This window comes from Pseudochaenichthys georgianus, chromosome 6 (assembly GCF_902827115.2).
Source record: "Pseudochaenichthys georgianus chromosome 6, fPseGeo1.2, whole genome shotgun sequence".
NCBI classification, from domain to species: domain Eukaryota; kingdom Metazoa; phylum Chordata; class Actinopteri; order Perciformes; family Channichthyidae; genus Pseudochaenichthys; species Pseudochaenichthys georgianus.
Window position 1 is genome coordinate 35962412 of NC_047508.1, and position 144179 is coordinate 36106590.

The window sequence follows — 144179 nt, forward strand, 5'->3', positions numbered from 1 at the left end:
TCAGGCATGACAGAGAGTTTGTGTGGTGGGGCGGTGGTGGCGAAGTCGATAGGGACTTGGCTTGGCGACTGGAAGGTCACCAGTTCAAGTCCCGGCAAGTGCTACCGAGGTGTCCCTTCAAAATGGCAGCACACTGCTCCTAACACCAGGATGGCTCAAATGCAGAGAAACCATTTCCCCACGAGGGATTAATAAAAGTCCATCTTAATCTTTGGGATGTATCATTATTCAGTTCAGTAAAACTAAGAAAATGAATGGATTGTTTCTCTCAGGATGTCTTCAAAAGAAAGATTTAGCCCATGCATTTATATGTTAAACTTGTTGTTCGCTAGTAGAGCTGTGTATGTTACCTTCTCCATGCCAATATCGTCAATTAAAGACACATTTTAACTTCCTAATGAGCTTTTCTGTCAGACTTTAGCTCCTAGTTTAGCGTTCCTCCACTTTTTCCTATTCCTTATCTTCAACCCACCTTTAACGCGGGACCCCCGCTCATGCTCCCAGCTACCAGTGCGAGAGGAAAACAATGAGCCGGAGGTCCGACCGTGATCCCCTCTCCACCCGCTGGAGCCTTTGATGGCGCTGGGGCAGTAGCCAACGAGAGCCTGTAGAGCCCAGGGGCCAGCAAGCCGGCGTCCCCTCCCCTAAACCCCGTAACTCCATCTTGGGTCATGAGCTGGGGGAGAGGCAGGCACGTGCCACAGGAGCACAGGAGGCCCCCCCCCGGCCCCCGCTGTTGCTTTTGGACGACGGTGGCGGTGCTCGCCTGCTATTGAGCCGGACCCGGTGTCGAGTTCTTCACGGGGCCTCCGAGATGAGACGTGGAGATTTTGTACAGGTGCTGGTGCCTAAATGAACGCACACACACATACATGATCCGCTGGAAGATTTGCACAGCTGTGAGAAGGGGACCCCTCCCCTGCCAGACGTAGCAGCGGCCCTCTGTGAAGTGCACTCCAACACACACAGATGAAGAGCGGCTCACCAGGCAGCACAGGAAAAATAAAGTTAAAAGGCCTGGCCCGATCCTCTATTACATTAATTACTTTTATGTGTTTATTCAACTCACACTTAAAAGGATTCTCAAGACACATCTCATTCATTTTCGTCTTGTTTTCTCTTTTGTTGTGTGGGATGATGTTTGCTTTTGTGTTCGGTCATCACATCTCATGTTTGTATTGGTGTCTAAATTCATAGTACGCTTCTGTTACACGGGATCCCTCCCGCTGGTACTGAGGCAGTTTTAGTCATCTTTGTGCAGACAGGTAATCGGCTCACTTGGAAATGTGCTGCCCGTTTCTAAGCAGATCTTTGGGAAACGATTTGTCATCCCGAGCTGCAGCTGCACGCCTCAGTGCCGCTCGGCGGGCAGAGCAGCACATCTGTCTCTGTCTCTGACTGCTTCCCTCCATCTTTTCTCTGCTTCTCCATCTGTTCCCTCTGATGTCTTTCACTCCTTTTTCCATTGTTTGTCTCTGTTCTCATTCATGCTGTTGATTCTCACATTCCTTCTTTGTTTTCCCACTAAATTCAATAAAGGACAGAAACAGTATTTGGCCAAGCACAAGACAATAGCAAGAAGTTAAGAATTGCATAAAGTGCACAATGTGCAACAGGGAAAATAAATACAAAATTATAACCGACTTGACTTGGAGCATATGTATGATAACATCGCACTTTCATATATTCTTCTTTCAGCATTTTGACCAAAATGTAATGTTTTTAAGGAAGTAAATCAAAGAAAAAATGAGAGCACTCTATTCCTGGCCTCACTGTTCACACAAATACAGGCACCCTCTCTTCCACGAAAATGAAGACATCAAAACCACAACACCCAAATCATGCCACCGCCTCTACACACAGTGACACACACTCTGTCTTTGCGTTGTTGCCATTCTCGACTCCACACACCCTCCCTCCTCTCAGCCCCATCCAGATGTGCGAGGACAGAGGCAGCCCAGTCGGTCCTTTTCTCCCCAGAGTGAGAGTGAAACACCACCTGTGTGTCTGTCTGCAGACGTTTCAGAGCCATAACCCTCGGCCTCACCGCAGGCCAGCCAGAGAGCCTCCTGATGGCTTCCCAAGCTGGAGAGCAGTCAGTGGATGTCGAGAGTTTTATAGTTTAACATTGGGTTCAAACGTTTGTATTCTCTTAAAACCAATGACACAATCTGCCAGTGCGATGAGATCAAATCAACTTGTGTTTCACCTTTGTTTTTACCTTCATTTAAGCAGGAGAAAAAAAACGTTTTTTCTTTTGGGATCTGTCCAAAAAGGCAGCAAAGCATATCGAAAACATGATCACATGCAAAACAATTCAAACATATGTACATACAACACTTGTTTGAAGCAGGGAATTGTTGTGATGCTTTGACAGTCTTAAACTAGAGATAATGAATTAAAAGGAAAACGATAGGAACAGACTGAAAGACAACAACCCAATGTGGCAATTCGTGGCATTAAAGCAGAGTTAAACATTTCAAATGAGTCATAATGAACGGGCAGAAAATAAAGAAAAAATAAACTATTGAGTATTAAAATCACATAGAATACTTTAGGAGACAGGGGAGCCACTATTATTGAAAATGTGAAGTTATTCAACCCAACAGTTTATTGTTTTATTGAAATAAACAACAGGCTCCTCCCCCCCCCCCCCCCCTTCTCCCTCATACTGAGCCCTTCAGGCCCGGCAGAGTAATGATCCAACACCATGCGTGCGTTATAGCCCAGAGGGACCAGGTCTAAATCTGATACTGGGCCTCTTAACACACACATAAAGTCAGCACCTCCTCAGCCTGCTGACAACAGTCCATATTCCTTCACCTTTACAGCAATCGTGTTTCTGTGTGCCATTTGGATGAAGCAATCCCCGAGTGGGAGGATGTATCTAATGCGAATCATATTTGAATAAGACAGACGCAACGCACTAAGTTAATGATGTGAATTACAGCGCTGCGTGAAGTGAGAAGGAGCTGCTTAGTCAAATCCCATTCTCTGCTCCAGTACTTCCAAAAAGAAGTTGTGTGCATTCACCATTAAACAACCCAACAAGCTGGATGTCATTTTGTTTATTTAAGTCAAAACGTTTTTTTATAACATGATAAAGTAAAAGGGTTAATCATTCTAAAGGTCTTTAAATGTTTCAGTGTGTACATCAAGTGTCTGTGTGTTTCCGATTCCACGCTTGTTTGCCTTGGATCGCCCCTCATGGGACCAATGAAGTATTTTGAATTGAATTAGTTAGGTTTGCTATATAGCTACGTGAAATATAGCTGCCTGCCCTGAAGAGGTTTGTCCCCTTTAAACGCTTTCAAGATGTCTTTAGCCTTTCAATTAAATAAGAGTGATAGCCCTAAAACATATTTGCCATGCCAGAATTCCCCCCACACTTTGGATAAGTGACAGGCCTTCAGCAATGACACAAAGTAAACAGTGTTCTTCTTATCTCAGGCTTGAGTGGCAGGGAGAGCGCTGCAGTTAGCATGCTTTCTCAGATGTGTAACAATTGTACAAATGTAGCTCTGAGCTTTGTGTATCAATCCTCTGGAAAGCACTCTTTTGTTGCTGCTGTAATAATAATAATAATAATAATAATGGGTTCCATTTATAAAGTACTTCATATTTGAATTCAAATCCCAAAGTGCTACAAGTAGTGAGCATGAACAGTATAAATAAACATTACACAAGAAATGCTGTGGTTTATACCAGGCAGAGGAAGAGGTTGTAGAGGGCGTTGTAGAGCAGGGGTGTCAAACTCAATTTCATCACGGGCCACATCAGCATTATGGTTGCACTCAAAGGGCCGGTTGTAACTTTAAGACTATATAAATACATATATAAATATTTAATATATATAAAATAATGTATTATATTACATTATTGCCTCTGCATTGGATTATTATGGGATAGGGGAATAACTTCATAACTTCAGTCTGAAAACAGAAGTCTAGGGTAAATAATTGCAAGTCTCTTCAGTGCGCATGTCACAAAAAGCCAAATTCTGGAGAGAAAAAAAGAAGTGACATTTTGAAAAAAGAAATACAATTCTAAGAAAAAAATTCATATTTGAGATGCATTGTGGGACATGTAGTTTATAGGCAACGTGCTTCTGTAAATCGGCCTGTAACCGTATAATAAACATATTATATTCTTTGCAAGCTCTTGTGGGGCCGCATGAAATGAAGTCACGGGCCGGATTTGGCCCACGGGCCTTGAGTTTGACACCCCTGTTGTAGAGGGATCTATCCTAATGAGAAACCACAACAGGTAGCGGGGTTAAAGCATGTCATCAACTCTCCCTCCATCACTGCTCTCTGCTGAGCTAACTCGCGCCCCACAACACATCTCAGAGTTTGCCGCCACAAAGCCCAGGTTAAGAGGCCAGGGAGGCAAACAAGCCCCTGTCTGTCTTTCTGTTTGGATAAGGATTTGTTCCGGAAAAGCATTCGCTCCGTCTTCCTTCCTGAGGTGTTTATTTGCACTTGGGCTCCTCAGCTGTTTACAGTGTTTGTTGGAATCTTTTTTATTGTCCCAGAATTAACAGACATGGTTTTTGGACAATGCCGGTTTGTTTCTTGACCTATATATATCTGCAGACGGGCAGTCGGATAGACATCCTTCCTACGATTGGAGGTCAACCAGTTATCTAAAGTTAGCCATTTGTCTACTGGGTGTTTTTTATTTGCATCACAGCCATGTTTATTATGCTTATCGCTATGGTTTCATTTCTGACCTTTCATGGGCAGAAGAAGTGCAAAACACATTGCAGCAACTTGTATATCCCTTGCAATAGACTGGTCTATACACTATTCAAACTAGTATCCTTGTTCTTCTAATTGATCCATCATTTCCATATATTTTGCATTTAAATTAAATTCATATCCATAGCTTTTATTTCCGCAGTTTGATTTCGTTACACTATAATACAACTGCCGGTAACATATTTTGTCATGATTGATCATTTAATCATTTTTGGATTATATATTTGATCTTAACAATGTGAAAATAGAAGTCGATTAAAGGAATTGTTGTACTATACTGTAATACATAATAATGCAACGACATGAAATGTGTTGATGGTGCAACGCACTATTTGCAAGCAGTTGTTTTTATCCACCCCTTTTAAGAAGTTATACTCTGGTAATCATCAAGTCCCCGGGATAAGAACGTGTGTAGTTGTGTAATGAACGAGAGGCTTTTGTGTTTAATGGGGTGGAATTTATTTTCATTAGTTAAGATGACTCATTAGCTAGAAACAGTCCTTTCCCTTTAGCCCTCAACTCCTCACGTGTAATCAAGCCCCTCTTAAATAAACCAATTTCTTTTTTATTCAAACAGCATTAGGAATGTACATTTTGAGGACACGGAAACATTACATGATTATAGGTATCTTGCAGTCTACACTTCCCATAAGTAAATGTAGATCATAAAGTGTATGAATGATCCTTTTCCTTTCTGAATCATGCTTTTATTGACTCAAAGAGGAACTGAAAGCGCTCTTGTCTTCCGAGTGCACGAACCACGACCACCGCTGATCTTTTAGCAACAACCCAGGTATTTGAATATAGTAGTGTGCTGCCAGGAGGGGTCCGGATGTGAGGGCTTGGCTACAGAGGGGTTAATCAGAGCTCAGACCCTCCAACCTGGCTCAGAACCAGCAAAGCATACAGCCCTCTGTTTTCACAATACACCCTCGCTGCCATTAGTGCTGTGTCAGCAGGCAGGGCCGTGTAGATGTGTGACAGTATAAGGTTTATGAGTTTCAGGAATCGGGAACCATACACATGATTTCGCCCACACACTTTAGCAGGGGTGGGGATGAGTCTCATTAGCCACCTCCTGACTCGGGGTGTATTTTGAGGAAGCTGGGGCCACCAGCTGGACCCGTGCTTACTCATGCTGGGAAGTGACAAAACATAACTGGCCGACACTGAATTACACCGAAAGGCCATTATGTGACTAGTACTGTCCTCCGAATGTAATACTTGCTTCCCCTCTTGTGACTCATGGCCCTTTCGGAACCTCAAGAACATATTCATTGGCAAAGACACTTTTGCAAACATGTATTGACGAAGCGAGGAATGGGTTGTATTATAATTTATATCATGAAATGACAGAGTTTTGAACCACGGTTGTAATTTATTTAATTATTTTTTTACTTAATGAGCAGGACTTGGATTTACTGGGTGTATCCCAAAGCACTTTAAATGGTATCAGTCTTATCTATTATTAACTTTAACAGTGCCCTGCAGTCGGCTTTATTTAGCTGCCAATCAAAGCTGCTGCTCCTTTTTCTTATTAGAACGTGTTGCCTGCGTGTTGTAGCCACTGACATATTATGATAACTCTGGGTTTGAGAGGTGAGGGACTTTCATTTTGTTCTGTGCCTTTAAGTTTTCGCCTTGATAAAACACAACTAGTCATATTTGTAGTCAACTATACTGCAGTCAAGAAAATATAAAACAAGGATCATTTGGGTTTTTCTTTTGCATTCGTTTTAGCAGCTGATCGTTGGACAAGTTTGCCCATGTTCAGACTCAACAAAGTCTGAGCTCGCTCCGATCACAGAATACATCGGCCTCGCACCGCTGGCTCTGTCTGAGTCACGTTGCCCGGGGCGGCATGATAACGTGACCTCGAGTGGCGTGATGTGTGACACTGAGCTTTCCCCTCTATTCTAAACCACAACCTGTGAAGAGGAGTGGCATTCAGCCACCATTGCCCAACGTGGGTGGCTTCCCCCTCCCTGCTCATCGCATGTGCTCACCCGGGAGAAAATTGCACAACATCAAATGAGTCTTGCTTTTTTTTGATGAACGCACAGCCATGGATGTGGAAGTTTTCCTCTTACTCTGTTCCTTAACCCACAAGCTTTTTTTTTCTCTATTGACTGAACCCAAAATAGACTGCGTTTGGGGGCAAAGAGGTATAACGCATGGCACACACACTGTATATTTCCAGCATGCCCTGTAGTAACCGTGGCAGCAGCAAACAGGCCTCTGTATGTCTTTCACTCTGGTTGACGGTGGGCACAGTGGGCACAGTGTGTCACGGCGGGTCACGGCAGTGTGGCTGTTAAAAATAGAAAGAGTTAATTCAGCAAAGCACTTGAAAAGATTTAGCTACCTGCAGACATTTCCTGAACAGGGCCACATTTCCTCCCCTCTTCTGGAGTCATCTAAAAGAGGACTGTGGTCCGTCCTGACTGCTTCCTTTGAGGGGACGGACAGTGACGGAGGGGGTCGTGCGAGATAGAGAAGCGGGGGAAACAGAGAGCAGGAGAGGAGGGCAGGGGGTTGCGTTTGATGAAAGCCTGCCTCTCTGTTTACTACAAGCTAAAAATACTACCCAGCCTGGTTTGCAGCAGGCACAAGGAGGGGAGGGGGGGGGGGGGCTGTGTACATATGTGCGTCTGTCGCCACAAACCCAACAGCTGGAGGCTAGAAGACTGAGGGAGGGTTCCACATCGCTGCAGGGGGAACAACAGGTGGACGAGAAGGCGTGCGGTTCAGTGTTTGTACTGTACATATGCCTGAGTGTGTGTGTGATGGCTTACGGGTATGTGTGTATGACTGGGCGTGTGCATTCGTAATCAAGATGTACACACCAGTAGTCCTTGCTGAACCCAAGGCTGAATTGTCTTATTCATGCTCTCAAATATTAAAGTCCCAACTGAGGCCGTGCTGTGAATCAAAATTAATGAGTGTGTTGTTGGTGCTGATGTTAAAGCTCTGGTGTGAGCATTGTATTGGCTGCTTGCTCAGAGGCCTCTATCTTAACGTGTGTGTGTGCGTGCGTGCGTGCGCTAGCATGTGTGTCTTTCCCCACTACTCGCTTCTACCCTGATGACAAGAGGCAATTGGCCTTCTCAAATGACAGTGACTAGGTACTGTGAGGGCAATTGTACCCCGGCAGCTGTGCATCTCTCTCTCTCTCTCTCTCTCTCTCTCTCTCTCTCTCTCTCTCTCTCTCTCTCTCTCTCCCTCCTTATAGCTGAATTGAAATAGTTACTGATGCTGTGATTAAATACCTTCCTGTTTGTGCATGGGCGATCAGATAAGAGTCACCACGTAGGTAAAGCTGAGGCCAGCACACTTCCCTGGGTCATTATTGGCATACCTGAGATTCTGGAAACAATCAGGAGGGCTGCACTCAAGCAAGAAATGGTGCGTGGATGGCAACAAGTCTCCGGATGAATCACATTTTCTATGTTTTTTCCTTGGTATTTTACAGTTGTTAGGTTTCTTCCCCATATTTATTTTGATCTGATTAAAGGTTTCCTGTGGAGTTCTTGATTCCTCGTAGTGCTATTGAGCTGTTTTTCTATAAGATGACGCAATAAAGAAGCCAAGCCAATGGTTTCCCACTATCCCTGATAGTGATCAAAGGAGGTGGGACATGCCAAGTCATATTTCAATGTGCTAGCAAATACAACTAAATTAAAACACATTTCCTAAGACCCCAAGGTCACACGCAATGTGTTTCCATATAACCTCCAATGTGGATTGACACCCCTTTAATGCATTAAGAAACTTTAGATGAAAGACCACGCCTCATAATAATCATCTTTAGAAGTGTTCTGCAGTATCAAAAGAAACGGAGTGCTCCATAAACATACAGTGTAAACAGAAACCACTCGTAGCATACATGTTCATGGTGCAGACTTGTAAATAGTAAAGGAATAGAGGCAAAAGAAAATAGGGCACTGCTAGCTGTGTTCAATGTCACAATAAATCCAAGTAAAGATTTTTTTTGTATTGAATCCTTATTCTAGCCATTTTAAGTAAACCAAGAAAAACCGACACACTCAGATACAGTTGCCGCTTCAAGGCAGAGGTCGTGAGCAGAGGATATTATGCAGGCCGCAGTGAAAGGCCGAATGAGTGGAATAGTTTCATCTGGCCTTATCAGCCTCCTGTCTTGTTTTGTCTGTCGGGCCTGGCAGGCCCAGTGTTGGTCTGCAGGAAAGAATTTCGGGTCATCAAGCAGAGCTGATGGAGTAATGATGAAAGTTGGCGCTGGAATAACACCAGACAACCCGTGTCCGCTGCAAACGGGAAGCAGTCCGTCCAGCTCTCAGTCCAGCTGCTTTTGGTAAGGAATGTGTTTCATTCACATTTTCTAACATTCTTTATAATTCATCATTAAACGAGCGTACTCCTGAAAGCTCCCCACACCCGGCGACCTCTGCACAGTTTTCCCCGGACACTCTGACCAATCGTGTGTCTCCAAACAATGTCACCGGCCAACCAGACGTCTCCGGTCTGCGTCATCGTCCCCCTCAGACGCCATCAAAACATCACTCCTCAAAAAGCCAAAACAAACGTCTCTCCCGAGCGAGGCTCCGTAGAGACACTTCTCATGTGCACATCTTGATGAGGGAAAACAGCACCATAACAACAACAAGACGCTGAGTGGGACCAGGATGCTATATTTGGAAATGGGCGAGTGGGCAACAAGATGTCTCTTCACTTTCTCGTCTTTCGGTCTCTGGACACTCTACTGTGCCGTCTCCTCTCTGTCAGTCCGTGTGTGTGTGTGTGTGTGTGTGTGTGTGTGTGTGTGTGTGTGTGTGTGTGTGTGTGTGTGTGTGTGTGTGTGTGTGTGTGTGTGTGTGTGTGTGTGTGTGTGTGTGTGTGTGTGTGTGTGTGTGTGTGTGTGTGTGTGTGTGTGTGTGTGTGTGTGTGTGTGTGTGTGTGTGTGTGTGTGTGTGTGTGTGTGTGTGTGTGTGTGTGTGTGTGTGTGTGTGTGTGTGTGAGGCCAGCTGTGGTCATATCGTATAATAAGGCACTCTATCAGAAATAATGGCTTTCGTGCTGGTTAAAAGGGGAAAGGGGGTTGGCCGGGGTCAGGCCGACTGCTGCGCCCGAGGATCAGCTGGCACGGCGTTGGGGCCGTGGCACCAGGCACAGGGCCACTGTCTGGGCAGGGCAGACAGCTGGTGGTGGGGGGGGGGGGTTAATTCCCTCAACTGTACCCAGACAACTCTTGTTTACATCGCGTGTGTTCTCTCTTGTGTCTAAGGAGCAGTGTGGTTCACACTCTGGATCATTCTGTGGAAAATAAAATGAGTAATACCTGAGTGGAAGCTCAGACACTGCTTTACTGCAGATGTAGTCTATAAACACTGCTTCTCAATACAGACAGACCAGCATTATGATTATAAAACAACATGTTGAGATATTGAGCTTGATTTTATGAAAAATCAGGATCCTTGTGTTTTCTTAAATTAGGTGAGATATAGTTAAGTAATCAATTATTAAAATGAGAACACATTTATTTTAGCCTTTCCAATGCAAGGGTTTTAATGCGTATATATATATTTGTAAATTTCAAAAATGTACTCCATGGCTGTTTAAAGACAATTGAAAAACCTGTGTGAACATGCAGGCCTCATTCACTAGTGACTACATTCTTTTGTTATTAGATTAATGTAGAATGAGAATTATTATTGGCTGCAGCACTACTTTGTTTATATCTACCATATGTTGGTATTTTAATTCATCAAAAAACAGCACCATCTGTGTTGTTGAGAGAAAGTATTTCCTGTGCATAAGCCATGATGCCATTAGTATCCGTTTCAATAGTCGCCCTGAACCTAGACCAAAGTGCTGGCACGCCCCTTGTCATTTATAATATCAGGCTGACTGGCCTATTGATGACGAGAACAAAGCCTCAGTGTGGCAGACCTACAGCAGGGCCGTAGTAACATGGCACCTCCCCGGTGACTGACGATGCCACGCTGGCTGCCACCACAGCCTGGCACAGGAAGGGGGGGAGGCGGGGGATTGTGTGTGTGTGTGTGTGTGTGTGTGTGTGTGTGTGTGTGTGTGTGTGTGTGTGTGTGTGTGTGTGTGTGTGTGTGTGTGTGTGTGTGTGTGTGTGTGTGTGTGTGTGTGTGTGTGTGTGTGTGTGTGTGTGTGTGTGTGTGTGTGTGTGTGTGTGTGTGTGTGTGTGTGTGTGTGTTTGAGGGTTTGGGGGGCATTTGGTGGTTGTGGCAGCTGGCAGTGAGAAGCCAAGGAGGGGCAGGGGGTTCCTCATTTTATAAAGACTCCCCTGTGTGAGCGCATGCGAGGCCACACCCTTGATGCAAACCCGAAATCGCGTGGCGAGGTACAAACATAAACACTCATGTGCTGTAATATACGGATATACACACAAATACACAGTAGTGTGGACAAGGCCACTGACAGATTACCTTTAAACACACACACGTACAAAACCCTCTGGTGCCTGATGTGTCGCTCTCACTTTATATTTACGGAGGTGCACATCAGGATGTGTGTGTGTGTGTGTGTGTGTGTGTGTGTGTGTGTGTGTGTGTGTGTGTGTGTGTGTGTGTGTGTGTGTGTGTGTGTGTGTGTGTGTGTGTGTGTGTGTGTGTGTGTGTGTGTGTGTGTGTGTGTGTGTGTGTGTGTGTGTGTGTGTGTGTGTGTGTGTGTGTGTGTGTGTGTGTGTGTGTGTGTGTGTGTTTCAGTGGAGTGAGCACAGCAGTCTTATCCTCCTGAGTCATTGTGGCCTCACTGATGAAATGTGGAGTTGTGTCACGCTGCTGGGCGGTTTATTAGCTCTGAGGAGACGGGGGAATGTAATCAAACTGTCCCGATTGAATCATGTGACGGCTATTCATCTTCCCACTTTAGAGTCTATGATGAGGACATATTGCTGTTTGGCTTCAGAGGGTGTGTTGAAATAATTCCTTGAAGAGAAGAGGCCTCAAACGCTTTTAACTGTTCTAGTCCATGTGCACACTTTTTAGTGACGCTGTTTGTGTGCATATGTTAGTATGGTATTTAATTATATGTATATGTGTGTTGAAACATGACAATAACTCTGAAGTGTGAGAGGATCTGTTGTGCCGTTTATCGTTTACTGTTCTACTTTTTTATTCGGACATACATGTATGTGGTCAAATGTGTTGGACGCCGTGTTCTGTCCTCATGAGGGCCACCACACTGGGGACCAATGAGGAGCAGATCATGTCCAGCTGTCTTTAAAGACAAATGGTCATGATCAGGCAACTGCTCGTTCCCTCCACCCTGTCTCCTCACCCCTCCGCCCTCCCTCCCTCCCTCCTCACCCCACCAGTGTGTTTACTTGACTTTCCACGCTAGAAAAAACATTTTGAGTGCTTTTTTATTCTTGTATCGATTTGGTCCGACAGCTCGTATGGTTGCGTGTGATGACAACTTACTGGAGATATGTCGGAGGACGGTGAAGTGTTTATGAAGGGACAGTGTAATACGTTAAGGGTTTCACATGGTATTTGAGTTTGTTTTTGTATTTCATCAACTTCTTCAAACTTTTGACCACAATTTGGCATTTTTTCTTCTTACAGTCATGAGTTAACTTTTGGCGAACTCTGATGGGGAATCAAATATACAGAATAATAGAACACAACCCTCCATCAAAGAGAAATAATTACAATTTCAAATGATGTTTTTTTCCATTAAAGACAAACAAGGGTTCCAGTCCAAATACATTCTTATGTTGGGTATTTATGTTGCATGTGTTTAGATTTGTTTTCAAGCTCACACATTATTGTGGTACTTTCAAATATTCTTCTCATATACACAGGGAAGCTAAAAGCATTCTCACACCCACGCCGATTTTCTTCCGAGCTTCATCTCTTGGCAGCCAACTCATAATTCATCTCTTTTGGCTTGTTTATGCTGCATATTTATTTTGTTTGCGGTAACATTTCCCCGGCCCTCACATCTCTCAACGTGAAAAACGCTAATGTGCCTCCGACACGACATCAAAGCCTTTCCCGCGGCCGACCGTCTCTCTGGCTGTTTCGATGTTACCTTCTTGCAACATGAAAGCCCATCAGTGTTTCCCACACAAACGTATGCATGTAGACACACAAGGACATACACTACCCCATGGGGATGCAAACATGCATATATGCACACACCCTTTCTCTCTTTCACACAGCCCTGCAGTCACGTCCAAACAGAATGATCAGCAAATAAAATAAAACACCCGCAGTGTGTCAGAGAGAAGGAGTGTGCTGTGAACAACAGGGAGATACAGAGGGGGGGGGGAAGGAGAAGGGGAGGAGTGGACGCGGGGGGATTGTACGTCCTCGTGAAAGTAGCCCTCAGAAACAAAAGCAGCTTTGAGTGCGCGCCCACTCAGAAGAGAGATTAGCCGGTACACACCCCCCTCAGCACACCACCAGCACCACCCCTACAGAAAGAGCTTTGGCTGCAGTTTAGCGGCACGTGGCGCAGCCCTTGATACTTATCATGTGCGTCAGGTGCTCTGACTGGGTTTCCTATTCTTTAAAACATAACCACCATGTCCCTTCTTCACTCCCTCCTTTTTGCTCGGTCCAGAACCAATCCGTCCACACCGCTGCCATCCAGCCTTACCCTGCATTTCTTCTCTTTCTCTCTGTCCATCTCTTTCACAAAGAACATATTGTATCTGCCAGCATTAAAGTGAATCCATTCTCCTTGGCAGCGGCCCGGCCCGTGGTGAATCTGAGCCGGGGCTAGCTCTGTTTTCCAGCTGGCACCGAGCGGGTTGGTTTCTCGTTGGGTTGGTGAATTTGAGTCCAGCTGACATATTGGTTTAGGATTTGTTCAAGCAGTCTGTCGTTCTCGCGGTCCCTCTCTCTGGGTCGGATCCCAACGAATGACCCCAGTTCACCTCATGCGGATGTACACTCTGAGGATGCTGCGATTACTACATGAAAGGGTTTCGGTCATGTCACAAGCATCTGGGAGGGACACTTAAGAAAGGAACATTTAAGGGTATTCGTCATTCTCTGGGGAATTTTCATCTGTGAGGAAACCAGACTCCTTTAGAAACCAGAGAGGAAGAACATTTCATCGCGGGGTCATGGTACAGTAGTGCTCTTATTTAGTTGCTGAAAGTCTTGGAAAAGTCATGGAGTTTTTACATTAGTGCCACAGCAGGAATCATGAACTCAAACACGCAACACGCACTGACTAACTCTGAAAAGGAAACAAAGACACTTGAGCCACACTCTTTTGATGTCCCACAAACACATCAATAATGAGATGCTATCAGATTACATAATGGTGCGTCGGGCTCAGAAACTGAACACAGCCTCATCGCCTCGCCTCAAATATGAAAGAGCCCAGAAGACGAGTCAGCAAACTCGCAAGGCAGCAAAAACAAACTGTTAATAATAATAAACGCCACCGGAGCCTTTTGAAGTGTGTCTGACTGTCCTCTCCTCCTGTCTCTGCTTCGGCTTTCATCCGTCCATCCCTCCCCCTCCTCCCCCTCCTCCCCCTCCTCCCCCTCCGGCCTCCCCTAACTACCGGCACATGCTTGTCATGAAACAATCGTACACCTCTTCTCTTCTGTTTGTGTTTCGCTTTAACGTTGTGTATCTGTCGGTATCGGTTTCTTTCTATATTATATGATTTTACGAGGATTCTTTGAACGTCTGAGAGCACGTCGGTCAGCTTTTGTTGTTTTAAAGGCTGTGAGAAGATGGAAAGAGCGAGGCAAGGGGTCAGAATGTGGGTCGTGCCTTCATTACATACAGTACATTAATTTGTATGTTCCATGTGTAACTAATGTCCTGCAGGTCACCCTGTGTGTGTGTGTGTGTGTGTGTGTGTGTGTGTGTGTGTGTGTGTGTGTGTGTGTGTGTGTGTGTGTGTGTGTGTGTGTGTGTGGTGTGTGTGTGTGTGTGTGTGTGTGTGTGTGTGTGTGTGTGTGTGTGTGTGTGTGTGTGTGTGTGTGTGTGTGTGTGTGTGTGTGTGTGTGTGTGTGTGTGTGTGTGTGTGTGTGTGTGTGTGTTTCCGAAGCATAAAGTCTCTGAGATGAAAGGATGTGAAATATATTAGTTTTTGTTGATGTAAGGTATTTTAAGATGCTCAGTTGGTTAAAGGTGGGGTAGGTCATTTTGGAGGAACCAGCTCGAGTGCGCTAGAATTTGAAAATACACAACCGGAACAAATCTGCCACTTCCTCACAGAGCCCCTCCTCCAACACACAGGAACGCGCACATGACCAATGAGGGCACGAGATGTGTGCACAGTTGGAAGGCTGACAGCCAGGTAGGCCATCCAGTTATTTTAGCCGGGCCGGTGAAGATGATTGGTCGTGCTTTTTACAGTTCTACGGCTTCCACAGATTTTTGTATGATTTTTTATCAAAGCACTTCAGATATTCATTGCTATCGGGACGTTAAGAGCATTCCATGGAATATAACAAAAAGTGTATCTCCAGCCGGTTTCTCAAACCTTTAATCTTTCTGTAAAAGATATCAGCACGGGCACCAGCATCAGAGAAGTCATTGAATATATCGAGGTTTAAAGGCTGCATACATATCCCCAGATTGAGACGTTAAAAAGCTGTAGCACTTCTTACATTAATTGTGAATAATAGTAAATGAAAAGTATGTAAGAATAAGAAATGTTGAGTTCATAAAGGAACCCTGAATATAGCAAATTCAGTTACCCATACAATTTGTAAAATATCCACAGAGCATCAACTGAGCTCAGCAGCTAAGTGGTGATTACGGGGCTCACTGAAGGGACTCTTTAAATCATAACAAAAGCAAAGAATGGAACCTATTTAAGAGAAATTGAATACTGTTTCTATAACAGATGCCATGGTGTGTCAATTTAAAAGTCAGAAGTAAAGAAGAGTGTAGTGCAGAATGTAAGATGATGGTCTGTGTTGATGAGTCAGTGAAGGATGGACAGTTACCTGAAATGAACCCAAGCTAATTCCTAACAAAGCTAGATGTGGGTTTCAATACTGTGCCTTAAGCAGTGTACACAAAATAAAACAATGTCAGCCTTATGTCACAAACCGTACATGAAAAGGAGAAGTGGTTTGCTATCAGATGCATTTAGATCGCTATTCTCTTGGTGTTCTCAAAATAAACCCGCATGCAACTGTGCTCAATTCAGAAATGACAAGCAGCAGATCAGTGGCCTGTTGACTTAATGTGGTGTGTGTGCGTGCGTGCGTGCGTGCGTGCGTGTGTGTGTGTGTGTGTGTGTGTGTGCGTGCGTGTGTGTGTCTCCTAAACACAAAAGCAACTACTGTTTCTTTTTTTCCTGCTTTCAAATTTCAAATGTATTTTCCTTTTGTTCTGGCTTTTATTTTTTTATTTCCCTCTTCCTTCACTGTCTCTTTCTGGACTCTCCCTTCCTCTCCTCCCTCCCCTCATTGCTGATCTCCATTCTCCATTCATGCAGCCCTGTCACAGCTATGATAATGATGACCTCTGTGTAATACTAGCTTGTTATTGGCCCACCAGCGAGGCCAGTGTGTACACCCTCTGTTGCTTTTTCTGCATTGACCATTGTGTTATGAGCGAAAGGCTGGAACGTGTGTGTGTGTGTGTGTGTGTGTGTGTGTGTGTGTGTGTGCGCGCGCGCGTGTGTGTGAGAGAGAGAGAGAGAGAGAGAGAGAGAGAGAGAGAGAGAGAGAGAGAGAGAGAGAGAGAGAGAGAGAGAGAGAGAGAGAGAGAGAGAGAGAGAGAGAGAGAGAGAGAGAGAGAGAGAAGGTGAAACACAAAGGGCAGCCAGTCTGGGTGAGCTGCACAGGGGACACGTTCACCTGAACTGACCCTATATGCTGTTGCTTTTACACTGTTACGGAAACGTGGGTGGAAAGTAACTGGAAAGGACCACTCGGTCTCTTTGTTTTACTGGAATCATGCACATAAATGCCTTATTTGTGTGACAAGTATTTGAACATAATACCACAGCTGTAGCTAGCTGATATGACACTACGGTTACTCTAACCTTTAGGCTGCTCAAGACAGCAGCTGACAAACAGGACAAGAGAGAATCCAGCATTTAGAGTTGAATGAAATGCCATTACTTATTAAGAGCTGTAATTTAACTCTTCCACTCTGTCTTGGCCAGCTTCAAATTAAACATTGACATATTATCAGCTTAAAGGTGAGGGTAGGTAATTTTGGAGGAACCAACTCGAGTGCGCTAGAATTTGAAAATACACAACCGGAACAAATCTGCCACTTCCTCAGAGAGCCCCTCCTCCAACACACACGACCAATGAGGGCACGAGATAAGGTTGTGCACAGATGGAAGGCTGACAGGCAGGTAGGCCATCCAGTTACTTTAGCCGGGCCAGCTCAGATGATTGGTCGTGCTTTTTTACAGTACCACGGCTTCCACAGATGACATTTTTATGGATTTTTTTTTCAAAGCACTTCAGATATTCATTGCTATCGGGATGTTAAGAGCATTCCATGGAATATAACAAAAAGTGTATCTCGAGCCGGTTTCTCAAACTTACCTACCCCACCTTTAAAAGTTGTGCAGATTGATTTGTAATCATGTTTCTGGCGACCTGTTGATATTCACTCTTCTTTTAGTTTTGGTGTTCAGTAACAACATTGGATATCTCTTAATATTTATTTGGATTAAAGGTGAATGTAAAGAGGTGTTAAATCCACCCATACACTTTGCTTTTGCTATTCTTTTAGTTCTTACTTAAATATCAATGAAAATACCTTTTTAAATAATAGCTTTATGGCCTTGTTGATTATTTTCTTTATCTCTGGCAGCACTTATGATATCTATCTCATCTCGCATCCACATACAGTCTGTCATACACGTGCTTTCAACACTTGTTCTATTGATGTACGGTTGACAGAGGTGACGTGATGCAATATGTAGACATTTTGTAAAACTCGTAAAAAGAGGACAGCTATCTGCTCAATTTGAATTGAAACAATGCATGTCCTAAAATGTCCCAAAAAAGCAATGGAACTGGAAAATGTTTTCTTCTGGAGGGAACGCATGCAGCAGGTTGGCTAGGCCTTGAGAGCACAACATATTTTGGAAGGAACAGTGAATACAAATATAACTTTATTTATGTACAAGAAACCTCCTCAGGGTTATTTTAAGTACTGTTTCTATTTAACGCCAACTGTTATGTTCACTGTTGCTCGAGAAGTCCTCCATCTGACTGTGGCCAGCTTTACATCCCTGCACTGCGTTCTGCTGTCTTACGATGATTTAGAAGAAAGGAACTTGAATTTAATTGGGGGAAAAGCACTCGAATATATGAAGTGACACTGCATAACGTCATTTTTACTATAAAAGCATTTTAAAACCTGGCTTTGTCATCCAAAATACCCCAGTGGGATATTTAACAATTCCTGTCATGCAAGTGCCGTGTAAGTAGACCCAGCCATAGCAAAGAAAGAATGACGCTGTTAACTTGTCTGGTGTTACGCAGGTTGAACGACGAGGCCTTTTGAGGTCACAGTGTGGGGACTCACATGACATATTCACGACAGCATGAAAGGACGGTGACCTGTGATTGTTTCCCTCTCGTCTTATCTCCCGCTCTGTCTCAGCGATGTCTCCATTGTGTCGTGTGATTGAGAGCATTTCAATGACAGGAATCTTGTTTTGTTGAATAGCGCGGCCTGCTCGGACACAGATGCCAGGACATTCCTGGAGCTGGTAGTCTTTCCTTTTGGCAACCTCTGTCTCCTCTACTCTACTCTCCATGAATTCCCTTCATTTGCACTCCTCTACCCTTTGCAAGCTTTACTTCTCCTGAAAGTGACAGTCACAGAGGAAGAATGGGAGGGATAGAGCATGTGTCAGTGTTTTTTTTGTCTGCCTACATGCTCAGTGTCCATGTATTGTTCCAAGAAAGACTACCTGCTTTTCAAATCTGCAAGTGATGCACTATTCATTGTGTACACCAGCCTTGTCATCCCTAAGAATAAGCCACACCACTTCACAACACCTCGTTACCATTTATTACATGTCGCCCTACTCCCTCACACTCTGTCATCCAGTATCTCATTTCTCTCTTGCATGTCTCCATTCATCAGTAATTGTTGGATGGTGGAGTATTGCACGTATCACAGTCTGCAGCGATAGCAGCCCAAAGCTCTTCTCCAGGCGTTGAAACTCTCCAACAGATGGCAGTGTGAATCGCTCTATCGGCACAGACCCGCTTGTGATGACTGTGTGGGGATGAATGACATTCATAAAGTCAAGCAGACACTTCATTTGCTCTCTAAACAGACAGGGCGAGAAGTTATTGACCTCTTGAACACTACATTTGTATTTAAGACAATCATTTTATTCTTTTTTTAGGCTGTATGACTGCCTTGATTATATATGTTGTACCTACATGCTGAAACACATTACAGTAGTACAGCTACATGTTCTTTTATGTACTGTAGACCATGGGTATCAAACCCTTTAAGCTCCTGCTATAATCCATTATATTTAAAAATATTTATTTGTATTGGCATATTATACCGAGACTTATTTTAAAGACAAAGTATGCGATTACTTTTTATGGCATGTAATAATAAGTTAGCTAATAGGTTTTTAAGACCTACAATACTTTTTAGGGGAAAAAACTAAATGACTTTGTGTCGCTTTTTTATTGACTATCTAATTTGTCTGACATACTGTACAATGTGTTTTTTTTACTATGATATACTATTTTACAAAAAGTTATAAATTCATTAAGCCACTTTATTGTCTTTTATGTCTTGTGCATCTTTTGCATCCTTCTCATCCTTAGTGGAAATACAAATAGCATTGCGTGTGCTTAAACAACGCCGGGCTACACAACATGTGTGTGAGTTTCCAGTAAGGCCTTTAGAAAGCAAACCTGTCAACATCGTGTTCGTCTGACGTTTGCTGTTTCTGTTCTTGTTTTCATATGTGACGCTTTTATTGCCCTTTGTGCTGCAGCTTTAGTGTAACGCTCCCTGTAGGGATAATACAATAACTGTTATCTGTCTCTTTTTCATCTTATCTTATCCTGAATTTGGTTTGAGTCCAGATAACTTATGTCATCAAATTGTAAAAGCCATGTTTTATGCTAGGCTCCACAATCTCACTCCACCAGCTGTTAACATGTAGTATACTCTGCAGGACAGACTGTCTGTGAGACCGGAGACAGTTTGGCTCATGTTGGCGTTGACCCAGTGGTGTCACTCAGGTATTTACTTACTTCAGTTATTAGTTTTCCATTATTACACTCTCCCCTACAGCCCTCTGGCCACAGGCAATGTCCTCGCGGGGACACGGTCACTCATTCTGCTCCTTGTTTAGGAGGAGGGGGGGGGGGGGGGCAGGAAGGTGGTCAGGAAGGGAGCTCCTGTTAATAGGAGCTCCGTGTCCTCCCCAGCGTTGTCTCTGCACTTCGTGTTTCCACAAGTCGCCTCAATGACTGTACATGTAATACAGGTCAAAGACCAAATACACTGTAGGTAACTGTCTTGCCTATTTAAAGCCGTCTCCCTTTTTAACGTATTTTATATGCTTTTAGAAAATCATTTTCCCCCCAAAAGAAAAATATACGTGAAACAATATGTTATTTATTTAAAACAAATGAAAATAATATATGAATAAATGCAGGCTATAATGTAATTTAATGTTCCCTTTTTGAGGGCGAGTATTTGTTTTATATTTAGTGAGTTGTATTACATATATCATATTCCTTTGCTCAGGTAATAACGACAATACCTTAGTACTATTTCACTCTTTAAACCAATTTTCTTTTTGTATTACTATTTACTTGCACTATATTTTCTGTTTATCTGTGTTTTGTGTTGCACTGCTGGAGAAGCCCGTGACACAAGATGTCCATCGGCATAACTACACTGTAGCTATGTCCGTATGACTAAATGAAGAACCTTGTTTGGGGTTTGTTCACATTTTGTAAAGCTGATTTAGAAATTAGAGAACAGAAGAAGCAAAAGAAAGGAACTGATCCCTCACACTCAAACACACTTACTGTGTGAAACGTGAAACCCATAAAGCCACATTACTTAAAACCCTGTGTCCAGTGACAGTCCCATGTTGTCTGTGGTCAGAGGGAGGGTCAGGAGGGAGGGTCCGGGACAGCTGGAGCTTCACCTGTCACTGGATCACATTCGTGTATATGACACAGCAGTGGTGACACCCAACTCCAGCATTTGAACACTGCGTTGGGGGAACACAATAACAAACCCCTTACCAATAAAATAACCCTTAAGTGAATGTCAGTTAAGGAACCTCATATAAACAATAGCTAGCTACACAAGTGAAGCATATCTTTGTATTAAATTCAACAACAAAAATTGCGATTTTTGGGCATTTTCATCTTGATAAAGGTGTCTGGTAGAAGCTCCAAGAATTGCTTGACCATTGTAAGTGTACAAAATGATCGAGTGTGTGCAAAAGGAAGAGTCTCACAAAGTAAGCATACAGTACAGTAGAGTGTGTCCAACACAGTTAAAAAGTGTGTTGGCAAAGAGGACAAGACGATGACAAGACAATCAACAACAATGACTGTTAAGCTCATAAAAGGATTTTTGCACAACTGACAGTAGGACCTTCAGCCTTAGATATACCCTGTGACCACTTACTGAAAACTAAATTGTACATGTTTCTCTTATTATGTCCACTCTCTGCTGCTTTTTGTGTTCTCATATGTAATCAAACCATCTATTTCACCCACAGCCAGACTTGGAAACACATACAAGGAAAAGTACTCTTTCAACACACAAGCAGACGTCTATACACATGCACTTTCACAATCTCCCTTATCGCCCACATCCACACAGTCAGCGGCGATAACTGTTTAATTAATGTGTGATTGCAACACGCCGGCCTAATAATGTTGTCCCTGTCTTCGCCCTGGGCTACTCCTTTCAGAAAAACACTGCGGGAGGAATTTCTGATCCATTTTAAGCTCCAACGAGAATGTTGATAAGTCTGTAGATTACTGCCCAACATGTTTATGATAGCCTATTATTCCCTAAGCTTTATCCGGGCCCCGCGCGTGCTTCGTCTACTTAGCACAACTATTTAGGTCATGGTACAATCTCAGAGGAAAGCACTGTGGATATGGAAATATAAGGAAACCTAAGCAATAAGTGTCAAATTAAGCAAATGATGCTGTTTTACGGTAGTTGTGACCAAGTTATGGCAAAGAAATGGACATGTCTTTCAATCAACCGCTGTACTTGGACATGACCTCACATCATCTTAAAGGGGTCCTATAATGCTTTTTGGGACATCTCTAACAGTTGACAAATCACCACAGAGCCGGCCAGCTAACCAATCAGAGCGCACTGGGCTCTGGTACACTCTGCATGTCACAGCAGAGGCACCACATATGAACCTGAAAAGGAGCATAAATGGGCCCCTATATAACTTTGCTCAGTTATTTATAAATGATGATAATTGCCAAGCTGTGATGTGGTTACTTTCTTTTCTGTGACACACGGATATATCAGATTTATGCATGCTATCATGACTCATATTCAACAACAATAATAGCTGCTAAATGTCGCGCGCTGCTGTAAAAATGTCTCGGCCATCAGGCACACACACTAAATGATGGGGAGAGAGAGAGGGGCCGCAGCCTTGAGCCTATGAAAATGCCATTGATGTTAACTATCTGAATGTGTCCTGCCAGAAATACCGCAGTTGGGCCGGAGTTGTTCGCTATCAGCGTGTAGTAGAGACAGCAGTCTGAATCTGTCTGTCCTGCCCAGTGCGTGAGATCTTATGGCTCTTTGATGTGCTCTGTTGTTTAGGCTTTGATTTACGAAGCGCCATCTTTATCATTTTCCCTGCTTTCTTGAAGCCATTGGAGCCATCAAAAGATATTGGTTAGTGTGTGTGTGTGTGTGTGTGTGTGTGTGTGTGTGTGTGTGTGTGTGTGTGTGTGTGTGTGTGTGTGTGTGTGTGTGTGTGTGTGTGTGTGTGTGTGTGTGTGTGTGTGTGTGTGTGTGTGTGTGTGTGTGTGTGTGTGTGTGTGTGTGTGTGTGTGTGTGTGTGTGTGTGTGTGTGTGTGTGTGTGTGTGTGTGTGTGTGTGTGCGTGCGTGCGTGCGTGCGTGCTTGCTTTTCTAAGTACTTTGAGGAGGGGGGATAAGTAGAAAGGTAAACTGAAGGCCAAGGCTGTGAAGATGTAAATCTCTTTGAAGTTACAAAAGTGTGTGTGTTTGGTGGTTTTCAGTGTGTACGTGACTGTGTGTTGGTGTCCCGATTAGATGTCCTCTCTGTGTTTCAATGTCACCAGGCAGTCTGTCTTCTGTTTACCTCCATAACTACGGTGGAGCCATCCATCTGTATTCACATCATGGCTAGGCCGGCTGCGCCCTGTCCGAGATGCCTCCGCTCAATGACACGCCTGTGTTTACAGTAGGCAATGCATGTAAACAAGAGCGGCCGGTGTGTGTGTGTGTGTGTGTGTGTGTGTGTGTGTGTGTGTGTGTGTGTGTGTGTGTGTGTGTGTGTGTGTGTGTGTGTGTGTGTGTGTGTGTGTGTGTGTGTGTGTGTGTGTGTGTGTGTGTGTGTGTGTGTGTGTGTGTGTGTGTGTGTGTGTGTGTGTGTGTGTGTGTGTGTGTGTGTGTGTGTGAGAGTGAGTGTCTATCCGCCTACTGAATGGATCATATGGCTCAACAGCTTTTGTAATGAGTGGCTTTCGCAGGTAGACGGCGACTGGCAGACTACCGTGTCATTATACCCTGCACTGCTCTGTCATTGGGGCTGCAGCTATATTGAAGAGGCCGATAGAGAAAAGCACAGACTCCCTGTTTCATAACGCAGGTCTACGCTGTATTTACGCTGAGCGAGGTTCTCGTGGAGGCACACAGCTGACCTAAACTGTTTGCCTTGTGTCCTTTTGTGAAATCCAGGTCCACAACATGGAGCGGAAAATGGACTCAGTCCTGCGGATCTTGATGCAGCAGTTTCCGCCCCGGCCGGAGCTGAAGTCCACGCCCTCCATCCGCAGGGTGACCATCCAGAACCGCAAGGGTAACGGCGACGACCTCTGATATCGCAGTGAAGGTCACACTGGGAACGATGGCGTCGTCAACAAAGGAGAATGAAAGGACAAGGAGTTACATAAATAGCCGAGGCCCCTACATGTTGGGCCAACCTGCACATATTACGTGTACTCAGTCTTCCAACAAACTTTCTCTTCCATTTGGAATCGCACAGTTTCTCATTGACTGAGAATAGAACAAACTTGAATTGTCCTCTTGGACATGAGGGCAGCAGCAACACAGAGATTGGGATGCATAAAGAAGTCGAACTAACTTCTCTTCTTGTTATTGTTGGCCCTGTTTGGTTTTCTAAATGTAGCTTTCTCTTATAACCCCCATAAAGGCCCTTAGTCTTCCCTTGCTGCGCACAGTGACTCAAGCAGTGACATGCTATATGAGTGTATTATCCTACCTTAGCTCCTAATCACACTACTCCGATAATGTCCATGTGTGTGTGGTCTGTCACTGAGCTGCATTCCTCGTCTCCAAATGTTATTCCAAAGCTAACTAACCCACTAATGAAGTCATAATGAAATCAAAGCACTCGAGTTCCCTAAAGACACAGAGAAAAACTGAGAGTCCGGCCATGGCAGAGGCATTCCTCAAACCCTTCTGATGATCTTGGCACCATCTACGCACAGGACACAACAGGGCTATTTCCAAAGCCACATGTCCATCCAGCCTGACTGGACTTAGGCTGCGGCGCGTGTTTGTTAGTAGTGATCGAATAACACGAGGGGGGAAGGTCAGATTATCTGTTGATTTTGCCCTGGAAGCGGAAGGCTGGAATAAAATAAATGGAAGTAGAGAAAGGTGTATGACTTGGGCGGCTAGCACGGTGCTGATTTACAGCTGCATCGAAGCTAATGAAAATAGCCACACCTCTGTTAAAGGGCCTGCGTTACAGTCCGGAGTGAAGGCATGGTCTCTCATTTCACTCAGATGTCATGAGCCTATCGATCTCAATCTAAGACTCACTCCACCCTGCTTAATATCCTCCATTACCCTCTTCAGGGGGCACTCGCTGCTGTGCGCAATTTGAAATACATTTGCCCCATTAAAGCTCTGATTATTTTTTCTCTGCAGAGCTAATTAAGTGCTGAATTCCTGGTAAGGGGAGATTACTCACTGGCAGCTTCTAATGAAAAGAAACACTGGAACATGTGCAGCATTGAAACAGTAAGCTTTGAGTAGCAGACGCACTCATTCTGTGTGAAAGGTTTGGAAACATCAAGCTACCACGACAATGCTCTCACTCTGTCCCCATACTTATCTGACAGAATGCCGAGGCATGTAGGAAGTAGGAAATAGAAAATAACTCTATGTAGCTGCTGGATGAAAGGCCTCCTACAATTATAGCAAACACATTCCTAAAGAGACACATGAACAAGTGAAGAAGCCTTCTCTCTGCACTAGTATTTACTATTTTCATATTATTGCGTTGGTTTAAAATGTTATTATTTATTATTTATCTGACATTGAATAAAATGTTTATATTTTAAAGGTACTAATTTTGTGAAAAACCTTGATGCATATCCGCCTGTCCATTCTCCTGTACAGTTTTTTAAAAGTTGTAAATAGAAACATTGCCTTATTGTACTGCTTTAGTATCACGTGGAAAGATCAACCTGGAACACGTCTACTTTTTGAAGCAATGAGAAAAACAGAGTGCGGCTCCTGTTGTAAGAGATGGATGGAAATGATTGTCAATGATATTCATGCACACCCTCTGCACTGTAGCCCTGCTGTAAATAATAAAACTCCATTTCATTATGCTCTGGCCTGCTCTCTTGGCTTGGGGGGAATTTGATTACCAGTTAATCTATTCCATCATTTGCTTTGGTTGGAGGGGGAAACCTGTAATATAGCTTTCTTGGGCCATTTTTGTACAAATCTCAAGCCGAGCAAGGTTAAGGTAAACCAAGGGCCGGAGTTTCCATCCAAATAAAATCTCCTCAACTCCTCATTTCACTTTACTCCGTTCACACTGCAATCATCACGGAAGGGGAAAGGAAAGAAAAAACAACACGTTCTCCTCACCTACTTTGAACTTCAATATTCCATAACCCATTGAGCGAGGCATGCACAGGAAAAAAGAGAAGAGGTCTCGTATTACCACTCAATTATATTTGCCTTCAAAGGCCAAAGAAAACTGAGGATGTCCCAAGATCAGCATGCTCCAGAGCTGAGAGAGAGAGGGAGGGAGGGTCAGCCCCAGTGGTGGGGTGGACAGGCAGGGGAGAAAAAGAGTGAGAAGGAAGGGAGGCAAGAGACGGACGGCAGAAGCATGATGAGCTGGAGGAGAGAGAAAAAAGGAGAGCAAAGACATTTTCAATTAGCCAGAGAGACCACAGGGGCCGGGGGGCTCCGCTGCCTTTTGTCCTCCTCTGGTTTCTATCACTGCTCTGGGATTCTGGCAGGGAGAGCCAGAGGGAGAGAGGGAAGAAAGAGAGACCCCATGGCTACCTCCGTCTGCAGAGCCCGCTCTGTGTCACCCCGTGCTCCTCTTTCATCTCAACAGCAGACAGAGAAGAGACTCTCACTTCAAAAGGCAGTTTGATCTCAGAAGTACACAGGAGCACAGCCGAAAAGAGGATCTGAGGAAGCAGTTAAAAAGAGAATATAAGGGACTCACTGTCACAGACACTGGACAGTGAGATCTGGCAGTCTCAGAGCCTTCTGCGGAGGAGGGACTCATGCTAGGTCATGAAACGCTAGACTCTGAGCTTTGCCCGTCGTCCATGTCGTCTTCCATCCTGCCACCTGAGCCACGCTCAGAATAGAACAAAACGTCATTATGCTGCTGGAAGTAGTAGATGATAGAAATCACACAAAACAGACTAATATTATGACATCTTAAAAATAAAATAAGGACAATATTTAGCTGACAAAATGCTAAACTCTTAATGCAATGGGCCTGTAAAAACTTCAAACGTCCTGAATGTGATGTTTTAAAAATGTGTTATCATTATTGTTTTCGGATTAAGCATGCAACTGTGTTCAGTGAACAAACTGCCATAAAACAGCTGAACACTAAAGAGCACACACAATGAAAAACTAGCTGCTGAACATAATAAGGCATCTGGCAGCTAAAGAGCTCAAGAGTTGGTGGACAGCAAAACGAAGCTAAAAGAATGCTTATGTTACTCTGTGTATGTAGGGCCATATTTTCATCAATCCAGCTCATGCGACACCAATTTCATCTTCAAGACACAACTCCTAATATTCACATCACAATAGTTGATTGAAAAATACATGAATTGGCAATTTACTTTCCGAATGTTCTTAAAACTGCACTTTATTGATAGAACATAACAGGTCTTCACTTAAAGGTGGGGTAGGTAAGTTTGAGAAACCGGCTCGAGATCGCTAGAATTTGAAAATACACAACCGGAGAAAATCTGCCACTTCCTTATAGAGCCCCTCCTCCAACACACAGGAACGCGCACATGACCAATGAGGGCACGAGATAAGTGTGTGCCCCGATGGAAGGCTGACAGGCAGGTAGGCCATCCATTGTACTTTTTACAGTATTACGGCTTCTACAGATTTTATGGATTTTTTGTCAAAGCACTTCAGATATTCATTGCTATCGGGATGTTAAGAGCATTCCATGGAATATAACAAAAAGTGTATCTCGAGCCGGTTTCTGAAACTTACCTACCCCACCTTTAATAATTATTATAAAAGAAAGTATGTTTTGTTGCAAGTGGATATCGCATCTTGAAAGTAAAAAAGACATCAGAAGAAGAAGAAGACGACGTATTGGAGGACAATTCACAAAAAGAAGAAAACAGGCTCAGCTGTGAGGCGAGGCCTGCCCACCATGGGGGTGTTTGGAGGCCACCTGTCCAGGGAGGCTCAGGCATGTAGAGGCCCAGCAGTGCTATATGAAAGCAGATATGAGTCAACAGGTGTGTGTGCATGTGTGTGTGTACCATATCAACTAAGATTGTGACAAACATTGTCAGCAGCAGCTGATGCCAGCCACTCTGTCAGGAGGTGTCCCTAAATAGCTGAGGCCAGCAGTTGCCTGAAGGACAGTTGCTTCAAGCTCCCTGCCCTACCCTGCTGCTCTTTATGACAGAATATTTGACATTCCCATTGTTGGCTTTTAAGCTTTAAAAAGACTGTTACAGTTCCTTCTGATTGGCTTGTTCTGGCTCGAAAACCATCATAAAACACCCAATAAACACTCACTTGTGATCCCACAAGCAGCAATGTGCAAACAAAAGAAAATCGCAGCTTAGAGGAACTGAACGGGAGGAAGTTTCAGTTTGTGTTATGGAGTCATTGGCAGAAGTAAAGAAGTTATATAAAAAATGTATTTAATACATTTTTATGATTATGGTGTTAAGCAGTTTGGTATGAAAGCAGGTCTACCAAGGTCAAGATTTAGTTGTTATTCATGTTGCACCTCTTGGATGTTAAAATCACTGTTAAGCCCTCATTACTTAAAGGGGACCTATCATGCAAAATGCACTTTGTGATGTCTTTTATACATAAATATGTGTCCCCTGTGCGTCGGGGAACTCACACAGCGTCAGAAAATAAAACCCTCTCTCTTTTCCTCCGTACCCAAATCTTTTAAAAACGGGTGTACAACGAGCGGATACAGATTTGCTGCCGATGTGACGTCAAATCGGCGGCGGACCCACAGAAAGTTGCTATCAGAAACAATGCCTGACGTGTTTTGCACGTAATCTCGTCTTTGTTTACATTAGCAAGCCTCGCTAACACTCAGAGCTAACCTATACTGGAGAGCACATGTGTTTAAAAAGCAGGAACTAAAAAAAGGAACTCACCTTGTGATAAACCCGCAAGAGAAAAAGCATGTGAGCTCCATACTGTTTCAGAAATAATCTTTGATGTGGTTTAAACAGGATGGCGTTTTATCACAGCAGAATTTAACTTTATCTCCGGTAGAATTCTGATCAGGCATTAGCTCCGCTTCCTCTTTTCTTTTTTTTCAAGCTAAGGATCCAAAATCCGTATTTCTCTAACAGGGCTGCAAAAGAGGTGTATGAGCAGTCTGAGGCATGGCTACAATGGGTGAACTGTTTGCAAGGCCGGATTAGTACCTCCAGGGGCCCCTGGGCACTGAGCACTCATGCCCCCCCCCCCCCCCAAACCCACGTACCAACAAGTAACACCACGCCTACCCAATCCTACCAACATGACCAATATTTCGAATTTTCAGTCAATCTGGCATGTCAAATCGCACACCTATTTTTCAAAAGCAGGGACGCAGCCACATAGTTCAACCAAAGTAGGTCTAGCCTTTTGCCCTTTCAGTCAAAAATCACAAGACAAAGATACATTACATTACATATTACTTGTTAGACGCTTTTATCCAAAGCGACTTACATACTCAATACTGTGGGCAATCCCCACAGGAGCAATTTGGGGTGAAGTGTCTTGGCCCCCCCCCCAGACCAAGGCTCTATCCACTGCGCCACACGCATCCCAAAGATACAATGGATAAGATCTCAAGACAGTGTATGGCTCAAGAAGACCTAGGTAATATCTCTCAAAACCTCAGAGCAGCACCCCACTTAATGCCAAAATATGACTGGCTGGCTGTACAAGTACACAAGGAGTTCTATTAGTCACAAACATTGAGAGTTACAAATGTACAATATGTAGTGAAATTGTGTGGTTGCTCAAGGGTGGGGCTGTGATTCGGCTATACACCTCCGCCGCGTAGTAATAAAGTTGAGCGCATACATAGTGAGACCTACAGTACAGAGACCTACAGTAATTTTACCCTATAGAAAAGCTCTGTTATTTATGGTGAAGATTGAGTGTCATTTAAAACAATGTATGATGAGTAGGGTTGGGTATCGTTTGAATTTCCACGATTCTGATTCCGATTCCGATTCTACTTTTCGATTCCGGTTCTTAACGGTTCTCAATGTTTTCTTGTTGAGAAAAACAAGCATATCTGCCTTCTCAGGAATACTGGGAAGAAATGTTTTAAGTAAAATGCTTCAATCTGGTGCACTTTAAGCAGAATTACTAGAGACTAGATCTAGGGGGTACAACTCTAAACACCCATATGAAAAAGATCGGTTTACATTTTAATAATTAAATAAGTACGTGAACATAACCAATAACCTACCATAGCCAATAACAAATACATGTAACATATTTTATTTTTGTTGTTCATTCATATCTTATTTTACTATTTTATTTATGCATATGTTTTTATCTCTCCAGTTTAAAACGATATGTCTGTTTCACTGTCCTATAGTATACATTGGAATGATTTCAAACCTGTTTTATCCCAATAATTATAAAGGAGTGCCTTGGAAATATGTGTTTACATAAATTGTGATCTAAACACTCAAGAGTCCTTTACCTCACTGAGCTGTAGTTATCAGCCTCAGTCTGACTGGAGAGGACTCTCCCTCCACATCATTGTAGAAACATCTTCTTCTTCCGTTAGAGCAGCTAGCACCAGATGCTAATAACAACAGCGCTGATACCGGTGCACCCTCCCTCTCTCCCTCGCTCGCTCCCACGCTCACTCGCATTTTGGCTGTGACTGTGAGCTGCGGGCGCCAGATAAGCCAACAACCCCCATTGTTATCACTTACAGCACCCATCGTACAGGGCAAATGAAAAGTGTAACCGGAATGAAAAGGGTATTACATTTACTTAAAGGAGACCTATCATGCTATATTTAAATGATATAGTGTATGACCATACCTATATAAGGTATATTTATACATTTTATTTTTCAAAATACCCAACAGATCATTTTTTAGACATGCCTCGTTTCGCTCATTTTCGCTCTATTCCAAGCCCGTCTTTGAAAATTCTGAGCAGCAGCTGACCACGCCCCCCTGCAGAAGAGCAGGCATGAGCCGGCGAGACTCACGTTACCATGCTTGCTGTGATTACGAGTGTCGAATAAACATGTCATCTCAGAGCAATGCATGTGTTCAAGCATATTATCAATTTGATCCAGAAACTGACCCTGAAGCAGCGGAGGTTTTGGTGGAGGTGCAAAAATCTCGGTTGCAGCAGGACGTTTCTGAATGGTTAGCTGACAAGCTGTTGTCCCTATTTATTTTACTCTGTTACGATGCGTGCTCCTTATTCCGTTCATATTTTGGCTAATTAGCAAGAATGCAATGTGTACAGTTTGTAACGCAAAAACAGCGATATATATATATTTATAAACGGAGACATTCATATTTTCAGCATATATACAATGGCCTCATTGCGTTTATTAATAGTTTACAGTCCTTTTCTTCCAACATCCTGCAACAACGGTTGGAAAGTTGAATAACTTAGGATGATAAAAAGTATAACTCCAACAACACCTCAGTTGTCAGCAATGTGTGTAGTTTCATGTGTTTTTAAAAGCTCAGTTATTGACTTCTTTGTGCAAATTGCGCCACGATGCCTTCTGAAAGGAGAATGTGTGCTGCATGGAGATACCACAGGTAACATTTTTGATAGCTTTACTAAGTTGTCTGTTTAAATACATTTTTCACATGTCATTCAATATATGTTTATCACAATGTGTCAAGACGGATGCAGTAACTGAGGACTCTGTAACCTGTATGGTGGACCATCCTGGATTGGAGCCTGTGTGGCTAAATGTGTTCTCCCTGCAGAATGCGTTGAATATTTACAGAGCTGAACATGGTGGACTACAGTTGAGGCAAATAGAGCAGTGAGTGGTTTGTTTGTTTTGACTGAAATTGTAAAACGAATGCTAATATTGTTCATGGAAATAAATACTGGTGTATATGGCTTTATGCAATCTTTCATTCTGTCATTGTACATGTACTATTATATTATATACTACACAGCAATGGCATAACACACCCATGTGTACGACAAAAAGGTCCACACACACAACCTTATGCTTTTGAAATCAGAATATTCTTTACCCATCCAAACATGAATAATCACGACACATTTTGATATCAACTCGGAACTTTATTGTCAAAATCAACGGTTAAAAGAACCCATAAAAAAACACTAAATGTAGCCTACTTGTATTTAGTATAAATGTCACTAAATATTTTTACAGAAGCTTTGTGAGCTGGTGCTGGGGCTTCCTTGGACGCAGGATCAGAGTGGTGATTCCGGCCTGCGTTGTCCTCAGGATACGCAGGGAGTTTCCTGATCCGTGAAATGTCAATGTTGGGTTCAGACAGCAGCCAAATTGAACCGTGTAGCATACCCGGCGATGACCTCCTCCCTGTCAGGTCGCTCATAATGGTGCAGGGTCCACGAAGATGAGGTCCATCAAGTTGGCCACGTAGGGCTGTGCAATGGTAAAAAAAAGCACAACAAAAAAATGTGGTTTAGATTAGTATATGCATGTAAAAAACTGAAACTTCTTTCTAATTTTTTTATTTTATATTTGTAAATAGTTGTATAATAAATATTTTAAACACTTACGGAATGTGGGGTCAGTCTTTACTGGTTTTGCTCTGCATTCTCCCTTCCTGGCCTTTGGGAACTGCAGTTTATACAGAGGGTTTCCAGTGGATGTAGTGGCTTGTGCACGCTCAGCGTTTTCATTGTAGTGCAGGGCTGCCAGGTACAGTCTTTCATTTCCGCCATGATACTGTACAAATTGTCACTAATTAGTAAGTATGTGAGGTGCTGGCCTGTAAAGAAGAACACATAGTTAGAACAAAATCATCTCAACTTAGTATTCAGGATGAGAAAATACTATTTGGATAAATATAGTCTGAAATCCCAAAAGATGGGGCTAAAACTCTCTATTTAGCAAAACTCTCTATTTAGCAAAGCTCTTTGCTTAGCCTTTTCCAATCTGAGTTAGTTTTGAACCGTAACGTGCATGCTGTGTTTCTGACTCAATACAGGTGATGTGTTGGAGAGGGGCTGAGCTCAGTAGACTGACTGTAATGAGTGCTAGCCACTAATTAGCCTGTTGCTAGAGGTAAGGCCTTGTCAACAACAACAGACCAACGGGGCTTTAGCTCAGTTTTACTCGTGGTGTGTGTGTCCCCTCGCATACATACACAGTGTTGTATCCTAACACACCCCCATTTATATTCATGTGCGCAAACAAGTAAACACACAAATCTTTTACATATAACGCTGCAAAAAACGGCATGTCTCATTAGCGTAGCGTAGCTTAGCTTACAGATCGATGCTATCTGATCGTTCTTACAGACTACAATCACAAAAGCTTTTACATATAACGCTGGAAAAAACGGCATGTCTCATTAGCGTAGCGTAGCTTAGCTTACAGATCAATGATATCTGATCGTTCTTACAGACTACAATCACAAAAGCTTTTACATATAACGCTGGAAAAAACGACATGTCTCATTAGCGTAGCGTAGCTTAGCTTACAGATCGATAATATCTGATCGTTCTTACAGACGACAATCACAAAAGCTTTTACATATAACGCTGGAAAAAACGGCACTTGCCTACAGAAGATTACGTTTGTTATTATAACTTACTCAATATGATTTTAGAGGATACAAAGTACTAATAAATAGGAGAATAAATACTTGTGTTATCGCCTAGGGCGTGGCTTTACAGCCTTCACACAGATCGCCATTACGGCAGTATGTCTGAACATGTTAGCAAATGCCTGATAATTCAAATAAAAGCAAAGACTGCGGAGCGTACAAAATAAAATGCTACAAAAATATATAAACACCTAACCGATTACTATTTCGGTTTGAGGCGACATTGATACGGCGAAGCTACATGCTACATGCTACAAGCTAGAGATAGCTTTATCAGGAAAAACACCGCTAAATAAAAACTTACAGCTTCAAAATTGGATGTGTCCTCACTGGCCTGGTCCCGGATGGTTGGTATTGATCCCGGGTTTAGCATTACTTTGGAGGCATATCCGTGTTGGACTTGAGACAAGTTCATAAACATGTCCGTCGTAAAATGTTTGGAACACACAAACAGAAATCTGCCGTGGTCTTCTGGCACATGTCCCTTGTAAATGAAGTCCAGCCACAGATTCATTTCTTTTTCCACTGATGGCATTGCATGCAGTCCCCTGTCCCGAGTCTTGCAGCCAACAACAGCACAACGTTTAACTATCTTAGACATCCTGGCAAGAGCAGGCAAAAACACAGATGTGGGTTGATTTAGCCTGCCGATAGCCTATATGCGAATGAGAGGTTTGGCAATGCACGTGGCCGTGGCTCATTCCCCTGATAGGTGGAGAGTTTACCAATAAACCGAGGACTTCTCTGTGACGTAGAAAAGTGTTGAAATCTGGATCTGTTTTTTTCAGATCCGTTGCAGCCCCTTTTTTAGAGATTTGGCGAAGGAGGAAAATAGAGAGGGTTGTGTTTTCTGACACTTGGTGAGTTCCCTGGAACACCGGGGACACATATTCATGTATAAAAGACGTACAAAGGTGCATTTTGCATGATAGGTCCCCTTTAATTATGAATGTTGTTACATCAAGGCCGAAAATTAGGATGAGCCCCAACGGTCAAAACATTTATTTTTTCTCCCAGAGCTGTCAGCGCAGCGCCTCCAAAGATCTGGCGCCCTTGGCGAACATCTATAACGCCAGTGTGACAGGGCGGCCCCGGTCTCAGTTTACACTGTAGGAAGTGTAGGTACAACGCTGCATTTCCCGCCCCGCCGCAGTCATACAGTAGGCTACGGAGCGCGGCGAGAAACATTTCCTCAGGCATCGAAAAGCGGAACCGAAATTCACATTTCTAAATGATGCCGTTGGAATCGAAATGTTGGAACCGGTTCGGAACCGGTTCTCGTTATCCAACCCTAATGATGAGTGAGGTTGTGCCCGGGGAAAAAAAATACATATATTTGTTTTTTTTATCTTGTCACTGAGGGCCCTCTTTGCTCAAGGGCCCCTGGGCACTTGCCCATGTTGCCCATATGGTTAATCCGGCCTTGACTGTTTGGTATTTTAAGCAAAGAACTTCACAGACATGTTTTGTATAGGTATGGCCCTACAATATATGTTTCCAATATAGCATAATAGGTCCACTTTAAGTATTAACTTGATATCTGTGGTTAAGGGAAATGTAGCAGTGGTTCCTCTCCTTAGGAGCTATGTTTTCAGTCTCCTTACCCCAAATAGTTTTCCTATGTGGCCTTTCACGATGGCAACTGATACAGTACGCCCTTTGACCCCTTCTCTGTCCGGCCTGATCAGGGAGACATCACCCCATGGGATAATAAATCAACCAGAGGCCAGGAGGTCAGATTGACCCCTTGCGACCTTTGGCCTTACCAGATCTCCCCTCAGCCATATGTCTGTGGATCTGCCCTATGATGTGACCGGAGGAAAGCTCAGCATCCAAGAGCAACAGCCCAAAAACCAGCACTGATCATCAGATCCAAACACCCATCAGAGCTGGGTCCAGCCAGCCATAGGAACCCAGCACAGAGCTGGATATGCTAAGTGAGACTGCTGCTAATGTGTTGTTTCATGTGTTTAGGTCTCGGCACGCTTTAAGAAGGGGGGGGGGGGGGGGGGGGGTACGAGGTGTAGTACAAGCTGGGGGCTTCCTATATAGGTCATATTATTGGGGACTTTTCCCCCAGACAGGGAGAGAATTCCTGGCTTAAAACTGGAAGGACTTCAGTGGTGCGCTGGGGTTTGGCCCGCCGAGGCAGAATGTTAGGCATGGTGGACAGCTGCACCGCGGAGCTACTGTAACATAGAGAGGGGGGGGCGTAACTTCAAAACAACACAGAAGTGATATACTGTAAAAGCTTTGAATGTCAGTCTGGTGTTATGTTGAGACTTTTGAATGTATTTTTAATCAGAAAAGGGAAGTGAGCCTAAGAAATACTTGAAAAACTTGCCGTGAAATTCTGAGTAATATGGTTTCACAATTACACACTTCTTATTACGTACGCAGTTTCTTGGAAGTGAAGGGAGTTTCATGGGTGATGAGGAGATACAGTGGACACAGATTTATATCAAAATCCTGATCATCCTCGGTCAATTCTATTAGTTACAGTTGATATTTTTGAACTGAACAAGAAAAGTAATTTTTTCCATATTTGTATACCTTCCAACTCTGTTCCATTTGCACTGAAAGTCATCCCAAAATCAGCAACAGCATAATCTGCAGAGAGTGCAAATTGAAAACAGCATGACAAATTGAATATTGGAAAGCCAATAGACCACATCCATGGCTGTGCAGAAGAGGTAGGGTTCATATGGCGAAGAGTCTGCTTTTCTCATCAAGTCCTGCATCGGAGAACATGTTCACTCATTCTTATGGCAAGAATCTTTTCAACACCAGAACCAAAGACCCTGCAGCCCAGAGGCCCCACGAGCCCCCTGATGAGGGCAGCAGAAGGACCAAAAAAAAGAGAGAAAACGGGTTATATTCGTATGAAATGTGGACCACTTTATTGCTCATGAAAAGTGGAAAGTTGATGCATTTCTGGTACCGATCCAAAACAACGCTGAAGACAATTTTCCACCCTGTGTCCTTTTGACCAGCAGTGTTCTCTTGTCATTGGTTTTAGACATGATGGTAGATGGGATGTCATTTAATGTATACTGTGGTCAGTGTTGTAAGATGTATTTTGACTAACTGGAATTGATGCCACATAAACTTCTGCAAATGTTAGAAAAAGTTGCATCATAGGGAAATATTTTGCGTCATGTCAAATTCACATCACATCCTCACACGCCCATCCTGTCATCATTTATGTTGAAAGGCTCTTCTGCTAGATTAGACACACCAATGACTCCGCTACACATTACAAGAGAGGAGCCACAATTGTTTTTTTTATGGGTTAAAATGAATATGTGAGGGTTTGCAGTTGTAAGCCTATTGATGACTTAAACACAATACTCAAATACACTCAACTGTATCACAGCTCACACACACTCACATGAAACCCCTCTGCCAATAAAATCATTCATCCAGGAGAATGTTTCCACTGTTCCTCCTGTTGTATGTTGGAGCCTCCGCCAAAGCAGATCAGGTTAGTGAGGGGTTTTTCTGGTCTGTTTTTTTCCTCCATTAGTAATATTTGTATTAATTATGTCCTTTAGTATTCAAAGGCAAGCAATTAGAATAACTATGGGAAAATGAAATGGGCGTTTTTTGAGCGTTTTCCGATATCTTATAGACAAAACACTTAGTTTGTTAAAAGAAAAGCAGTCTTATTGACATCAAATCCATTTTCTTAGACACTTTGCATAAGAAAACATACACATTTCAAAGGAATAAAAAAAGAATGCAATCCTAAACCAGTTTTTGAAGTTTCAAGATGCGGTACAGATACAAATAAAGTAGGCTACTCTGTGACCTTATAAAACTATGAATGTATTTTGATGTGATCAGAGATGTATTTGTCAATGATCTACAGTGCGAGTCCCTTGTGTCAGCTAAGGATGATGAATCATTTAATTCATGCTGCCGTGTAAAAGGATATCACAGTGAGATTGACAATCCAAGAGGCCTTGCCAAGAACAGAAAAGGTCTGTCTATATATCTGCCGTGCACAGATGTTTCAGCTGGAAGCTCGGCCCCTTTTTCTCGGCCAAATGCATCCTTGAGCATTCCTGACGGGATTACTGGGCCAGGTACCGTCCACTGGACAGGGAGATAAAGAAAGAGTGAGTCAGAGTGAGTGTGCAGCACTGTTGTTTGCACGTCTCGCGCTGCGTGCTTGAGCAGATTTGCCTTGATAGAAGATAAAGGCTCTTTGATAGGCTGCAGGTGCGTTGCTTTAATGAGCATTACCCCCCCCCCCCCCCTCCTTTCTTCCCTGCAACACATCTGCACATCTGTCATTCGATGCTCTGCAGTATCTCCCTAACCTCTCCTCCCTGCCTGTCACTCACCCCCAGACTGTCTCACACGCTTCGCACATCACACTTTTGAGGAACTAAAACGACGTCAGAGATTTGCTATTCAATGAAATAGTATTCCTGTATTGATACAGCTTTTCAGAATCAGAATTCCTTTAATAGTCCCACAGCGGGGACATTTACAGTGTTAAAGCAAAAGTGGCATAGCTGGTCAAAAACAAGGCATGCAATAATAAAATGAAAAGCACACATTGGCGATGAAATTAAAATAAAGACAAATAAGTACCTAATCATGGCTAAGAAATGTGTAGCAGCAATTTAAAGGTGGGGTAGGTAAGTTTCAGAAACCGGCTCGAGATACACTTTTTGTTATATTCCATGGAATGCTCTTAACATCCCGATAGCAATGAATATCTTAAGTGCTTTGACAAAAAATCCATAAAAAAATGTCATCTGTAGAAGCGGTAATACTGTAAAAAGTACAATGGATGGCCTACCTGCCTGTCAGCCGAGATGGGTCTGTCTGCAGACCGCAGCAAGGAGGCGTTTCCTATAGGGGCGTTTCCTATAGGGGCGTTTCCTATAGGGGCGTTTCCTAACTTTTTTTATCCAGCTGCTTTTATAAATCCTCGCAGAAGAAGTCATTGTTCTAGTGATGGGAATTCCGGCTCTTCTTGCTGAGCCGGATCATTTGGCTCACCAAGAAGAGCCGGCTCTTTCGGCTCCCAAAGGGCTCTTCAGTTTACCACATATTATACCTTTTAATTAAATCAAATGTAGCGCTGTTTTGACTAATTATTTATATGTGTACACATATATCACTTAAATTATTCAAGACATCCTTTGTACTAAAGTATTCAAAAGTAAAAATTACATGTTTAATATAAATTATTTGCTGTGGCCAATTGTTTTCATTGCATTTACAGACCCGTGTAACTCTCTGATACCACCCAATTAATGAATTGACTTGCTTGTAGAACCACGCTACACAAAACAGATGGCAACACCTATAAAAACTATTTTAAAAAAGGGGCTACTGTATCAACCTATATAAAGTATATAAATATAGTTTTTCTCCCTGCAGGAGAGGGGAGCGTGCTTTGAGATCAACTGCTAGGCTGCAGCGGGGAGAAGAGGGGGACAAAAAGTAGGAAGAGAAGTAATGGGTCAGAAACCCTCCTTTTTACGCAGCGGTCCAGACATAGACATCATAGCTACGGCGACATAGTTGCCAGTTACTTTTGGCATTAGGGCAGGGATATCTTTCAAGGTTTGACATAATGAATTGTGCTACTTTTAAAGCAAGCAACGATGTTTTCAAATCTGTAATCAAAAAGCTCCTCAAAAACACTATAGAAGCAGTTCCTGCCGTTGTTACGTTAGTTCAAACAGTAACAACGGACTACTTTTCTTAGCGGATGCATGTCAATTTAAATCAATACAAAAAACTATTTTTTAAATCAATAAAATCTTTTTCTAAATCCATAAAAGCATTTCAATTATTATTGGGAGTCATGTCGTTACTTTGTTGAGAATGTGGCCGTGTGTAATAAGCGGGATAATGTCCACATTGCACATTGCATAATGTGCCTTCATGCCGATCTAGATCCCTCCGCAAAAACAAAACAAAACAAAAAACGTCTCGTTCGCGGGCGAGAGCCGGCTCCCGTCGTTCACTATAGGAAACGCCCCTATAGGAAACGCCTCCTTGCTGCGGTCTGCAGACAGACTCTATTGTGTCAGCCTGCCATCGGGGCACACACTTATCTCGTGCCCTCATTGGTCATGTGCGCGTTCGTGTGTGTTGGAGGAGGGGCTCTATAAGGAAGTGGATTTTCTCCGGTTGTGTATTTTCAAATTCTAGCGATCTCGAGCCGGTTTCTCAAACTTACCTACCCCAAAATGTAGTGACATAAATAGCATTTGAAAGTATTGCAACCTTAAATAAAGTTTGGGGACATTTATAAAAAGCATGTTTTTATAAAAAAAAACACTCAGAAAACAGAAATACAGTTATTGAGATTCAATTTGCCCTGGTCACAGGCTTCACGTTTGTGAATACAAAACAGAGAAAAAGACAGAGTGAGAGGGCTGTAAGGTGTTTGTTTGTGGGCACTTGCTTTGGCCTCACAGAGCCTGAGGTGCCAAGGGAATAACTGGATGACGTGGGTTGTGGCCTGGGCAGGAAACATGGGGAGGAACTTGTGACATTATTAAGTGTCGGGGCGGTTAACAGGAAAAGATAACCTGTTTCTGTTGATATAGCAAGGAAGTGTGAATACTTGGTAGTTGGCACATGCAAGATGTGGCAGAGAGGAACACGCCGAGATGCTTTCCACCTCTCTGATTCACTGGCTTACTGGTATTTCCTCGAGTTCAATGTGGTTTTGTTTGGGTGGCGTGTGGGACTGTAACAGGAATGCTTTCAGGGACATTCCTGCTGTAACTGAAAAGGTGTTTCTTATGCAAGCAGAGACACTGTTGCATCATTGTGGCCACACAGTCTTATCTCTGCCATTCTGAATAACTGACCTTGTTATCTGTGGTCATTTGTGTAATGCTCACAAGTAACAGTTTAGTTTCGGCAGACATAGTCTCCGAGGAGCTGTTCCGCAAAGACTCAGTGCTGATGGGCCTTTTAGAGAGAAATTACATGGCATGATGAGACATTATCTGGCAAGAGGTTGTACGCAGGACAGAGGATTTGATTAAGTGGTGCTGTTGACAAGACTGCCAAAGCCTAACATTTCTAGAAGCTATACCCTTTTTCTAAATGTGTATTTCACAAAGAAAATGTGTCAGGCTTAAAAAAACAACAGAACATGTTGTCACTGTGTGTGTGGTGAGATATGATGTCCCATTGTATGAAGAAATACAAAATAAGAAATCCCCATGTTTAAAAAAATTCCACATAATAAAAAAAGGTTGTTTACACCTCTCATTGCTGCAAAGGGTCTCACTAGAAGAAACCAGTTTGCCCTCTGCAATGCTCTAACTAAATGACACACACACACACACACACACACACACACACACACACACACACACACACACACACACACACACACACCACTCAGCAACTGCATTTTTGGAGGGAAGTGTTACACTTGTCGATCAAGCGCTTTATTTCAATTAATTTTGTTTTGTCATTTGATAACAAAATGTTTAACCATGGCAGCCAACATTTTCACACTCACCACAACAATATGCTTCGATTTAGTGTTTATGTTTTCAAAAATACCGTATCAATTAAAAATATAATAATATTAATTGTTATAAAAACATTACAAATACTACATTAACAAGCAAAGATGCAAGAACCTGTTATTACAAAAAATATGCATTAGGAGCTCCTTATTCTTGTTCAAAATATTCAAAACAGTTAACAATGGTGTAGTTTGAGGACTGATGATTGGCTGACACACACACACACACACACACACACACACACACACACACACACACACACACACACACACACACACACACACACACACACACCACACACACACACACACACACACACACACACACCACACACACACACACACACACACACACACACACACACACACACACTCCAGCCAATCAATCAGTTAATGCAACAGCCACCAAGTCAGCCACCAAGTCAGTCAGTCAGTCAGTCAGCCTCTGTTTGGGCAGGGTGGAGGCTCCTAGACGGGCCCTTTGTCTAGGCAGAGGAGCCCCAGACACAACAGTGGCCGGCCCTGGCCCCTCACAATGGCCCTCCACACAAAAGCCCACACACTGGGACAATGGGCTGGGCTCAGAGTGGGGGTGGATGGCTGAGCTGAGGTTACCCACCTGCACACTTCAGGACCGGACCCCCCCCCCCCCCCCCCCCCCACACACACACACACACACACACACACACACACACACACACACACACACACACACACACACTGCTGCAGTTGTCTTCCTGTCTGTGGCAGGAGGACGAAGCATGGAGATGCCGTGCGGTGAGAGCAATGATTTGGTTTCTACAGCAGAAGATGTGCCATGACAGAGGGTCAGACACATGTGTAGTAAAGTTACCTCGGGTCAAAGAGCGTCTGGTCACGGATTAGGGCTCTGCTGCTGCCACACATCACTCACAATGACAATATGTTTTTTGTAAAATAAAACAATATTAGAAGTTTCATTACAATAAACATTGAGTTGTTTTGAAGCATTTAAGTCATGTGATGCCGGAGAGGGTGTGGCTGTGTGTGCTGCATCCAGCCTCCTTGATTGCCTTTATTGTAGTAACTCGGGCAGGGCACCTGGGTCTGGTGCCCTGCAGTTATTTAAAGCCTCTGCTCCTCTCTGTCTCCCTCCCTCCCTGCTTCTCCCTGCAGGCACCCCGGTTTTGTTGAGTCTGCTATGAGTTTCTTCAGTTGCTTCACTTTGTGCACTTCAACACTCTCACACTCATACAATCCTCACCCTGCATTTACACTACTGATACCACTGACATCTACACCTCATACTTTACTTGTTTTGCACTTAATTAATATTAATGTTTTGTTATATATTTATATTTCAAATATATTTTGTTAAACGTGGATATGGTGTGTCTCTTTGTTGTGGCCTTTTAAGCCAGGTCATAACAAATGGGGGCTCGTCCTATGGGTTATTTGTAGAAAGTTTAGTTAAAGTTTGTGTCGTGCTCAGAGCACGTGTCCTTGAGCAGCTGATCAGTTGATGTGATCCAGCTGTGTGCTGGCTTGGCGCTGCTATTTGGGGGACACATCATGTCTTTTGAGTTTCAGGAAGCCTTAGTGTTTGACATTGCGTCAGGTTTTGTGTGCCAATCAGAGGGTAACATGTTGCTGTTTGAAACGCTTTTGTAAAGGGATTTCCCCGCTAGGCATAAGCGGCGTTTCCCCTTGGGTTGCGTCTGTTTGTTTTTTTCATAGTGTTGTGGCGACGTGGTTAGTGTCAGCTGTTTTCGGACAGCTGTCTCGGGGGCACGTCCGCGTGATTTTGTGGTGTTGCCTGCGTGCAGGTCGCTCCAACTCCGCCGGGTTCCAGTGCGTAATTACCCAAGCCACATGAAGACTGAGATTAGTAAGATTTTGGTTAGGCAGTGAGGGGGAGATTCTCTGTTGGGTTTGTTTTTTGCCCATGCGTGTTGGCAGATTAACACTTTGCTTTCTGATTGGTTATATAGGATATATATATATTGGATAAATGAAAATATTAAATGGTAGCCTACTGTAAAATAACCATATACATATACACACTATAATGACCGTAAAATAACCATATGTGTACTATAAGGCTACCATTTAATATTTTTAAATAAACAGGATCCCATCGCTAAATACCTGGGAAAAAATATAATCAATAATTATCGAACATTTTATGAGATTTAAATCATGAATTCTTTTTTAAAAAAAATAGGATTTCAAAAAATACACTTCCAAAGTTGAATTCAGTGTCAACACTACTCCTAGCACATTTTGCAAATATGTGTATTTTCCCAATAAAATATAAATAATGTCACAACCTTATTAATAGCAGAAATTATGTAAGATTTAGATGAACATGTACTATAGTTTAAAACAAACCAAAGAGAATCATAAGTGAAAACACACTGTTCTCTCACACACTCACTTGTGTAGACACACACACAAATACCAAAACACACACTGACAGAAATACTGAAGCTACTAAAAAAATAAAATAGTTGCCGTATTTCACAGTTTAGGATCATATTCTGAGCTAAACGCACTAACATTTTTTTAATTTTTTTTTTCATGAAAGCCATTCCCATGATAAGTTACTGAATGTGACTGGCTGCAACAAGTGGTCTGCTTTCCACACTCCTTTTCATTGGATGACCAAAGTGTCAATCATCAGTCAGCACAAAAACGCTTGTGGATTCATATTAGGGAGTGTCATTACATTCATCAGGATGCCTGCAAGAACTTTCAAAAGTGTGTTTTGGACTTTAACAGTGATAAAAGGTTGTTTTTAAAATGTTCTGCAGTTATTTTATTAGGTTTAGCTTGGGGAATAAGAAGGTTTAATAGATAACAAGGTGTGTGTATTCCAGGGTGTATTTACACCAAGTGTAAAAAGCAACAAGTCAGATTTAATTTTCTCTTTTAATTGATTGCAACACATTTTATAACCACACATTACAAAATGCACATCAAATATTTTATCAGGCTCAGTTTGCAACCTTGTTGATAAGAAAACAAAACTACCAAAAATATGCTTTTACAAAATAAGACAAATATAATAAAGTAAATGCCACTTTGGATAACCGTAATCAAAAACCCATTTTTATTCTACATAAAAAAAAGCTTGACATAAATAAGTTAGTATAATTTCTCAGTGTTTTTACAAAATTATGTACAAAAGGTACATTGCAAAGATTTACACAGGCATGGTGACTGCATTTCAGATACGAGCTGTGCTCTCTATCCAGGTGTACACTGGTCTCTTTGCATATAACCCACACTTTAGGCAAATAAGGGAAGCTTTTAGACGCTCACATTGGCATCCTCAGCAGGCTAACAACATTGGTGAAATAATTACAAATGAAAATTGAAGTACAAGTTGTCACAAAAAAATGTGAAGTCGATTAAGGAGCACAGGCTGTACTAACCATGCTGAAGCAACCATGTATTTGGTATTGTAGGACATTCAAACCTCCTCTCCGAAGAGCATTAAGGCTGATGAAGCAAGAGTCAAATATATTGTTGGGGAGAGATGACTTGACAACACAAGCTGTGCACACTGCACAGCTTGTGTTGTCAAGTCATCCTTTCGGTACGGTCTTTGTCCTTCAATATCCGAGTACCTCAATAAATCAAACACCATTACAATGTGGCTGAGGTGTGCAGGAGAAAAACAGGTCATATTCCAGGATTTAACAGATGCTAAAAGCACCGTTCACAAAATAAATAATGGGGTGATCATAAGGAAGTCCTAAGACACGTTACATTTTTTTTCCTGTGTTGTTTTCCAGGGGAAGTGGATACTATGAGACTCTGCACTACGTGACACTGAAGAGTGAGGACAAATCAAAAACAATGAGCTACATTTGTACCGTTCTTCACAGCTGAGTTAGGAAGATGACGGAGTGAAGATACACTGATAAGAATCCATGATTTTCTTTAAGTTGTAGCAATTAGGGACTTTGTCCAAGTCACACTGCTTTTCAGAAAATAAAATAACAAAAAAAATATAACAGCATTTTGGAAACACGTTATCAAACTACACTGCAATTCTTCAAGTCAAATCAAAATTCACACCTTTTTACATAAAGGATTTGTGTTCAAATCATAATGTTTTCGTATGTGCTACATATGGAGAGAAATATAATATAATATTTATATTTATTTACACACAGGTAGTAAAAAAAAAAAAAGGAGCAAAAAAGGAAATCAAACCTAATTGCACACTGCTACATTGACTGCTTTTAGAGGCAGTAACTTTTTTTAATTGAGTGCCACAACTTTAGTGTTTCTATTCAGTGCTTCAACAGCGTCCTCCCCCGTCTTCTGGAGAGCTGATATGTTTCTGATGCTGTGTAGTTCCTCTTCCAAAGTCGGCCAACACTGAGGTTTCCCACGTCAAAGGGGAAATACATCTTCGGCTCTGTGGGGAAAATTGAATAAGAGAAAAGTAAGAGGCTGTACGGTCGAGACAAACTGCTTCATGCAACACTTGCAGAAAACCTTTGCACATGAGTGAGAATTGAGAGAACAGGGCAGTTTTCTAGAAATAAAAAAACATGGAGCTTTTCTATTTGCTGGAGGTATAACTTTAAAGCAACAAAACAGTATCCATAAAGAAAACATAAATGCACTACAATTTCCATTGGCTGAATTCATGCAATTTTTCTGTTTGCTCATTCATTTGACTTTATGCAAATATCTTACAGGTTTAAAAATAACAGGTGTGATTACAGATCAGCACTTGCACTGTCTTCTACGCTTAGTAATGTATAGGATTTTTAAGAAGGTTGCCACCATAATGGAAAACGCATGCATGTAAAGAAAAATGTAACAAACTTATGTTTCATTTTCTTCATCAGAAACATGTTTTGTATGTATTTCAGTGCTACCTTAAAAAGACTTCACCAATATAAAATAAACTACAAAAGGAGACTTGGGTGTGTTGTACTGCTCTTCTGCTTTGCCTACTCCAATCCTGCCACTACAATACATATCTCGTGTCTATCCTCCCTCTGCCGTGACCAACACGCGCACTTGTTTTCAGAGCTGCACGGCTCTTCTGCACACTCTCTAACGACAGAGACAGATGTGTGTGTGTTGTAACATTAGTGTGCAAAGTGTGTGCAGCACTCACACACACACTCACAGAGACCAGCCCCTTCCCGTCCCTGCGCCGAGGGCAGTGGCTGCTGACGTGTTACTACTACACTGTTGTTCAGCACTTGTTTACAGTTCAGAGGGAGACTCAGGCTCGCCGTGGCACGCACAGCTTGTAGTAAAGAAGTGAAACTGTGCAGCCACGGCTTTCCTGGTCTTACTCAGAACCCCCCTTGCATCGATTATAGTAAATCGAAAGAGGTTTGAGTGCAGAAATACAACTGAAAGTCTACCTGCTGCCGTAACCACTTTTACTCACACCAACACACTAGTACTAGCCTACTATATGAATGGAGGAGCCTGACAGTACGTTGCATGTCAAAGCTGCACACTCGCTTAAATCCAAATTTGAATAGTATTCCATCTAAATGCAAAATAACTTGCATTAAGGAAAAACAGCGTATTCCATAAAAAAAATACAATTTTCACAGCGTTTTCTTTCAAACAAACAGCTGGAAGAGGGGGATGCTACGTTAGTCTTAATTGTCTCCACTGACTCAAAGAACCAATTATTGTTACATCATGGAGAAGCCCATTACGTTGTGTTTAGGTTGCATAAAATGTAATTCTTACCGTTTCTGGTCTTCACGTTTGCCTCTTGGGACTGGTTTTTCTGGGTGTTTTTTCTGTCGAGTGGCTCAGACTTGGACAAGTAACCTCCTCTGAGCTGCTGTGTGACCTCTTATTCTGGGCCGAGGGCTCTGCAAAGGCAAAGGGAAAAGTCAGTGAAAACCACTGAAAACGCATAGAAAAATAAAAATGTAACTGAACTTCTGCATGCTAGCCCACCATTTCCCAAGATGATGCATTTTATAAGATAATACAAAAAAAAATTCCCTAGTGCTTTTAAACCTGATGGGCGACATACCCCCACTGCGATCGATCCGTTGCATAGCCTAAGCACCAGCCGGACTAATTAACACACAGCGGTGAAAATATGAGTAATTTTGGTGCAAATTAAGTACCGTGGCATGCAGGTCTTTTCCTCAGCCCGGTGCACTGCTCCGTGCACTCCATCTGCCCGTCTGCCCTGTCCGTGTCTTCGGACACCACAACACAGTGATGGTTCCCGTTTAGATCCACATTATTCCCGGCGGAGCAGACGCTCTTCTCCCTCCGCGGCTGCCGGTTGTAGAAACTCGGCACGTCTCTGCTATCCACTACCTCCCACTCAAGCCTGCCGTGAGACAGCGGCGTGTGATTAGAGAAGTCGAAGCCCCACTTGGCGGTGGCAGCTTCTTCCATCTCCCGCAAGTGTCCCTTTAAATCCCTCTTTAACTCTTCGTGATCCAGCGAGCCGAAGAGGCTTCTGCAGGCGACGGTTTCGGGTGATCCGACAACCCGCGAGTCCGTCCGCTCCAGCGTGGGGGCTCCCGTTTGATAGTCGAACATCTGACATTTTCCCCCAAAAGAAAGACTATTTTTTTTAACAAATAGCCGTACAGTTTTCACAACACACTCAAAAACAACGGGTATCTCCTCGTAGGTTGAACAGGCTCCAAAACAAGCGTAAAACGACTTATGCCATGCATTCGTCGGGCTGGAAACGGTACGGTCGCGGTGTTTCAAGCCGAAAGTAGTCTCCACGGTTCATCAAACAAAGTGCCCAGGAACTGAAGCCTCTCTGTCAGTCTGATCCCGTAGTGAGAGGAACTGTGGACGAACCTCAGTACCCCAATATGGCGATTGAGAGATGTACTTGGGATCTGAGTGGAGATTGACTAAAGGGGGAGGAAAAAAAAAATTGACAAACAGAGCTATTTAAACGCAAAGAAGGTCGCTCATTGGTCGAGGCGCTTATGCCCGCCCCCTCTCTTAAGGGGGAACAGCTAGTTGCACCAGGCTCTAACGTTCAGCACGTCTGGATGCTACACCGAAATCAACGTTGTTCTCATCTCCACACTTAAGACGGTTTTGAAAAATATGTTTAAAATAAATTGTTACGGTGAAAACAGTTGCAACATAGCCTCTAAATTAAACATTTGACACTCTCTTAAAAAAATACACGTTGCATTGCCTTTTGGACCAATAAGAATGGTTGTTTCATCAGTTTAACATGTTTTTCTAAGCAAGTGACCAAATGAGAAAAAATTTCGAAAAGCTGACTTTGGCTTAGATTTAAATATTTACATAATATTGCACGATGGAATTTTTTTCAGAAGAAATCACAACAGTTTGACATTGACAACTTTGTTTTTCAATTTAAATTACCTTATTCCTTTCATACATCTGAGGCCTAATTTCAACACTACATACTTACATTAAACTGTAATACATTTTTAAAATATCTTAAATACATATACAAATCAGAAAAAAAATTATATATAGAGAGAGAGATATAACTGATTCTGGAAAGCTAAGGTGTAGTGGTCTCTGTTGAGGAAAGTATAACCCAGGGGGGGTTATACATCCACGAACAATCCAACAATGCCCGCAGCATGTATAAACAAAATCTGCAAACTAGGTAAAAGGGTATCCTTATGATATGGTATTCCCACCAATTCTCTGGAGCTGAGAGGTAAGTCAAGGTCAGCACACACCAGAGTCCGTCCTCAATCTCACCGGCCCCCAGCAGAAAAGTGAAGAACAGATGTACAAGAACTAGAGAGCCTTGAAAATATTTTTCCAATTCAATAGTCTGCAAAGGCAAGAAAAAAAACAAAGGACGACAGGCAAAGGCCCTGCATGCTGATAGTACGAGTTATTTACACCACAGCGAAAACTGTACTGCAGGGAAAAAGGAAATGCCAAACCCTTGACATATATATTTTTTAAATAATATAATTATCACATTTTTGGATTCTCAAAACAATCTTCAAACTGGGTGTGTTTTTTGGGGAATTTATCCAAATCCTCATTCTTTTCTTTGTGCTACAGTTTACACCTTCGACCAGTAAGACAGAAAGATCAGCCACAATAAGAGACATGTGGACCTCATGTTCACATAAAGCTGAAAAAACAAGATAAGCCTACAATAGAACTATAAACTGTTTGCGAGAAATGATGCAACTTACATTTTTACCGTGAGTTATTAATTACCTGTTGGGTCGCAGCAGGGGAAGAAGCGCAGCTGTGGGTAATATCACCATTATGACTTGGACAACGCTGCCCTCTAGTGTTCACTTTCCAAAATCTCTTTAGCAGCAGTAGAAAGTCAGCAGGCCACAATCTTTATATCAAACGCTTTTTAATACCATAGCTTTAGATATATGTCTGTACATATACATATTTATGAGAATAATTGGCCTAACTCAAGGTGTCAAGCCAAAAAAAACAAGAATGTCCCAAAATATGAATCCATCCACATCATGACTGATCTTGCAGAGGTAGAGTCGCCTACCTTCCCAATCAGTCCATCAAAGGTAAGGTCAAACTGGTCCTGTGTGAGAGCAGTGTGACGGCCTCAGAGACTGAGCCACTTGATGATGTAGAAGTTCTTCTTGCCCACTTTGAGCAAGGAAAGTCCATTTGATAAGATATGGAGTTTGGGGATCAGCACCTGCTCTGGTTTGTCCGCACACATGTGGTTGATCGACACGGCTCCCGCCAAAACCATTTGATACCTGCACACAAACAATTAAAACAGTCAGTTAGTGCGCAGTTTACGCTAGATAAGTGATGCTCTTCTTTGTTTCACATCATTTATATATGTATGTATCAGTTGTATATATTTAGTTTGAATATAGAATGCTGAAAAAAAGTCATAGTAAAGTATTCCATTATATAGTCTTAGACAATAAGGTGCATTTTGACTATTGATGAAATTGTGTTGCCTACATTTTTTTTTAAAGATCGTAGTTGGTGCTGTTGATCATAGAGTTAAGCAATTAACTCCAGGGGCCTCATTTATAACGCCGTGCGTAGGATTCACGTGGGAAGGTTGCTTACGTAGTACAAAGCAAAAAAATAGGTACAGAAATGTTCCGACATTTTCCGATTCACCAAACATTGCGTACCGGCGAGGAAAGTGCGTACGGCACTTCCTACGCCGGTTTCCTTTTATAAATCACAATCGACTCGAAATGCGGCGCAGCTTTTGCGGGCTTCACGTAACGCCCATATTTGACTATAAATAGTCAAAGAAACGCCCATTCATTCATTTTGACTGACTTTATGGAGAAGATCGCAGGAAATGACGACAGAACAGCTGAAAGATAAATATATTGTTTGGTGGATGCAGTTTGAACCAGAGTAGCAGCATGGAGGTCGGATCGTCACCAAAATAAATAAATAAGTGGTCCGAAAAAGGTTCATGACAAAAAAAATACACATAGCCTAACCTTCCTCAGGCAGTGTGTTTGCACCGGGGACAGGAGACACCCCGTTGATGAGAAATTGTAAGAAGTGATCGGGGAATCCCTCCGGTGTGGAGTCATGACGACTGGATCTGAATTATGTTTTGTATTTGGTGGTTTGTGTCCCAGCTGTCGATCAGCAACTATATATCCATAATCCACCAGTTAATAAAGGAAATACAACTAATGCAGGGGTGGCCAACCCGCGTCTCTTTGCCTAGTTTCATGCGGCTCTTCAGTTCATACCGAATTGTATATGTGTGCGTTTGGGGGAGAGACGCCGTTTTAATAAGAGCCGTGTGTGTTCAGCGCTCTGCTTCCACTCCCTGCACTGCAGCCGTGCCTGCAGTCCCGCCCCTCTCAAGCACGCTCTAAGTCCCTCCCTTCTCCCGTGCACGCGCTAGCTGCCAGAGCATGTGAGAAAACGAGAAGCATGGCTGCAAGTGGGAGTGCAACTGTCGCTGCGCCTCGGCTTGTTGACAAAAAAGACGGCAGAAGCTAAATTTGGAAGTATTTGAGCTATATCTCTGACAGTGAGGGCAAGCCTACGGACACCAGAGGCCTGTCTGTGAGAAATGTATTAATTTTATTTAATACGAATTCTTGTCATTTATTTTATTTATTGTTCTCATTGTTTAAAAGTTTGTGTTATGGTTATGGTTCTGGTGTGAAATAAAGCACAATAATTACATTTAAGACCGTTTCCCTTTTTTTAAGAAAATTATCGAAAAAGAATCGGAATCGCAATTCTTGACTTGGTATCGAAACCAAAATGTTGGTATCGTGACAACACTAGCTACTCCTGACAGTTAAACCTGATATTTAGTAGGTCTTTTAAGTATTGAATGCTGATAATTCTGACGTAATTTGGCCGGTCAAAGTTGTTTGGGCTCGGATAAAATCGCTCCGTTACTTTCGTCCCGTGTTACTTTCGTCCCGTGTTACTTTCGTCCCGGCTCCCGGTGTGTATGTGTGGTGTCAGTATGAGGGATGACAGCGTGTCTAATTTTGATGTGGCCCAAGAGCCAATCACAATAATACCTGCGATGCAGTGAACCAATCACCTATGAGGGGGGGAAAACCTATCGTTGATTAAACACTATCCAGTGTTTCCCCACCATTGTCTTGGAGGGGCGCTGCGCCCCGCCAACGGAGCCCCCCCTCAAATTCAAGGTGTTTAAAAAAGATATATAATTTTATATATATATATATAGCACCAAATTGCAAATAATCTATAACTACTGTCACTTTTCACATTGAACATGTGCTCTTTTATTAAATAAACTAAACGCTTTCATTTGAAGTTGTGAGTTTAGTGTTTTTGACCCAAGAAACACTGATGCATTAATCAATAACAATAATCCACAGCTCCTCTCTCTGCTCCAGAGGATTTAAAAAATATATATCCCAATGCCACAAAAATGCATCAGTGACGTGGTTGAAATCTTGTCTCCAGAAAACAAAAAACTGAAACAAGCGGTATCAGTGACTGTGTGTTTGATGTGGCTCTTTGCAGTAACATAGAAAAAATGTGGCTCTTAACCTCTGACTGGTTGGCCACCCCTGAACTAATGTGTTGCGTTACAACTGTACAATTTACCACATATGGTGTTCTTAGCTTCCATACCTCCTGTGTTTTACGAGCGACTTATCAAGTCTTGGCAAACGGCATAAAACACGATTAAACGTGATAGTATATAAAACCATGCTCGTATCTACAACCTATAGAAATGCAAAACGGCGTCAGTTTAGACGTAATTCTGTCCTCCTGCTTACCGCATCATTCATGAGAAAACATTTCATAACATTAACACAACATATTCGAGATGGTTTTAAATAACATATCCGTATTTATTTATTTCTCTAAGTTATGTTTTTGTGTGCACTGAGGAGTCGCAAACAGGCGTTTGTTTAATCATTTTAAGATTGGCTTTAATCAGTTTAGCCCTGAGTCTGTTTTTCAGGTCTCAGGCTCGAAAATGACATTCCCAGAACAAATGACCATATCTTCCCTTCTAAAAGGGTTAAACTAATAATCTTTTTTCTCAAAGTAATGATAAACCTGTGAGTTGGATGTAGAAAAGTCAGAATCAATATAGATGTTTTTTATTTTAAAGAAAATTCAGATTGAACATAGTAAAAAAACTGTAAATTATAGTGTCCGTCCAACAATTCTTTAGTAAATGAACATGCCCTCAGACACTGTTTCCTGCTAGATGTTGCGGGAGGGCCCCGGTAGGGCTTAACAGGTTAATCAATGTTTGAAAATAAATTCTTCATATATGATAAATGAGGTAACATTTTATTTATGGTATTATTTCGACATATTTCTCTCTCCATTCTTCCTTCTGCCAACGGTGTCGCAGTTTCTCGTCTCTCCCGTTTTTGTGCTTAGTGCGTACGCATGGGTTAGAGTTTACGTGGAGGTCCGCACATTTTCCCGTCAAGTTAGTATTTTATAAATCGCAAACATTGCGTAGAAACTGGCGTACGCCATTTTTTGAGTGTATATCCCTTTATAAATGAGGCCCCAGAACGTCTCTGTAGTTCTCTACATGCTTGAAAGGGAAAGTTGTTTAGTTGGTTGCTTTCTGAAACCCTCACTCTTAAGTGCAGCTTAATCCTACAAACTGGACCTTTAACCAAACACTGTGCTATAGTCGCTTTCCTCAACCAGAACTGACCCCAAAATATTGTGAGATGATTTAAGCTCCAGATTATGATATTAGATAGCGTTGATTTAAAACAGGACAACCTACCCTCTGGGTCCCTCTGGGATGGCGTTGATGCTGCGACAGGCGTCTACGACCGTGGTTCCCGGCTCCAACAGCAGCTCGTGGAAGGGAGCCTCCCTGAAGAGCTCCTGAAGCTCCTCGTCACTCATTTCCTCCAAAGCCTGCACGCTGCTGTGGTACAGCGCGTTTGTACATCTGGAAAAAGAATATACAATATAACTTTTCTTGTCTGAGGATTACCCCTCTGCAAGGAGGTCAGAGGTCATGGGGCAATCACAGAAGAGTGACTTTAGTGGAGATCATTTTCAGTTATACCCTTTTATTCTCAAACTGAATGAGTTGCTGCTCCCTTAAACCCAATTCAAAGAAAGTGTGTATCAGAACCAGAATCAAGTTTATTGCCAGGTACGTTTACACATACAAGGAATTTGATTTGGTATCTGGTTGTGCGAACATAAACAATCTGAGAAAATAAGTTGCAATAGTAGGTACACAAATAAATGTATAAGGATAATAAAAAATATGTATTTAAGAAATTATTTAGCATTAAAAAAAAGAATACTTAAGACAGGTATTTACACTAAATATAAATAAACAAAGAACCTTAAAAACTAAAACACATAGGACAATGAAAATATAACAATATGGCAAAATGCAGTGAATTATATTAGAATGTAGAAAGTAGCATAAATAAAAGAGCATTAATTACCAAATACAGGAAAAGCACATATAGCGTGCTCTCACCTCTTTGCACTCTCGAGGCCTTCCTTCCCATGCACCAGTTTGGTCACCTCTGCGGCCAGACGTTTATGTGCGAGGCGTTTCTCTGGATCCTCTCTCTGCTGCTCCATCACCCTCTCCACCTCCGCCAGAGGCAGGAAGGTGAACAGCTTCAGGTAACTGCAATAACAAAGCAAAATATTCATAAGCCAAAACAGCCAAGTACTGTATTTAAGTGGTACATATTGCTCCTTCCACCACAGGCTTAATCTTCACCTACTGTTTCACGACGGCGTCTGGCTGCCTGACTAAGAACTGGTAGAGTTCGAAGGGAGACGTCTTGTTTCTGTTGAGCCACACTGCGTTGCCGGCGGTCTTCCCCAGCTTGTCCCCCACAGTGCTGGTCACCAGAGGGAGGGTCAGGCCGTACACCTCCTCACCGCTCACTCTGCAGAGAAAAAAAAAACACATTTCAGACTGGAATCAAACAGTGATGATCATGTTGTGTTTTCAAAATGTTGTTTGATTTCAATCCAATTGTGATCAATTGTGCCGAACAAAGACAAAAACATTGGCCTATAGTTAGAAAGGATTTCCTGGTGTGATGTTACATGAAATTGTCCAGCTGCTCAGTGCCTCCAAATTGAATCTTACAGATTTGTATTTAGTTCAGAAGTTAGAAATCATAAATTGTTTCTAATTAACAAAAGACCACATTCGGTTCATAAGTTCCTGACCTGACCAAGGGTTAGCCAATATACCTATATTATATAAATATTTCGGACCAACTGGTCCAAAACGCAGCCGCCCATATCATTACCAGAACTCCTTCCATTGATCATATCACTCCGGATCTTCAACAACTTCATTGGCTCCCCGTTAAATACCGCATCGATTTTAAAATGTTGCTCCTCACCTTCAAGGCCCTTCACACTCTTGCACCTCCATCTCTGAACTCCTTCACATCAACACTCCCTCTCGTGCCCTCCGATCCTCCTCTGCCTTCCAACTCACTGTACCTTCTGACCACCATGGGGTCAAAAGCCTTCAGCCACTCTGCCCCCCGTCTCTGGAACTCTCTCCCACAAGACATCCGCAATATGGACTCACTCTCAACCTTCAAATCGTGGCTGAAAACCCACCTTTTTAAACTGGCGTATTCAATATCTTAATTCTTCTAAACTGATTGTTGTTTTTAAGTCTTTGTTTTTTAAGTCTTGAATTACTGTTTGCTTGTTTTTAATTATGCTCTGTAAGGTGTCCTTGAGAGCTTTGAAAGGTGCCCATAAATCAAATGCATTATTATTATTAAATATAGTAATATGAGCCCAGATATCGACTTAGATTTTGTATATTCATCATCTTTATTTAAAGAGACTCTTGGTCCATTATTACAAAACATACAACACTCAAATATAAATTAAAAAAGGCAGTTATACCAATGTTTCCACAGAGGTGACTGTGTTGTGAAGAAGCGTTTTATTTGTCTTGGTTTAAAGACTGCTTTACAGTGAGTATTTTTCTGAATATAATAGCTGTAGTAGCTTTACTATTATTTACCCACTTGGGCAATAAAGCCACATTACTAATTATTTATAAAAATTCTCATTGTGTAAATATTTTGTAAAAGCTGCAATAGTAACCGCTAAAACGTGACAATGTTGCTATTACCCAGCCCTACTCTGAACACTTAAAGCAGAGACATTGCAATAACTTGTACTATTGTTTAATTAGGAAGGGGCCTTTACTTGTGAATGTACTCATGTCCAGACATCAAGTTGCCCAGCTGGTCGGAGCCCCCCAGCTGGATCTTGCAGCCGTATAGCTGGTTGAGGTGGTGGAAGTCATAAGCCTGGAACATCTGGTAGGTGAACTCCGTGAGGCTCATCCCGTCCGGGCTCTTCAGCCGGGTCTGCACGCTGTGGCGGCTCAGCATGGTACCCATCCGGAGGTGCCTCCCGGCCTCCGACAGGAAGCCCACCACGCTCCAGTCCTTGTACCAGTGCAGGTTATTTAATACAGTCAGCGTGCCCAGCTTCTTGGAATTGTCCTGAAAGTGCACTTCGTGGTTGGTGAAAATCCTCTGGATACTCTCCCGGATGCTGCGGGTGTTCTCCTCCACAACCTCCGCAGACATCCGCTCCCTCTCGCTCGTTTTCCCGCTTGGGTCTCCGATTTGTGCCGTGGCCCCTCCGAGCACAGCGAGGACATGGTGCCCGGCGCTGCGGAAGTGCAGCAGGCCGATGATAGCGAGCAAGTTGCCCACATGGAGGCTGTCGGCCGTGGGGTCAAAGCCGCAGTACACAGTCTGAGCCCCGGACTGGAGCAGCCGAGGAAGCCGGTCCTGAGCTGCGTCTTCTGGGAAAGAGTTCTTCAGAATACCGCGTTTATTTAGAGTAAATAGCAGCCCGTTATGTGCAGGAGAAGTGCAGTGAAACTTAGATTTGAGTGTGAGGTAAAGACGTGTTCGCCTTTGTAGAATAAAGGATCCATGCAGCGATACATAACGGCAGGTTCCTGCCATGGACGCTGCCATGTTGGACTCATGTGTCAAGAACACGGAGGAGGAGCTGAGAGTCACGAGGAGTTTGTTTTGAGTATAGCGCCTCTCATGCACGGGTGCTGAAGCAGAGTGAAAACATAAGGATGCATGTACTTAAAATACTGTATGCATGCAGTGAAATGAAAACCAAGCATTATCTGGGCTGGGGCAGATCTCTAAGGGCCTAAAAGCAGCTAAGGGGTCCAGGGGCAAAGATGATCAATTTCTTCGTTCATTTAGGCCTATTGTCAGCACCACCTAAACAAATTATTTAAAGAGATGTAGTACATTTGCATCTTGTATAACTAGTTTTCGTAGTAGTTTAAGTTTAATTTGAGTGGTGCGTATTCCTAAACATAAATGTATTTACAAAAATTCCCCCACAGCTTTTGGGAGCAGGCTAGTGTGCCTTACCCTAACTTCATATTTTTCAATAATTTCTACTGTCCATGGACATTAAAGCAAAAAGCAGTACGTGCACATTATTGTTCACTCAATTTTACAAAGAAAATACATTATAGTTGCAGGTTTAAATGTACACCAAAAGAAGGCAACTTGCATCAGGTCTAGGTGACCAGCTTATAGTTGAGTCTAAATATAACTAGTGTTTTGAAAATAAAGTACCTTTGACCAGGGGCGGACTGGGGGGAAAAAGTGGCCCGGGGATTAATTGACAGACAGCGCGGCATGTATCGGCCGGCCGGCGACGAAAGTATGTTACTTAACAAAAAACCCTAAGCATTTTATGTTATTTTGGACAATTATTCATATAGTAATCACATTACCTGACTGAGCCCTTGAGTTGCCAGAGCAAAATAGTTACAGCATATATGTAGTGATTTTAATGTTAACAGATCATTGATGCAATAACATTTGGACCCAATTTGCCTGACTTGACACATTGAATAAAACATGGGCGTATGAAGCATCCTCAATGTGGGTGAGACAATTTAACAGGGGGTGTGGGCAAGTGGTGGACCTCACCTCCTCTAGGGGGGTCCAGGGGTAAGCTCCCCCGGGAAGATTTTTTTTTAAATGTTGAAGTTAAATGCATCAATCTGGTCCATTTTGAGAGCAGAATTAGGGACTAAATCTATGGCAGTCAGTAGGGGCTTGGACTGTGAGCCGTAGGGTCGCCGGTTCAAGTCCCCGACCAGACCTATTTGGAGTGTGGACTTCTACTTGGAGAGGTCCCAGTTCACCTCCTGTCGTAGTGCCCTTGAGCAAGGCACCGGACATCCCCCTTCCCCCCTCACTCCCATTGCTCCGCGGCCGCTGTACAAGAGCTGCCCACTGCTCCTAGTACTAGACTCCTGGTACTAGGATGGGTTAAAAGCAGAGAACACATTTCACTGTGTGTGCTATGTGCTCTGCCGTGTGACCATTAAAGAGGGTTTCATCCCTCCCACTTCTTCTTCTTCTTCTTCTTCTTCTTCTTCTTCTTCTTCTTCTTCTTCTTCTTCTTCTTCAACACCCATATAAAACAGAACTGTAAACAGATCAACATTTACTTTCAACATTTATTTGAACAGCAAGTGGAGGCAAAAGTGACTGCACCCAAAACAATAAACCTGCTAGCTCCTAAACTCAGTAACAGAATGTGGGCAACACGTTCTTCTCCACAGCCGCGCGACCTCTGAGTCAGACATCACTTCCCCCTTTTCTATCCTACGGGTACAGCCGTACAACCCCTGAAACCTGTTGTAACAACATAATAAACTTTTTGGGGATGCAGCTTGGGATGTGAGGACATGGCTTAGAACGGGCGTGTCGCCTTCTGTCCTGCCAGTGTTGGCAGGACATTAATTAAAATGTCGAACTCGGACTTCATTTTAAGGACATTTCAGCCAGGGGTGTAGAGCTATATTTGTTTAAAGGAATGGTATGCTCATGACACTCATTTTTTAAAAATTATCATCCGATAAAACAGACCAGTCTCTGCCAGTCTCTCTTTTTTTGTTTTAATCCGATGACATTATCAGTGATTTTAAACTGATTATATACCGAAATAACATCAACACTGGTTTTTGGTTTTCGAAGACACGTTGATCTCCATGTTATTTACTGTAGTTTCTCTATTCAAATATGCCTCACTGTATCGCGAAATATTGCCATAATTCGGATAGGAACAATCCACGGAATGCTCGGTTCCATCTGTTGCCAAAAGGTAAGCATAAGAAGTACATTCGGAGGCAGTGGCTCGCGAAATGTGGCCGGCCCGAACCGAGAGATTTACAGGCTCATGTATGCAGCGAACATTTCACATTTCCGGACGACTACTCTGAGAGTATGATCAAACATAACATGGGATTTAAAGAACAACCATTACTTAATGGAGATGCAGTACCATCGGTCTTTCTGGTGTCATCACCGACCAGGACACCAGTTCGGCCAGTAGAGAAATCGCCCTCTGCAAGTGTGAAGCGACGGAGGAGCAGAAGTAGTGCTCGGAGTAAGAATAAGGTATGTTATAGCGCATTTCCATTGCAGCGGCTAGCCCCGTTTTTACGTCCAGGCCAGGACAGTTTTTGGTGGCCTTTCCATATAGCGTAGTACCGGCTAGTGTGTATTTCCCCCCAGTTTTTCCGGCCCCATAAAATCGTGATTCTATGGCCAGGGACAACGAAGCTGAGTATGCTAAACTAGAGAGGGAATCGCTAGCAAGGGTGGTACTACATGCTTACATATAGTATCTCATATCATCTTCCTGTTATACACACATGCATTTCCAAACATTTGGACTACCTATGTTGCAAATGTATTATCTTTTCAATTTACACACGGCATCTATTGCACGTCTGTTCGTCCTGGGAGAGGGATCCCTCCTCTGTTGCTCTCCCTGAGGTTTCTCCCATGTTCCCTTTAAACTGTGGGTTTTCTTCGGAAGTTTTTCCTTGTACGATGTGAGGGTCTTAGGACAGAGGGTGTCGTATTGTCATACTGATATGTATGGCTGAATTCCCCCATCCAATCTCTTCACATTGGTCAAAACTTGTTCCTCTGCTGACGAGTCCGAACTGAAATACTCCGCCATGTTTCCGTGTATTGACAAAGTGAACGCATGGATGACGTCACGACCATCACGTGACTACTGAAAATGGCAAACATGGCGGCGGCCAGACGGAATATACAGGTCTTGATAAAAAAGAGCTATAAAATCATTATTTACCGGGGAATATCGCTGATTTCGTCAGGGTATGGTTTAAACATAACGTTTCACTAAATACTGAAGTTTTGATTAATTATCTAATGAGTGGACCATTCCTTTAAGCACCGGATTGGCAAAACAGGAGAGTGTGTGCACCAGTCTGCCTTGATCTATGTATTCATGTCTGTGACTCTCACAGTATCTGCTGCCCACAGCTGTTTTATAGAAGGAAAACCTCCTTCACTTCATGAAATCTCTGCAGCACCAGGAGGCAGCGGGAGGGTTAATTCAGCCTCTGAGAAGAGGAGCGCGCAGTGCCTTTCACGCACCGCCTTTCACGCACCGCCTTCACTGTGTTTACCTTCAGAATCATTAGAAAGGCTAAAGAGCGGTGTGGCTGATGTGTTTTAACCACACACACACACACACACACACACACACACACACACACACACACACACACACACACACACACACACACACACACACACACACACACACACACACACACACACACACACACACACACACACACACACACACACACGATTTAAATGCAGACTTTTGTTCCTCCATGTTACGTTGTTATTGTTTCACTGAGCGGACCCGCACATTTTTTTCAAACACTCCCCTTTTTGGTCCATCTGCGGCGGTAATAGGTTTTGTGCGATGTGATGATTCGGCTGTAACTTTAGTAATGAATATTAAATGTTGTGAGGAAATCTTTCCACCAATAATTCCAATAAGTAATCCAAAATGTATTCACTTCAGGTTTACGAAAGTAACTGTAATCAGATTACTCGTTTTTCAAATGTAACGCGAGCTGAATACAGTTACTTGATTTTTGTATTCTGATTACGTAACACCGTTACATGTATTCCGTTACAACCCAACCCTGGCCACACCCCACTGGGCTGGGCTGGGCCGGAACACTTACAAATGTGGGCCGGTAGGATTTAGGCAAAAAAAAAATGTTGGCCCTCCGGCCCACACACAGCAACGGCCCACCGGGGAAACTCCCGGTATTCCCAATGGCCAGTCCGCCCCTGCCTTTGACTCACAATGGTACTGTGTAAACCTAATATAGAGGGGGAAAGGGTGAATGTAATAAAACGTTTAAACAAAAAAAAAACTGTTATTGTCTTTTTCAAATCAAACAAACAAATGTGGTGGATTTAAAAATCATTTTATTTTAAAATCTATTCAATGTCAACTTGTTCCATTATTTAAATGACTAGATATACATTCATCAAACATTTACAGCATGTTTACCAAGCCACATTACACATAAACAACACATCCAAAGACACTCTCAGGAATCTCTTTGCATGACACTATAGCTACAAAAACAAACTCCATTAAATCCAGGAAGGAAAAAAAAATCAAAAACCTAATTCCTATGACTGCTGCCCTCTGGTAAATTGTTCTGTCAGGTTTCGAAAGTAAAATTAACGGTCATTTCATTATCAATCAATATTTGTTGGGGTTTTTTGTTTGTGTGCTGTAAGGCGGAGCACTAAGATCTCCTTTTAGAAAGATAGAGAAGGAAGAACAGTTTCTTTCTATGTCCTGCGCTAGTTCAACAAAGGAAGACTGTTTCCCTGATACAAGTAAAAAAGTCCCTTGTCAATTCAACACAAAATAAACATTCCTAAGGGAAAGCAGACATCAATATTTACACGACTTTTCCTCTAGGGCTCTAGCGTTTCAACCATTTTGCTTTTCTCCTTTTTTTGTACCGTAATGAAGCTTCAATAGCACTTCTGTCTCTGTGTAGGATATTTTCCTTAATCTCCTGTGACAATTTCCTGTCTGCGTGGCTCTATTGTGTTTCAAGCATTCATTTTACATGTAGCTGATGACATAAACACTGTAAAAGTGTGTGTGTGTTATCTGAATCTCTAGTGTTTCATGGCATAGGCACACGCTAAGGCACAGAGTGTGTGTGGTTTATCCCAATGCGTTACTGGGAACTACAATTCCCGGAAATCTTGCGAGGGAAAAAAAACCGAGCTGCATTGAATAAATTCTGTATATGGGACTGACATTCTGTGAGACGGTATACGAAGTAAGTAGAGGCCGTTTAAAAGTCAGTAATCTACTCATGGCATAAGAAATGTTTGGTGAGTTAGTAGAATATAGCAGCGAGGGAGGAGAGGAAAGTCAGACAAAAAGTGGGACAAAAACACGATTATTAAACAGTGATGTGTTGCAAACTATGACTGCATTCTCTATCCACAGAGATGTGATGTGTTAAAACAAATAGATGGTTTGTTCAACAACGGGAGGCAACTATGGAGGATTTCTGATGATAACTTTCTGTGAATATATATTACACATGAGAGTTTGCAACCTGAGAACACAGTATAACAAGAGGAGACCAATACTGTCTGATCAGTGCTGATTTTTTCAAATGATAAAAGGTCATGGAGGTCAAGTTTGAATCCACTGCTGTGAGCTATTACAGCCCTGCACAGCCCACGTATGCTTTCACTTCAAATCATAAGAGCTTAATTCAACAAATAAATGAAATACAGTTGAAATGAACTGAGTGCATACTGCAGCTTTGATGGTTTTCTATCTAAAAATAGCAATTAACAAAAGGAATGTCCCCAACGGGATTCAGATCTATGTATACTCAGATTACCGGTTGCCCTGTTACCTTTAAAGGTGGGGTAGGTACATTTGAGAAACCGGCTCGAGAAACCGGAGAAAATCTGCCACTTCCTTATAGAGCCCCTGCTCCAACACACACGAACGCGCACATGACCAATGAGGGCACGAGATAAGTTTGTGCCCCGATGGAAGGCTGACAGGCAGGGTAGGTCGGCTAAAAGGATTGGTTGTACTTTTTACAGTATTACGGCTTCTACAGACGAACATTTTTTATGGATTTTTTGTCAAAGCACTTAAGATATTCATTGCTATCGGGATGTTAAGAGCATTCCATGGAATATAACAAAAAGTGTATCTCGAGCCGGTTTCTGAAACTTACCTACCCCACCTATAAGTCTATCTACACTGCACTCGTCAATCGTCAAATACATAATTATCTGATTTAGTCATACATATATACTTTAGTATAAAAATATGATCCAATTCAATTAAAACACAAGTATGTGGCATTTAAGCAAAACAAAAACATACAGTACATAACTACATTAACTGTAAAATTTCAAACATTTAAAAGTATTTACCAAACGGAGGAATACAAAAGTATTAGTACCTTGTATGTCAGGGAGAGCAGAACATTTCGGCTATGTACAATACACTCTGTTTCTACAATGTGATGTAATTATAAGCACAAGGTCCATTTCTGGTGATTGCATTTCAATAATTTCATAATTTTGTTTGGATAAGATTTACATTTATATATTACTGTAGGTCTTTATGTAGCATGTAGCGAAGGCAATATTTCAACAACATAAAGGATTGGCCTCTTCACATGCACCGTTATCGCCATAGATAGAGAACATCGTCTGGAAATGTTCATCCTTCACCAATCACCTGTGTTGCTAAAAGAAAGTCTTCAAGCCATTTATCTTACTTACATAATTGAATAAGTGCAGACGGCAACGTGCCTGTGTTTGTCTTGCCTACAGTTTGCCAGAGAAACTGCATGAGCTAAACAAAACCTTTAAATTAAAAAGGTATAGTGCTTTTTCTTTGCAATAATATAGAACATGTGCATCCTAACCAACTGCATATGTTATGAGGACCAAACACAGCCAGTGAAAGGCAGAAAGACTACAATGAGAAGTAGAGAAAGAAAACAATACGATTATTAATGAGGGACGGGGCTTTACTGCTTCAGAAATAAAAAATCAGATGAATACATTTCTATGAAATCTGTTTTTAGGTCGTTTCTTTGGCCAGTTCTAAGATTGTAACCCAGTTTATCGTGGTGTTAGCCCTTTAATACCAGGAGACAAAACAATGCCAAATGTCTGTGCATGGGTTTTGTAAGAAAGGCATTTATCAGAGGTCTGGTATAAAATAGTGCAATGTTGAATTATCGAAGAAACTTCAACATTTCTGAAAAATAAATAGCTGTCTTAATCTGAAGTGTAAAAATAAGTTTGCCTGGATTTTGAGTAATATGTCATGAAGTTCCAAACCAAGTCTTGTGAGGAAGTGAAAAGAATATGCATTTCCAAAACATTTCCAGTATCATTACAAACACAGTATGGCTTACAGTACAAATACATGCTTATTTTCAGGAGCAGCACGTGTGTGTTGAAGAGTAATGGTGGGGGGCAGGTGCATGGATAACTATCACCAAACTTTATTGACATCCGATTTGGCAGAAGCTGCCTTGCTTGAACAATGTGTTGATACTGCCTTAGTGTTGCTGCCCAATAAGGTCATTTGGGTGTTGTTAGCTGTGAAGGTATATTGCTCTTTGACATCAGTATACAAATCTGATTTCAAGCATACTGCTGAAGTGGTGACTATCAAGTTCACTTTCTTTCCTCATTGTAGGGCTTTGTTAAGGGTTTGGGATTGGGATAACCAAGGAGATCACCTCAAATACTTCAAATCAGCATTGAGGGTTTGGTCAGAGATGGCATACACTGGTTTCTAGATCGGGGCTCAATCAGCTGTACATCACATCTTCTCTGCTAATGAAGCGCCACACAATGGAGCGAGGAGCACTTTGTCAAACAAAGAGAATCATCAGGTGGAGGCGTGTGGCGCAGTGGACTAGTGCGTTGGTGTTCGGATCAGGGGGAGGAGCACAGGTTCAAACCCCACTGCAGTCAGCATGTCGTTGTGTCCCTGGGCAAGACACTTCACCCCAAATTGCTCCTGTGGGGATTGCCCACAGTATTGAGTATGTAAGTCACTTTGGATAAAAGCCTCTAACAGGTAACATGTAATGTAATCAGCGTCTTGAATCCAAAGGTTACTCCTGCTGCATTATGGGGGTTTAAGTGGTTCAACATGGCTTATGGAGGACTCTTCTTCTTCTGTCCCTGAACAAAAGGAGATGATTTGTAGAGTGCCTCTCCTGGTTATTCTTCCTCAACAACCCCTCAGTACATGTCTCTGTAGATCTCCTGCAGGAGCGGGTGCAGGGACGTGTCCTCTGTCTTTTTAATCTCTTGTACCAGCTGAGCGTGCTCAGTGACCAGCTGCCGGAGGTCGGCCAGTTTCTGCAGCATCTTGGGGAAGAGGAAAGAGTCGTCGGGGTGATTGGCCAGCAGATGGAGCTGAAGCACCTGCACAATGCTCTCCTGCATCCGCTCGATGTGCGTCACGTTCACCAGGCCTGGGCGGTCTGAACAGAGGAAGCAAAACAAATTTGAGTGAGACGATTTAAATATAATCTCCTGTTGGAATAAACAAATTAAATGGAAAGATTATACCATAATTCCTTGGGTGTATAACAGAAGCATTTGCTTTGAGATTGATTAAAAGTCCTTAAAGAGCCAAAGGAAAAATAACTTCTAATTTCCCAAATAGCAAACGAGTTGTTTATGTGTAAATGTTATTGTTCCTGTATCTTTACCTCCACAGCAGATGATGGCAGCCACAAACAGAGCCAGGTCACTGTCGTCCAGCTCCATGGCGTTAAACTTCATTGCAAACTGGAACTTTGGCTCCATCATGTCACTGAAGGGCCGCCGCAAGCTCTTGAGGAATTCCCGTGTGATGAAGCCTGAGCCGTACGCCACCAGGAGCCCATCCTTGTTCATGCTGGAGGCGAGCATGGCGAAGAGGGCCTCGTACACTCCATATTTCAAAAGAGTCACCTGATCGTTGAGGTCCAGGCTCGAGAACCCGGGGACGGACTTTGCAAACTCTGTGAGCTCGGTGACGGTTTCCACCGAGGTGCACTGGCAGCAGTGGAAAATCCGAACTTCTGCCTCCTTGTCCTTCAGGGGTCCCGCTGAGCCCACCATCTTTGCCACCAGCGTCTGCTCTGCCAACTGCAGGGTCTCCATGTCATGGATGACAAAAGGCTGCGGAGAAAAAAGAGACACTTTTATGACCTAAACATGTAGAGTATGGTTAAAAACGGGTTTCCAGTTCAAATGCCAAACACACAGTTCAGTTTATACTGTTATTTTGGAAAACATCACATACATAAACGTGACTGCATAAATATGGAAAAAGCTGAGTCAGCAAACCTCAACGACATGAAAAAGTGAATGTTTACCCATAATCCTTGCAGAAAGGAGAGGCTAAATTAGCCAGAGCTATTATTGCCACTCGAATATTTCCACAATGACATAATTACTCTCCTTTAACCAACAGCTATATTATTATGCGTCACTCAAAGGAAGACTTAGCTTCAAATCATATCTCTTGACATTTGAGAGCAGAGCTGTTTTGAAAGTCCAACGGTGTCAGAGCAAAAAGGGCTTGCAAGGGCAAACTCAAACATATGTAAAAGACAAGAAGGAAATATATTTGAAACTTAAGTCTCGTCATCATTATAATGTTGTAGAGGTACACAGGAATGTTTTTAATGTGCACCGGGCTAGCAGTGATGCTTTCGCTTTTTTAGCTGCGTCAGTCTTCCAACAGTGGACAGTTACAACATGAGGAGCAGCTAAACCTGGATCAGATGACATTGGATGTGTGCTTTGACTCAGGAGGGCTAAATCTGGGCTATAGTGTAACAAGGAAAGGTATGAGCGACATGACACCCAGCAGTTTAATTTTAGGGAACTTCTAGGTCAATGCAACACTGGATCATGAGATAACTCGTAACAGGTGACACAACAACCTTGTACAATAAATCACTTTTTAAATGGATATACTTAACACTCTTTTGCTCTCACTAACTTTATTGAGGATATGTGATCTCACAGAAACAAAAAAGACGAAGTTGACATCTTATTATAAACAAAGCCTCAGGTGTTTTTATGTCACTGGTGGAGAAAGGTACAAAGCCCACAGCCCTTGTTGACTCGTAAGATTTCCATGACGACAAAATCACTTTCCTTGACTGTGTAGCCACAACCTCAAGAGGGGTTTGTAGGTCAGTCTATTCTATACATATTCAAACAGTTTATTCTGTAAAGGAGGTCACGGGTGATACACTGAAAGCACTTTACCCGACTAACTGCTGCACCACAACTAAATGGATCCATTTAGCCCTACTCAAAGAGCTCAATAGGATGATTGGAAAGTCAATCAATTATGAAAAGTAAACGTCTGTTGCAGCCCGATTGGTAATAGTCAATCTCTCGTTTCATTTCTAAAACGTGTCTATGTTGCACAATGTCACCCTGGGGCGAAAGTAACCGCTTTTTGTAGCCGCTTGATTTTTTTGGCAGCTTAAGACATCCATAAAGACAGTACGTAATGTTAAGATGGATCGTACCACAGTAAAACCAGTTAAGTCAGACAATAAACCTGATAGTCACTGTTCACAAATCAAAGCTGAGTGACACAATTATAGCTCATCGTTCCTCCCACACAATGAGACCGATGAGTCTAACCTGAGGGACAACGTCTGGCTCAGTTAAGATACAAATAAGTTGAGGTTGGATTTTGCATGAGAGTTATTAACCATTTGATGGTGTTGGAACAATTGTATGTTAATAAGCAGAAAATAACTTAATGTAGTCTTAAAATATTGCACGATGCAACAACTCCTTTTAAGTAATACTGCTCAAAACTATTTTAGAATCAAAATGTTTTGGGATGTATACACATACTGTAGTAGTGGCAAATGGTACAATATCACTTTATAGGGAGTTCTACGTTGTGTAAAAGGTCCGTTACACCATGAATGAACACGCAAACCAAAGGGTGGATCAAACACTGTGTCTCTTTGCGACTGACTGCTTTCTGATGGATGCAAACCCCAGAATCCCTTTGTAGTCTAAAAAGGACACTTATCCATCTCGATGCTTTGATCTGCAGCAGCAGTGAGCGCGGTCTGTGTTTGAACATGGAGCTGCGCATGGACTGACCTGTCCTCTTGACCTAATTCACACCTACACACATCCATTCATAGAATTCAGAAAATCTCTGAGCTGCATTCCATGACCCCCCCCCCCCCCGTCAGCCCCTCTTTTCTCGTAAAAAGAGAATGAAAGAAACGAGGCTTCGGGAATGTTTAAGGATGGGTGATGGTTGATGAATAGAGAGCCGCCATGGAGGGAACCAGGCAGTGACGGATGAAGTGATGGCCCTTTATACAGATACAGATGTTTCCTCGTCCAGCTTGTATTGGCTTGAACTACATGTTGAGCAAGTTATTTCTGTCATTGGCTGGCTGATCATAATCTTTGAGGTCATATTGAGACACGAGTTTGATTGCAAATGTGGACTGTGCTCAGAATTAGATTTAAAGCCCTCCAATGGGGATGAAATAAATTCAAAGTTGCAAGACAAGACGACCTCGACCTGTGAGGAAATTCTGGTAAAGAGCCGTGAACACGCGATCCACACATGCAACACCTTTCACTCACCAACCCACTACTCTTAATCAACGTACAGGGGTGCTGGTCTTGCCCGTGAGAATTGTTCGAGCCTTGGCCTTGTTCATGTTGAAGTTCTTGAGGTAGGCCTCGTAGATCTGCCGGGCCAGGGTCTTCTGGTCGGCTACCTGAGGGTCCTGCACCTCCCGGTCCCCCGTCACCATCTCCGCTTTCAGCTTGAGCTTCTCTGACTGCGGCATCCGACCGAAACGGATGGCTGTAAGCAAAGCAGACAGAAAGTCAGACGTCAGATTACACATTTAAGTTTATTTGTTATTTGAAAAAATGCAATTAAACAGTACATTTTAAAAACACAGAGAGAATGACTGTATAAGAGCAAGAACAGACCAAGTTTAAAACATGCACCAAACTTGATCAAAAACTTGATGTACGCACTACACCTACACGCACACACTCGATTTTACTGAATATTTCAGAGAGGCCAAAAAGCCAGGACAAGCAGACCTGACCAACACATCACCTGACTGTTTCAGTCTCACTCTGGCAGTGAATGCATCCAAGAATAGTTCCATGAGTCCTCTGGGCAATACAAACAACACCTGGCAAAGCCATGGTGCCAAAGTCTGGCCAAAACCACCCAGCACCATATTCTGGGTTGCTACTTTTTCTAACTGTCAGTTCTGTCCTGTACAACGTGTGCACTGCATCCATGATTTTCTGGCTGATTTTCAATTCTGATATAATCAAGGTCCACATATTTCACTTTAATCAAGTCAAATGAATAGTTTTCTGGGTTCCAGCTGGAGCAACTGGGAATCCTAACAAATGATGATGAATCCAAAGAATGGGGTTCACTCAGTCATCACGGTTGAACTTGATGGGACAATAGGAACCCTACAATATATGGATTTCTTTATTGTAATAGTACACAGAGACCAAAATGAAGTCCAAATCAATCAGAATATATTTATTATCCTTTATAATTATCATCAACAAACATGAACGTTTTTTTGGGATGAAAATCTCTGCTTCAAAGGGTTAACCAGTGTCAACGCTTGGGTAGGATTTTTCATGCATTTTCTTTTTGATGCATTATAGCCAGGGAATTGTGAACACAACAGGTTACTATGGTACTATGGTGGGCCTCCACGCTAGACAGGAGTTGTTTTTCTACGAGAGGATGCCAGCATCTCTCAGACGGCCTGATCCCATTTGACTAATAAGATTAGAGCTGAACTGTTTTTAACCCCTCCTCGACCAATTTAACGAGCACAAATCTGATGTGTATGCAGAAAAACACACCGCTCTTTAGGAACCCAACATCCAGCTGCACCTTCGTCCTGTATTCAGAAGATCATAAAGGCATAAAAGGGGATCTGAGTCACCTTGTCTTCTGAACGAGCCGCCCCCTATCGAGACAAAACTAAGCTAACTGTGCAGACCTGAATGGGGAAGAGCTACTGAGCTAGCAGACAGACTGATGGCCCATTAGATTACTGCTCACAAAGTGGATGGATCATCTGAAGCTGCTAAAGCTCCACAGCGAGAGCCTGGGCAGGAGCCAGGTCTAATTACGATGAGAGGAAGTGAGTGATGTTAAGCTGAGCATACAGTAAGTCCATTTGCTAAGATCTAGTGTAAGGGGATGAGTCTGTGACTGGAGTGGGGAGGTGGACAGTCTGTCATACCATTAGCTCATCTGTTTCAACGGCTCATATGCGGAGGGAGACACCTGCTACACCACTATAAGACTTCAAGTATATTGCTGTTGTTTTATCACAACATTCAATGGTGTTTATTGCAATGCTTCTTGTCAGTACATGAGATCAGAGGCTTTATACATGTGCTGGAGTGTGATAATAAAAGCACTTTACTGCTGTTGCAACAGCATTAAAAAGGGACAACATTTATAAGCAGTCTCTATAAAAATAAAGCATTGTATTAAACTTGAAACCAAGAAAGATTTTGTGGATATCACAGTAGAAGAATGTTGATTGCCTCTTAACAATTTCACAAATGAAAATGTGACATACTCATACATATGAAGATAAAAGCGTCAACTCGCAAGCCACAGACTTTTCAGAAATGTTTTACGATTGAACTAACATTCTGTCATACTGATATTTTACGATTGCCCCTTATCAACATATTTTGGACAGATTTGAAATATGTAAAAATGAAAAGAACCAACCATCCTGATTCCTAAACTGTTACATTGAATGTCTGTCGATACAAACATAGGAACAAAGCTCTAAACTTAGCTGTGCTGTATTCCTATAATCGATAACTTAGACAACAGACCGGTCTCAAATCTCCTTCCGCCCTATGCGGTTACATTTACACCGATGAAACTCAATACACATTTAGCTTAAACAGAGGTGAAGCTGACGGAAATACTACTACTTTTAGACATTGTATTATCATCAGAATCTGGGCAATGCCTTAAGAAGCTTCTTACAGCAAGTCAATAACCCCATGGGACAACAATGAAGACGCTGGCTCCTCACGTTCACTGACACCAATATGGAATATCTGCAAGTTTGCACAGGCTATAAGTAAACCCACCGATTGCATTGACCTTGGTGATCCTTCTACTAAAAATACACGAGCACACAAACAGAGATTCACACACGTAGCCTAATCCCCCAAATCAGTTCAGGACCTTAACCAAGGGTCAGCATGCCACGTTGGATGTGTAGGAATAGTAAACAACCTTCACCAGGATCTCAAACTTTGACCTCACTATTACTGTATTCCTAGAAAACATGAGCCGCACCAATAGAATAATGTATGGCTTATGTAAGGCTGATTTCATATGTTGCAGGTGGTGTTTTCTCTAAAACAGTCAAGATTGAAACACAGACTGCAGCTGGATAATAACCACAAATTATATGATACGTTTTTGAATTACTACAGTATTACGTTCACTAAGGGGGAAGACAACTGAGATTTTAAAAGTAAGTTCTTAATAGTTTTTTTTGTAAATGTTAGGAATAAAGTTATTAAAAAGTCCTTCCTAAAGTAGGAAAATACAGATGGTCCAATTGTTTGAATTAGTACATTTTTCTGAAGGAGCTCCCTTATAGCCTGGATTAGTCTTCAGTTGGAGGCTTGCCTTAACATGCAACCTGACACTCAGCTGCGGTGCTAGATTTCTTATGTGTGCTAATTATGTGTGTTCTGCCTGTTCAATCTTTCCTGGCATCTGCACTGCACTGTGTGTTTACTAGTTAAAAACATGAATTTGTGTGTGTGTGTGTGTGTGTGTGTGTGTGTGTGTGTGTGTGTGTGTGTGTGCGTGCGTGTGTGCGTGTGTGTGTGGTCTAGCATTACTATACTTGTGGGGACCTAAATCTGTTTACATAGTCACGTGTGGGGACTGGCTTCCCTTATGGGGACAAATTGGAGGTCCCCATGAGTGGAATCATTAATTTTAGGGTGAAGACTTGGTTAGGTTTAGGATTAGGGTTAGGGTAAGGGTAGGGTAAGGGTAAGGGTAGGTTAGGCATGTGTTGGTTATGGTTAAGGTTAGGATAAGTCTCCAGGAAATGCATGTAAGTCAATGTAATGTCCCCTGAAGTGATGTATACATGGTGTGTGTGTGTGTGTGTGTGTGTGTGTGTGTGTGTGTGTGTGTGTGTGTGTGTGTGTGTGTGTGTGTGTGTGTGTGTGTGTGTGTGTGTGTGTGTGTGTGTGTGTGTGTGTGTGTGTGTGTGTGTGTGTGTGTGTGTGTGTTGTGTTGGTCGGTCGGTCGGTCGGTCGGTCGGTCTTCAAACAGACCCAGACCCACTCTGTCGGACTCACCGTTGTGGGACATGCCCACCGACAGGCACTTCTGGAAGCGGCAGTATTGGCACTTGTTGCGGTTCTTCTTTTGGATTTTGCAGCGGCGCTCACACTTGTCATACTCCAGCTTCAGACGGATGGTCCGCCGAAAAAAACCCTGAAGGAATGAGAGGAAAACTTTATTTATTTATTTATTTTTTTATATAAATTGGACACATGGAACAAAAATGTAATTCGATACAATCATTTCCATATGCCCAAATGAGACATGAACACCACAGACCAGATTAGTCAGACAATAAGTGACAAATTGTTTGAAACGAAAGCTAATACAACCTTAAATATAACACGGACAAGTAAATTGCCTTTTAATAACCTCTGCTGTTTTGAAACCAGTTAAAAGGAGTTTTCTTATTTCTGTATCAACGTGACGATATCAGACACAGAGTTTCACCATCAGTTTGGCCACACTTACACAACCTTGAAAAAAAGAAATATTAAACGTTGGTGAGGAACAGATGGACTTAGTGGCATGTGTGCAGTTGGCTAGAGGGTAGAAAATGGTCTGAGGAATTGCTTAATAACATATTTATTCATACTCATTTGCAATTGTATCCAAAGTATCACCCAGGGTGCCAAAATACCCACACACTCACACAGTATGAAGGACACAAAAATGCTCATAAAGCATTGAGATTACCCGTGTGGTAATAGACACAGCGCTGTTGGTGGGGCTCGCTTAAACCCCGTGATCACATATTAAATAACTCGGAGTGAATCTCACCCACTGACCTCCAACCTCACGTGCACAGACACATATACATTCCTAAAACAAGAGTGACATGAAGATCAGGCCAAATGGGCGTCCTGCCGACACGGCTTGTGTCCTCTGTCATGAAGGATCGGTGTATTAACAACACAGAGGTCAGCCTCCTCCTATTACGGTTCCAACACCTAATAACAGCGGGGAAATGATGCACCAGAGAGGGGTGCATGTGGGTGTATGTGAATTCCTTTTTTGCAAGAATATTTGACATATTTGTGGACAAAATTAGATAAGTTCTGGTAACTTCACCCGTCACATTGTTTGAAGTGTTTTGAAGTTGGTTGGGTCTGCATCAGACCTAATAAGAGTAATAATGTAAGATGTTAAAAGAAGCAGGTAAGCTGTTTTTTATAGTAACTCATGTTTCATTTACAACAAACATGTTGATGTTTTTTCTCTATACCTATGATGTGGCTTATTTTGTTTTGATATAGTAAAAAAATATAACCTAGTTATCAGGGTTCATCGAAAGGATCAGTTTGTGCCAATAATCTGTAATTTTCTCACACAAATCAAAACCCCTTAGTAAATGCAGGTGTTGTCATGGTTATCAGATATGTTTTCAACTTCAGGAGTTGTAAACAATCAGCCGAATGTTTTTTTCCTACTACAGACAACTCTATATCGCATGTTTCTCTCTCTCTCTCTCTCTCTCTCTCTCTCTCTCTCTCTCTCTATCTTCTCTCTCTCTCTCTCTCTCTCTCTCTCTCTCTCTCTCTCTCTCTCTCTCTCTCTCTCTCTCTCTCTCTCTCTCTCTCTCTCTCTCTCTCTCTCCATCACCTGCCATTTCTCTAACATCTCTGTCAACATTGGAATAGAGGCTTAAAAACAATAACAAAGAAGAGTGGTGCAATTCTGTAGTGCCTTTGAAATGTGATACGGCTGCATACAGAAATGCAGATCTCTGCAGAAGCTGCGTTACAATAACCATTGGGTACCATAGGTCACTTTTAATGACCCCTTCCTTAAAGTAGAATCAGCTGGACAACTTTACCTTGACTTTTGTGATAACCTATTGTTTTACAGCTGTTTACATGCGCACACACCTCAAGTTAGACTATATTTGTCCTTCGCTGCCTCTTAAAAAACAAGCGATTGATGGATATTCACAGAAATATTGACCAATGGAGGGAAAGTATTAGTAAGGGAGGCGTGTGGCGCAGTGGAATCGTGCGTTGGTGTTCGGATCAGGGTGTCATAGGTTCAAACCCCACTGCAGTCAGCATGTTGTTGTGTCCCTGGGCAAGACACTTCACCCCACATTGCTCCTGTGGGGATTGTCCACAGTACTGAATAAAAGCGTCTAACAAGTAACTTGTAATGTAAGTAATACACAGTTTGGGGTTAGGAGATAAAAGGCACAGGTTAAGGCAGATGCATGTACGATGACTGACCCAAAGATTCAATCTTCACAATAATAATGTTGAACCCTAATAGTCCTAAACCCAGCATTTGGCTGGTTTTCACCGATGTCCAACGTCAAATAGTTACAAACACAGAATCCCTTGTTTGGCTGTGTGATTCATGTGTGTACTGCCGCCTCACCTTGCAGCCCTCGCAGGCGTGGACTCCGTAGTGATAGCCTGAGGCTCGGTCAGCACAGACCCGACACTCCAGATTGAGCGATGAGGAGGACGATGAGAAATCCTCTTGTCCCGCTGCCACCCCGTAAACAACGGAGGACGGGCTGGATGCTGGCGTCAGGGCATCTACAAAACACAAAGGAAATAACTGATTCAATTAACTCTAAATAGCAAAACAATCTTAAACCACTGAACTCATACACCCTCGTGCTGCCAGGAACACTCTGTGATAAATGAACTTCAAATCATATACATTTTAAATATTGCTAATTCTCTAAATTATGATTATCTAAGATTTTTTTATAGTTTTTTAGTTCGGCAGAGAAATCAACAAACAGATATTTTCTTCTAATCTGTACATGGCAGACGGGGTAAAAGCACCTTGGAGCTTGTTTTAGAGGAAAGGCTCATTTTTGTGCACAGACTTTCTCAACTAGTTTGGCCATTTGAAAGTGGGAACACTCACAGACTTTAAAGGGTACAAGTTCCATTGTTGCTGTATACCTATAATCATTATCATGATCAGGTGTTTAGAGATTGAAAGAACTGTATATTTGCGTAACTTGTATGGGAAACTGAGAGAAGTGCTCTTTATAGCATTGAAATTCCTCACTTCTTTAAGATTTAAAACATATTGTATGTTTAGAGTGTATTATAAATGGATCATAGATGTTCTTCATGTGACAGAGAAACCCTCTCACCCCTACCTTTCCTATGTCAAAAGTATTGTTGTTGTGTAAGTAATGTAATACTTACACAACAATTGACAACGTTAGCCTGCAGTACATAGGGTACATGTTGATCTTTTCCACATTAGACACAGTGGCATCATATTGAGAAAATGTATGTACAATTATAAATCACCACTACTACTACCTTAGTAGATGCATCTCTGTCTCACCTTCCTTCTGCACATAACTAGTGGAATTTAAACTGCAGCTTGACCTCTTGCAAAGACAGTCTGCTCCATAACAACTATTTACTCAGAGATATTAGCAAGCCATCTGTGGTTGGAAGCTTGTCACAGGCATTACAGTGGTGGGGTAGTATTACTGATCTTCCTCGTGAAAGGCAGGTCGTAGGTTGCCAACCGTTTTCTTTTTCCACCTTGTGAAGGGAACATGGTTGGTAGAACGTGCTTGCTACAAAAATAGCAAAGATGAAATGGTACAAAAAAAACAGTGGCACTAAGTCAGGCCACATGAGTTGGTCAGAGAAGCCAGAGAGGGGATCAGCCAACCCAGTCTCATAAAATAACCACATTGTGGACCAACGTAGTTATTACACGTTTTTTTGTGAGACTGAGATGGATCAGCTGAATTTGACCTGAAGCTGTGTTTCTGCCTGGTGCACGTTTCAACAGAGTGTTGACAAGAAAGGTATGTCAGTGGATGTTCTGTTCCTGTCTCACACTAAAATCCTAAACATCCATAAATCCTGAACATGTTTTCACTGACGTTTCCATGACATCATCACGTTTCCCTGATGCCTTTTAGCCATCTCACCCTTTCCTTCTCCCTCACTCACACCCATTATTATCCTGTTAAATGTTTATCTTTCTAGATTCTTCATCTCTCCCCCACTTGTTGAATAATTTGGTAGCAGCATCCATTACCCAGATGCCCATGTGACTTTTATTCAAGAAGAAAAGCGGCAGCAAAACGGATGTTTCCTGAGAGGTGGTGCATGGCTGCTGAGGAATGTGAATTCCTCATTGGATATGGGGCAAGTAGAAAGGACAGCAGAGGACACAGGGGTAAAACAGGGGAGTACAGAACATAAGACGAGGGATAAAAGAATAAATAAGGAAATAAATTAGCATAACATGGGTTGGAAAATGCCACAAGACCCTTAGAGACAGGAGAAAACAATTAGGTCTAAGGGGTATTGCCCAAAGGGTTAAAGAAAACCTGTGAAAATAAAGGGCTGTCAAAGGGTTGTAAGGCATCTTTGCTTTTGGTCAGGGCAGGAGGTTAAATTAACCAAAGGGTGGGTCCTTTCTGAAGATTCAGTTGGAGCAAATAGAGGATTAAGGGGGGTTAACGAGGAACCCTGATCTGACAACAACAACAGTCACAAGGAGATTACAATGAGCTGCAGCAGACACATTGGAACTGTGTACAAATCCTGAATGCAGCAAGCACCACAATGTCAGAAAACCATATTATTAATAATTTAAGGAATCACTTAAATTCAAATGATAATGAGTCTTCACCTAGAACAGTGGAACCTTCAGAGCCATTGCTGGAGGACTGGTACTCGGGGACATCAAAGGAGCTGAGGGGGTTGCTGTCCATGGACTGGGAGATGTCCTGGAGCTCCTCCATGCCGCCCAGGAAGTCGTCATCGGTGCAGAGAGGGCTGCCCAGCACCGAGTCCTCCAGGGGGGAAGGGGGATGGTAGTGGCTCTCCATGTCGACCATCGCGGTGGAGGAGCAGGCTGCCGGCACTCTCACTCATCAGACTGGAGACAAGGGGAGGGTGGAGGGGGAAGACAAAGAGGTCAATGAGTTGATATGAAAGACTGGGTGTCTGCATACTACCATGCTAACAATGAGAATATCAACATGTTTACCATCATAGTGTTGTGTATTAGCATGCTCATTTGGTAACTAGTGATAAACAAAATGCATGTGCCCTCCATGTGACATGCAGGTAGTCTAGACTTGAGTAAAGGCAAAGTTTGAATTATCGGAGAAATAAAAACGAATAGTGATTACAGTTCATCCTGAGGGAGACATGAACTTCCATACAATATGTTAAGGCAATAGACATTTCAGTCCAAACCACAAACAAAAATGAGATGCTATAGGGCAGGGGTGTCAAACTCAATTTCATCGCGGGCCACATCAGCATTATGGTTGCACTCAAAGGGCCGGTTGTAACTTTAAGACATATATAAATATTTAATATATATAAAATAATGTAATTACTTTATTGTCTCTGCATTGGATTATTATCGGATAGGGTAAAAACTTCATAAAGAAATACGTCTGAAAGCAGAAGTCTAGGGCAAATAAGTGCAAGTCTCTTCAGTGAGAACGTCACAAAATTATTTTAAAAGAAAAGCCAAATTCTGAAAAAAAAGTGACATTAATTTTTTTTTAAGATGCATTGTGGGACATGTAGTTTATGGACATCGTGCATCTGTAAATCGGCATGTAACCGTATAATAAACATATTACATTCTTTCAGAGCTCTTGCGGGCCACATGAAATGAAGTCGCGGGCCGGATTTGGCCCCCGGGCCTTGAGTTTGACACACCTGCTATAGGGGAATGGAAGAGGGATGCAAATGGCCATTAGGATACATCATCTGGCAACCATGAATGGTTTTACCAATTGTTTTGCCAATCCATTGAATAGATGTTGGGATCATTTACTAGATAATTGAAAAGTTGACCACCAAAGTTGTCAAGATAAATCCTGTGGGCCCAATTTGAGTTGAAATCAAACCAGTTGACCAGCTGACCATTGCCATCCATACATTGGAGCCACTCGCATGGCTAAAAACTAATGACATGATTTCCATCCTCAACACCAAAGAGTAATATTGTATTTTTTCCCCAAATGTGAATCAACACAGCATATACAATAAATGAATAGTGCCGATGCAACCCGCAGCCATCCACGCTAACATGTGCTGCATGTCGATATCGTGGATCAGCAGACAGTAGGGCGATGAAGGACACGGAGTATCTTATAACCAAACACAGGCCTCTCTGCCCTGAGCTACTAACTCCAAATACAGTAACCTTATCCTCGTTCACCTTTCAGTACTGCAGAAAGAGAAAGACAGAGGACAGACAGACAGAGGGTGAGCGCACGTGGACATGTGGAGGGATGAATGTAGGTCACTAGGCTAGAAGACATATGACTGAACGGCTTCTGCGGTACATTTATGAGATGTTGCTGAATTGCAAGGTGGGAACTGGGAGGATCATGTTGGCTAAGCTCAAGACTCGCAGAGGGAATGCACCGAACATCACGTAAGAACTTCATAGACCTGCATGTAAACTGGGTCAATCTTCAGTAAGCCCTTTCCATCAGGCCCCACTAAGAACATCAAATGAGGGGGAGGTGGGGGTTATAGGTGGGGGGTGCGGGTATGAGACGCAATCCACTACCAGAGAGCAGCTGCTGGTTTTTCTCAGCCAATCCGCACCTCTGCACATGACTGCCTTTGGTTTAACCTTAACTTACCCACACTGTGCAATGTGCTGTACGCTGTTAAAAGTAGAGGACGTGTGCATGCTTAAAATGTTTCTGCCGTCAGTGCTCCCCTTGAGTCTATTTCAACGATCTGATGACAGACAGACGTGAATGGTATTCAATGAAGAAGCAACATAAAGTATAGATCATATTGAAGCATGGTTGAAAGTATAGCTCATTTCCATTTCAACCCTTCAAGAAGGAGGAAGAACCCTCAAAGGTCCATACTACTTCCAGAGTTAGCAGATGGCTAGCATAACCAAACAAGACCAATTACTAAAACATAGACGAACATGTAATACATATAACAGCACAGCAACAAGACCTGGCTCAAATGCTATCACATTGTATAACATTGGTGGAGATGGATACATGGTGGGCCATCCTTTGGAGCACATTGTCTGAAACAACTCTGAGTTGTTCAGAAGTGATTTAAGTGTAGTCGTTTATTGTGTGGCAGAGGTGGTCAGTGTAGCTGCTGCTAAACTGAAAACACATGTTTTAGCACACTTTCAGCTTTTGCAATATATCAAAAAGGCAACTTGAAGGTATCTTGGTATGCATGTTCTGACACATGGAGGTCAAGAATGTAAAAAATGCGACATGTTAATGTCTAAGGGCTGGAGCCTTTGGAAAAGACAACAGAGCAAGTGGTAAAGACAGCATTCTTTTAACCAGTTATCCTCTCCATGTTCAAAACAGGGTCCAGAAATACGGAAAGGTACCACAATGGTCAAGCATCACAGCCTGGGGGAACTGAATCTAATGTAAAGAACATGAAGATTCCCACCGGTTAAAAAACACTACATGAAAAGGAGCCTGGCATGTGAGCAGACCGCTTTACGGAGCTACTCACTCCTCAATACACTTTGAATTCTGAATGGAGGCAGTGTTAGCTCTAAAGCAAGCCTCTTTAGCATTCAGCCTCTAGCTCCTGACCCTCAGGACTTCCCTTAGAGGACATCCTGTTACGTACACTCACTTCATTCAGCGCTGTCTCATCATAACCCCGCTGCAAGAGTACAATACAGAAGCTTCTTGGCTACAGTCTGCCTCACCCCCATTGGCATAGGGAACGGTATCAAGTGGTAAGAGATACATGTGGACTTACAAAAACACAAACTGCATGCATGCCTTGCTATTCGAATAACATACGACACAAGTCCTTTCCTGAACTCATGACCGCCTACCAGCAGCTATAAAGTGTACACAGTTGTTTTGCCACCAACATACAAAAAGACAAAGTAAACACAGAGATCTGCTTAGCTGCAGTCTGCGGAGGTCTTGTGGCAGATACACTCTGGAGAGGAATGCCTGTTTAGCTATAGTACAAGGTCTTTATCAGAGAGACAGAGTGAGCTAGTGAGATAGAGAGAGAAGAAAGCAACAGTTCCTACGGTAACAGCAAGCCTTTGTCTTTAAGGTCAAGACCTATGTTGTGTTCACTCAACCAACCCAGCTCACACACTGAGAGGAAGATGGGCAAGGTCATACGTGTTTGTGCCGTTTGGGGCGGGAGTTAGGGCCCAAAAGGGGGTGAGCGGGGGGTTACAATGACAAAAGACCACTAACCAAGGTCGTCATGACAATGCCACTGCAATGCCGACACACGGATCACGCTTTGAAATCGGCGGCAAAGGGCGGGCACGTAAAGAAAACGTAGAACGATTAGAAATGAATATCTCATCATCAAAATCAATAAACCTCATTACAGAACTTGAACATTAGCAAGTAATCACATGGCCGGATGTAGGAGTGGGTCAACAATAATCCATACTGTCCGATGGATTTCTGCACAGTTGCTAAGCATGTGCACCCAGCCCCCCATGTGTTGATCATCCATCGCAGTGAAGACCCACATTAGACAGACAGGCCGTGAAGCTGCTCCTAAGCTGAGGCAGAGAAACAGGCTCTGAACGCAGACGGCCTCCTACACTCTCAACAGGCAAGGACACAGAACAGCGTGAGGCTAGTTTACACAGCCGCGTGAGATCTTCAAGAAAATGATCTTTAAATCCCCTACACCTTTGAGCGACACACTCTCAGAAGTTATAACTCACCGAGCTTTGCATTTTCATGTTATCTGCTCCAGTTTTATAACACAGCCTCCATGACGAACTTTTGTCTCTTAGGAAACCAATAAAGCTTTATACGCTTTCCAAATCCATCAATATCAAGATAAGGACAATGCTCGGCAGAGAGTTTGATGGCAAGAAAGCGCAGATAAAGCTGGCAGAACACGAAGACATGAGAGGTGTGTATGGGCTTGTCTCAACGAGGCGTGGAAAATAAACATTATTGAAATCACAGTAGTCCTTCCAAGTACAGGAGAACATACCTTGGCAAAGAGAGGCGACAGAGGAGGGATAAGCTGTGTGCATACTAACTGTCTGTCTGCAGTATTGCCTCCAGTCTTTACCATTTGCTTTTTAAATACAAAGTTGGTAAGTATAGTTTATAGAATGTGAAAATCCAATCACAACTTAGGTAAATAAAATGCTGCTGCCCTACCTTTCTCATCCAAAAACTTGACGTTTTCAATGCAATTTTAGTCAACATGACACGCAGCTCTTCCCTCAAGTTTCTATGATCATTCAGTGTGTGCATGTGTGTGTGTGCATGTGTGTGTGTGTGTGTGTGTGTGTGTGTGTATGTGTGTGTGTGTGTGTGTGGTGTGTGTGTGTGTGTGTGTGTGTGTGTGTGTGTGTGTGTGTGTATGAAAAGGCAGACACAGGTTAATGTTTAATCCACCCATCCTGTGGTCTGAGCGCTGGCAGGCCTGTCAGAAGAAGGCCCCGGGGCTCTAAAGGTGGTTGGGAATATGGTCTGATGGGGCTGACCTGCCAGCTCCGCCTGTCAATTTGTTTGAAGAGTTCTCCCTATGAGCTCAGTCTGGACCAATCCCGTAGAGTAAACACTCCACGGAGCCTTATCACTCAGAGCTGATACGCTGGCCGGCGCTCTCTTATCATTATGGACATTGAGCAAAGTACAGGGGAAGACATTGGACTTTAGCTGCAGCCTGCGACAGATGAGCCGTGTGATAGCTAACAGGGCAATCGTTATGCTATCAGGTTACTTACCCCGTCTATTCAGGGTCAATGGCAGTTATAGCAAACAGCCAATTTATCTGCTATTTTTAGACTTGAAAGGTCAAAAACTATTGTTGGCAAAGTCATTGTTATGAGTGTATTTAAATACATGCTAAGGTTTGTGTTTGTGGATGTATTATTTCCACATTTCCAGACTCCGATTGCCTTTCTCTCATTTGGTAATAAAAAACTTTAGTTGCCAAATGCATCACTTTTACAATGAAATCTGCATTTGGCTTTGACAATATTACATTTGTGTTACAACGTGATGCAGATTCACTATTTACATGTAACCTAAAAATCACAAACAAATGGTTTGTAGGAAAGAGAGACTCCATGTCAGATTGTTCAAGCTACTGAAGCACAGAAATCTTGCCTGCTAAATTATTGTATGTATGATAATAAACACAGAGTCAGTTGCATAAGCACAAGTGGAGTTTGACCCCTGCATTGACAGCGTGTTCAGTTTCATAACAATGAAATGTTCAGACACACTCACAAGACAGACATCCATCCGCACCATTACACCCTGCAGAAGGTGCAATGTGTCCGCGTATCATGTTATAGTAAAGGATGTGCAGTGACCACCTGACCCTTCATATGGCTCTTTATAGCCCATCATGATGTGTGTGTGTGTGTGTGTGTGTGTGTGTGTGTGTGTGTGTGTGTGTGTGTGTGTGTGTGTGTGTGTGTGTGTGTGTGTGTGTGTGTGTGTGTGTGTGTGTGTGTGTGTGTGTGTGTGTGTGGACTAGCATTACTATACTTGTGGGGACATACATCTGTTTACAAATTAGAGGTCCCCATAAGGGGAACCGTTAATTTTAGGGTGAAGACTTGGTTAGGTTTAGGATTAGGGTTAGGGTTAAGGGTAAGGGTAAGGTTAAGGTTAAGGGTAAGGGTAAGGGTTAGACATGTGTTGGTTATGGTTAAGGGTAGGATAAGTCTCCAGGAAATGCATGTAAGTCAATGTAATGTCCCCTGAAGTGATGTATAAATGGCATGTGTGTATCAGGGTTTCCGTTAGCCGGTAATTACCGGTTTTTAGCTGGTAAAATTTATAAAAAACCGGTAAATTCAAAACCTGACGGTCAACATGTCTGGTAATAATTAGGGAGGCTCCGATCGATCGGCCGCCGGTCATTATCGGCCGATATTCACTCTTAATAGTTTGATCGGTGCTCTCTATAAAGGCCGATCAGGAGAGCTGGATCTGATCCATATGGACATGAACGCGAGTGAAGTGTAACCGGACGCGAGAGAGAGATCAGATCAGCTGCTGAGTCTGACCGAGACATGCAGCTCTGTATAATCACCTGAAGCCCCGCCCTCTGTTTAGCGAGCTGCAGGAGCTGCTTGAGAAACTGACGTGCTGTCAGGAGAGAGAGGGGAAAAGAGAGGCTCCGTTTCTCCCGTGTTATTATTCAAAGTTGATGTAAACTTCTGAATAATGTACGTTATCTACTACAAGTAGTTTGTTTGAATGTAATAATTATGTTGTTTGTTGTTTGTGGAATCATTTATTGAAAAATGAATCAGAATTTTTCGATCTGTTACGATTATAAACTGAAGCAATATAAAAATGAGACCCGTGAACTGAGTTTTAAACTGAAGCATATCTGCTCATAGTCCGGTAATTACCTGCTAATGGAAACTCTGCTACACAACTATTATTATTACTATTGAAATATGACCGGTAAGTTTCAAATTAGTCCGGTAAAATAAATTCTGCCCGGACATTTGACCGGCGAGAAAAAATCCTAGCGGAAACCCTGGTGTGTATGTGTGTGTGTGTGTGTGTGTGTGTGTGTGTGTGTGTGTGTGTGTGTGTGTGTGTGTGTGTGTGTGTGTGTGTGTGTGTGTGTGTGTGTGTGTGTGTGTGTGTGTGTGTGTGTGTGTGTGCATTGACCTCAAACAAAGCTACATGTTTCATCTGGACTTGTTTTATATCTTGAATATTTGGGCGTAGGTTTAGTTTGAGCAGATTAGGGTTTCTAAAGATTATTTAAATTATGTTTAATTGGACCAGTTGCCATTATCTCCAAACTGTTTTCTTCCTCATGAGTCTGCAACAGCTGTTTGGCTGTTTACTTTGCCAATATACAGTATTAAGCATTTGACCCCATAAGTATTAGATAAATATAAGTTACCAATAAGCTGTTAAACACTGAAGGACAATAGGCTGCATGCTGAAGCATTGAGAGAGACATTAATGAAGCATGGGACATATTTGTCTGCCTAAAAGTGGATTTGATCAACTTGATAAGACTATATTCTGTGTGATCTTTGCTTTGATTCTGATGCGTCAGTAACAGTGAGGACATATAGCGAATTGTCCTCAGCTGCTATGCGACCTTGACCTGCAGTTCAGCAATGAGCTACCCCAGTGTGTTACAGCTGAATAAACAGCAGGCTCGCCCAATCGCTAACAACGCTGTCCTTAAGCAACACACCCATTCGGTGCCAAGCGATGGCTGCTGGCTGCCACTCTGCACTTATTTCCAAATCAGGCGCAAGGATTAATAAGGTCACCATTTCAAAACCTCCATGCAGTTCATCCAAACTGTACATTTCATAAGGGATAAACTGCTGCAATCTTTTACAGATACTTTGTTTCCACTTGACAGATGTAGGGCTTGGGTAATAAGTGACAGTTACATTTATTACACTGGGCCAACAACACAATCAAGTGCACTTATAACCTGTTTTGCCATAATTGGTTTAATTGGGTTTCATAAAGCTGTATGTGCACTGCCTACTTCAGTACTGACAAGCAGCAACTGGATAGCAGAGCTGTACACTATTGTACAAACATCTAAGAAGATTACAGTATTTAGCCATTTCTGCTGATGTGTGTAAAATGCTTTGTACTCATACCTTATTTAAATATGGTTGTTAACAATTATAAAAAGTAATTCTAGGGTTCAAAGTTTGTAGGCTTGAAAACAGACAGGCAATATTTGAATATCACTCACCACATTAGTACAGACTCATTATTTGGGAGCACTTTGTCATCTACAAATACAAATATTCCACCAGCACAATTAACATATCACGACTAATGCCAAAGAGAAGGGAATGTTCAAGAGAGCCTGTGCTGTTCTACCAACGCTGCCAAATAACAACACCATCGACCCCTTTGGCAACAAGGGGACATCAGAAGACAAAGATCAGTCTGAAGGCCTCTGAACTTTGACTGACCACGAGCGCAGCGCAGCCAAGAAATATCAAACATTGTACATGCTGAGGCTTTGTTTAAGCGGAGAGTATACGTGTTACAACATTACAGGGACAATTTAAATTCTTAACACGATGCTATCATCTGCAGGAATAACACATCTTATTAATTGAGGCTGAAATTATGAGTCGAATGCTAAACTTCAGCTAGTTCTGGCTTTATACTGTAGTTCATTTTATACATATGGGTTTTGGATTGTTGAGTGGTCAAAATGATCAACTTAAAGATTTAAAATCACTACTTTTGATGGCTTTTCTTTGAATTTCCTAAAATGTTAGAGAAATGTATCAAACAATCTAAAGATTAAAAAAAATACTCACTACCAGCAGCTCTACTCTAATAAGGCATCAGAAAGAGCAGTCTTCAACCCTTCAGCTTCACCTTAAATCATCTTTGCACTGGGTTGGCTCAAGAACTTTCCAGAAAATGTTTTAGGGGAGGTTCTGCATTACTGGCAAACAATATAAAGGGGAGTGTCAGAGTGCATAAATCACCAAGTGAGATGAGAACAACATGATGCTGGAATACATTTCTCTCTGCGCAGACAACTGTGTGTATCTTATTACATTTTCCAGCATGACACTGGAGTCCTGAGTTTCCCTTTAATGGCTGCCAAACCAGCTACGTGTTTGAGGGGAGGCATGCGCCACACTGGTCAAACAACTCTGATTGGCTTCTGTAGTGGGATCACTGAGCATTACAACACATGAAACATGTGATGTTGGCTTCCTACATGCAGCAAGTAGGCAGAAGATACTGGGCTTATTGATTTATTCAGTATTTTGCCTGCACTCACTTCGCCATCACCTAATGAAAATACCCAATATACAAAAATATTAGCTGATGGTTGGGTTGTGTCTTGTAGCAATCATTTTCCTTAACATCTTTTTGTTAATTAACACTGTCAATTTCCATGCAAATGTCAAAGATCTCTTGATACCCAAAACAAGCAAGACGGACATAAGACGACGTTAAAACGCATTTCTGTCTTGGCTTATGAGAAGAGTTGAAAGAGAGTGGGCTTCAGCGGTAATAGAATAAGAGCGGGAGAGTAGATAAGTCCCTGGATGGGTCATTCATGAGGATTTCTGTAGGCCGTGGCTAACAAGGGATCAGGATCAGAAGCCATTGACTGCATTTCAAATTCGACAATGAGTTGGTCTTGGAAAAACAGGATGTTTAAGAGATATGAGTCTCATATAAGAAGTTTAAAAAACCCTGGATTGGAGGTGACAAAAAGGATGATGTTTGAATCTACTTTTTTCAAGAGACTGAGAAATTCCTCCTGTGCGGTCCCCACGCACTGAGCTTACATACAGCATCCCTCCACAGTCAATCTCGGTCCAGAGCAGCTTACTGTAAGTCTGGCTGGAGGGGCTCAATCATATTCAGCCCAGAAGGACTTTATTCCTAAGGAAGGATCAGAGGGGAATAGACCGGGCTCAGAGGAAGGTCGAAGCAGGGCGATAGAGGACACAAGGAGCAAGACAAACAGGACTTACGAGTGACGACAAACAGCCGCAAAGACCACGCTCGGACTGGAAATAGCACGGTGTGCAAACACTGAGTTGCATGGAGTGGGTGTGTTACTACAGGTACCAACAAAGAAGGTGAAATACGACCCAGGAAGTTCAGTTTAAATAACACATTCATGAGTTTGAGGGTTTATAAGATGGCAAAACACTGCTCAGCGGGATTCTACAACTCATCACAGTGCTAAATATTTAGGTACTCTATCTCGATGACTGTGAAGGAAAAGAAGAATAACTTGAATAACTACATAGTCAACGAGACCCATTTTTGCATTGCATTATGGCACGAGTGGCATCAATTACACAAATGAGGAGGTTGCATTTTGTAAGGACTATGCTATGGACTCAGAACAGTCTCATAATACACACATGCACACAGAAGGAGTCACACTTGTATTTCGGGATCCACACTCGTGTTTTTCAATGCACACACGGAAATGTGTTACGTTTCATAAACATGTAAATAAAATCAAAATACAGGAAAAAGTTTTACTTCCGTTTAAAACCTCTGCACCTGCAAACACAAACAGCTTTCTGTGCACGGATCGCTTTGCATTCATGTGTGGGTTTTTTGAGACTCCCCTGATGGTCACCCGATTCGTACTTGTAATTTTTTCTATCTATAGCCAATCAGATGTCTCCTCCATTCTAAGCCAATCACATGAGCGTGCCCCCACGAGGGTATGATTTCTTGCGTTCATGACGTAGCACTTCATATACGCATTTTGCGCTGTCCGGAGCTGACAGGTCCATGGAGCCTGCCTGCAGGCGCTAATCTCAGGACCGAAGGACCGTAGTATAGTCGCCTTTATTTGTAGTGTGTGTTAAGGTAGGGACATACCGAGCTGACACCAAAGAACTCACACAGACGGACCCGACTGTTGTGTCGCCTCACGTCTCCTGCGTCTTGACCAACAGTCGCACTGGAACACACCGCAAAGACTTCAGCCGACGGCCAAGTAGCATGTGCATGCGTGAGTGGCAATAACATGCGCATGCGTGAGTGGCAATAACTCTCCTTACCAGCAGGCGGCGGTAGTGTGTATTCGTCATTCAAAAGAGGCAACAACCGGAAGACAGACTGTGTGATACACCAAGAGAAGAAGAACAGACTGCGTGATATAAACAACCAACAAGTACGTTCCATTTTCACTCTACAGCGAGAAGCTCATGGGGCTTTCCCGAACCTGTGTCGAGAGCTGGAGTTCAATGAAATCTCAGATTTGCCTTCTTAATAGTTTGTTTGGGCCCCTCACTTCCGTTTTGCTTCTCATGCACTGATTCACTAGCTGAACAGCCAATCAGAGTGATTTATTTGACCGACAGCCTTTGGTCGATTGCCTATAGCAGGGGTCGGCAACCCGCGGCGCACAGGCCGCATGCGGCCCTTTAAGCCCTCTGCTCTGGCTCCCTTGAGTTTAGACAAAAATAAGAAGGAAATAAAATAAAAGTATTTGTAGGACTATTTATATTTTGTTGCATGGTTGAAAATGTTTCGTATCTTGTATTTTGAGGTGATACTTTGACACATAAATAAAAAACTAAACGGTTTTAATTAGGTCAACTAAAATATGCGTCACATCCTGCTACGGTCCCGTGCGAGCGCCTTTTCTTGGAGGCGAATAACCTGACCCCCGGCTCGATGAGCCTATCGATAAATCAAAGAAAAGTACCGGAGGAACACAGGATTTAATTCTGCGTGGACAGAGTTATCTGCTTTCACAGCAAACGATGCTGGTTTACCGGTATGTTTGATATGTAGAGAGAAGTTGTCAACGGTGGTGCAGCCTTTATGTATAGAGGGACAACAAGGGAGAGGAAGCCAGCTGACGATCTTCAGTCATAATTCAATGGGGTATGTAATTTATTTCAGAAAACACTTTTTGTTATATTCCATGGAATGCTCTTAACGTCCCGATAGCAATGAATATATTAAATGCTTTGACAATAAATACATACAAAAATGTATCTCTGGAAGCCGTAGCACTGTAAAAAGCACGACCAATCATCTGAGCCGGCCCGGCTAAAATAACTGGATGGCCTACCTGCCTGTCAGCCTTCCTCTGTGCACAAACTTATCTCGTGCCCTCATTGGTCATGTGCGCGTTCGTGTGTGTTGGAGGAGGGACTCTGTAAGGAAGTCTGAAGGAAGAGGCATATTTTTTCCGGTTGTGTATTTTCAAATTCTAGCGCACACCCAGGTGTGCTGCATTGCTGTAACGAGGTTCAGACGAGGTGCACCTGGGGAAGGAAGTGCTTAAAAGCTCCAGTGCAGCAGCAGAAGAGGCCTCTGATGTGGGGACTGCTGTGCTTCTGCCTCTCATCCTAGGATGGATAATTAAACCTTTGATGTGTTGTTATAATACATCCTATGGATTTGATGATTTTAAAGGTGTCTTTCGTGTTCTATTTTGGTCAGTGGTGGATTTTTGTTAACCCCATAGGGCCATTTTAAAGGTGGGGCATAAGCATTCTGCTGCTGCACTGGAGCGTTTAAGCACTTCCTTCTCCAGGTGCACCTCGTCTGAACCTCGTTACAGCAATGCAGCACACCTGGGTAGAGGAACCAAGGGGAAAAGAAACAGGGAATCCATACAGCCGAAACACCTCCACCCTTAAAACAATGAATAAATAGAAAACTAACACCATACTATTCTATTCATTGAAATGAATGTGGAATTTCAGTGACTTTTATCAAGGCTGTATGCAAGGCAGCTAATACACTTAAGCACACCAAACTTAATATATCAATATATAAATGCATTAGATCAGACAACAGGTTAAGGACTGCTAACAACAGGTGTCAACCTGGGTCAAATGTGGAACGACAAGATATTTTCATCAACTTGTGCATGTGGTTGGAAGATCACATGGTGTCCATTCTTGTGTTGTGGTAGTGGCAGTTCACTCGTGTTGGATTATAGTGTTGCTATTAGTGAATGGCAGCAACTTTGCAGTTGGTCTACTTGTGGTGATCCTTTAGGTCTGTGGCTGTTGCACTCCGCATTGTGTTGGACATGTCTGTTACGATTTGTGTGTTGGTAAACGCAGTAACTTGGTTTGGCTTTTTAGTTTTGTTGTCACCTCATGGTGTTAGCAATTTTGTTTTAATTGATTTGGCTACTTGTGTGCAGCATCTTAGTTGGCCCTGTTTTAGAGTTTGAAAATATCTTGTCGTTCCACATTTGACCCAGGTTGACACCTTTTGTTAGCAGTCCTTAACCTGTTGTCTGATCTAATGCATTTATATATTGATATATTAAGTTTGGTGTGCTTAAGTGTATTAGCTGCCTTGCATTACAGCCTTGATAAAAGGCATTCCACATTCATTTTAATGAATAGAATAGTATGGTGTTAGTTTTCTATTTATTCATTGTTTTAAGGGTGGAGGTGTTACGGCTGTATGTATTCCCTGTTTCTTTTCCCCTTGGTTCCTCTACCCAGGTGTGCTGCATTGCTGTAACGAGGTTCAGACGAGGTGCACCTGGAGAAGGAAGTGCTTAAACGCTCCAGTGCAGCAGCAGAATGCTTATGCCCCACCTTTAAAATGGCCCTATGGGGTTAACAAAAATCCACCACTGACCCAAATAGAACACGAAAGACACCTTTAAAATCATCAAATCCATAGGATGTATTATAACAACACATCAAAGGTTTAATTATCCATCCTAGGATGAGAGGCAGAAGCACAGCAGTCCCCACACCAGAGGCCTCTTCTGCTGCTGCACTGGAGCGTTTAAGCACTTCCTTCCCCAGGTGCACCTTGTCTGAACCTCGTTACAGCAATGCAGTATATATATATATATATAAAATATTGTATTCGCCTGCTATTCCAGTTCGGAAAGTGGCGCTGTACTGAGAGTGGCGATTTTATTTTGTAATTATATAATACTTGTAATAATGGTGCGTTCACACCGGACGCAATGCGAATAATCGCATCGCTGTGTTTACACGCCTCATTCATCTGAGTCAGCTTCTTGAGCCGTATCTGGCCGTGCAACACTTATACACTTGTCAAATATCTACTGTATGCAGAAGTGTTATTTTAAACACATTAAGTTGACGAAACACTTCAATCAAAGGTAATTAAAGTCAGATCCACTCATGTCTTAGATGGGGCAGTGATATCATAAAACTGTTAATGTACGCATTCAAACACTCGGTTGCTTTATCCTGGATTAAGAGTTTAAGTCATGGATGTTTAAAGTTTAACTTATTCATATTTGTCTATTATAGTTTACTTTTCATGTATGACGCTGCGCTGTCAGTACGCTTGTCCATGTTTGTGATTGGTCAAATGTTGCTCACCCCGTCCCTTTCACGTGAACGCGCGCTCGGCCGGACAGAGAAACGCTGGGTTGATTTACCGAGTTGATAACCAGCGTCGTAGGCAAACTTGCCAACCCTCCCGATTTCATTGCCCTCTCCCGGTTTCCTCCCGGGGTCATATTTCTCCCGCATTTTGTTTCCACTCTGACTTTAATATAGGTACACCATTTACACATTTTAGTTTCCATGGTAGTGCGTCTATTTGGTAGTGCGTGCAACTGAAAGTCTGAGAAGGTGTTCAGCATGGTGAGGAAGATAGTCACAGAAAACAGAACAAGAATGGACAACTCCACCCTCTGCTCACTCATTTCCTGTAAAATACAGGTCCAGCCCATATGCTCTATCAAGGATGGTGCTACAGCAGTGGCGAGCCGTGACTTTTATACCTAGGCCCTCTGACCCCCACCCTTCCCTCGAGAAAAAAAAGAAGAGATATTACGTCACAGCGTATACGTCAGCGGAATATCAAAACAACGGCCTGGGGTGCAAAACGCATCAATGACAGCGACCCTCTACCACACAGAACAACACCATTTATATAAACACCTATCATGACAGGGCACCCACAGCCAAGTAACAATTACAAATGAATTAAGTCGGCACGGCGGCCCTCATTGAAAATGACTTAGGCCTACCTTTGATGATCAAATCACTGAAACACAAAGTCCATCCTCCTGTCCTTTTGGATGAAGCACTTGATGGCGGATCATTCAGCTGATCCTTTGCCACTCCAGTTTATCATTGTAACTCAATCTTGAAAATGACTCGGTTAATAATTTCGCAACGATGCCATCACTATCACTGAAGTGAGCCATCATGAACAAACTTATGCTAATTATAAATCTATCGATCATAAATCTATCGTTCAGATTTATGATTCGAAAATAATAAAAGTAGGGCAGACATGTGGATATTATCCGGCTGAACAAAACGTGCATTTATCTACCAGGTTCGTTTTCCACAGACCTTATTTCGAGCTATTTTCCAAAATCCTATGGAGAAATCCCATTGCTCTTTTGTCGAGGGAATCCGAGCGAAGCTTACTTCCGGGTTTTAGGACGCGTCACTGCACCACTTGCATAGACCTCACAGCGGGCGGAACTTGTCATAAAGTCCGCGAAAATAAAGCCCGCCCATTTAGAGGGAAGATATGATTGGTCAATTGTACTGTCATTTGACATTACTCTCTCGTTGAGTTAATAGCTTGGCCCTCTGTGAATGTAGAGAGGGACCAACAAGCCCTCCCGTTTTCACAGTAACTCGCAGAGACGGCATTTAACCCTTCACATTCCAACAGAAACTGAACAGGCAGATTCGAAGGATTTATTTCTTTGGAAATATTATTTTAAATACAATTAAATAAAGTTATTTTAGTAAAACTAATGAAAAATGTAACAACAAAAAAATATTTAAAAAACAAATGTTTTTTTTTTCTTCTAATGTTTTCAAATATTATTTTTTAGAATATCTTAGGCCCTCACAGAGGGCCCTGACGGCACGCCACTGTGCTACAGGCAGCAAGGCATTGCACTTACAACTACAATAAGCATGTGTAGATGGTCTTTTAATTTTTAAAAGTCTGTTTCCCCGCTGCGAGGCTCCGGCGCTAACAGTTCTAACGGCCCGTCCACACGGCGGCGTGCGTTGAAGCTTTGAATGGGGTGACGTCACGCTTTGCCAAACTGCATTGTGGGAGCTTCGCTTTGCTCGCTTCAAAATGTGAGTAATGTTCAACTTTTGAAGCTTCGGCGGAAGCGTCAGCCAATCAAATCATATGCCAGTACAAGCTCTAGTCTAGCCAATCAAACCGCGTGCGTGTGTGTCCGGGGCGGGAGATTCATGTGATTGGTTGTTGGTCGAGTTTCAGACAAGCTCACCGGCAAGCTTCAACGCACACCGCCGTGTGGACGCTGCGTAACAGCTTGAAATGCTCCCAATTTCTGAGGTCTCAAGGTTGGCAAGTATGGTCGTAGGACCGCTTAGCGGGTTCTCGCTTGTTAGGATTAGTTAAGCCAGATAACTCAGAGATATCCAGGTTCTGTAGAACTGGCTTCGTAGTAGAGGCCACTGATCGATTAGGCTAAGCTAACCTGTAGCTGCTCCCTCCACACTCACAACAACTTCATACAGATAATAAAGCAGTATTCGCCATACAGGAAACACACATTTAAAACGGTTTTTCCTGCTGTTTTTGTGTACAGAGGCATTCATTAATGGTTCGGAAAGTGGCGCTGTACCTTAATAATATAAAATATTATATTTGCGTGCATTTCCTGTTCGGAAAGTGGCAAAGTACTGAGAGTGGTGTCCTGAGATTAGCTCCATGGACCTGTCAGCTCCGGACAGCGCAAAATGCGTACATGAAGTGCTACGTCATGAACGCAAGAAATCATACCCTCGTGGGGGCACGCTCATGTGATTGGCTTAGAATGGAGGAGACATCTGATTGGCTATAGATAAAAAAAATTACAAGTACGAATCGGGTGACCATCAGGGGAGTCTCAAAAACCCTACACACGAATGCACAGCGATCCATGCACAGAAAGTGATTTGTGTTTGCAGGCGCAGCGGTTTTAAACGGAAAACTAATGTGTGGATCAAAAATACATATGTAAAACTTGTTTCTGTATTTTGATTTTAATTACATGTATATGAAACGGAACATATGTGTGTGTGTGCATTAAAAAACACAAGTGTGACTCCTTTTGCGGATCATGAAATACAATTGTGAATTATTTTGCGGATCATGAAATACAAGTGTGAATCCTTCTCTGTGCATGTGTATGAGACTGTTCTGAGCCCATCTTGGTCCTAAAGCAGTTTAAGAAACAGCCGATTTTTTCGAAACTTTTCCTGTTTTCCATGAATTCTTCGTTGAAAGGCGTTGAGATTCAGATAATATTGCATCTCGTCTCACCATGATGTGATTTCCATACTTCGAGTGCAGCCATCTGGAGCAGCTGTACACACATTTGTGTCTAACTGCGTTTGGGAAACACTTAAAACCTGTATATTTTCTTTTTTGGGGGGGTTGCTTTGACAGATGAGGAATAACAAAATCGCCAATGAACCTAAACATTCGATAACAAGGCAGTGTTAAACTTGTGTGTTGAATGTTTAAAATCGGTGGAAGAATCTTTTTGCAATTACACTCTCTTAGCCTCTTTTAAATGCACACATAGCACATGTCAGATTTCGATGACAGTTACTTGTCTTACACATGCTCTTAAAACTATACCGAATACATATTGCAGGTGGTGGTGACCCAGACTCAAAAATAGGTCTGTGGAACATTATTCTTGTTGCTAATCATATTTACAACACATCTCTGTGTGGAGCCGCAACAGAGACGCATGATGAACTTGAGCACTTGAAGACAGAACCTGAAAGTCCTGTTTGAGAAGCTGGAGGGGGAAAACTCTGAACTTGTTTCTTCTTCTAAAAGTCTGTCACTCCAGGCTGTGAATGCACCCAGGCAGAAAACTGATTACAGGTGTCTGGTTCCTGCAGACACAACTGTCAACATGCAGGAGAAGAGTTGGACAGAAACTACTTATAGAGAAAACAGCATGGACGTTTCCCATAAGTCTGACTCAAAGTGTAACGGGATCTCTGCCCATGCATTGTTAGAGCATGGGCAGACAGTTTGTTGCTAAAGTAATTTTGCATGCATTATGCATGAGAGATAACGTTATCTTTAAAGCATTGTGTGCCACGACAGCAGAGCTTGATGATGAATTACAAGCACCAAACGACTCACCACACCTTCAGAAAAAAACATTCCCACTTGCAAGTCAAATAAGGTTCTGCAGGTAAGATCCAAATCCTCCTAGTCTAGTGGAATCTGGGGGGGAAAGCATTGGTGGAAATATCCACTGTGTTTGCAAAAAACATGAAAAAGGTTTATTTAAATATTCTTCATTTTTGAATGACACTATCTGATTGTCTTGATTTCGTGACTCCACCCACACGGACGATATTTGCTATTACTATTTGATCAGGGTTCGGTGCATATTTCGATTTTATCTCTTGCAACATTTCTGGAAGTGATTTACTCCTAAGTCTAAAGAGAAAAAAAATGATGTTTTCAATTCGTTTTTCTGGGTGAACAGACACAAATAAAAAGAACTGTCACTTTGTCAAGCATAACGCCATAACTAATGCATGTCTAACCACACTCATCAGAATGATAAGGTGGTTCTGAGGCTAGACCTTTGAACTTTGACCACCAGGTAAACTCCACGTCAATGTGAAAACTGTCTTCAAGGATTAGCAAGTAAGGGTGGGAGGGTAAAGGTCCGGTGCATGGAGGACTGAGTTTTAAGTCTTCAGATCAACTGAAAAGTCTCAAGTTTAGAAAACATGGCAATAAAGTGCGAAACCTCAACATGCAGCTGTCTAATCCTAACTAAATGTACATGTTCATTTAAAAAAGTAAACAAACTTTCACCATGAGTCGCTGTGGTTCAGCCCCAATGTCATATTACACTCAAAACAAAAGATCAAATTATTTAAGAAAAGTTGGAAGTTGCTTTTTAGCGCACAGCAAGAGTTTTAACTTTGCACCATATCAGCAGGGCCGTCCCTCCCTACAGGCCGATCATGCAGGCTGCATTACATTGCATTTAGCTGACGCTTTTATCCAAAGCGACTTACAATAAGTGCGTTCGACCAACAAAATACAAACTTGAAGAAAACAGAATCATATAAGTACATCAGGTTTCATAGAGCAAACACATTTCAAGTGCTACTCAACTGGCTTTAGATAAGTCAGTCCTTTATTAGTATATAAGTGCTTTGTTAATAGTTCTATCGCTCGAAGTGGAGTCGAAAGAGATGAGTTTTCAGTCTGCGCCGGAAGGTGTGTAAGCTATCTGCTCAATGCTGTCAATGGGGAGCTCATTCCACCATTTTGGAGCCAGGATAGCAAACCCACGTGTTTTTGCTGATGGGAACTTGGGTCCCCTTCGCAGCGAGGGTGTAGCGAGCCGTTTGGTTGATGCAGAGCGGAGTGCACGTGCTGGGGTGTACGGTTTAACCATGTCCTGGATGTAGGACGGGCCAGATCCATTCGCAGCATGGTACGCAAGTACCATTGTCTTGAAGTGGATTCTAGCAGTTACCGGAAGCCAGTGGAGGGAGCGGAGGAGCGGCGTGGTGTGGGAGAATTTAGGAAGGTTGAAGACCAGACGAGCCGCTACATTCTGGATGAGCTGCAGAGGTCGGATGGCACATGCAGGTAGACCAGCCAGGAGGGAGTTGCAGTAGTCTAGGCATGGGGCCTCACATTGCGCAGGGGGCCTCGGCTTATGAGCTTGGCTTGTGTGCAGTTCTCAGCGCAGTTCTCCGGGCACCCCATATTTTAATTATTTTGAGGCTAGTATTTGGCAGGAAATGCAGACGTATTCACCTGTAAACACATACTGAACGACATACATGCACATTTAACATTTACCTCACTGTATAAAAAAAGTAACTGTGTTGATAATAATAATAAAAAACAGGAATTATATTTGCAAAGTACTTTGTTTCCAAAACATTTTTTTCCACTCCTGTCGGTGGTGGGGGGGGGGGCTCATCTCACCTCACCTCACCTCATCTCACAATGTTGCTTGGGGCCCCAAGTTGGCCAGGGACGGCCCTGCATATCAGGCAATTCAACATAAAGCATAAGAAAGGACAGGTAAAAAGGTAAGCAACTGAAATTAAACCCTGCTACGTACGGGAAAGAAAGGCTGCATACCTATATTGTTTAGAGGGACGTCACAGGTGCAGCAGGATTTGGCTCACATTTCACATTTGTCACACCTCAAAGACAGACTGCGTTATCATTTCGCACAATGTCGCAAATGAAGTTATCTGAATATGAGGCTGTGTTTCTGACTGTGTAGAGCTCTGAACTTAAGTAAGCACATGGTTAACAACTACAGTTTCATTTTTCAGGCATTGGTAAATGAATGATATTGTAACTGAGTTCTTGTGAACCACTTCTGTTAGATATGAATGTTCACAGTTCACAAAAGGAGAGGAGTCACTGAGATGTGGAAAGATGTTTCTGTGTTATTCTAGCATTACTTTACAGCACCTGAAGCTATTTATTAACCGTTGCTTTGCCTATTCGTCTATCTAACACTTTACAGTCTGCTGCAAATCATGAATCCCCAATCATAAGCTATCATAACAATCCATAATTTCCAGTCAATATTACAAGTATGTCCTGAAAGCCTGGTTCAAGTCCAGCTGGGGAACATGTTGGATGACACTCTGTTTGTCTCCCCCCATTTCCTGTCACATTTTCTTCATGTATTACATATTTTAAACTAGAAAACAGGTCCCAAACTCCATCTCTACATTTGAGAACCTTGCCACACGTTGTAAACACACTTAAGAAGCCATCAGATTTTATGCAGGGGTTATGCAGGTGCTCCTAGCAATAAAAGCACCACCAGTGATCCAGGTCAGGGTCAAGTGTTGACGCTCACTTATGAATCACACAGCATTGACCTTTTGACATTATTGTCACTGTCAACAGTAGGCCTACTGCCGCCCACACCACACATGTATGCTGACCAGAGGCCTCAATAACAAGCAAACTAACTGTTTCTTTTTAGCCGTTAGAGCAACAGTGCGCACAAACAACCCAATAATAGCCTTTGTGTTTAATGCGTGGCTTACTAATGAATAGAGGTGTTCACTATCCATGCTCAAACGCCACTTTTGCTGCGCAGGCGTGCAAACTGAATGCCTCTCCACAATAACAACTGTCTTATAATCACAGGAAGAATTGATCAATGTTTCCCAGTTGCCTGTAAACAATCTTGGGATAGTTTTAGTCTTGAAAGTGCACAAACTAAAACTGGAGAACATGCTGCTTTTTGGGCTGCAACCATCTCTGCACATGGAACCAAATTCCCTCACAGACAGTCTCTCAGCTGCTGCAGGCGGGTGTATTTCTCTGGATAAAATGCCAAAATCAAGACATCTACCTTTCAAAAGACAGCCCACTTCCAAGCCGACATATCCTCAGAAATCTCGCTGGGTTGAGAAGTATTCTGCGCGAGATCGAGAGAGGATCGAGGAGGGAAAAAATAGTCCCCGACCCCGACCACGTCCTTGTTTGTTTCCCAGCAGCGCTGCCGCTGTCAAAAATCCCCCACCATGTCCATACAAAGCAGCTCCATGGATCTACCACCCGCAGGAAGTGGCGTCATGACTGACAGCTGGAGGAGACAGGGCGCACCCCCCCTGACACACCTATGGTTTCAGCGAATGGAGAGAAGGCAGCAGTTTCTCCTGAGACTCGGACGCCCCCTAACCACGGATGGTGACAGCAGGGACAGGGGGAACAACGTGCTCAATATTGAGTCAATACGCGATCAGTGCATGGACAAATACCACCGGCAAAGAAAACAGACATGTACTTATTGCAGAAATCGATTATTTGAGTCATAATCGTTTAAAGTAAATGTGAAGTCCAATTTAATGATATTAAACTGAATGAATTCAAGCTTTCAACATTGGATGCCACTGTCCTCCTCATGTAACTCTCCGCGGGTCACACAAGTGTTTCCTTCTCTCTTGCTCTCAATTCAATGCGGTCAATGCAACTGGAATGCAACATAGTTTTGATTAAAAAAACATGGCCTATAAACATAAAAATAAAAATAAGCTAATACATAAAAAAGTAGTTATGATATGCATGAAACAGGTAGTTAATGACAATTATGTTGCATTTAGACTGTGAAGAAAGTTCATAATTCACAGTAGTCTATTAAAACATCCTTTAAAAAAGTTAAATTGTATGTGTCTTGGTTAACAATTAGTGAGTAAGGAGTTTGATTCCTACTCTCATACATGTAGGGGAGGAATCACACATTGTGGACAACAGCTAAACGTAGACAACAAAGCTAAGAGGATGAACAAAATAATATACTTTTAAGTAAAGGCAAGGGGGTACAATAATGAAAAGGTTGAAGCGATACTCAAATAATGTACTTAAGTAAAAGTCCAGGCCCAGAAGGCCCATATGTGCAATGGAGGTTGAACAGTTCTGTCTGTTGCATTTTGGACCAACATTTACACAATGTCACAAAGTCAGTGATATAAAGAGAGAGAAACGTTCCACCTGATCAATGTGGAAAAGCCTTCTAGTGTCCAACTGTGCTGTAAATCACCTGTACACCACGAACATGGAACGGAAGTAACAAGCAAAACATGTTTGAATGTGGTCAAACTTTCCCATATTTTGCTTATAGCCTTTACATGCCTTGTCGTGTCAAAACTGGAGAAGTAGACACACATTTCTGGGGATCACACAAACCTCTCAAGTGTGAGCATAAGGAACCCTTCAGATGCTTTGGCAGTTATAATCATTTGATCTGCTTACAAGTCAAACACATTGACTTGCTGATGTGTATGAATTGTTTTATATCAAATACTATTATGGTGCCCAAGAAAGATCCATGCACTTTTACGGGATCCACATGGCAGCTGGAGAGCACATCATATCCCACTCTGACAGCAGGCCAAGTTGTGAGATTTTCCAGTCAAACTGTTGCAATACACTGCCCATTAATGGAGGAGCTCCGATTCTGCGCTGCCAGATGCTGAGTGTGCGACCCCGTGTGCAGATTGCATCTCTCTGCTCTCTTGTTTCCTCATCCAGCTCCCTGTCACGGCTCCCCATCACAGTCTGTCCACGTCTCTGGCACAGGAATGGGCGTCACTCTCCTGCTTGGCACAAGGCCTGGAAACAGATACTGGCTGTTCTGTATTTTTATTTATGTATCCTTTATTTAGCCAGGAACGTCCCATTGAGACCTCTTCTTCTCTATACGAGTCCTTTGAGCACAGTGGAGCCCGCCATGACCTCCATGCACTACTTACATTCAGTGGTGAAAGCATTCAGAGCCTTTTCTTAAATAAAAGAAGAATTACCACAATATAAAAAATACATTTATGTGAAATGTTATTCTTGTCATGTGATACTTTAATGCTGTCGTTGGTTGAGGTGAAGCTGATGCAAATAATAAAGATACTTTCTAAGCTTGTCATCTGTTTTGCATCAAAAATCTTCACTTGTAAAGTACAATTTTCCCCTCTTAACTGTTTGCAGCAAAACTACACCCAAATATTCAGGATTTTGTCAGTGTTTTTTTATTTTTTTTTACAATAGAACTAAACTGGTTCTTTAGTACAATACTTACTTGCTTCCCTGACACACCCATATTGCATGAAAATGACTAATTGTCAAATAACTGTAGTGAAGTATAATGAATCGGGGAAGATTAATTGTGATATCAGCACAATATCACAATGAGTTCCTCAAAACTAGGCCTTAACTAAAGGATGTAAGTAAATTAACTTATTTATAATTTATACTTAACCAGTGCAGTATAGTAACTTGTAACTGCTACCACGACATCAGGGTAAACTAAGCAGCGCTACCTTGAATATCAAATCAATCAATGCAATAATGTTGAAATCGATGTATCTAAAACACACAACCTCCCAGATGTGAGCTGCAGTGCACTGAGTCCCTCATCGGCTGATGGTGGTTTCTCCATGCGGAGAGGACATGGAGAAACTTTAGACTGAGGAACTACGGCTCGTTGCAACACGACTGAAGAGTCCACAGTAATGGTTACGGTCAAGACATTCTGTCTGGACAGCAGCTGGTTTCCCAATAAAAGGAGAATGCTTTCCACATCTAGATAAAATAATGACAACTGCCACATTCGCTTACAACATGTCCGTCCTTGAACTGAACCTGGCTTCAATGAAACAGACCATGAAAGAGCAAAAGCTTGATGAAGTAGTTTATGGTTATGAAATGGCACCAGTCTTTTAAATGACATCTTTGGGGAACACTTAGTGTGCAGATTAAACTGTTGCTTAAAACTGAACTTAAATATGGATTTGTGTTGTTAATTAAATCAACAATAATGGAAATATGATATTGCCCGTGTTTATATGCATTACCCTATGGTAAAGGCATGAATTCACATCAATAGTGTATGACATTCAACTGGAATTTAGCCAAATTGGGTCAAACCTAACTTGAGCATAGCAATCCTTCATGTTTCCAATCATATATAGGAATATAGCTTTTCATAGAATACATATGAGGTATTTGGGAACTATCTAAACTTTACTTGACAGGTTATTATGACCAACTGAAGGACAGTAAGTGGGTCAATGTTGAGATTTAACAGCAGCTGGATCTCTGCTGCCACCTGCTGTCCAGAAACTGCAGCAGTAAGGCAAGGCAAGTTTATTTATTTCGCACCTTTCAACCAAGCGGCAAACTCTGGGGAAGAGCCGGGAAGCCAATACGGAAGTGCCACACACTGCAGTTCATATATTGGCCGATAGGCGATGGCTGCAGAAAGGAGCAATTTCCATAGACCCCCATGTTAAAATGCCCAACTTTACAGCGGAAAAAAACATGTTTCTCTCCCTGGCTCCATACATTTTATTATCGATATAGTTAGATTCCACCTTCATGATTATGGATCTGTGAGTGAATTGTTTTCTAACGCGACCCTTTTATTTATATTAGGTCTTAAAGTTTGTGCATACATTAGGGCGTGGTCACGTTGATGGACACTTCATGCCTCACTGTCAGCTAACAGCAACTTGTCCACTCTGCTAGGCTACAACCATAGAGGCTACAACGTTAGTTAGTCATAGTACTGTACTTGACCCTTTAGCTTTAGCCGTGTTCGTGTGGTGATATACCAGACAATTAAGATGTCGTGCTGTGCGCTTGAATGTACTAACAGAACTTCCAAGAAGTCTACTCACAGCTTTTTTCGGTGAGTAAAATGATAATATTATACATGTTAACCCCGTTAGCAGGTGTTTGTGTGCTTGTTAGCTTAGCTTGTTATGTAGCTAGCTAAGGACGTAACGCTTTATGCATGTGTATATATATATATACAGTTTAGTTTATGATCCAGCCTTGGGTAAGACTTTTATAGTCTATGGCTATGACGCCCATAATGCTAAATGGGAGCAAATGTTAAAAGGGGACCCAATTATCCCAGTGGTGGCCGCCGGAGTCCGCCGCCGAAGCTAACCGGAGCCGTAGCTAGCCCTTTGCGGCTCCGTTAGCTTCGGCCAGCGGCGGAGCCCGGCGTTATAACTGGAGATCAAGGAATGCAGCGAAACGCGGACTTGGTTCGCCTGCAGCCCGCTATAGTATTAGCTAAAGAAATGATGTTGAACAAGGCTTATTAAGCTGAACATCGCCACAATTGTTCTGCTATGTATCGGTACTTATTTTATTTTATTAACGTGTGAATGACAAGCATTAAGAATAACAACAAATAGCTATTTATCTTGCATATTATCTCGTTTGATTATGAATGTAACGTTTATATAGTGGAACTACACTGTTTTATCAAAACCAAAGTGCCACGCAGTAACTTGGTAGGCCCATGCATGTATTTCAGCAGGAAATGTGCAACCTAGATTACATTTACCAACACAGACTATATAGAAATATTTGTAAAAGTTGTTCATGCGTTACTAAGTGAATATGGCATTAACCCTCCTGTTGTCTTTGGGTCGGTTTTCATGTATTTTTGAATAAAGGTTTCCTTTAGGTGATCCAGACAGGCTGGACCAGTGGGTGCTGAACATCCGGAGGAATACATGGACCCCCAACGTTTCTTCTCGCCTGTGCAGTGCACACTTTGAGAGTCATCCCTTCAGCACGGACTCATGGGTACAGATCCTTTTTTAAAAACAAAATAACTTGGTTCCATTTGTGAGTGTAAATTGTTGTTACTAATTAAATACATGTTATACATCATACAATGCTAAATAATTGTTATGGCACAGCTTGCACATCAGTGATGAGTAATGTTCTTTTTATTAAAGGCCAAATTAAGATTTTGCCAGTTAAGTAAAGAAAAATAGAAATAGATTTGTTTGCAAACCATCACATTTCTCTTCAATTTATGCAAAGACTCTTTATCATAGATAGAGAATTGCCATTTCCCCCCACATACTCTATGTTAAAAACAGATGAATTATATTACCTTTTTTTTTACATTATTTTAATAGCAACATTCATTCATCTGTTGTCATCTTATAACTTATTTATCTTAACAGCTATCACTGTAAAAAAAAAATGATTTAATTTAATTTTACTATACAATATTTATCTTTACATTCTGTTCTTGCATATGTCTTATTATATTTACGTGTATATAGATTTCTGCCTGCACTAATTTATTATTCTTAATTTAATTTTGAATTTCTTTTATTGTTTTATGTCTTATATAACTGTTGCATTGTTGGAGGAGCTCGGGACAGATGATTTTCATTGCCATTCCCACACTGTAGCCTATGTGCTATGACATCAATCCTTTGAATCTGAATCTTGGAAACACGTAATTGTTGAATGGATTAACTGCATAGTTAACATGTTGGCCCTCTATTGTCTTTTATAATGCACTCTTACATTTAAAACAACATTATTCAAAAGAAAGTTGAATATCTACAGACCTCAAAAAGTTATTTTATGTGTTTTTGTTTATTATTTTTATTAGGGAAGGAGATGCCTGAAAAACACTGCAGTGCCCACCATTTTCTATTTCACCAATGGCAAAGAACAACAGCCTGGAAGGAGAAGCAGGTGAGTAGCAATGACGAGGTAAGTGACACTCCTAGTTCGACTGTTAATAGCAATGAGGAGGTTGCAGATGTAGACCATGGTAGTGGTGAAAACAGTCTTGCTGCTGATCAGAGCAATATCATTATGATACAAGGCACACCTGAAGAAGCCTTTGTTGTTCCACATGTGGAGCGTAATGACATTCCAACAGTCAATGCTTGTGAGGAGGGTGTTGGTTTGGGCAGCAGCAGCCAACAAACAAAACAAATTGGAAAACAGGCAGACTCCGCCTCTGTTCACTCTTACACGTGGGCTTTAAACTAAGACGGGTCGTACTGAATAGTTTGTGCACACATTTCTAACATGTGATCTTTCTTTCATGTAGGACGCTTGAGGGAAGTTGCAACGCCTCGGCCAATGGGATGTCTTCTCCACGTGAAAGAGATTGAAGGCATAATTTATAACTTGAGACAATTTTCCAAAAGTTATGACTTGTATTGGCTTAGATAGTAATGGATTACATCGAACACGAATCAAGATCGTATAGAAAAAAATGAAAGTGTAATCCTTAGTTACATAGGAAGAGATGTAATCGCATTAGTTTTACTTTTTTTAATAATAGGGAAACTCAGGATTAGAATCTTATTCAAAACCTAAAAAGAGCAGATAGTGGTTGTTGTAAAATGATCAAATGGTATCTCTTCTCTGGAAGCCGTACTGTTCTGGAGGATAATACTTTAATTGTGAATCTCTACACCAGGGGTGGGGAACCTCCGGCCCCCGGGCCGTATATGGCCCGCGAGACCTTTTGGTACGGCCCTCGAGGTCATTTATAAACACACGCAAAAAAGAACAAAATTAAATAAATCTAGACCGCAAACAAATTAAACAAGCGAGTACCTGTTTTTTCTGGCCAAGGTCAGGGTCCTTGAACACAACACGAGCATAACGTGTCATCACGTGGTATATGTCTCGTCTGACAGGGATGCAGTTCCGGGCCGGGACTTCACAAATCGCAGTAGGCCCTATCCATAAGGAGCCGTACACATGCCGCAGTTTTTGCGTGGCTGTGTCTGTTCATCTGTCATACTGATCATAGGCCTACAGTCAATCACTTTGTTGTTATTAGCATCTGGTTAGCTAGCTATACTAACGAATATAAGAAGCTTTTCCTACAACCGGTGAGGTAAAGGCACATCTTTATATGATCAGTATAGTTCTAAAAAAATAAGAGACTAAAGGAAAAACAGGTATAAAATCCTATATGACAGTAAAAAAAAGTTGTTATAAATGAACAAGAATACAGTTTAAAAGGGGAATGATTTGTAAAATATCCATAAAGAAAAAGAAATCTGCTTCCAGTTCTGTTTCATCTGGGTGTTGAGAGATGTATCCATAGATCTCTTAGTTTTGCTCTCAAAGTGCACCAGATTGGTGCTTTTAACTTCAACATTTAAAAAAAAAATCTCCCCCCCCCCCCCACTCACTTAAATCATGTCTACATTGATAGGAAAGTCATGGTAAAATATCTGGATTAAGAGGTTGCTTTTTCTTTGCACAGCATGAAAGAAAGGCCAAATGAATGGGCTGTGATTTTAGTATTTTTAAGCAGAGGTCAATCATTTGTACGGCCCTCGGAGGATGTTGAAAAAATGTAAATGGCCCTTGAGAGGAAAAAGGTTCCCCACCCCTGCTCTACACCTACTGCCTGAATCTGCTTTATGGTATTATATTATACATTTTAAGTAAAAAAATCATATTCATATTTCTTCTCTCCTGTGTTTATTTGCATTACATTTGATATTGAAGTAATCCAAAACAAAAAGAAAGTTATCAGGTTACTTTTATATCTTGATACTCACATGAAGTTACTGGTTGTGTTTTTGGCAAGTAGCCCTCCCAAGCCTGTGCATAAGTTATATCATTTTAATTACTGATGCAGTTGTTGCACATCTTTAATTTATTTTGTAGTGTACTTAAAGGGATAGTGGAAATTGAACCCCAAATAGTTTCGTTTTAACTTATATACAAGCATAATTACGTACCAAAACAATTACACCTGATTACAAAAATATAATAATTGCGTTACGCATGTTAGAAGCACTTTATTGCAGCTTCCCCGATATTTTTTAGAAACGAAATGATCGAGTCAGCCAAACCGGAAGTGAGGAAAACTCAGGAAGACGAAACAATAACAAACCATGGCGTCTATGCAGAATGAACGTGGAAGGGCAAATATACCAGACAAAGAAGAAGGATTGTACGAGGTATCCAGTGATGATAGCGAGTCAGAAACATCCTCTCGGCTTTCCTGCGAAAATGTAGTTTTAGGAACTGAATCTGAATCCGGTTCAGTAAGCGACGATGGTGAGAATATTGAGCCAGACGATGGACCATTACGTCCTTATTTGTTCGAGCCCGAGGAGATGGAGTTAGTTCACGGCATGGGCAATGGCGAGGATGACCAGGACCAGGCGCCAGATGATGCACCCCTACGCACAAATAATCTTGACTGGTAGGTCCCTAAGCATAGCTCACGCTAGGCGCTATATTATATATTGCAAAAGTTGGCATGCATGCACTGTAGGCCTATGGCTATGCCCGAGGATGACTGCATGTAGGGTACATTTCATAACATACCAGGGTCAGGTTCACATAAATTATCTTGTCACATTTATTATTGTATATGTAACAGCCTTATGGGCATTAATTACATGAATACATTTAAATGAATTGTATACTAGCATGATATACAGCTAGAGCCAATCGGTCTTTTGACGTAGTATGGTCCTAATCCTAGGCTAGCCAGGCTGCCTGTCAAGTGTAGGCTGTACTCACAGTACTGTTAGTCTATCATGTCTATATGATGACTGTAGTGTACACATTCGACACTGTACCGGATTATCGGATGACGAGGCCTCCGGTCGCCTAATCGACAGGCAATAAATGGCGTTGTACACAATGGTACAGGCTAATGATGCATTAAATCAGCCAGAAAACATAATAAAATGCTCGTGCCTCGTCCAATGTTTGTGCCCGTCTTCCTTTGTTTTCGTCATCACCCGAAGATTCCCGAAGTATTTCGTTTCATTGAGAGGGCGTGGTCGGGAGCAGTAAAATTGAAAATAAAATGAAACTAGGCGCATGAAATAAAAAAAAATGGTTTATTATGCTTATTTTTAATAAAAATACATAAGTTAAACCCAAAATTCGCGGATTTCCACTATCCCTTTAAGTCATACAATGATTCGAAACCTTTACTTTTCATAAAATGCAAGATGTAACTTTCAATGTGGCTTGTGTATTTATCACATTTTCAATGTAAATAGATCTGATTAAATAAAGAGTAAAAGCACAATCTTAAATGTTGACAGTTATCATTTTCCTATGCTTATTGTTAATGTAGTGGTGTTATGAACAAAATGTTGTCCTAAAGGAAATTAAGATGTTTTTTATTTGTTGACAAAAGATTTAAAGTAGATGCTCACAACATGTGGGAACATTTATAGAGAAAAAATGTTCTATTGTAAAACAAATATTTATCTGCATACTGAACAATTTAGAAACTCTCTAAAAGGTATTATCTTCTGTGACGGTACGACTCTGTAGGGATTGTGGGTATTGCACTTCATAATTACATTCTATGGTATGCTTATGACGTTGATGCCAACATACATGGGACTAGGGGAGACCTTCCTGTTGTTTGCATTGTCACTGACAAATGACAGTGTAGTATTCATTGTCAAGATTTTGTGTTTTTAAACTTGGGACTCTTTTCAGACTGCTCCGGCTTGGGAAAAGATTTGAGCCTTAATGTGTAATGTTTTCTGTATTGTATGGTAAGCTTATCCTTTCATTTGATAGTCCCATTTGGATGTGATAGCTAACATTTTCAGTAAGCAGTAGACAAAAGAAGTGAAAATATGAATGTAATTTATTTTCAATATTTACATAAATACATAATTATTTTAACAAATAAAATAACAAAAAACATCATAACAAATACAAAATAAAAGGTTTGACAGACAGCCATGCCCAGCATGGGCCTGGAGAGCTGCAGAGTCCATTGGGGGAAGAGGGGGGGTGGGATGTGGGGAAGAGGAAGAGCAGCCATGTTAACAGTGTTATGGCTACAGATGTAATATCTAACTCAACATTAGCCATGACAGTCTGGGCTTAGCAAGGGCCTTAGAATACATACTCTAAAGGCCAAATCCAAAAACAGTGATACTGACATTTTAGCAGTTCACAGTCTTTGGAGGTGGTCTTTCAGGCAATTGGCTAGTGACTTTACAAAAAATATCATTTCCCCAAGGGGTGAAATGAACTCCATCTCGCAAAAACAGCCCAGGACTGTCATGTCTAATGTTGGAGTGGTCAACAATGGCAACATTTAGGCTATGAACAAAAGTAGCCATACCACTGTTAACAAACTTCCGGGCCTTGTCCATTTTGACAGGATTTGCACCAGCCCTCCACCGGCGCCTCTGGTTCATCTGGGAGAGCATGATCTTCATGCCAGGGTGCCGATGGTGAAGCTGGTGCAGGTCCTCCTTCATCTGGTTCAGCAACTGAACACTGGGCACATCCCCCAAGTCATTGCCGCCACAGTGGATGAGGAGGACATCCGGGACTGCTCTTCCTCGCAGGGAGTAGGAAAAGAAAGGGAGGACACCTCTCCAGCGCAGTCCACCCCAACCGAACCAGCACACCCTCAGGTCGAGGCCAAGGTTGCTGCCGATGGTCTCTGTAGCTCTCTGGGCTCCATGCCGGACATAGCTGTCTCCGATTATCCATACAGTTACTATGGGAGGAAAATAAATGAGAGCAACAAATGCTTCAGATCATGAGGAATATCAAATCAATTATAAAGGGTTTCTCATTTTGTTCCTTTGACAATAACATGCAAAATAACTATGAAATCACACCTGTATGGTTAAAAGTAACGAGAGCAAAATCTCAAAAAACAGATTAACAGCACACAGTTTATATATATATATATTTATATACTGTGTGCTGTTTATCTACAATTGTGCACACATGTATATGTAAAGTATGTTTGTGTGTAATGTCAACCATCTGAAGTCATGTAAAGTAAGCCAGGACCATCAATTTACAGGTTGTGCAGTTTGGCGTGGAGGAGGTTGCCATCTTCATTTTTCTTAATGCTGAAATAAATAAAAATGGTTTAATCAATATAAAAGCACCTTTCTTTTTCTACAGTCATATTTCATTAATCACATTTAATTCACGCAACACTGGCCATATCTCTGCTAGTTTACAAAGTTTAGTTACAAATGACATTTATATTTGAAAAACGGTGAAGCACTTAAAAAACAATTGTATAGTGTAGGTTCAAGAACATTTAAATCAAAAGAACAAGTTTTGTAAAGTTACAGGGTATCTTACCTTCAGAATATGCCGGGAACGAGGAGCAGTGACCTCAAGCTGGGTTGTTAGCATAGATTGTTAGCTTAATACTGAATAGAGCATGTTAGCTTAGCTTCTTAGCCTGAGCTAGGTCTGGAACGTCACGCTCGGTGGCAGCAGGTCCCGCCCTGTCCAACCTCGGCTCCGCCTCAGCACCGCCTCTTTGCCCTTATTTGGAGAAGGCGGGAGTTAGACTCTGACGTCGCTGTCGAGCCGTTAGTGGCCGACTCCGCCTACTAAGGGCTTCACGGCAACTCTGCAGAATCCTATGGGTGACGTCACGGACCCTACGTCCATTTATATATACAGTCTATGGTCCCGCCCTGTCCAACCTCGGCTCCGCCTCAGCACCGCCTCTTTGCCCTTATTTGGAGAAGGCGGGAGTTAGACTCTGACGTCGCTGTCGAGCCGTTAGTGGCCGACTCCGCCTACTAAGGGCTTCACGGCAACTCTACAGAATCCTATGGGTGACGTCACGGACCCTACGTCCATTTATATATACAGTCTATGCTTTCAACACAAGGCAATTCAAAGTGCTGTCGTAGGGAACTTCACTTTAATTTTTTGGCACACGATTTTATAGTTTCATTCAAGAAGCAGCCTAAGTCTAAGCCAGTCCAAGCTTTATATGGACACTTTAATACAACAAAAGTTCAAACTATTTATTAATATTTTTAATTTTCCGCATGTTTTTTATTATAATAAAATCCCAATTTGTGAACACCCTCTGCCCCTGGACTCTTGGTCATTTCATGGGGGGGAAATCAAATAGTATAAACCTCTGGGAGAGCATCACACTGGATTATGGACGGATACAAACTTTCATACAGCTGCAATGATTCTTCAAAACATCAGTTTGTTGATGACATACAATTAACTATATTGATCAATGATTCATTGTAAACGTATTTTTGTAAGTATTATTCCTCGAAATGAAATGGTTTGGGGTTATCAAAGTTAAGCATGTATTACTTTTAATGCTCTTGGATTATAGTAAATGTAACATGTTTGGACTGTTAAACAATACATTTGATGATATCACCTTGGTTTATATGTTATTGTGATGGGCATTGTTCTCTGGTCTTTCGTTGAACAATGTCATAATATCATTTCAATTTAGAGAAAAAAAACGTCTTGTTGGTGAACAACATGCGAATAGTGTGTAGAATATAAAGTGAGCATCCACTAGGTGGCGCTTTTGACCCATCTATAAATTAGTGAGGCCTGGCAATTGGAGTGATATGGGTGAACCATAGACTGGGGTGAACTCTATATTAAAAATGGTAAGTTTATATATGCAGGACATCTCAATATGAATATGGATCAAATATTACAAGTGATAAAAGATTTCATTTCCTTGTCCTTTATTTCACTGATATTACATTTCATAATCACGTGGCACAGATTATTGTTGAGTGGATCTGTTTTGATACAGGCTTAGCTTTTCTTCATTTCAGAAAATGCACTCTGCTCAGTGGTTTATTCGAGGGTCTGCCCACAGAGCCTTAAATCCTATCCACTTACATCCGATCAATAACACTATTCCGTGCATACAGCCATGACATCATATATGAAGCCTGTGAGTGTTACTCTTGTTGAATTCCTGGCAACTTTGGATAAAACAAAAGCATATTATTGAATTTTGACTCATATGTTTCAGTCGGCTGATCGAAAGCTTTTTATTATTTCTTTTTCTCATGGGAAAAGGAAATCCCAGTGAAGTGGTCGAACCTTTTTTTGGTGAAGCGGGAGGAGATGAAGGATGGAGCACGGCCTTTAGAGAAGCAACGCACAGGATGCACACAGAGCCATTGTCTCACCAGGCTTAGTATGCAGCTCACTTTGCTCCATCACCAGGGCCAAGGCTCAAATCAATTCAATATGGTGGCTGGAGGGGGACAGTCACACAGTGGGTGTAGTCCACATACAAATACATCCAACCCTGGTCTAGACACATGGGACACAGTACAGTGGTGGATGTTGTTTCCCACGCTGCTATGTCACCTCTGTGCTGCAGTCACATCACTCTGTGTCGCTATCTAAACTGGTTTGGTATGACTGATATTTGTGAAACCATGACAAGCAAAGTCAAGCCAGAAATGTGTGCTTTTGAAATATGCACCGTGGAATTGTGTTTCTTGATATTTGCAGCATGTTAATACAGTTTCTGTGACTGTGAAGATTGAGGAATGTGTGAGGCTCTCGCTGTGAATGACAACCCTCCAGTATGACCTTGATATGAGATCCAGGGCTGCAGTCTCAGACACTGAGGCATGGCCACGTTGGCCTGATAAGGGCTGGCACTCACCTTGTCATCTATCTCTGTGCGGGTGTGTATTTATGTATGCTGCGGGCCAGAGGGAGATAAAATACTGCGACCATCATCTGTTGCCATATGAATCACGTTGAAGCGCAGGAGGTGAGATTGTGCCACCGCTATCTTTCCATCTGCTCTGCCGGCTGATCCCGGGAGGGGGGTGGGGGGGGGGGAGATGAAGGCAGACACGTCCTGGTTTTTCCAGAGATATTTCAAAAACATTTCGCCACCATTCAACACAACGATAATGGAGATAGTGATCTAGTAGACTCAATAAACTAAACTGGAGCAATTGGGGGTTTAAAAAAACATTGTTAGTTAATGCAAGAACTACTTCAATATACTATATGTTTTCACAGACTATGATTTGGAAATGCTTGAACAAATGTATTTAACTGGAAAAGCCTCAAAGTGTGACACAATTGACAGTATCAGGATGTGAGAACAAATAAACACACGTAAATAAACGGCAAAGACAAACTACTTCATGTTATGCTTTATTATTATTTGAAGCAGCAAAAAACAACACAAATACAAATGTCAGAGATCAGACTTTACCTGCTCACCATTCCTGCTTGATTGCTGGGTCAGTGTTTTCCTGCAGCTGTGAGCAAGCCTCTCTCCGTAGACTGTATGGTGAAGTATTGCTGCCCTTCAGGGAAGGCGGTAGGTTGTACAGTTATCTCCTTATTGGGCAAAATCACTACCCTGAAACCACACAACCTACTACCTCACCCTGTTCGAACATCAGAACGGTGCCGCAGACTGCCAAGTGTTGGTCCAACTTCCACTGGAGAGCCATGATGTGGAGGCACACGTAAACACTGTACATTTTCTTATAGTACATACACAAATACAGGTACATGTCACACACTTGATATATAAAGCAACTTACAATGAGAGGCAATGACCAAGTTGAGTTTTCATTTTTAAAACATTACATGAGGGATACATTCTCGGGGCAGGTTTGTGTAAAAGTTACAACACTACAGTGTGAGAAAATGTAAACACATATTTATTTTTGCATTGTTTATTTGCACACAGACAAAACCATAACTTCTGAAAAAGCACATTTTATTTACCTTGAGAAAACATTAACTACAATCCTTAATGAGCTACCACTTTTAAATACTGCATTGGAATTGTGTGTTCAGCAGTCAGCGGGTCCACATGCTCATTCCAGGGTGGGTCCAGGTTCAAAGGCTCCAACAATGGCATCTGATGACATTACAGCCACTTCAGGAAAGACAGTAAGTTGTATAGTTATCTGACAGGAAGGGTATGACCCTAAAACTATACAACCTACTACCTCACCCCAAAGGACAGTCTTTAACAACAAAGTCATGGCAGGTCCCCGCTTGGCCACACCTCGATGCAGTGGTTATGATTCACTGAAACACAAACACTCATGGTCTCTCCTCACCGCTGTGAATGCAGTCAGTGTGTTCAGTGTTGTCACGATACCAACATTTTGGTTTCGATACCGATACCAAGTCAAGAATTTCGATTCCGATTCTTTTTCGATACTTTTCTTAAAAAAAGGGAAACAGTCTTAAATATTATCAGGGATGCAAACTCATCAGGTATGAAAAAGGTGACAAGGATCCGAGCGCCCGACCCCACCGAATATCGGCTTTACAATTAGGAATAACAGATGATTTTAGCAGTCAGAACAACTAAAGCAGCAGGTAATAATAACAGAAACGCCAAAGAGTCACATCTAATATAAATATATATAAAAGAATTTATTTTAATTGTGTAGCAGTGAGTTTAACATTTTGGCAGCACTGTTGAGCATTTTGAAAATGTATTTTCATGCCTCTGTGCAAGGCTTAGTCTTTCTATCTTTATAGCCACTGGTGTAAAGTAACTAAGTCCATAAACTCAAGTACTACTTGGGTACAATTTTGAGATACTTGTACTTTATTTAAGTATTTCAATGTTTCTTTTGCTACTTTGTACTTCTAATCCACTACAGTTCAGAGGTACATGGTGTACTTTTACTCCACTACATGTATTAATCCCTTTAGTTACTTCACAGATCTGGATTAATGATGTGAAATATAATCAAGTGTTAAATCAGACTGTAGTTCCACCTGGAGTAAATCCACAAGCTACCCCTGCAGTATACAAAGCCATTCACACTAGCTGCACCTTCACCAGTTTTGAGAACACTTTCATGATCAATCATTATAAAACATATCATATATATTATTCCGAAATGGACCAATCAAACAATGACTACTTTTACTGTCGCTACTTTTCTACTTTTACTTGAGGAACATTTTGAATGCAGTACTTTTACTGTAACAGAGTATTCCTACACTCTGGTGCTTCTAGTACAAGACCTGAGTACTTCTACTTTTACTGTCGCTACTTTAACTATATTTTGATGATAATACTTTTGTACTTTTATTTGGGAACATTTTGATTGCAGGATTGTTCCTACATTCTGGTACTTCTACTTTAACTCAAGTACAAGACCCGGGTACTTCTACTTTTACTCAAGTACAAGATATATACTTATACCACCTCCGTTTATAGCCTATGAAAAAAACTAATAGAAAACGAAGGCTAAAGCTAACGTTAGCAGATAGTGATGCTAGTTTGCTAGTTAAGTTTGCTCAACGATAATATTGCGACAGAAACACTTTTTAGTGCACATCACGCTCTGCGCTCCGACAGGGAGCTCTGCTCTGAACACCTGAACGGGCCGTTCACAGACTTCTGGCGTCTTTTTTGTCAACAAGCCGAGGCGCAGCGGCAGTTGCACTCCCACTTGCAGCCATGCTTCTCGTTTTCTCGTTTGCTCTGGCAGCTAGCGCGTGGCCGCGTGCACGAGAGAGGGGAGGGACTTAGAGCGTGCTTGAGAGGAGCGGGACTGCAGGCACGGCTGCAGTGCAGGGAGTGGAAACAGAGCGCTGAACACACACGGCTCTTATTAAAACGGCGCTTTTTTCACGGGAGTACTTTTCCCCGTCATTCTTAAAGTACCGATACTAATGAAACGGAGGAATCGTACCGTTTTTAACGGCAGGGTATCGCGGTACCTTTCAAGTATCGGTACACCGTGCAACACTAGAACACAGTGTGACGACCGGGTCATCCGGTTCAGGGCTGCAGCTTAAGGGGAATTACAATTATGCAACAAGGTGCAAATGATCCAAACAAATTGTATGGGTGGGATATTTCCATATTCAAATAAGCCCAGCAAATAACTTGGAGGGTACTGTGACATTGAAAACGTGCAAAGTAATATAAAGTTTTATCCACTTCAGATCTTATCAAAAAAATATTTTAATAAATAATCTGTGGTTGAAAAATCCCTCTTTGGTTGAACTGCTTGCAATTGATACATCTCACGTGCACCCTGTGGCTTGGGGTTGCGATTAGCAAATACTTAGATTTAAAGGGTTGAAAAGATTGGAAACACTGTTCTTAAGCTTTACTGCTCACAACATACCAAACCAAACCGGTTTGTTTCGTTCAACAACCTGCACACATTCCTGGGTGTTATAAGAACTGTTTGTGTGCTTCAGAGAGGAGAGTGCTACCAACAGTGACCAGTATTGACAGTCAGCTAGTTCATATCCTGGCTCACATGTGCGGAGCAGAGGACCTGCTGCCCTGTTAATGCTTCTCACCTGCTCTGCAGCACATCCTCCCATCAGGGATCCAGCAGCATGTCAGGTAGCCTCCGCCTGCAATCCAGAGAGGGAACATCTGCTACTTCTGCAACAAAGGAAATGGAGAAATACATCAACGAGAAGTCTTCAAGATTTGCCCTCTGTGAGATCAATGGTAAGCCCCCCGGTGGCTGGCGGAGTGTTTCTGATTCTCCATGCTGCGTGGTTAACTGTCACACTCAAATAAAGCCATATCAGGGTAATCTTTTTCAGCACGTACCTCCACAGATATATTGTTATGTCTGTGAGGCACACATGTACAGCACAGCATAATGCAGAACAGTATGTCTTGAGCTAAGAGGCCCCATTGTGTCGGCTCAGTGGTGAGTCTGAGGCTTTTGCATTATTCAACACTGCCGTACTTACACCATATCACTGCATGAGTGTACACACACACACACACACACACACACACACACACACACACACACACACACACACACACACACACACACACACACACACACACACACACACACACACACACACACACACACACACACACACACACACACACACACACACACACACACACACACACACACACACACACACACACACACACACACACACACACACACACACACACACACACACACACACACACACACAATGGCAGTGTGCACACATACACAAATACAGCAAAGACAGGAAGAACAGGGGAACATTTACTTAAAATAGATTTAATTTAAAGGTAACTATGTTAAAAGTCAACATATATTTAACCGTTTGTTTTGTGACATTATTAAAAGGGGGAAGCCTAACATAACTGTTTTGCAGAGGGCCCCCCTTTTAGTTGACTGATTAGTCATTTGCTATTCATTTTAGTCAATTGATTATTTTAATAAATGCTTTTTTTTCAAGCCAAAATACTTATTTCCAATAAAACTGTAAAAGAAACTGATTGTACGAGGCACCCTTTCAACAGTTTTTGATAAGATACATTTGACTGATCTTTTGATGCAATCAACTAAACGGGTGGTGGTGGCGGCGAAGTCCATCGGGACTTGGCTTGGCGACTGGAAGGTCACCAGTTCAAGTCCCGGCAAGACCAAGTGCTACCGAGGTGTCCCTGAGCAAGGCACCGTTCCCCACACTGCTTCCCGGGCGCCGTTCAAAATGGCGGCACACTGCTCCTAACACAGGGTGGGTCAAATGCAGAGAAACAATTTACCCCCGGGGATTAATAAAGTATATCAAACTTAAACTATCATTTAACAAAATCCAGTGTTAGTCGACTAAGAGTTTCTTTAGGTTAGTACATCCCTAGTTTTGCAGAAAGCTTAAATCTAAATGAAGTTGCTTTACTGTGTTTTTACGGTAACTAAATAAAAAAACCGGTCTGCATCGCGTATTGCCGTTCCTATCACAGTCTATTCTCACCGTGCACCCGGCTAAACGCTCGGCAGTGTTTCAGACTTCATAAGGTAAGGTCAAGGAAGACACAGTGTCCTCTCAGTATGCTGACTAGACATACTTCAATCTAATATAGTAGATGGCTCTGGGGCCCTCCCTGACCAGCAGAGAGCATGTCCAGGAAAGCCAGGTGCCATCATCCAGTGACAGGAAGATATTCACACTCGTACACACACACACACACACACACACACACACACACACACACACACACACACACACACACACACACACACACACACACACACACACACACACACACACACACACACACACACACACACACACACACACACACACACACACACACACACACACACACACACACACACACACACACACACACACACACACACACACACACACACACACACACACACACACACACACCACACACACACACACACACACACACACACACACACACACACACACACACACACACACACACACACACACCACCCCCCCCCGCAGAGCAGCGATATGCAATGTAAGCACACACACATACATGTAGCCTGTTGTACACTTCTTTAGGGCTCTTCACACAGATATGGAACGTACGATGAGTTTGTCCACCTGACAATTCAGCCTTTGTGAAAGTACGAGCTCAGCAAGCACCGCTTCACTTGAAAGGTGCAAAGCGTCTGTAACTGATACTCTGTTTAGAAGCCAGGACCTTCTGCAAAGTCCTGCTTTCTACACCTCCTTTCATAATGTCACCCAAACACGTATTTACACGGTCATTGCATAAACAAATGCATACACAAGGACACAGTTTCAGGCTCAAACACCAACATTTTCACACAATCATGGACAAAATACCCTTCGGAGGGAAAAGGAGAAACATGGTATTCGTTTAGCTCATCACATTTTGCCACAGCGTTCACAGCAAAGGCACACACTGCTTAAAAAGCCACTTTAATTCAATCACACTTCACTCTAAGTGCTACAGTGCCTATCAATCAATACTGCAGCCGAGTCTCACTCACTGACAGTGGGATGGAGTGCTGTAACCTTGTGAACTGATCTTTGGGGTTTTGGTGGTTTGTGGTCAGTCAATACGGAGAGTAATCCGGAACAATAAGCTGTACATTTACACAATATGCATCCCCGATCCTCGACCATTTCTACTTTTAGAACATGCAATGCACATATTATGCACACTGTCATGATGACACATCTCGCACGATGGGCAGTGTGCAATTTGTCCATGTATGAGCTCTACAGTATGTATGCGCTACGATATATTGTATTTCTTTGTGACTTTGTTATGGAACGCAAAGCAGAGTAGGGGGCTAGCACACCCTCCTGAGGGTCCGATTGTGGATGTCATGCGAGCATAACATGGTGAAAACAATCAGTCTAAATTAACAATCGGGACGGAAATGTTCGGATTTCCAAAGGGAGGTTCTGAGAATAAATAAAAAATCAAGAACCGAAATAATTGAACTATTCATATCTTAGACTGCACTGTAACTTTTATCTTTTATTGTTTATTTTATTAGCTTTTCTTTTTAATGACTGATTTGAAATGCCATTTTCTTAATGTCTTTCATTTTTTGTTTTTCTTTTAATGTTTATTTTATTATCTTTTATTGTTTTTAAATGCCTTTATCTGAATGTCTTTCATTTGTGTAAAGCACCTTGAATTGCCTGGTGCTGAAAGGTGCTATATAAATAAACTTGCCTTTACCATTTTTTATCCTTTTTTATTTGGCATCTCTTTTGTGAGAGAATCCTGGCGAATGACTTTCTGCAAAGTGCCGGACCCTTCAATTGAGCTGCATATCAAACCTCAAAACCTTTTAGGTAGAAATGTGTATGTTGGCATCAAAATGCCTACTTGTCTGTTTCACTTATTTCATTATGAAAACATTTATTGATTTATATAAACGTCACGAAATGAAGTGAATTTTATAAGGGGTATTGTTAGGATTTCGTAAAAACACATGTTTATATTCCTGAAGATACTCATATGTACTGGTAACAAAATACAGGTTTTATTGGCACTAATATGGAAACATTTGAATGAAACCTCGACATTGAACTTGGTAAGCTTAATAAAAAGTCTCTCTTCATTGACCCTCCTCAGCTGGCCTTTCGGCACCGCACGATTATATGAGTGCTTATGGTTTTGTTGCAGTATGCTATGCACAGTATTTATGCTCATTAGTTCCTGTGTTTATACGCGTGTGGCTTCCCCTCTATCAGGGAAGTGGTCGGGAGACGCCTGTGTGCATGTGTCCCTCTCCGGTCTGGAAACATCTATATGTGAGCGCCGGTACAGTTCGAGTGAAGTGGTGTCCGGGCGCAGACAGGAGGAATTCAGAGAGACACGGTGGAGCGCTTACAAAAAGGGATGCATAGCTTCTGTGTCCCCCAACAGCCCCTCTGGGTGGCGCAGCAGGCATGACCCATCTATTTATACCAGAGCCAGGGGGGAGGAGGGGGAGGGCAGGGGCGAGCATAGGCTGCATGGGCAGGTCCTGTTACACATGCCAGGGGGGATGGCTGGGGCAAGCCACAGGGGGATTCTGCTCAAAGTCAGACAGGCTGACCTCCCCGTCACCTCTGCATGAGGCCGATATCCAGAGTGTGTGTGTGGAGAGAGAGAGACAGTTTACGAGTGTCATATATGACGGTGCGTGAATGTACAGTATGTGCCTGCAGGAATGTCAGTGGAGCTACAGGTATGCGTTTGTGTGTGTGTGGATAAACCTATGCACACATGTGTGATGGAGTGTACGCCTGCAATGTGCATAATATGTGTGTCCGCCTGTCAGGCTGTGAGGCGAAACGGCCCCAGTGACTCCCTCCCCCCCCCCCCCCCCCCCCTCCATCCCCCAGCACAGCCATAAACATACCAGGTGAAGAGGGCTGGATTAGGCGGAGTTAGCTGATCCTAGAGCAGCCCCCTGGCCCCATCTATAGAGGTAAAAAATGACCCCAATGATTGTAATGACAGGGCACGCAGCAGGGGTCGCCCAGACCACTCGGCCCGACTTCGCCAGCTGCTTCTCGTCTCTCACACACGCAGTATACACTCACGTGCACATAGGGAAACATACACACACTTGCATGTTTGGACATATACACAGATTGTGATATGCTCGTGTAAAGATTCAGAGGCTCAGACGTTGTGACTCCACGCTGATGGAGGCTGATGAAACGTGCATCGCCATGTGTCTGCTGATGACCTGTTGGGCCCCCATCTATTAGGAGCAGTCTTTAGCCCCCACACGTCTGTATGCCCAGCTCTGGTCCGGCCTGCCTGCAGGGCCCCTTCAGTTTGGGCAGTGCCCCATCGAGCTGCATCTGTCGCCGGCTATATTTAGAGGGTGGGACAAATACCTTTCTCCCTGCATACTGTATGAACCTCAGCTGACAGACAGAGGGCCAGAGTCGGCAGACAGGGTTCTGCGCGTTTGTAACCTTGAAGAACTCGTTACCCCCGAGCTGCAGCTGGCAGTAGTCAGACTCACTACAGTGGTGAGCAGTCACAGCTAACAGCTAAGGCTGTACATACAGCACAGTTAACCACAGTTAGCATTGAAGAGCTTGATTTGGCAGCCGTTATTACCGCCAGTTCCTATAGTTCCAGGACTGCTGCCAACGCGAAGGAGAATACATACTCTGATAAAGAGATTTAATAATTCTCCTTATGTGTGCTATAAAAGAACGAATTTCTGTGGATTTGAATCCCCTTCAAATAGACCTACATTTCTGCCTATAAGCATGTGTACGTGTGGCACTGCCAGCGAGGCAGCCAGTGTGTGATATGTGACCATGTTGCATGGCCATCTGCTCTATATAACCATAAACACACGCAGGCAGGCCAGCCTCACGGTACCATTTCCAAGAGGTCGAGGCCGAGTAAATGTATTCATGCTTTGGTCTCTGGGTAGATGCAGTGGAGATATGCCCCAGAAACAGACCACGGTTATGCAATAGCATTCATAATTCATTCCACAAACACAATACGGAGGCCACTCTGTCCCATATGCAAACACATGGCCAGATTAAGGGCTTTGGAGCCAAAGGGGAGTGCATTCTGAACTCCAAGCAAAGCCGTTGACTGGATGTCTGTCTCAATGAAGCTCGTCTGTGACAGGCCTAAATAGGCCAGGTCGTACTGCTGGAGGGACCTCTGCTGTATTTTGCACCTACAGTCTAAATCAGTAACATGCCAACAAAGATACACACTGATACAGTAGCAGACCTTTCAGGCCATTAAAAGATACTAGTATCCAGATATACTACACTCTTTTACCCCTTATTGACAAAAAGTCTTTCTGTACATTGAAGACAGCCACACGAAGAAGTCTTCTTTATTCCTTAAAAGGAAAACTCAAAATCTTTGAAGAGGTTGGCACACTGGTCACCTTACCTGTTAAGTTTAAAAATAAGTGTGTCCCAGTAAGCTAACCTGCGAACTGTAAGTCTGCACATGTACGTACAGTAAGAAAGAGGGTCATTCTATAAATTGTATGAATTGTTGGGTAATGGAATAACGAATAATGCTTTTTTTAAGCTTGAAAACGTTAATTGGGTAACATCAGTTATATTGAGATAATTATATACTTTTGATGGAGTTGAAATGATGATAATTACAAATGACAAAAATAATTGCTTAAAGCTTTTTTCCCAATTATCTTCCGTCACTAAACACAGTGTAAGCGGAAACACAGGATGATTATGTGTGACTTTTTAAGGTATGCTTAGCAATAGGACTTTATCCCAGCAGACATTTGATTTGTCAAAAACTAAGGTTTTACTAATACAACGGAGAATGGTGTGTTTTACAGAAAGAGTGGCTGAACAAGCATGCATAATACACGATCCTGAAATTAGTACATCTGAATATTACATTAATTGCAATATTATAATTATATAATGTTTTTCCTGCAGGTCCAAATGAAAAAAGCCTTTAGCAGCAGCAGCAGCAGGCACCTACTGAAAGCTTGATTTAGTATTCGTGGTGCTGGGGTCAGACGAGAAGAGGATTTAATAACATCTGCACAAGTAATCAAATATCCAGCGCCGCAGGCCGCTAGCTGCTGTAGCTGCAGGCTGTGGGGTGGGGCCGGGGTTACCAAGTGCATGTGACAGTTGGGCTGAAGCGACAGCGAGTAGAGTGCTGTGGTTAGGCTCGAAGCAGGTACATAAGTAGAGGTTAAAGCTTTAGTCATGCACTCGGGCTGCAAAGTACTAAACGGAGAAGTACTTGTACTTAAGTCAAAGTAATAATACCACAATGTAAAAAGGAACACTCTGTTACAAGTCCTGTATTCAAAATGTTACTCAAGTAAAAGTTACAAAATAATTGGCCTCTAAATATACTTAACAGCAAAAAGTACTCATAATGCAGATTGGCCCATTTCATGTCATATATATGATATGTTTGATTATAATTATTGATGAATTATACGTATATCAATCTGGTGCAGGTCAAACTCATTTAATTACTGAATGTACTCCTGGGTAGCATGCGAATTTAATCAATGTGTGACTAAAGTGTTGATCGTATTGTTTATCATCCATCTATATCTGCAAAGTTACTAAAGGCACTTAATAAAGGTAGAGGAATAAAAGTACAATATTTACCTCTGAATTGAGGAGGAGCAGAAATACAAAGAAGCAAAAAAAAGTACCTCAAAATTGTACTCAAGTACAGTATGTGAGTAAATGTACTTAGTTACTTGAGACCCCTGTATAAGCGTGCAGGTTGTCTGGGTAACTGTGGAGCAGAGAGGGATGGAGGGTGGAAGGGGGTCATGCAGCTGTGGACCCTGCCAGCGCATTCGGCCCCGGGTGGAAAAATAAAAACGTTTATGGCGTCCACCCAAGGTCAGCCCTTTGAGAAGAAGAGCTGGGAACGTTCCGGAGGGGGGGCTGCTTGTTTGCATGCAACAATAAATAAATAAAATCACTCTCTTCATCAGAAAAAGACATATAAAGTGTTCTATCATAGAAATCTTTTCTTCAATTCCTCTCTGTTTATTTTAATTTCCTCCATAACCCAGCATCCACTTGCACTCCCTTTTTCTCCCCCACTTTACTCTGCCTCTCTCATCCTGCTACCTGACTATTTTGGCAGCGAAACACAAAATGGCGGCGGGGAGCTGAGAGCTGGAAGGCAGAGAGAGAGGAAGCCATTTTCTAACAGATCCAGACCCCAGCACAGAGAGAGAGAGTCAGGACGTAATGTCAAGCGGACAGTAAAGATTAGTGTTGTCTGTGCATGTGCACTAAAGATACGTTTGATTTTGTTTTTAATTTAGCACACTAACAAGCCATTGGGACCACTTGGCCTTTCATATCAGATATAGACAGAAAACAGCCATTATGATTTAATCTAATGCATGATCATATTATAATAGGAAGAGGAGTAAAATAGAATAAGTCAAACATCTAACAAGTGATTTATAATTAGAGCTTCTATCTTATCAAGTGAAATGCAGGACAATACAAGCTCATTACAATACATCCTCAAATAACAAAATATTACATTTACAATTGGTACTTACGATGCTGCTACGATAGCCGGTCTGTCTGTCCGTGATTTCACTTGTTGGCCACATTTTCTTGCGCCTGAGGCTGAAGTCAAACCCCATCTCACTGGCTGCAGGAGAGACAGAGAGAAAGACAGACAGGGAGTGAGAACTGTATAGTCGAAGGGAGAGACAATTCACAGCGAAGACACACACATGTCATAAAGCATGAACAGGGAGTGATGAGTTGCCGCAGAAGCAGAGGTCTGTTGGGCTCCTCTGTAGCCTGTTTACTAATAAGCTTGCCCCACGGTGTTGCCTGGCCAAGGAAACTCATTAGTGCACCATGTAACGCACCGCACCCTCTCTGCTGGCCTGCACACCGGCCAACTCTCCCTGCCGCATGCTCACCCAACACCAACACACAAGCTCCACCGCGGTCTTGGCCTGGCCTCGTAGCACCCACTCGCTGCATACGTGCACACTCTTTGGCATGCTGTATTCCTGAAAGCCCGCAGTGTCATGTGCGTGGGCGGAGTGACTCGTATGCGTGTACTTGTGAGCATGAAAGGCGATTTTCCTGAACATGCAGCACAGTATGTTCGTCTTCACACATGTACAGGCTGCGCAGCGTTAATGTAAGAGGCAGCTTTTGACACCAGCCCGCGTTATCCCGCGCATACGTAGGCGACGTGTGGAGGTGAAACGGGACAAAGGAAAACCGAGGTGTTTAGTCATCATTAGTCGAGTCTCAGATTGCAGTAAAATCAGAGGGCGATCGAGATAAAGGGACTTAAGGTTGTCCTCTATCAGACCGAGGAGGACACATGCAATTTAAAGCCTCCACTCAGTGTGGTGGCGGCGGCTGCTGAAGGGTGATAATTCTGTACAAGTATGCTAATTGCAGCGCAGGACACAGCCTTGCAGGGGAAGGGTCTTTTATATATTGTTTCTAACGTTTGTAATTACAGTGCAGTGCCTTGGACCGCTGCCAGCACATGTTTATGGGCTCATGAGTAACCCAACTCCTCCAGCCCATGGAGGGAGATTCATGCCCGAGCCGTGCACTCACTGCCCTCTGTGAGTGAGTGTGTGTGTTGTTTGTGTATATGCATGTTCATGACTCATATCGACTGGGAAAGTATGTGCAGAGGGGTTAGACTACAGTAGATACAAACCACACGGATAGCTGCAAGCATTGCACAAAAACACAGAGTGAAGATTCCTTTTAATGATCCCTATGACGATATACCCTTTTCATACAGTATTTAAAACTGAAGTTAGAAGTGCACTGTTAAATCAGGTGAGTTGAGTTTCAATCTAGAAGCTTTTGCTCACTTTACCATTACAAATCAATGTGTACAAGGAAACATAAATAAAGAATATTACTGTTTAATTTAACAGGACAAATCAATCAATTAATGTAAGCGAATGTAATGTAAGCGAAAATCAAATCGTATAGTATTTTCAGTTTTCCGTACCATAATGAGTAAAACAAAAGACAGCTGGAGCCAGTATATTTGTTTTTCTAACTAAAAGTAACCAACATAATTGCTCAGTGCTGATAAACAGTAAGTACGTGCTGAAGTGGAGGTGAGGTGAGGGAAGGGATTGACAGTATTTTCAGAGTTTGAGAGTCGCAGCCGATGCTTTTCAACACTTCCAACTCTACCTCCAAGTAGAACAATTTAGCTGATTCTGCAGTTTTTCTCTGACTAAATTGCCTTGGCGACAGCAGAGGCCAAAAGCTGGAGAAATATATGAGCGTTGGAAAAGAAAAAGTTGAGTGGGCTCAGCTCAGCGTTATCTGGAATATCGCTTTGCCTGGCAGGTACATAAAACAAGTATCTATCCCCACAACGTGACAAAGAGACTCACACGAGATGCAAAGCCTCTCAACCACACGGAATCCATCGAGTGGTCAGAAACAAAGAAAACTTCAAATGTGTTTTCTAAATATCAATCTGGCTGGGGGAAATAAATCAGGCTGTCATAATGAAGTAGTTTCAAGGTTTATAAATCAACAGCAAGTGTGTAAGAAAATTGCCCTTGGGTAAATACATTCAGGGGGAAAATGTGAAGGTGAAACTTTCACAGGTCTCTTTTCCTCTGGAGAAAAAGAGGGGAGAGAGAAAAATAATCATCTGTCACCCCCCAAAACTCTCCACCGGTCCAGTATTATGTCATTATGACTGTTCTCACCGTCTCTGTGGACTTGCTGTGGTTTTGTGGATAAATTACATGTGACACTCCCAGCAGACATCCTGATTAACACAGGGAGAATAACATGGCCCCCAATCCTCAGTAGTCAAAGGGTAATGGACTAATGGCTTCCATGTATGGCGAGAGAAGCGAGGAAAAGCAGGATAGGTGTGTATGAGTGTAATGTGTGTGTGAGTGCATCAGCACACTTGTCTGTAATTACTTTGTTGATTGAGCCCTGGGCTTTCGTGCAATCATTTTTGGCACGTTTAACATACCAAAAAGTGAACAGTACGTGTGTGTGTGTGCGTGTGCGTGTGCGTGTGCGTGTGTGTGTGTGTGTGTGTGTGTGTGCGTGTGTGTATGTGTTGGGGACTCGGAGCTCTTTGTCCAGCTTTCTTTTCAGGTCCAGCCTACTTTCTACTGTACTGTAGTGTAGTGCTGATTCTGTGTGATAACCTGTAGTGGCCACTGTAGATCCACTCCTCTTCTCTCCGGCTACAGGAGGGCAACAGCTTGGCCAGCAGCTGCCACACAGAGCCCATCTGACTGCACTCACCTCGAGGAGATTTCCACAGCTTTTCCAAACACAACTAACTAATTAAAGCGTAAAGAAGATGTTCCTATGATTGACACAAGCACTCTAAAATATAGGCGCCTCTCAAGTTTTTGCAGAAAGATCCATGACCTTCTTAAGTGCTAGTTTGTCACTGTGGGAAATTTAAATCCAGCTCAATTTCCACAAGCATTGACCTGCTTGTGCTAACATTCTGCATAGTGTCAGTTACTTTGCACCTCTGCTTATAGTCTGTCAGTAAGAATGCTTGACCTCGATCTAAAGCGGGACTGCAAAGTCATCATAGTTATACCTCCACATATACAGTTTTGTATTCACATATATATTATTTGCATAATATGCCATGTTTCTAATTTCAACTACATTTATTTGTATGAATATGTTATCAAGTATTAATTGAATTCAATTTGAAAAATTAGGAATTGTAAAATGTGAATTTAACTTTTTGAAAGTAAAAAAAATGTTGTTCTTCAAATCTATTAATAGTGAATAGTGAATAAGCAATATTTAGATTTTGTATAATTTTTGATTCAATACAGAACATATATGTATAATGTCAACATCAAAATCCTCTTATATGATTACATCCATGCATGTTTACTAGTCATGGCCTATACAGTACTAACCCTGACAGTCCTCCAGAGAGCTCAGACATACACTATAACTTTATGTATGCTGAACTTCTCAGCTTTCGTTGTACTTAAAACAGCCCACTGAAACCGTTTGAGCAGGAGAAATAAAAAAAACGGTTCATTATTACAGTAGAAAAAAATGCAGTGAATTACATTACATTACATTGCATTTAGCTGACGCTTTTATCCAAAGCGACTTACTTAATTCTCCCCCATTCCTCGCTCTAATCTGGGTTTCATATTGACCAGGAGGAAATTCACGACATCACAGCAATGAAACAAAATCACATAATGTTAAATACCAACGTATCCACTTAACAAAGTAGGCAGTGTATTGGTGGCTTCTTTGCTGTGTGTGATGTACATGGTGAGTGACTCATTTGCACTGTGTGTTGCACTCGTAAGAATGAGCACTGGCACATGACTGAAACCACACACTCCACAAGTATCTGGCAGAAATACTCATTGCTGCTGCAAACAAAACCATCAGAATCTACAACAAATGAATTTCCTATTAAAAAGTGAGCGAGCAATCAAAACATATCACTTATTCCAACTTACATTACACAATTAAGCAATAACACTACACCCCTGACACATGTTCTTCCCATCAGTCAATTCCCGGTATGATGTTGTGTGAAATAAGGGTTTTAATATTAAGACATGTGGCAATGCCTCAGGCTGCCAGTTTGTGACTCTATTTCCTTATGTAAATTATTATATATTTTAAAGCTCATAACATTATTGATAATGACAAATAATGCTTTTTTTTTTGAGCAATTGCGATATTAAAATTAAATAACTCAATCTAAGATACCTTGAAATACTATCTTCTACTAATGACTAGATAGGAATTAGGAAATTCTAAATCATGATAATTGTAGTTTGAAATAAAGACACACACACACCTAAATATTCTGATGCTGTCTCGATGCTATTATTGTACCTACATGAATTGCAATGCTGTACAAATATATAATAAACAGTGATTTTGGTGAAACCTATATGTTTCTCTATATAGACATAAGAGTTTTAATTCAACATATTCCCTCTTCTGAACTTTATGACATCACTTTTCCAATTCTTAAATGGTTTATTCTTTAGAGTACATTTAATATTTTTCTCTCTAAATGCTTTGTAATAAGTCATATGGCAATGTAAATCTTACATTATGTCTTATTATCTTATTCAAATTTAAATCAAAGCAAAGCTCATTAGCAGTAAACGAAAAGCAAATTAAAGTTTTATAAAAAGCCTGAATTACATATAATACTAACAATTACTGCGAATACTGCAGAACAACAATTCAGAGGAACATCTTTGGGATTCATTTGCAGAGAATTTTCGTTGCAAGCATCAAAAAGTAAGAAGATGTTGTTGTTTTTTTTGCATTAAACAAAAATCATACAATTCTTAAAAATATATATTATATTCAAAGAGGAAAATACTGAGTTATAAAAAAAAAACAGAAGTTCTCATTCAAGTTCAAGGACACCATCAGGTTTAAGAACTTGAACTTGTCCTGCAGTGAGATGTGGCTCAGTTTATTTCCACTACATTTGTTAAGAACTGGTATTCACATATAAATAAAAACATTTCTATTTTGAGAATATAATGAAATATATTATTTGCTAAAATACATATAAAAAGTGTGACTGTGGATGTTTAATACGACTAAAACGTTGAACACACCCTATCATTAAACCGAAGAACACACATAAAAAGGGAAAAAATCCCATAAAGATTTTTTTTAAAACATGCTCATTACTGTTGGAATGAATTTTAATCTCAGATCATGAAATAAAATAAATAAAAAACGACGCATAACAATACGTAAGTTTAATTTGATGTGTATTTACATATGAATGTGTGTGTGTGTGTGTGTGTGTGTGTGTGTGTGTGTGTGTGTGTAACTGGCTAGTAGAGCTGGAGTTTGCTTCAGTGCACAGAAGGCCCGGCTGTGGGCTGTGCCAGGCTGTTGGGTTGGTCAGGTATACTTTTACAGAGAGCAAGAACATACTGCAAACCCTCACCACCCTGCCATCTGCCTCTCGACATGCAGCCTTCCCCTGGACTCCAGCCATCCTTTGCCAAAAAGGCCTAAGGGGTGGAGTAGTGTGATACTCTGCCAGCCAAAACCATGTGTCCACTGCTCGTTCTGCAGAGCTTATATCCATATAAATGAACATAAACGCCTATGTATGGAAAAACTGAACCCGGGTCGTGAACCCCCCGAAAGCTTCCAGTGATCCCGGGTTAGCCCTTAAAAGAAGTCCCATTCAACATCAACGCTGATAAGCAGAGGAGCACATGAGTAGAACAAAGAACAACAATTAAAAGATATTTGAAAACGTGTATTAAGTATCATATTTGGTTCGCCTTTCAGGCAATCTGAAATATTTAATGTTACAAATTGAGCTAGGGATTTTAAATCTCATTTACTAATGCAACCTGACTTTTCCAGTAATCAAAAAAAGTTAACAACCAAGTATCGACAAAGAGCCTATAAGAAGGCACGCAAATTAACGAGAGTCAAGTTCACTATTTCATAATTGTTATGTAGTTGTTTTATGACTTTTTATGGTTTAAACTTTTCTATGGCTTATTCATGTTTGTTCTTTTTTCAAAAGAAAAAAGGGAATGTTTTTACAAGCATCAATGTAATTAGAAAAGCATTTCCAAAAGATTACAATGCAAAGCATGTGTACTTTGAAATGCTGTGTAAAGTAAAGCAAAGATCGAAATAAAAAAAAGGAAAAAACAAACAGGAAATAATGTGATAAACATTATAATTAAGTCGTAAAAGTCATTACCTTGTAAATGGGAAAGCGAAGGACTATCTTTTCTATTTATTCTGCCGCCTTAAAAGAAATACAAGCTTGGCAAATACTACCCGTAAAACTTCAAATTTAAAGAAATGCAGAATACTCTCACTGAAATATAGCTGAAAGTCATGCCTGTGACAACATTAAACGCATCACAACAATCTGTACACCACGTACTTCTTGGAATACACAACATATTAACATACTAAGCTCGGACCACATCACTCATTTGAAATACCTCCACAACCGTGGCCTTCCGCTTATCCACTAATTACTCCGGAGAAGGATTATGCTGGCAGCAATCAAAGCGCTAATAATGACTTTTGTTCATGCAATAATATATTTCAACAACGTTTTATGCAAGGCTGGAAAAAGTTATAGAAAGTTAAAGGAACAGCTCCATCGCTTTTATATGCGCTATCGTGTGCGTTCCTAAACTACATGTAGGATTTTAAATTCAGATGTATAAATGCGCACTCAAGTATAAAGAAACTTTGTGTACAATTGTTTATTTACACAGTTTGCCTGTTAAACATTGAAAGCCTAAGGCGTAAACACACGGACAAACTTCCATCGGAAACACGCAAGCATACTAATATTAATAACAGATATTACTCACCGAACTTCACTGAAGATGGGAAATGTCTGGTCGGGATGCGAAATGTTGCAGCTCTCCCCGCTTTGATCCACATCTCTGTCAAGGAAGAGGAGAATGCCATAAGCTCCCGTCTGGTGGACCTTTCTTATTTCCCACAGCCTGTCCCCTCACAGCCGAGCCTCAGACCAGCTCCAGAGCCCCAGCTCCAGCCTCAGTCTGATCCCCTGCAGCCGGCCGGGACAGGCCTGAAACAATAGGAGGCCATGAGGCTGTCTGCAAGGCTCTAGCTTAGCGCGTCTGCTAGTTAACAAGTCTTTGAATGAGGAATGTTAGCAAACAGATAAACAGCATGTCTGATGCATGCAAATAGTACAACCAGTCCAGTCACAGCCTCGCCGCATGAATAATTCAGCAGTCTATATGCTGCTCTCCCACATTTCTCCCACCCTCTGTGAAATGCCTTCACTAGAAAAAGTGTGGCAAAGTATTCAAACCTCTGCTATACCGGCAGCCTTGGTCGCAAACATTACTTTTAATACTTTATACAAACATGCAAAAATAGCACAGGTGGATATGGAGAGACGTGACATGAAGGGTTACTTCGGACGCTTCGCTGCAACAATTTAAAATTTAGCAATTACTACATTTTTTTGTCTTATTGCCTTTTAATGTCTTTTCTTTGCAGTTGGCACCTGTCCCAGAAAGAGCTCCGGCTCAGCACACCACTCTGCTGTTAGGAGAGCGAGTCGGTGTGAAAGAGAGAGAACAAGGGGGAGCGAGAGGGAGACACAGAGAGGACATGGGAAGGAAAGAGAAGGAGACACAGGGAGTAAAGACGAAGGAGGTGCTACTTCACGCCAGTCGCTGAAGGAGGACATGTTTTTAAAACAGACGAGTACCGCTCTTAAATACTGCTCACATTTTATGCTTGTCATCCGTAGTGGTCATTCAGACCACGAGCCAACTCCACGCAGGTTACCCGTCAGAAATGGTGCCCGACACTCCAGGTGGAACAAGGCCCATCACATGGCGAATCACCACCTTGACGAATTCCCATCCAAAAAGAAAGAAACTAAATAAATACTACTCGAAACCCATCAGCGGGGAAGAAATAAGGCAGACGCGATGCACTTTAAGAACACAACATGAAAAAGAACAGAAGAAACAGAGCCCAAATCCAAAGGGACGCAAAATCTATGCGCCAAAAGTGCGAAAAGGCCCATAAAAAGCAACTTGTTGCTAGGTTTTGCAGAGCTGCTGTGCAGCTAGTTGGAGGCAGAGGGTTAAAATCCAGCTAGTCGTGAGTGAAAAAAAAGCTCCGTCTATGGAAGGGCGGGCTGTGGGGAGGCCCTGACCGTAGAAATAGCAGCAGACTTTTTTTCTTTTTTTCCCCCTCGCAGAGCTTAAGTCTCCCCCTTGCGTGTGGCTGGAGCAGAAAGAGGGGAGCAGGCGAAACAGAGAGAGAAAAAGAAGTGGGGAGAGAGGGAGGAAGAGAGGAGGAGACAGCCAGCGCACAGTGAAGGGGAGAAATGCTCTGCTGATGATGAAATAGGAGGTGCGGCGGAGCGCGCGAACCAGCCACTTTTTCATCACATGTCCAACACGGCAAGGAACTGTATTTGCACCGGAGACTGGGGAGAAGGGAGGGAGGGAGGGAGCATAAGATGGGTGGGAGACACAGAGAGAGAGAGGGGGAGTGGGAGGGTGGAAAGCATTAAATGTGGGAGGGGTGGAGGAGGAAGAATGACACAGAAATCCACTCCTCCAGCCGTGCGCAGACGCAGTGCACACACACTTCCACGCCATACTGGGATACACTATACAGTACCTCGGCTACTATATCAACTCGTGAAAAGAAAAGCGGGGAAAAAGAGATTCACAGTCTCTCAGAATGGACTGCCCCGCTGAAGGATCCTTGAAATATTCAGCACTTTTGAGAGCAGGTTGAATTATTAACCTTATCTCTTACTGTAGTGGGGCTTTTGTCGCTGGAACAGTATTGGGAGCACACTCTGAAAGGAGCACACACTCTCGGAGTGCATTAACTCTTTAGCATGCCACAGTGACTAGCGTGAATGCACGCACGCACACGCACACACGAAAAAGATAAGCTTCCACAGTGTTTATTTCAGTAACATGTGGCGAAGAACGGGGGGCTAGGACCCTCCTCTTTGCCCCGGCTCTGTCACAAAGCGCGCTGCAGCTGAACCCTCGCAGCTATTTTGGCACGAAGTCAAGAGGCTGATAAGCATTTTTGGGTGAGACTTCGCTGCTTTTCCTCGAGGAAAAACAGCTGCCACTTGCCGGTAAAATGCATTCAACAGTTCGGAGAAAAAATAGAGAAACCCCCAGAGATGCTAAAATGCTAAAAACCCAAAATAGGATTGTCCAAATAAATTAACCAAATGTTTGCACTAATTTCCATGAAGAGTGAGGAAGCCAGAGAGTTAAGTGGAGGGGGAGACTCAAACAGCATGGCCGTTTCCACCATCTTAGATTGTATTGATTATTCTTTGCTGTCTCTCTCACACACGCTAGCTCTCTTTCTCTCCCTTTCTGTCCCTCCCTCCCTTTTTTCTGCCTGTGTTCTGCCACCTTCTCTGCTCGGCGATCAGCATTTGGCTTTTTCCATTTGTGGCAGATTACTGTAACGCTATTGTACAACAACTTCCTGCCTCTTTTGGCACGGGTTCTAAAAAAATCTGCAAAAGCAGAGCTCGTGGCTTCAAACTTTTTCCCCCCTCGGCCTTGAACTGCAGGAGCTTTATAAGAAAAGAAAAGGAGGAAGGAGGACATGTAAAGTTTGTCTGTCACTGAGGAACTACTTTCATAAACGGCTGAGAATTAAAGAGGGGACTTCATGCCTAGCAGAGACAATGAAAGAAAAAAGGTGGGGGTTTAACTTTTCTTACTTTTACACTGTGAAAACTTTGTGTTGGTTTTAAGGGGGCACTGAATTATTAGTAGTGCTGCAGCAGATCTGTCTAACATGGCTGCTACTGCTTGGGGCTGCTCAGTTTTGTGAGGGCTGCTTTCATAGCACCGCCGCCTCCCCGTTCCTCGCCGGCTCTCTTCCCCACACAGACACCGGATTCTCCACAAAAGCTCCTCTCTGCACTTCTCTTTGCTCCACAGGTTTCAGGACAAACACAGGTGGCTGAACACAGACCTAGTGCAGACAGAAAATGCATTATTTACACGAACTTGCTGCAGAAAGAAGGCTGGACTGCGATTTCTTTTTCCCCTTCCCTAAATGAGATATGAGCTCGGTCCAGGCACCTAACATTGGCATGAGCTATAGGATCCCATTAGAAGGAGTGCAGCTGTACGTCACATCTCGCCATGCGTTTTAACCAATTGAGAAGGCCATGACTTCATTATGGCTTCAATGTAAAAAGCTGGAATATGTACAGTATATTTTCAGACCTTATTTGGGAATTAATGTGGATCCTGAAACAGAATATGTTAGAGGTCCAAGCATTAACCGTTCTGGGGAAGCATACTTTGTGTGTTTATGCTTAGTAAGCACTTTGCATGGCATGAAGAGCATCGGAGGATAACGTTTTTGTTTCGGGTTTCGAGCCATCTCTCCCCACTGGGCTCCTTCACAAAGCTTTTAACCCAAAAATAATTAATCATCTTTTAATTTTTACGGCCCTAATTTACAACATTATCGCAACCAAGGCAGAATCTCCCAAATGATTTATCGGTTTCTGATTAAATCCATTGTGCAAACCTTTCATTTATTTTCACTACTACCCTGATCTTTACCTGATTAATTGTTCAAATACGATCGTTTGGAGAATATTTACAATGCCACAGAATTGTAATTGCTCTTCGGTTTATATCATTTCGGGCTACAGCCACAGCTTTCCCTCTGCAGTGCATTGATGCAACATCCGTGTGATACAGAACCAATCAGGCCAATTCAGAATATGATGTGAAACAAAATGGCAGACGGCGCCATGTTATGGACTCTGAAAAAACTCTAAACCCTTTTGCTGATTTGAATTTCAAATGTATGTTAAATATTTTTTTTATGATATTACATAGTTTAAAACATGTTTAAAATACTTTGAAGAACTAAATTGAATAATAATATAAATGTTTTTGCATATGTATCAGACTTTTGTAAAATACATTTTGATTCATTATCCAATAATGATCACATGATTATCAGGGCCTGCAATGGTCTTTCCCTCTCGCACTGATACAATCATATCGTGCTGTGGTCCGCTGCTGACAGGAAAACACACTAAACAACACATATCTAAGTGTGAGTCAAACACTGTGACAGAAAGTTCAGATAAGGGGACCGACCAAGGACACAGTTTAAAGACACTGCTTCTCGATGGCTTCCTTTCTACAGCTACAGGAAACAGTAAGGAGAGCTGGAGGAATAAGAACCTGCAGTGGGCAGGGGATCTGCAAAGACACACAGTATTGCTCTTAGTCATTTGCAAACATCAAGGAGGCATTAAGAGGTGTGAGGGGGGGGGGTGTGAGGGGGGGGGGGTGAGGGGGGGCGGGGGGTTCTCTGCTTGGTCAGCAACCACCACCACTACAGCCACATATGAGACACGATAAAAACACATGTATCTTCTATTGGGCGTATTCCAGGGGATAGAAGCGAACCACTAATGTCTCCCTACGCTGCGAGGGGAGATGTTTTACTCTCCAGGAGCAGGAGTGGAGTCTATGAGGTGGTCTTGCTTAAGCCCCGCACGTGTCTAAACAACTTCTCTATTACACCCGAGACCTTTGAGGGCACTCCCCATCGAGCGGGGAACAAAGGCCATGACCCCGGGGTCAAAAGCGTTACACGGGAGGCCAAGCGGGCCCATTGAATGCAGCACTTCTGTTTGCTTTAAGAAGGTAAAGATTACTAACACATTAACTAATGCCGATTAGGGGGTTATCCCTCATGGGACTGCGGTCCCAGGGCAGCACATCACGTCTTATTAACACAGCCTGACCTTTGACCCCAGCAGTCACCTCAGGCAGCCGACTGTGACGACCACTTTCTCCTCTGTGACTGACTGACACACACACACACACACACACACACCACACCACACACACACACACACACACACACACACACACACACACACACACACACACACACACACACACACACACACACACACACACACACACACACACACACACACACACACACACACACACACACCACACCACACACACACACACACACACACACACACACACACACACACAACCACACACACACACACACACACACACACACACACACACACACACACACACACACACCACACACACACACACACACACACACACACACACACACACACACAATAAATGAAGAGCAACACAGCAAGGTGCAGCACAGCTTGAAATATAAGTGTTGTCTGAACAAACGTGAATAAATGATGCAATATAATCACTGCCCAGTATTTGAAGAGTTAATGCACTCCTGTTCGAGCTGCACAATTAGCAGGCATTGCACCATCTGTGTGTCTGAACATAATCAGAGTAATAAGTAGAAGTTCCTCATTAAACATGATCGATCCAAGAAAAAAGAATTTCAAGGCCTCACAAACATGTGCTCTACCGAAGTTTATAAAATGGAAGCATGTGCAATAAAGTTCTCATCACAAAATGGTGGAGAGGACATGCGCAGTATTGACATCCCAGATGGTCATATGATGAAAAGCAAGAGGAAACATTTATTCACAAACAGTGCTATTCAAACGTTATTTTTGCATCAGAAAAGTTAAATGGCTTTTTTAACCCTTCTTGTCCAGAAAGAGCAAGCCAATAATAACTTATAGAGACATCCTTCACACACCAGCTTCTAAAATGACTCTTTTTGATCAGATTATTTATTTATTGCAAATGTCCCTCGATAAATAAAGTAGCATGGGAATATTAATTTAATGGAATCAGAAGACTATCAGGATTAGAGTATTTTTCCAAAAAGTCAACTCGATGTTTGTGCAGCAGGGAATTAAAAAATGTGATTTAATTGTTTTAAAGTTTTTGTTTAAAGTTGGCTTCTCATGTAAAAGATGAATATAAATAGAGCAGATGTTTGAAAATATGCAATTACATGACTGAATGTCAAACATCAATGTATTTCATTAGCTAAACTTTATCTTATAAATGAACATCTAAATAAGACTGTGCTGGCCTTACATATGATAAATAGAAACTGAATAAAATGAATTCTAAATTATATTTCATATAGAGCACATCATGGAAAAAGAAATGGTGCTAACAGTGTGTTTAATTTACATTGGAAGAATACCATTATTGTCATTGACGCCAGACACAAATGTGTACTGTCTGGCAAATATTAATGTATGTATGAAATGTGTGGGTTGAATGTACATCTGTTTTAATTTAAATGTAGTTTTTGCACAGAAATAATAACACCGCAGCACATATCTGTGCTCCCAGGGCAGATATGCACCTTGTGAACCTAATTTGGGGAATTTGTGCTTCGCAATAGGTTGTTTTAATTAATTTCCTAAAGTTTGCAGTTATATGAATACTAAAGAAAACAGATTTCAGCCAAAGGAAACTTTAAACACGTGCTCCATTATAAAAGATGGTCTTCTGAGTAAATACTCCTGTTTTAACCATTAGCAGATTTTGAATTTAAATTAATGCAATTACTATAATGATTTAAAATTATTATTAGCACATATTAAGCAATATATTCTCCCCGCAAGCAATAAATGATTTGGCGGCACATTTATAAGCATGGCATATTTCAAAATCACTTGACTGCTTGTACATACAGTACATGAAGCCTAGCAATTGTTTCGGTTTTTTTTATATCGGATTTTAGTTCAATTGACTGACTGAAATATTTTACAAAGTGCCCTGCTCCACTCGTTAATCTCAAGTGCAAACCAGAGTATTTCTTTAACATCAGATAGCATTTAATCAGCTGCCTTAATATGAACCAAATCAAAAAGATACTCAATTAATCAAAAGTATTAGCTGTATTGTGCATTATTTTAAATACATGTTCTAAATAAACTACAAGTGTACACTGCAGCTATTCCTTCTAACAAGAAAATAGATATGAAGATTTTTTTTCAATTTAGGAATAAACTCACCTTGCTGTTTTTCACAGGAATCGAAAAGAGGAAGAAGAGGAGGAAAGAGACACAGAGGGAAAAGGAGCAAAGGAGACTTTCTTGTGGGAACAAGCTGGAAATGATGGACCAATTCGATATGAGACCTCGGAGTGTACGACCTATCCGAAGAGGGACGCGCCCTAACTGTAACTAACAACCACTTCTGGCAGCTCTTCAACAGCCAAACATATTGCCCTGGATCAGATCAGAGAACCAGGGCAGCTTCGGCAAGAAATCCACATTCAACTTCGACCAATGGTGGAATTTAAATGTAGTCAACTAATGGGTTTTCAATTAGATTTAGATTAAGCTTTAAACTATTATTAGGATTTTGCTTATCAAATGTAAAAAGACTACAGAAACACACATTCAACCAATGTGTCTACACCTTGAGGCATCTGAGACAAAAAGTTGTTTTTTTAAATTACTACTAAATATCATATTTTGTATTATTTTGTATAATATACATGTTACCCATGTTCTCGTCCTATGACGTCACAAGTTAAATTAACCCCTCTTACAACATGTTACTCATTTCACATTGCTGTCATAATTCAAACATTTGTATTTTAAAAAAAAATACATTTTCATTTAACCCTTTCTGACAAAAAATAAATATAGCCGAAGTAAGCAAAGCCACTTTTACATTTACATGTGACTCACTACAATAAAGAATTATTTGATACTAAAATAACATTTCTTCACATTAATCAAAGGGCTCATTTAAAATAGAGATAGAGAGATATTTGAACTTATTGAAAATACTGTATAATTAAAGTAATAATGAAAATCAAATTGACTGCAAAACACTAATCAAAGACATTACGTGCTGCAGGGACAAATTCTCAAAGTCATTGACACGCTATTGTAAAAAAGCGAATTCTCTATTTCTGTACTGCAGGGCTGCAAGGAGTCCAGCAGCCACGGCACTCAGCAGCGCACTGCCTCAACAAACACTGTGTGCACCTCTTGTTGATTTCAGATAGTCCCTAGCATCCCTGCTTATACTGACAACAGCTAAACATACACCGAAAGCTTTAGAAACGTCATAAACATGCTGTCATCCAGCACAGAGCCACTGAGCCTTCAGCCCTGCATCACTTTGCAGAAATTACCTCAGTAAAGTTAGCTCACACACAATAGATATGATACTCATCCAATTGAGCAATGATTTTTTAATGAGGTTAGTAAACGCTTCTAAATGCCTGCACAATAATGTAGTGTGTGATCTTGGATAAAAACACTGATTATGTCAATTCCACTGGGCTGATTAACTGTCATTGAGGTGCATTTGTCATGTTGCATAAAGATATTTATAATATTTGTATAATGATTTTTGTTAAGATTATTTATTTATATTAATTTTGTTTATTTAAATCAAAAATATTATGTGTATTAAACTGTACATTGGATCACATTTATCTTATTTTCAGGCATGAAAACGGGTCAGGGGTGAAAAAGGTGAGAAGGATATTATCCCTCTAGGGGGGTCCGGGGGAGCATGCCCCCGGACCCCCCTAGAGGGATAATATGTTGAATATTCCATATTTTAAAGCATCAATCTGATGCATTTTGAGATGCATTTTTTTGCCAACCTGGGGAGAGCTGGAGAAACTTAACTTCAGCCATGAGTCAAAAATATTATGGCCTCCTTAAGTATTATCAGGGATGCAAACTCATCAGGTATGGAAAAGGTGACAAGGACCCGAGCCCCCCGACCCCACGAAATATCGGCTTTAAAATGAGGAATAACAGAGGATTTTAGCAGTCAAAACAACTAAAGCAGCAGTTAATAATAACAGAAACGCTAAAGAGTCACATCTAATAGAAATATATAAAAGCATTTATTTTAATTGTGTAGCAGTCAGTTTATAATTTTGGCAGCACTGTTGAGCATTTTGAAAATCTATTGTCATGCCTCTGTGCAAGGCTGAGTCTTTCTATCTTTATGGCATCTGGTGTAAAGTAACTAAATTCATAAACTCAAGTACTATACTTGGGTACAATTTTGAGATAATGTTTTGCTACTTTGTTCTTCTAATCCACTACAGTTCAGAGGTAAATGGTGTACTTTGACTCCACTACATGTATTAATACCTTTAGTTACTCTACAGATGTGGATGAATGATGTGAAATCTAATCAAGTGTTGAATCAGACTTTAGTTCCACCTGGAGTAAATCCACAAGCTACCCTGCAGTATACAAAGTCATTCAAACTAGCTGCACCTTTACCAGCTTTGAGAACACTTTCATGATCAATCATTAGAATACTATTTCTGCTTTTAATCAAGTACAAGATCTGAGTACTTCTACTTTTACTCAAGTACAAGATCTATACTTATACCACCTCCGATTATAGCCTATGAAAAAAAACTATTAGAAAACGAAGGCTAAAGCTAACGTTAGCAGATAGTGACAATGTATGCTAGCTAGCTAGCTCAACGATAATATTGCGACAGAAAAACTTTTCAGTGCACATCACGCTCTGCGCTCCGACAGGGAGCTCTGCTCTGTACACCTGAACGGCCCGTTCTAACAGCTGTTCACCAGCGGTCCAGTCTGTACCACAGTGACTCCGGACCGCACAGTTAATATTAACGAACGCACCCGTAGGTAATGTGGCTGCTTAAGCTAGACTATCATCGCGGAGCAGCAGAGCCGACAGGCAGGAAGACTCGAGCACACAGCTCGCGCTGCATTATAATTAGGGATGTCCCGATCACCTTTTTTTGCTCCCGATCCGATTCCGATCATTTGATTTTGACAATCTGCCGATACCGATTTTTCCCGATCCGATCTTTATGCAATGCATTAAGAGAAAAAAAAGGTAACAGATAACGGCTGGTCATCCAACCCGATGAATTCAGCTATCTTGGCTGTTACTGTTCTGGGGCAGTTTCTCTTTCCTTTTAAAAGTCTCTGAAAGTGTCAGTTGTTTCAGTGCCGTCACCTGAGTGGCCGCTGTGTACTCGCCGTGTTGTTGTTGGTGTTTGTTTCTCAGGTAGCGTATTAGATTGGTCGTGTTGAACGTAGCTCTGTTCTTTCCACCACGCGGAACCTCTGCCTTGCAAACATTGCATCTGGCTGTTACACTGCCTTCGCTTTCAGTTTTATAATACTTCCAAACTCCTGACATTTTCTCTGTCCCGACTCCCGAGTCACCAGCTGAACGTAGCCTCTCGATAGCTTACTGCTACTATTAGACACTGCGCCCACTCTGTTGCCAGATTTGAGAGAAATAAGCAACCAGGTCTATGAAAACAAGCCCAAAGAAAGCAACACATACATGATGTTGTGTAATTTAAACCAAAACTAAGTCCTCAGGATGACTTTAAGACGTGAACATGGTCATTTTTGTTTTGTAACATTAAATAATAAAAAAAAAAAATTATAAAAAAAAAAAAAAAAAAAATCCCGATCCCCGATTTTTTTCTCCCGATCCCCGATCTTTTGAAAATCACGTGATCGGATCGGGACATCTCTAATTATAATATATAAAAAAAGAACACCATGCGTGTCATGATGGCACATAACAGCTCGCGGCCGCAGATTACTCCAGGTCCCAGACCCCCCCCATACCCCAAAAATATTTTTATTGCAGATCTACATGAATCACACAAACGACCTATTTTGGATTCAAAACAGCGAATTTCGCCGAAAGGTGAGTGATTTTCATGCCTGTATTTTGATATTTTTTTAATTAATTCAGATTTTGCTGTGTGTGGTTTTATATATTTTAGAGTATTGCAAAGTCACATTATTGTAAATATGACACTTAATTGTACAGTACAGCTTTTTGAAATAAAAACAGTTCAAATTAGTTGATATGGATACGGTGACTTGTTCTATGTTTCTGAAACAGTATGGAGCTCAAAGGCTTTCTCTCTTGCCGGTTATACCACGAGGCGAGTTCCTTTTGATTTCCTGCTTCTTCTCACACATGCTCTGTGCAGTACAGGTTAGCTCTGAGTGTTAGCGATGCTAATGTAAACATAGACCATATTAAGTCCAAAACAGTCGTGCATTGTTTCTGATAGTGCTGTGGGTATACGCAGATATTACGTCATATCGGACGCAAATCTGGATCAGCTCCGTTGTAGCCCCGTTTTTAGAGCTTTGGGTACGGAGGAAAAGAGAGAGGGTTTTACTTTCTGACGCTGCGTGAGTTCCGACACACCGGGGACACATATTTATGTATAAAAGACATAAAAAAGTGCATTTTGCATGATAGGTCCCCTTTAATATTACTATAATCATTATAATGATTATTTCTCAAGGTAATTGGTGCTAAATAATTTTCTCTTTGGTCCTATTAATTTTTTTTCATCGTCCCTCCTTGTATGTTAATGAAATCCTCATGCTGAACTGCTGACTAGATGGTGCATAATAATACTCAGGTGTTCCCATCATCATCATCATCATCATCATCATCATCATCATCATCATCATGGTAAAGGTGTGGACAGCACGAGGGAAACTGCGATACGACAGCCGCTGACCTTTCACACCAGCTTAGAGAGGCGTAGGGTCATGCAGAGGACATGGCGGTGGAGGGAGAAGTCAATCTTATCCTTCCGTTCCGCCACAGGCCTGTGTGCAGCGACAGCAAGATGAGCTACAGGGCTTTCCAAAATCCACACTTGTTTGGCTGGGAGCAAGGCATCAGGGCCGTATGTATTTCAAAGGAAATGCTGAGGAAAGCGTTTTTTGTGGCAGCAACCGTGCACTTGACAGTGTGTGTTAGCCTGCCGCCGTGTCTTTGCTCCGTCCCCACCCTTACTCTGTATCCCTCAGTACCAATAACTGTCATCTTTAGGAGCCAAAGTGGCATGCAGCCCATTTGTCTCACAACGGTAGAGAACTCCACCTCGCCTCATCTTGATATGGCTCTCGAGTGTACGTACCATTTTTTATCATTATCTCCACACAATAGGAATGCCTCCAGCTCTGCTAAGCAGTGTAGGGCCGTGAGGTTAAAAGGCAGGAGGAACCAAAATGAGAGAGAGAGCTCTCGGACTGCTGTCAATTGAGCCTGTGCCTCCATAATGGGGATAACCTGGCACCGAACCAACCACTAATGCCCCTTAAATGTCAGAGACTGCAGCAGAAAGGATGGGAGGCAGCAAACATGAGAGCACATTCATATTTCAGTACAGCAGATGCTATAATGCGCAGACGCCTCACACTGAGTGCACACAAGGACACCATGAAAGGGAAAAAGACAAGGCAGGCACACATGAAAGAGGGGAAATTAAAAAAGGGACTTTTCAGCAGTGATGGAAGCAGACCCATCTGATGGTTGTCTCTATTGGACAAAGTTGAGAGTGGATCTGTCTCACTCACACTCCCTCTGTACGTAGACGAAAATCTATCTGGCGGGGGTTGGGGGGGGGACGGGGTTGAGTCTGGTGTTGGGGGTGGGGTTGGATTGCTGGAGAGAGTGATCTTTTTTTCCAGCGGGGTGAAAGGCGGACGGTCATGTGTGCAGAGCTCATGACAAAAGGTCCTTTTATGTGCAGCGTATGCAGATAGAGGAGGCTCCTTTGTGCACAGATGGAGATCCCATGCCTGGGTCTGCCTGCGGCGGAGAGGAAAGGGAGGGAGGAGAGTAGAGAAGAGTGTTGGTGAAGGGGAAGGGAGGAGTGTATCTGGCACTGAGTGCCATCACTGTGTCTGGTGGGGGGAGGGGGAGCACGGAAAAGGAGAACCAAGCCGTCCTGGTCTTGCCAGGTTCATATTTTAGAGGAGGGGCCACAAGGCTCGCTAAGAGGATATTAAAACTGGTAACCCCATAGTGGGATCACCGAAACAGCAGCATCTACTGTCGAACAAGTGGACCAGGGGCAGATGTGTTTTACAAATAATATGTAGTGTTTGTTATAACCGGCTTTGGAAAGCACATACAGTGCCAGAGACGTTATACAATTACAGGAAATCATGTCAAACTTATCTGAACTAAGGATTATTGGGTTAGAGAAGCTTAACCTACTTTTTAATGCCAGCTATCACATGCTTCCAACAGGTTAAACAAACATTTTGTAACAGGAACTGTGCCGGACCAGGTAAAAAGGTGAAAACAGGACATCCAATGCCAAGTTCAGGGTCAAATGTATTCCTGCATAGATAACTGCTATTATCTTTGTGCTGGTGCTTTGACCCTTGTGGAGTCCCTGGTATGCCTGTAATCACTCCATCTCCGGATGAGATTGTTAGCCAACTGTTTAAAGTGTCTCTTCTATCCTCATGCCACCTTTCCCCCCCCCCGAGAGTCGAGGTGACTCCCACTGACATCCCGTCTGCTGAGAAGACGTCACATCCTATAATTGGCCTCCTCCCACTGACCAGGGCATCTTGACAGTACTACAGCCAGACAGATTCTTATCCTGGCAGAGCACCAGTCATAGTCATTTTGACAGACGATGGACCCAACACTCAAATGGGTGCAAGTTTCATCACAATACAATTTCAAATCGATTTATCAAAGTCTGCTGGGAAACAATTCTGAATCAGGGGCATGCGATTGAGACACATTGATCACATGCACATTACCACAATTAGTTATATTTATACCAAATCACAATAAGCAACTCAAATATTATTTGACAACTCTATTACTGGTCACTTCCAGGCATTTAAATGTAAAACAATCTGTTTTTTTATAAAAACAATAACAATAGACCTGTTGTTATAAAGTGCCACATTTGTAATTTATAGTTTATCAGGCAATTTACAGAGCCAATAAGCAAGAGCTAGAACGAGGGTCAATGCTGTGTTACTTTTTTATATTAAGGTTAAACTGTTTTATTACGATAAATAAAAAAACAAGTGACTTACATATTAGGCATCTCCTCCTTTCCCTTCCTCTTCTCCTTGCACCAGTCCATCATCCCTGCATACAATTCAGACAGACTTAAAATTAGAATATGATGAAACTACATTTTGAAGGTTTTAAATTCAGGCATTGAGTATCACAAATCATGAATTCTTCTTCATCAGTCTCCATGTTAAAATGTCACAATAGTGACATATAAAAGAGATGGTGCTAATTGTAATTATACAATAAGCTACCAACATGTGTTAGCCCTCGAGCTAACACTAAGTCAAGTTGCTAGTGGTGAATTTATTATCCCTATTGACAAGTTTTCAAAAAACAAAGACAAACAATAATCGTCTGGTTATAACATCATTGCCAGTCTATTTAAAACATAATATCTACATTAGGCTACCTGTTATTAAATCAGTCATGCTAATGTCAAAGGTTTGCTAATAATTTATAGCTTTGAAAATTAACGCTATTCCAGCATAGCACAGCACGTTATTTGCACAGTAGCCTATTGTGTTTCAAAACCAAAATAAGTCTTCCCTGTAGTCTGTAAAACCGGGGGCAGCCACTCCCAATAAAGTAACCAACACAGGCTAACTGTATGCTAACGTTACCTGAGAGCCAAGGCCATGTTAAAAGTTGTGTTTGGTGAATTAACGTCAAATATGTACGTGAACAAACACAAATTATTGATGGCAGACCAACCAAACAGACACCGGTGGAAAATTGACTTACTTTCAACGGGTGGTCAGAGAGTTTCCAAAGGAATCCGTGCAATGTTGTTTGGCCTGTTAGGAATGCAAATAAGCATTAATGCTAACCATAGACTGTATGATGCTAACCCGTTAGCCATAGCCACCACGTGATAGTTATATAAACACAGCACATTAGCTAGTTTCTCATTACTCATGTGTTTTTGCCCCCTAGTGGTCAACATCATTTAATGCAGCCTTGCAAGCCTTTTAAATACATAATGCTAAAAAGTGGTATCTATCTACCCATGATAGTTACATTTTTAAAAAGCAAGTTATGCTCTTTATGAAGTTCCCATAGTTTGCAGGT

General features: G+C 42.1%; 4 protein-coding genes and 2 long non-coding RNA genes across 7 annotated transcripts in view; 2 read left to right on the plus strand and 4 right to left on the minus strand.

The window, feature by feature from the left end:
- kcnq1.2 (potassium voltage-gated channel, KQT-like subfamily, member 1.2) overlaps positions 1–25500 on the plus strand; it is a 180861-nt gene extending 155361 nt beyond the window's left edge. For both annotated transcript variants that reach the window (XM_034084524.1, XM_034084525.1), the window contains one exon: positions 23646–25500. In XM_034084524.1, the coding sequence (XP_033940415.1) occupies positions 23646–23786 (141 nt within the window). In that variant the 3' untranslated portion in view covers positions 23787–25500. The remainder of the gene's footprint in view (positions 1–23645) is intronic.
- An 18171-nt stretch (positions 25501–43671) lies between these two features.
- cdkn1bb (cyclin dependent kinase inhibitor 1Bb) lies at positions 43672–47644 on the minus strand. The gene is given in 4 exon segments (XM_034084959.1): positions 43672–45186; positions 46497–46624; positions 46889–47291; positions 47293–47644. Coding segments are annotated over 3 exon segments (549 nt in total). The 5' UTR covers positions 47323–47644; the 3' UTR covers positions 43672–45186; positions 46497–46508.
- Positions 47645–49093: 1449 nt separating this feature from the next.
- On the minus strand, positions 49094–56223 carry yars2 (tyrosyl-tRNA synthetase 2, mitochondrial). The gene is made up of 5 exons (XM_034084958.1): positions 55422–56223; positions 53954–54121; positions 53698–53853; positions 52978–53148; positions 49094–49486 (listed from the first exon to the last, which is right to left on the minus strand). Exons 1-5 carry the CDS (start codon positions 56207–56209, stop codon positions 49327–49329), a joined length of 1443 nt encoding a protein of 480 aa, XP_033940849.1. The 5' UTR covers positions 56210–56223; the 3' UTR covers positions 49094–49326.
- A 4310-nt stretch (positions 56224–60533) lies between these two features.
- On the minus strand, positions 60534–97543 carry pparab (peroxisome proliferator-activated receptor alpha b). The gene is made up of 7 exons (XM_034084838.2): positions 97346–97543; positions 76176–76424; positions 73923–74086; positions 71570–71708; positions 67822–68021; positions 64876–65329; positions 60534–64644 (listed from the first exon to the last, which is right to left on the minus strand). Exons 2-7 carry the CDS (start codon positions 76381–76383, stop codon positions 64400–64402), a joined length of 1410 nt encoding a protein of 469 aa, XP_033940729.1. The 5' UTR covers positions 76384–76424; positions 97346–97543; the 3' UTR covers positions 60534–64399.
- Positions 97544–113669: 16126 nt separating this feature from the next.
- Positions 113670–129397, minus strand: LOC117447705 (uncharacterized). Its single transcript, XR_004552264.2, has 3 exons — positions 129180–129397; positions 122361–122455; positions 113670–114463 (listed from the first exon to the last, which is right to left on the minus strand). It is a non-coding gene; the product is annotated as an uncharacterized lncRNA (long non-coding RNA).
- A 2251-nt stretch (positions 129398–131648) lies between these two features.
- On the plus strand, positions 131649–137627 carry LOC117448699 (uncharacterized). Its single transcript, XR_004552366.2, has 2 exons — positions 131649–132048; positions 136291–137627. It is a non-coding gene; the product is annotated as an uncharacterized lncRNA (long non-coding RNA).
- Positions 137628–144179: the final 6552 nt, after the last annotated feature.

Bases quoted from the DNA above. Each gene is read 5' to 3' on its own strand.
- pparab (XM_034084838.2), bottom strand. From the start codon at position 76,383: ATGGTCGACATGGAGAGCCACTACCATCCCCCTTCCCCCCTGGAGGAC. The intron at 71,709-73,922 runs GTGAGGCGGCAG...TCATTCCTTCAG, and splicing joins ACGCCTGCGAGGGCTGCAAG to GGTTTTTTTCGGCGGACCAT. The intron at 64,645-64,875 runs GTAAAGATACAG...TCCTCTGTTCAG, and splicing joins TGCCATCATCTGCTGTGGAG to ACCGCCCAGGCCTGGTGAAC.
- yars2 (XM_034084958.1), bottom strand. From the start codon at position 56,209: ATGGCAGCGTCCATGGCAGGAACCTGCCGTTATGTATCGCTGCATGGA. The intron at 54,122-55,421 runs GTAAAGGCCCCT...TTTTCTCTGCAG, and splicing joins GGACATGAGTACATTCACAA to AGTGAGCGGTGAGGAGGTGT. The intron at 53,149-53,697 runs GTGAGAGCACGC...TTCTTTTTCCAG, and splicing joins GGCCTCGAGAGTGCAAAGAG to ATGTACAAACGCGCTGTACC.